Genomic DNA, 133,716 nt, shown 5'->3' on the forward strand with positions numbered 1-133,716 from the left:
TCACGGTGGAACAGGCCCCTCAGGAAGAGGTGAGCCGCTCGTCATGTGAAGGAGGCATGACCTTTAAGAAGCCTCCAGTCTTGAGCACTTAAGGGTGAACCTGCTGACATTTCAGCGTAGATGTATGCTTGGAAAAAGTGCCCCCCAGAAGGGAAGGGGAGAAAAACAGTTTCAAACAGAGAGGGGGACAGACCCTAGGAGACTCTTAAATACAGAGAACAAACTGAGGGTTGATGAGAACAAACTGAGGGGGCAGGGGAGGGGGGCAAATGAGTAGTATGGATTGAGGAGGGCTCTTGTTGGGATGAGCACTGGTTGTTATATGTAAGCGATGCATCATGGGAATCTACTCCCGAAGCCAAGAGCACACTGTATACACCGTATGTTAGCTAACTTGACAATAAATTATACTTAAAAAAAAAAAAAGTACCCCCCAAACACTTCAAAGAAAAGTAGTGAAACTAGCCAAAGAAAAAAGAATAAGAACACAGATTTCAATGGGATGCGTGCTTCTGAGGATCCAAGGGGAAGGGGCAGAACAGTGGGAGTGATTTCAAGAGAGAAAACATTAAAAGTAGCAAGAACAACTTGCCCAGGCATGGGACAGGCGGGGGCAAGCTGATAAGCTCTGCAGAAAATGGCATAAGGAGCTGAATCACCACTGGGACAGACTCCTCCCTTTTTCTCCATCAACAGAGCACCCATCAGCAGCCTGGCATGAGACCAGCAGCTGTGGGGGTAATGCAGAACAGAGCAGGATAAGTAACAGTCTCTTCCCCCTCGGAGATGCACAGTAGAATCCTCAGGGACAAGATAAAAAGCCAAGTGGCTAAAAAGGTTGGACACATTCAAGATTAAGCACTGAAAGCAAGATAAGGCCCTGAGAACCCAGTAGGGCAGACCCTGCCTTCCTCCACTCAGTACACAGGGAGGAGCAGGGCCAGATGCCCAAAGAGAATCACAAAGAAAGCACCAAAGACTGCAGGGAGCAGGAAAGCCAGAGCAAGGATCCAGGAGAAGTCATAAAGGGCGACTGGAAAAAGATGGTAAGAGGAATGTGCTCCTTTATTAGACGGAGAGAAAGCACAAGAGAAGAAAGCAGAGGTTGTGGATGTGTGTTTGTGCTTGGTTATGTATGGTATGCACCTACGTGGGCCTATCAACACACGCACGTGGAGGTGTGCATGTGGCAGACAGGTGTCTGTTCGGTGCCTCTGGATGGACCTGCCTGAGGCCATGTTGAGGGCGTGTACAACTGTGCTTTTGCATGGGTGTGAACCAGCCATCTGACCTCAGTTCTCTTGACCTCTGCCCCATGTGGTCAGTCTGCCTTATACATGGGGACAAAATAACCAGACTGTAGATGAGAGAAAGACATGGTGGTCCCTGGGAGCCTGAGCTCCCCAAGAACAGCAGGCTCTCTGCACGTGCAGCTGCCTTCACCTCTCTGGGCCATAGTCTCCTTACCTGTAAAAACATCTCAGCAGAAGCTTTCAACCCAGGGCACACAGCACAGGCGCCACTGAAGTTTTGAAATAATAAGAGATGCCCAGGACCCACCCTTGCACCAATGAATCCCAATCTCTAGAAGAGCCCTCTAGGGGCGCCTGGGTGGCTCGGTTAAGCATCTGACTCTTGATCTCAGCTCTGGTCATGATCTCATGGGTTCGGGAGTTTGAGCCCCACGTTGGGCTCTAATGCTGACAGTGCAGAGCCAGCTTGGGATTCTGTCTCTCCCTTACTCTTTGTCCCTCCCTCACTTTCTCTCTCTCTCTCTCTCTCTCTCTCTCTCTCTCTCTCTCTCTCTCTCAAAATAAACTCAAAAACTTTTATTAAAAAAAAAAAAAAGAGCCTTCTAATAAAGTCCCTGCACAAGAGATTCAGAAACTGAGACTCAGTAAAAATGACAAAGGGGCCCTGAGCTCCAGATTCCATTTCCTCCCCAGGAACTCGCTGGCAAGTTGGGAATGCAGTCATGATCTGATGGAGTCTCCCTGCATGGGAGGTTGGATTATCACACCCTAGCCAGCACTCCTCCGGAGAAAAGGCTGAAGTAAGGACTAAGGAAGACAGATCCCAAACACAAAAGACTCCTACCTGCAGGGCCCTGGAAGAACACTGACCAGATGAAACCGACAGGATAAACCAGCTCTGCACTAATGCAAACAGCCTAAAGGATGAGCACCAGACACTGGTCACAGTAGGAGATCCTGGGGAGGAGAGCTGAAGGGCCGAGGACAGTGGTCAGAGAGAAAGAAGTACAGTTCTTGTATGTGCCTTTTGAATGTTGCATCATAGGACTATATTAGCTACCTTGAAAAATCACAGGGAGAAAAAATAATTGGCAGAGGCACAGGATCTGGGATAACCTGGCTGGATATAACCAGGATGTACACAATCTAGGTTTAGCTGGCCAGCTGACCCCAAGCAGATACAGTGTGGTGGCTGTCAAAATTAGCCTGACTTGCGACTTCACAGTGGACAGGTGGCACTCTCATTAAGCGGGGGGACCATCCCTCTATGATCTGTGAAGTTCACTCCCTGTCTGGCTCCCTGAGCTCTGGACTGAGCACCACATTCTGAGCAGTGTATGGACTGACACCTAAAACACACCCTGAAAAGAGAAATTAGGATGGAGAAGGGTCAGGAACCTGGGGCAAGGGTGGGGAAAGAGATCGTGTTTGTCAGTCGAGGCAAGGCAAAGATTGGGTGGGGCACCATTGTCATCTCCAAGTATCTCCATCGGCAAAAGAGAAAAGCTGTCCTTCCTGAAGACAGCTTCAGTTTGGTGTCCATGAACACTGCAGGAAGGTACTTTTGGGGCTAAGGAAAAACTTCTTAGCCTTTAGAGCAGTCTCACAGCAGAATGTAGTGAGCTCCTTGTCCTGGGACATACTTGACCTAGAGGTGTAGGACCATCTCTCCATCAGATGGTGCCAAAGGGATTCTTGCATCCACCAGGACACTGAACCTGGTGGACTCTGAGTCTGAGCCCACCCTGACTCAAGGAACACCCAAGTTCCTCGGGTACCAGTGCCAGGCCTTGTTGTGCAGATTTTGTCCCTCAGGTGGTTATCCTGCTGTCTGTCACTCACCAGTGACGCTGACCTAGAAGCAGTTGGGGCAGTGCCAGAGTAGCTTCCAATCCAGGGCTGCAGAGCATCTGATCAAAACCTGGGCCTGGAAGGGGTTTGGCAAGGCCAATAGGTGCACCCTTCCACCCTTTTTAAGAAACCAACATTTACTGAGTGCAGCTATGTGGCTGGTCAGGGGCTACTGTGGGAGTGAACAAGACAGACAGGTCTTGGCCCGTATTCTGGGGAGGAGACAGAAAATCAACAAGAAATAAATTAGAAGGGATGAATGTTATAGAGAGATGGACTGGAGGGGGCTCTATGGAAGGGACTCTATGGGGGGTTGGGAATCAAAGAAGGCTCTCTGAGGAGGTGGCATTTAATCTGAGCCCTGAATGACATCACCTTGTCTTGGGCATCCGGTTGACGAACAGCACTTGCGTTCAACCACAGGGGCATGAGTCTCTGTTTCAGCAGATGCCCAGCTGCTCTTTGCTATCCTTTTCTCCCTTAGTGTCGGAAGCCTTTCCCCCAGAAAGCAGCCCCAAGACACGGCGAATCCCAGAGGGACATAGTTCTGAAAGAGTTGGGTGAGGGGCATCACCAGTCTCTAGAGACAAATGAGCCTGGGGTCATACCCGTGAGATGCAGATAAAAGCAGTGCTCGCTTCATTGGGTCTTTGTGAGCAGTAAATAAGTAAACGCATTTAAAGCATCAAAGCGCCCGACACACAGTAAGCGCTCAGAAAGTGGCAACTGCCCCAGTAACCGTCAATAAATGTCAATACATGTCAAAAGTCTCTGGGTCTCTGGGTCTCTGGACTCAGAGGAGGCTGAGCCTCCCGGCGCCTCGGTTTCTCCCGACGTCCTTTCTGGCTGTGGCACTGCCTGCATTCAGGCTCTACAGGCTCACGATCTCCCGAGCCTCCCCACATCCCTGCGGCCTCGGCCAGGTTTACAGTCGATGAATCCAAGGCCGCGGGGTTGTGGGTGGTGGCAGCTGGAACCAGGTGCCTCGGGGGAGCCCACGCCCCGCCCTCCACATAGGATGGCCCCGCCCCAGTCCCCCTCCTAGCCTGGAGCGGGCCCGGCTTGCACGCTCCTTTAAGGCCGCCTGCGGGAAGAGAAGAGCGTGTTTCGCCCCCTCCGACGCCGCCGAGGTAGAGGCTTCACCTTTAAGGCGGCGCAGGGACTGCTGGGAAGGCCGGCGGGATGGAGGCGGCGGGACCGGCTCACGGCTGCCGGTCCGGGTGAAGCGGGGCGGGAGCCGGAACCTGAGCCGGAGCCCGGCGGGAGCGGGAGGCGCAGGTCTGCGCGGGCCGATCCGGCCGGGAGAGGGGCCTCTGGGTTGGCCTAGGGGTGGGGGCGTCGTGGGTGCGGCCTGTGGGAGAACAGGGCCGGTCTGCTGGGAGGGGGCGCGGTCCTGCGTGGCCGGGGGCGGGAGTTCGACCTTTCCAGGAGGAGGGGTCCTCGGGGCGTTGCGCAGACCTATGGGGAAGGGTCATTGTGGGCGCGGCCCCGGGTGGGGAGACGACGTAGCAGCCGAGATCTCCAGCTCCTTTAGGGGGAGGGTCCCCCACCCCACCCCCCATGATCGGCCTGCCTGTTGGGGAAGGGGCCGCCCGGGCGGTTGGGACTGGATCTCCTGGAGGGACGGGGGTCTCCCATACGGGAGTGAGCCTGCACGATCCCCGTAGGACCGTCCTCCGGTGCTCCCTGTCCTGGCTAAGGGAGTCGCTGGGGCAGTCCCGAGTCTGGGCCGCCTAAACCGGCCTGAGCCCGTGGTCTGGACCGAATCCGGGTCCGGCCTCACCGCATTGCGTCTCCCGGGCCGAGACGACCTGGGCGCGCCCCCTGTAGGCCGAGCGCGGGCACGGTGCGGGCTGTCGGCTGGGGGACCCGGGCACCCTGGGGACCCGGGCGTCGGGGACTGAAGGTGTTTACCTAATCCGGGGTGGACGGCGGTGTGGCCCCAGGCCCGGCACCCGCCTGCCCGCCTCCTCGCCTTCACAGGCGGCACAGCCATGGCTACGATGGTGCTTCCGCGGGAGGAGAAGCTGAGCCAGGATGAGATCGTGCTGGGCACCAAGGCCGTCATCCAAGGCCTGGAGACCCTGCGCGGGGAGCATCGTGCCCTTCTCGCTCCTTTGGTAGCACATGAAGCTGGCGAGGCAGAGCCCGGCTCACAGGAGCGCTGTGTTCTCCTGCGTCGCTCCCTAGAAGCCATCGAGCTGGGTCTGGGGGAGGCCCAGGTAGGCTGGTCTGGGGTGCTGAGGTGGGAGGTCAAGGGAGGGATGGAGCCTGACAGAGGAAACCTGGCAGTGTAGGAACAGAATCTGGGCAGGGAACCACGTGGCCTCTGGAGCCCCATGGTAAGATTCCAGTAATATCTGTTGAACAAACAAATGGGCTTTGGAGACCCCAGCTGTGCCTTGCCTCAGGAGAGTCTGATCATCCTTTAGCCCCGACACAGAACCCTGTTCCTGGCTTCTCTGATGGGTAGCAGAGACTGAATGACGTAAGAAAACAAAAAGGAAATCCTTAAGAAACGCCCCCGCCCCCATTCATTCTCTTATTTGTTCCTTCACAGGTAAGTTACCAAGTGCCTACTATGTGCCAGGCAATCTGTTATGTGCCAGACAGACAGCCCCAACAAGACAGACGGGTCCACTGGGGAGAGAGTCAGAAACACATATACATTTGTTACATATTGTGATAAGTTCTCCAAAGAAAACAACAAGGTCTTGGATAGCTTATAGGAAGAGGTGTAATTTATTGGTCAGGCAAGACTTCTGAGGAAGTGACATTTAAACCACGACCTGGAGGAAGGAATGAACCAGCCTCCAGAAAAGGGAGGAAGGTGAGAGGTTGCATGTGCAAAGGTCCTGAGGTAGGAAAGCTCTTGTAGTGGGAGAATTGAGAGAAGACTTGTCTAACTAGATCTTCATGGGGAAGGAGAGGGACAGAAGAGGCCTGTGGAGAAGGCAGGGACCAGATCATGCTGCACCTTATTAGTTTGGGTTGTATTCTCAGGAAAGCAGGAAGCCTTTGGAGGGTTTTAGGAGTCAAGAGACACAGTCTGACTTAGATTTTGAAAGGTCCCTTCGGGGCACCTGGCTGGCTCGGTCATTAGAGCATGCGACTTGATCTCAGGGTTGTGGGTTCAAGTCCCACGTTGGGTATAGAGGTTACTTTTTAAAAAATCTTTAAAAAATAAAAAAAGGAGTAAAAATTCCCTTTGGCTGAGGTGTGGAGAATGAACCTTGGTGAGTCAAGGGTGGAGGCAGGTAGCAGGTAGTTAGGAAGGCACTGCTGGAATTCAAATGAGAAACAGTAGCTTGGACTAAGGGGTGGCCACGAGGGAAGCGAGAGGACCAGTTCTAGATGTTCTGGAGGTGGGTCCAGCAGGACCTGGGGATGAAGTAAGGGAGAGGAAGGAGGGCAGAATAACTCCCAGATTTGTGGTTTGAGCAAGTGAAGGTGATGAGAGAGCCTAGGTGATCAGGGGTTCAGTTTTGGTCCTCTTAAGTTGGGGCTGCCAGGACGAGGTGCAGATGGAGATATTCACGAGGCACTGGGGTACACAAGGGGTACACGCTTTCTCTGGGGGAAAGAGTCTTGGCCCCTTCAAATCTTGGCTGAGACACCGCCTGGCTCTATGAATCCTGGGCAGGTGGTAACATCTCGGTTTCCTTGTCTTTAAGGATCATGCCACCTGCTGTATATATATACTTCCAGGCTGCGAAGGGAATTTTTCAAAAAGCTAGTGGTTGCGAACACGCCTGTCACTTACGCATTTTGCTAATGAATAGAAAGTGCAGGGTGCCAGACAGCTTGGTCCTCTGGCAGGACAGCCTGCTGGTCATTCCCTCCTTGGCCAGGTGGCTGCCAGGTACAGAGATAAACACACAGGGTTCCCCCTCCTGGTGTGCACAGGCACCCACACAGATGGGTAAGAGGGTGGCACGGAGGGAGAGGAAAGTGCCTTCCTTTCCTGGGGCTGCAGAAACGACCCTGGCTGTGAAGGATGGAGAAAGAGTAGATCGTATGCAAGGCTCCCAGGCAGGAAGAGCCTAAATGCTCAGGAAAAGAGTCCTAGAGGTTGGAGAGAGGGGTAAGGACAGAAGCTGAGGCCTCTGGGTCCCCTTCCCCTGTGGTTCCCAGACCATCTGAAGGCTTGGGACATGGACACCTCTCCTCTCTGGGAACTGCAAAAGGGCAAGGGCTTACCTTGGCAGAAGTCAGGATGGGGCCTTTCAGTGGCCCTTCAGCCATTTATCAGAGTTCTTAGGAAAGTGCTAGCCCTGGAGCAGGGGGCGGTGCTATAGCGGCTGTGGCCACAGGGCTTGAGTCCAAGCCCCAGGAGAGACAAAGGAAGAGAAAGGCTAATTCAGAGAAAACGCAACACCCCAACAAGCCGTCTTCATGATAAACCCAGTGAGATGGGAACTGGTTTTTTGTTTTGTTTTGTTTTTTCAGTTTATTTACTTATTTTGACAGAGAGAGAAAGCACGAGTGGGGGAGGGGCAGAGAGAGAGAGAGGAGAGAGCAAGGATCCCAAGCAGGCTCCACACCATCAGTACAGAGCCCGACGTGGGGTTCGGACCCCCGAGCCTCAAGCTCATGACCTAAACCGAAGTTGGACGCTTAACTGAGCCACCCAGGCACCTCGGGAACTGGATTTTTAATGCAGAGGACTAGCCGGAGGCCCAGGAAAGTGGATGGACTATCTCAGAGTCCAGCAGAGCCGGCCTGGGAGCCCAGGGCTCCACACCCCAGAAGGAAGGAACTGAGGGTCTCCAAATCTCCTGGGTTTAGGTCTTGGACGAGGGTCCGTTTGGGGCCTTGCGGGAACACTCCCTTGATGATCAGCCCTGTAGCTCCTCATAGGCAGGGCCAGGCCCCAGTACCGCGGGAGGCCCAGGCTGGGGGTGCACAAGGCTCTAACCCTCATCCTGGCTGGCCGGCACAGGTGATCCTGGCGCTGTCGAGCCACCTGGGGGCCGTGGAGTCAGAAAAGCAGAAGCTGCGGGCTCAGGTGCGGCGCCTGGTGCAGGAGAACCAGTGGCTGCGTGAGGAGCTGGCGGGAACACAGCAGAAGCTGCAGCGCAGCGAGCAGGCTGTGGCCCAGCTGGAGGAGGAGAAGCAGCATTTGCTGTTCATGAGCCAGATCCGCAAGCTGGATGAGGACACATCCCCCAGTGTGAGCCCCTACAGCCATCGGGCAGGGGGGCCTGGGAGGGGGAGGGGCAGCGTGGCTGGCTCTGACCCAGCCACTGACACTTGGGCTACCGCGCCCCACCTTCCCTGACACTCGTTCTGTCCTCCTCCCCAGGAGGAGAAGGGGGACGTCCCCAAAGACTCTCTGGATGACCTGTTCCCCAACGAGGAGGAGCAGAGCCCAGGTGCAGAGGGACAGCTTGTTCTGGGGGCAGGGGGAGGGAGAGCTGTGTAAACTCCTTGTCCTTGGGACCCAGAGGTCACCAGAAACAGGGACCAAAAGGCAACTGTGTTCTTTCCCACCTCATTTCTGATCATCACATCCCAGCATGTTAGAGTTTTTAATTTTTTTTTTTTTTTTGAGAGAAACAGAGCATGAGCGGGGGAGGGGCAGAGAGAAGGGGAGACGCGGAATCCGAAGCAGACTCCAGGCTCTGAGCTGTCAGCTCAAACTCACGAACCATAAGGTCATAACCTGAGCTGAAATCAAGAGTCGGACACTCAACACACTGAGCCCCCCAGCATGTTAGAGTTTAAAAGTGCTTTTCTCCCCCTAAGCCTTGAGGAGCAGTTATCATAGTTCAGAGCTTTAGAGCTGCCTAGCCTAGGTTTAAGTCCTGCTCTGCCACCAGTTGTTCTGGGACCACTGGTTTCTTTCCCTCTCTAAGCCTCCTCTGAGGGTTAACGGAGGATGTGTGCACAGTACTGAGCCCTGGGCCAGCGCTTACAGCGTCAAGTGTCCCTTCTGTGGATGGGAGGCCGAGGCTTGGAGGTTAGATGGCTTGCTCTAGAACACATAGCTTGAGGCATTGCGGCCCGGATTCTACCCACTCTACAGATGGGGAAACTAAGGCAGAATAGTAAGTGACTTCCCCAGGGCCACATGTCAGGTAGGTCAAAGACATGGCTGGTGTGTGCCAGCTCAACCCAGTTGGTACATCTTATCTGCCCTTGGCCTTGCAGCCCCCAGCCCTGGAGGAGGGGATGTGGCTGCCCAGCACGGGGGCTATGAAATCCCAGCACGGCTCCGCACCCTGCACAACCTGGTGATTCAGTACGCCTCACAGGGCCGCTACGAGGTGGCCGTGCCACTCTGCAAGCAGGCGCTCGAGGACCTGGAGAAGACATCGGGCCACGACCACCCTGATGTTGCCACCATGCTGAACATCCTGGCTTTGGTCTATCGGTGAGGGCTCCTCTGGCCACAGTCATCCATGGGAGTGCCTGCACACTTTCTGAAAGCTCCAGCCCTGGTCACAAACCCTTAGGCCCTGGTGACGGTCAGGACTCAGCTCCACTGGGCAGTTGGGCAGAGAGAAGGAGCATGTGTCCAGAGGGTGCGGAGTCCACAGGATGCCTAGGCCCCTGTGAACCTGGGCTACAGATGTGAATAAGGCTTAGTCCATTGGAGGAAAAAGAGTTGGGCATAAGTAGGGACCAGGGCAGCACATGAAGACCCTAAGGATACCAGGGAGTCAGCACTGCTTCTCCAGGCATTAAGGCTTAAGTAGGATCTTTGGTGAAAGATGAGTTACCCAGAACATGAGTGTGTTGGAAACGTTTCCCCTGGCAGAAAGAGGAGTATGAGCAAAGGCCCTGAGGAATAGACAACAAGGTGCCCTGGGCATGAGGCAGTGGGGTGGGGGTGGGGTGGCAGATCTAGGGGAATCTGGCTCATACCCTGGCACTCTATGCCCTGGTGAATTGTGAGTGAACTGTCCAAAGTCCCCCGCCCCAATCTGCTGGCTGAACGGGTCTCCTGAAGCTCTGGGTCATAATCATGCCCACTCACCAGTAAATACAAGAGGAGTGACCGTGGAGATCTGACACCACTAGGGGGAGGGCCTTGGGCTGGAGGACAACCCTTACTTACCATGCTTCTACCTGCACCCAGGGACCAGAACAAGTACAAAGAGGCTGCCCACCTGCTCAACGATGCCCTGGCCATCCGTGAAAAGACACTGGGCAAGGACCACCCGGCTGTGAGTGAGGGCGGGGGTGGGGGAGCTGCCCCTGCCCCAGGCAGCGCCCTGGGTCATTGACCTCCACTCTCCCACCCACCAGGTGGCCGCAACGTTAAACAACCTAGCAGTTCTGTATGGCAAGCGGGGCAAGTACAAAGAGGCCGAGCCACTGTGCAAACGGGCATTAGAAATCCGGGAGAAGGTGAGAGCAGGCAGGGCTGGGCAGCTCAGGGCTGGCACGTGGGGGCCCGGGCCAGCCTTGAGTCCAGCCACTGGCTCCCACTCCCATCGCAGGTCCTGGGCAAGTTTCATCCAGATGTGGCCAAGCAGCTGAGCAACCTGGCCCTGCTGTGCCAGAACCAGGGCAAAGCTGAAGAGGTGGAATACTACTACCGGCGGGCGCTGGAGATCTATGCCACACGCCTCGGGCCTGATGACCCCAACGTGGCCAAAACCAAGAATAACCTGGTACCCTGGGCCACGAATGGGGTGGGAGGAAGGAAGGAAAAGGCTCGACTCCCTGCATTCTGTTCACCCTCTGGCTGCTTCCCTCCAGGCCTCCTGCTACCTGAAACAGGGCAAGTACCAGGACGCAGAGACCCTGTACAAGGAGATCCTCACCCGGGCTCATGAGAAGGAGTTCGGCTCTGTCAATGGTGAGTCTGTGACCACCCTGTGCCCCACCCCCCACTCACGCAGCACAGGCCCCCCTCAGCCATCAGCATCCAGGGTAAATACCTCAGCTGGACAGGCCCTCGTGGGGTCTGGCTGGTCCCCAGCCATTTGTGTGCACGTGTGAACACACACACCCAACGCACACGGCCTCCTGGGTCGTGCTGGTACTACACGCAGCTTTTGCATACGCTGTGCCCTGGGCCCAAAGTCTTTTTACCTCCCCTGCTGGGCAATTCCTGCCCCTCATGAGGCCCCACTCCAAATGTCTCCCCCCCCCCCCCCCCCCCCGGGGAAGCCACCTTCTGGCCCCCCATGGTTGGTCATTTCCTGCCGTGTGATCCCTCAGCCTGGCCTATCATTTAGGCCTAGCACATGTCTCGGGCTGTGGGCTTGAGGTGTTTAAGGATCCGCTGCCCCCAACCCTCAGTCGCAAGCCCCACAAGCATAGGCCTATGCCCTGTCATCTCTTTGCTCCAGAAGAGGGTCAGTAATGTTCTGAGTCTGTTTCTTTGTTCACCCATTCATTCATTCATTCATTCATTCATTCATTCATACATACATTCATTCATTCAACAAAGCCCAACCCTGATCCTTCCTGGGTACCCCTGACCTCCTCCCCAGACCCCAGTCCTATGTTTCAACCAGGAGAAGCCTATATGGGAGGCTGGTGACAGCCCCCTTTCTCCCCCCAGGGGACAACAAGCCCATCTGGATGCACGCAGAAGAACGGGAAGAGAGCAAGGTAGCTCTATGGGCAGGGCTGGGGTGGCCTGGGGAGGGAGGGTGAGGCTAGGGATGTGTAGAGGGGAGGGACTTCTGCCACCTCTGCTGACCATTCCTTCCCCCTAGGACAAGCGCCGGGACAGCACCCCCTATGGGGAATATGGCAGCTGGTACAAGGCCTGTAAAGTAGACAGGTGAGGACAGTGGGGCAGGGCTGGCAATAGAGCAGCTGGCAGGGAAACAGCATCCTGAGCGGGGGCCAAGTCCAGGCTCTGGACTCCATCCTGCTCACCCCCAGAACACACACCTCTTCTTTGTCACCTTGGCTTTCAAGACCTGGGTCACAGGCCACCTGTCCCAAAAAGGCTTGCTGCGTTGGGATGACCGATTATCTTGCTCTTGGGTCTCCCAGCTTTTAGTCCTGGTGGCAGCATCCCACGTAGGGCTGGGGTTGGGGTGATTCCGAACCAGGAGAGTCTAGCACAAGCACAGGGCTTGACACAGGAGGGGAGAGATCCTGGTTGGCTGGATGGCTCGTCAGGGCCCAATGTGGGCTGGATGGGCCTGGTTCCTGGGGAACATGGAGTTTGAGACTATCCCGCTCTCCCATCCACAGCCCCACAGTCAACACTACCCTGCGCAGCTTGGGGGCCCTCTACCGGCGCCAGGGCAAGCTAGAAGCTGCACACACACTGGAGGACTGCGCCAGCCGAAGCCGCAAGCAGGTGAGGCCACAGGCCCGAGGGGGGTGGGCAGGGACCTGTGTGGCCCTGTGTGTTCCAGTCAGGATTCACGGCTCCATCCGATGTGCCCTGCCTCTCCCTCAGGGCCTGGACCCTGCAAGCCAGACCAGGGTGGTGGAACTGCTGAAAGATAGCAGTGGTGGACGGGGAGACCGCCGTGGCAGCCGGGACGTGACCGGGGGTGCTGGGGCTCGGCCTGAGTCTGAACTCGAGGAGGCAGGGCCTGCAGCCGAATGGAGCGGGGTGAGTCTAGGGTCTTGGGTGGGCCAGGAGGCTGTGTAGTGTAGTCAGTGTGGCATAGAGACAAACGTCTGCCCCACAGGATGGCAGTGGCTCCTTGCGGCGCAGTGGCTCCTTTGGGAAGCTCCGAGATGCCCTGAGGCGGAGCAGTGAGATGCTGGTGAAGAAGCTGCAGGGTGGTGGCCCGCAGGAGCCTCCTAATCCCAGGTGAGCCTCTGCCCCTGATCGCCCCCACTCCCCCCGCTGCCCACCCAGAGTGAGCCTCTCACGAACCCACCCAATAACCCACCAACCCCAGAAGAGCTTCTGATCCACGTGAACTCCCTTGTCTCTCTCAAGCTCCGCCACCCACCAGATCTGCTCCCTTCCCGTGAGCCTCCCTTTCCAGCCCCAACCTGACCCCTTCTCACATCTCCCCCTCCCCCAGCCCACCCCATTCACCCTGGGCAAATCCAGGCATTCCTTTCCCCTCAGGATGAAGCGGGCTAGTTCTCTCAACTTCCTCAACAAGAGTGTGGAAGAGCCTGTCCAGGTATGGCTGGGTGGGTGTTTGGGCACTGGGTAGCTGAAGCCCAGGCCCCAGGGCCCAAAGGCTGCATGTCCTGTGTACTGGCCAAGCTTGCCAATCACGTGTACTTACCTAGCAACATTTCCAGCTCTGTGCCAGGCCCAGCTTTGGGCTGGACACAGGGAAGACAAATGAGGGAAACCCTGCTCCTGCCTGGGATGGATGTGCACGTGGCCAGGGCCAACACAGTAACCGCTGAGGTGGGCAGGAGTTCAGAGCACCACGACATGGTCGGGGGCCCAGCTCAGGGCCTATGGCTGATCAGGCCCCTTCTGCCGGGGAAGTACAGACTGGCAGCAGCAGGAAGCTGAGCCACCTGCCCCTTCTGCCCACAGCCTGGAGGCACAGGTTTCTCTGACAGCCGCACCCTCAGCTCCAGCTCCATGGACCTCTCCCGACGAAGCTCCCTCGTGGGCTAATCCTGAAGGGGCAGCCAGTTGCCAGAGCCTCCACCCGGCACTGTCCCCATCCCCAGCCCTTCGCATGGGCCTGCTGCTTGCCCCACGTGTCTTTCCCAAGGACCCCTGTCTTTTCTGTTCAATCTCAGGGTAACCTCCTCCCTCGTCATCTCAGCCCTAAGCCCTGGAGGCAGGGCCTGCCTGCTCCAGCTCTACCCCTTATTTATTCCATCCAGCGGGGCCCCCTCTTTAGGTTCAGGGCCAGCGTGAGGGGCTGGCCAGGGTCTCCAAGGTAGAGACACGGCGGCCCGCCCTCCCCAGGCCCCGGAGACAAGAACACTGAGCACCTGCCGTCCCTTCAGCACTCCTGCCCTCCCCCCTGCCCCCCGCCCCCGGCCGTTGCTTCTGTATATAGAGAAATAAGTTATTGGCCGCGCCCCTCCCCTCTGTCCACGGTACTCCCCGGTTCTCCCCTCACCCTGTCCTCCTCTAGTGGTACCGCCCAGGCCTTAATCACCCCCATTCCGCGCGGTGGTATCTTCCAAGCTCTACATCTTGGGGGGCAGCGCCTCCCCAAAGGGTTCCCTGGGCCTTCTCGCGCTCCTCCTCGCCTCTGAGGGGCGCGTTGAGCCCCACCATCGCCCCGTGCCCCAGGACGGAGAGCCCTCCCCTTGCCCGTCCTTTCACCGCCGGGCCCTGCCCAGCATCCCGGCCTATGCACTGCCCCTCCCGCCCGGCCCCGCCCAGGCACGGCCTGACCCCGCCCCGGGCACCGCCCGTCGAGCCATCCTGCCACGCCTCATCCCACGCCTGCAGCTTCTCGCGAGGGGCAGTGATGACCCCCTGTGGCAGGAGGGGCTGTCCCTGTTGGGGGTGAGGCGGTCGCTTTCTATTTTCAAATGTTGCTGTAGAAATAAAGACCGTTTGAATCTGAGCCGGGCTTGTTTTGGAGCGGAGGCCGAGGTCTCCTAGCGTCTCTAGATTGGGGGTGAGGGCGGGAGAGGCTGCGAGCGAGCGAGCGTTTGTGTGTGTCTCTCACGTCCGGTCCCGTGCAGCCGAAGCCCAGATATTTTGCTCCTATCCCGGATTTGTTAGGGGGCCTCGCAAGTTCAGGGTTTTTTCTAACAACCTTCATCTCTGAGGTTCTAGGGACAGCGGTCTTTGAACTCTTCCCCTTACAAGGCTGTTTCACCTTGAGCGAATTACCGAGAGTCGACTTTTCCATCTATAAAATGTGGGTGACGACACCCTCCCGGGGCTGCATCTGAATTAACAGTTACCAGCACACCAAGAACCCCAAATAAATGAACTTCTAATGCTAACAGCTCCGGGAGCTGAGAGGGTAGGGATGACCACCTCTGCCAGGCAGACACGAAACGTGTCAACCCCAGCCCTAAATTGAGCTTTCCTGGTGGGGACACAGTCAGGCTCCTGGGCGCTTTCATCAAGCCCAGTTACGGCTACGGGGAACGAACTACAAGCCCCAGAAGGCATCGCGCGGCGATGATGGGGCGTGAGCTAGGAGACACAACCTCGGGTTTACGCCTGCGCAGCGGGGGTGAGTTGGGAAAAGCAAGGAGACTACAAGTTCCGAGAAGCAACGCAGCAAGACCCAAGTCGGGAATGTTTGCGCCTGCGCGTCGCGGGCGGGGCCTGTGGGGCGGAGCGGCCACCATCTTGGAACGGGAGGCGGAGCAGAGCTGACTGGGAGCGACCGAGCGGGCCACCGCCGCCGCCATGAACCCCGAATAGTGAGTGAGCCCCGCCCGCGCCGTCCGGCGCAGCCTCGATCCCGAGTACGGGGCTGTACGCTTACCGGGGTTGTCCGGCCTGGGTCAGGACTGCGCGGCGCCCCCACATCCGGGTCCCTCTTCCGCTGACCCCCCCCCCCCCCCACATCCGGGTCCTGCCCCTCCCCCCGGGGGCCCCCGGACCCCGGCTCGGCACCCCGAGTTCTTGCACTCGGCGCCCAGACACTGCGACCCCGAGGGGCACTACTTGGAGTCCGAAGCACCGGCCCCTACCAGGCCTTATCGGTCAGGTGACCCTGCAGCCTCGGTCTCTCCCGGCCTCAGTTTCCCCACCTGCTGCTTGAGAGAGTGGCGGTCTGGGTGCTGACGACTGTCCCGGCGTTTTGGAGCGGGTCCAGACTCGGGCGCCCTTTAGGTCAGACAGTCAGCCTTTCTGTTCTTCCCGTTCTCCCGGAATCCTGTTTCAGGGGCTGGTCAGGCGCGGGAAGCCTCGAGGCACCGCGCTGGGTCGCTCTCCCGTGGGTCCTCCCCTCCGGGACCGCCGCTTTGCCCCTTGCCTGGGTCTAGCTGTCCTGCCGCTCCTGGAGGCCAGTCCCTTCCCGCCCTCTCCTCACCTTGGCGCAGGCCCCCAGCGCCATCGTCACACCCCTTCCCTTCCCCGTCACGCTGCCGGTGAAGTTTAGATGAATGTGGCATTTGTTTCTCCCTTCCAGTGGGATTCTCTGTACCTCAGACTCTCCTCACTTCTTGGTCACTCCCCCTGCGGGTAGGTGGCCCACATCTCTGTCCCGGACTTCTCATTGACAGATTTCCCCAAGTGTCAGTTACCTTCTTCCTCTTCCGCCACTTCCTTTTTCTCCTCCAGATCCAGGCCTCAGATTTCCTGGGGGAAGGGTGAAGCTCTGAGCTGGCTTATCAGGGACACAGAAGGGAACCAGCAGGCTCTCAGAGACTTTGGAGTCTGAACCTGGTTTCCAGTCTTAGAGTTAACAGCTGTGTAACTTAGGGCAAGTCACACTTCCCTCTTCTGACCTCTGGTTTCCTCATTGGTTGGGAATAACACCGTCCGCTTCACAGGGCTGTTGTGAGGCTTAAACGAGATGATGTGTCTGAAGTGTTTCGCCCAGGGCCAGGCACACTTAGGAACTCAGCGCGTTTTAACTGCTCTCGTTGCTACTTGTTGACCACCTCTTCTTACCAGGCTCCTTACATAGAGGTTCACTTAGGTTCTAGGCTGGGCCCTAGCTTCCACTTCTGGGGCCTCCCCTGCCAAGCCAGGTGGGCCCCAGGGAAGTGTGGGGGATTCCCTAGATGGTCCCTACTGGCCGCGAGACCATGGAGTCTGTCAGGAGTCAGGATAGGATGTCCAGCTTTTTCCCCTAATGACTGTGATCCTTGGCAAGTCATGTTTCTCTCCGTGCCTCAGTTTCCTTCCCTGTAAGGTGGGAATTTGGACAGTCCTTTGGGCCAGCTGTAATATGGGCGGTGGTCCGCCCTCCCCTGCCCAGGACTTGTGGGAGGATCTTGTGAGCACCTTAATACTCTAAACCAAGGCAAGCCTCACGGCACGGGAGAGTGTCGTAGTTGTGATTGCAGGATGGCGGGGCGGGTGGGCTCTTTGCCTTCCTTCACGTCTTCCCATCCTTTCTTGCCAGTGACTACCTGTTTAAGCTGCTTCTGATTGGTGATTCGGGCGTGGGCAAGTCATGCCTGCTTCTGCGGTTTGCTGTGAGTAAGAAGCCTCCCATACCGTCCATCTGGGGTCCTGGCCAGTGGCAGGAGGGAGAGGGGACAGCCCAGAGCCCAGTAGTTGCAAGACCTTAGACCCCAAGGGTGAAAGACACAGGGCTGGCAGGTTGGGGTGCTGAGAGTGGGGGCTTGGCAGTTACAAGCTCAGCTGGGGGCAGAGACCTGGAGGGAGGTTTTCCAGATGGGCCCTGGCCCTGTTCACCCAGGCCATTTCACTGGTCCCCGCTTTTCCAGGATGACACATACACAGAGAGCTACATCAGCACTATCGGGGTGGACTTCAAGATCCGAACCATTGAGCTGGATGGCAAAACCATCAAACTTCAGATCGTGAGTGTTGCTCTTCCCAGTCCCTGGTGCAGGGGCAGCCGCCTTGGGACGGGGTTCTCGGCACGTAGCCCAGAGCTGACCTGTCCTTCCCTTCTCTCCTACTTTCTTACAGTGGGACACAGCTGGTCAGGAGCGGTTCCGGACCATCACTTCCAGCTACTACCGGGGGGCTCACGGCATCATTGTGGTGTACGATGTCACCGACCAGGTAGGTACTCCTGGGGCCACATTCCCGGCTTTGCCTCCTCAGTTTTGGATCTTTGTTCTTTTTTTTTTTTTTTTTTTCTTTTTTTTCCCCCAAGATCTTATTTTTTTAAGTAATCTCCATACCCAATTTGAGGGTCAAATTCACAACCCCGAGATCAACAGTCGCATGTTCTGACTGAACCAGTCAGGTGCCCCAGGTCTTTGGTTCTTGTTTCTTTTTACTCTTCCCATCCTCTCTTCTGGATGCTGCCTGGAAAGGAGACTGTACTCGGACTCATTTCACAAGGAGGGAAGCAGCCGCAGAAGTGCATCCTCCCGAGGCCCTGCTGCAGGGTGTTGCAGAACCAGGCCTCACAACTCTTGGCCAAACTTGCCACCTTATTCTAGAATCGGGGCACCTGTGTTTTGTAGGGGTTTAGTCAGCTGATTAGCTGCCTTGCTGGGCCCATGGCTTCCTGTGTGAAGATCCTGTGGAGAGGCGATTGGAGGGCTTTAGACAAGGAGGTGGGGGAGCCCTGCACTCGGGGCGCGTTGTGAGCCAAGGTAGAAGCCCAGTGTCTGCTGTGGCAGCATTAGTCATGTGTCACTGGCAGCAGTGGTGGCATTAGAACCTGAAACAGTCCCACCATACCTTATAGTTTTTAGAGAACCTGCCACAGCCTCATGACACTCTAAAGAGGTCTGCATTAGGTTCCCACTTTACAGATGAGGAAACGGGTCAGAATGGTGAGGAGACTTGCCTGGGGCCACGCAGTTCATTAAGTGACAGACAGAAGACCTGATTCTGCCGCCTTTGTTCTTTCGACTAAACCTTGTTGCTTAGTGGGGGGCCTGGTCCTGGGCACGTGGAGATGCTTCTATCAGCCCTGGGCCTGGAGGAGTTCCCGCTCTGAAGGGCAGCTGGGCCCTTGGGCTCGCTGGGAACTCACGATGTCTTTTGGACAACAGGCTGTGGGTGAACTGTGCTCTACTCGGACAGAGGTCGCCAAGGACCTCTAGCCGCCAAGTCCCATGACCTCATTTCAGTTCTCGCCCTGATTGACCTTTCATGGCTTTTACCTTCGTTCTCTTCCCTCTCCTTGGAAAGTTTACTATCTCCAGCTCTCCTACCTTTTGCTGCATTGGATTCTCTTTTGAGTGAATTTCTACAGGTTTGCTCCGTCCTACCACCTCCTGCCCCCATCCTCATCTCGTGTTTCTTGACTCTCCCCGCATGGGTCTGGCCGCTTTGTGGTTTGGTTCCTGTCTTATGTTCTGTGAGTCCTGTGCAAACAGCTATCGCTGTGAGTCCTGTCTTCTGTGTTCTACCTTGCTGGCACTTTGTCCAGTGAACTGAGTGCTGGGGTCCCTGTTTTCTGGCTGAGATACGCTTAGGGAGGTGTTAGGTAACTTGCCCACGGTCTCATAGCCAGAAAGGGCAAAGCCAGTGTTTGAACCAGGGTTCTTGGCTTCCAAGCCAGCCCTTCCCTTCCCCTAGCCAACCTCTCAGCTCCAGATCATCTTCAGAACTCAGTGTATCCAGCACTGCCCTCACTGTCTCTCCCCATGCTATCTCCCACAACCCCATCTTTGTAACAGAGTTCCTGTTGGTCTGACCAGAAGACTCTTCCCTCCCCCAGTTCTTTTCTCTGTCTTCTTTCTCAGGTCCATTCCCTTGTAATAAAAGCAGTGATGAGGATAATAGCAGCTCCTGCTAATTAAGCACTTGTCACGAGACAGGCCTGCATTCATTATCTCATGTTCACAACAGCCCCATCGGGAGATACTGTTTTATAGAAGTGAGGAAGTTGAAGCTCAGAGAGGTCAGGTGACAAATCTAGGGTCTCACAGTAAATGTTTGGCAGAGCTGGGGACTTAACCCAGGATGGTCTTGACTCTGAATCCTGCACTCTTCCTTGCCTCACCCCTTGGCTCAGGGCGCACATTTCTTCCCTAGAATATTGCAGCCACCTCCCAGTTGGTCTCCGTCTTCTCACCAGGCTGCACTGGCCTCTCCACTCCTACCTGGACTGTCTTCCCAGAACACAGGTGTGCTTCTGCTGCTCCCTTCCTGAGAAAACTCTCGTGGGCTCCTGGTTGTCTAGATTCAGCCAAGCTAAGACCTTCCATCTTCTGGCCTGCCTCCTTTCCCCTTCCTTCTGTGCCCAGGGCCTGTAGCCAGCAACCTTCAGCTTCCCCCTGCTCTCCAAAGGCACTGCGCCCCCTCACCCCCCTACCCCATTCCTTGACCTGGTGTGTGTCATCTCCTCCCCTCGCACCTTTCCCATTCCTCCACTTGCTTCCACACAAGGCCAGTTTGTACCTTCGGACGTAGGTCAGCTGCAGTCTCTGGGCAGAAGCAGTCCTAGGGCTGCAGCGGCTCCTGCCTTCCATCCCTACAGCGCTCCTCACCCTGTCTTGCCATCGTGTGTGTCCTGCTCTAGTCCTCCACTGTCTCCTGAGTGCCTTAGGGTAGGACCTAGGTATGTGTCCCATCCTTGTCCACAGGGCCCCAGCCTAGGACATGCAGGAGGTGTAAGTTCGAATCCGGTGGGATAGCCCCCCACGTTCTGATTCCTAAGAGGGGAAAGTGGCTCTAGCTCACGCATGTTCCTGAAAGATCTGTCTTTGTCTATGAGCCAGGGGTAGGGGGAAGGGAGTGGCCAGCTGTTGGGAGGGCTGGTCTGAGTGAGGAGGCTATTGGTGCCAGAAGCAGAATGCATGTCTGGCCTTGTTCCCGGTTATGTGTCTCTCTCAATAGGCCAGGGTCTCCTCTGCGAGGACCCTCCACCTACCGTTGGGCTGTAAGACTTCAGACCTTACAGGGATTTTAAGGCCACCATGGGAACTTTGCTAACCTGTTCCCCTCCATTTCCGTCTCCTCTCTGGTCTCTCTTTTGTTATTTGCTCCCTGCGTGTTTTCAACCTTTTCTGTGTCTCAGGGAGAGACCAACAGCATGAAGCAGAGCTGGCTGGCCCTTAGGCCTGGGCTGTTTTATGTACTGGGGCTGTTAGCAGATAGCTGGTGCCAGGCTTGGCTTTGGGGGTCTCAGACAGAGGGCATCAGAGAGGACCCCTAAACCTGGAGGAGAAAGCTTCTTCTGTCTGGTTCCCTGAGCTCTCAGGGCTCCTGCCTCTCTCAGGAGCCCAGGGAAGCCCCCTTTAACAGCCCTGGTTCTCCTGGCTTTGGGTAGGGATGGGAGTTGAGAGCAAAATAACTTCTGATTCTGGCTCCTCTAGGAATCCTACGCCAATGTGAAGCAGTGGCTACAGGAAATTGACCGCTATGCCAGTGAGAACGTCAATAAGCTCCTGGTGGGCAACAAGAGCGACCTCACCACCAAGAAAGTGGTGGATAACACCACAGCCAAGGTGAGCGGGGCCTGGGTCAGGCTGCCCAGGATGGGCTGGTGTCTGCTGCCTCTCACCCCTCCTTCCCCTCCTCTTCTCTCTCCTCCCCTTGTCAGGAGTTTGCAGACTCTCTGGGCATCCCCTTCCTGGAGACGAGTGCCAAGAACGCTACCAATGTCGAGCAGGCATTCATGACCATGGCTGCTGAGATCAAAAAGCGGATGGGGCCTGGGGCAGCCTCAGGGGGTGAGCGGCCCAACCTCAAGATTGACAGCACCCCCGTGAAGCCGGCTGGTGGTGGCTGTTGCTAGGAGGGGCACATGGGGTGGGACAGGAGGGGGCACCTTCTCCAGATGATGCCCCTGGAGGGGACAGGAGGTGCCTCCCTGTCCTGGGGCATTTGAGTCTGTGGCTTTGGGGTGTCCTGGGCTCCCCATCTCCCTCTGGCCCATCTGCCTGCTGCCCTGAGCCCCGGTTTTGTCAAGGTCCCCAAGGGAGGACACCCAGGACCTTTGGCTGGGGTGGGGATGTGGGCTTGCTCTGCTGCTGCCTCTAGGTAACTTTAAAAGGTACCCCACCACACACCTTTCTTTGGGATGAGGGCTCCTCTGTTCCCCTCCCTTGCCCCCCATGTATGCTGCAGTGGGTTTCTCTCCTTACCCTTTTTCCTTCCCACCCCACCCCCCACCCCCCTTCCCCAAGAGCTGAGAGCCTCCCTGGCCGCTGCAGTCCCTGTCAGCAGTCAGCACCCAGGGCCAGGAATGGGACCAGGGGATCCAGGACCCAGGATCCAGGGCCCTGGGCTGGACCTCAGGAAGGGCATGGGGGCCACAGGGGCCCAGCAGCCCACCCTTTCCTCCCTGCCTCCCCTCCCCGCCCCTTCCACACTTCACAGCTCGAGCCGTCCAGCTGCGGTGGGGTCTGAGCACATCTAGAGCAGGTGGGCGGGCAGCCATGCTGGGCCTGTGTCTTGAGCCCAGAGGGAGCCTGCTCCTGCCACCCCCTGCCCTGCCAGAGCCAGGCCCATGTGCTGCCTGCCCACCGTGCCCCTTTGTCCCCAAGGCAGGCAGAGGCGGAAGGCCCACCGTGCCAGAGGCCGGGCGCCAGCCTTAACCCTCACTCTGCCAGCACCTCCCTGTCCCTGAGGCAGCACATCTGGCTTAATTCTCCCCCTTCTGTTCTTGGAAACCTATGAGGGCAGGTCCTCATACCCTGGTGCTGCTTCTCCTCTGGGGAATGTGGGTGCAAACCCAGGGTTGAGGGCCTCCCCCTCCCCCCCCCCCCCCCCCCCCCCCAGGATCCTAGCCCCCTGCCCTCTGGCACAGCTTCTTCCTGCAGAAAAACAAACCTTTGGTCTCTACCTGAGAAGCCATGTCCCTTGTGCTGTCTCTCGCCTGTCCCATCTGTGCCCTGCCCTCCAGCTTGTATTTAAGTCCCTGGGGTGCCCCCCACTCCCAGGTTCCCCTCTGGTGTCATGTCAGGCATTTTGCAAGGAAAAGCCACTTGGGGAAAGACAGAAAGGACAAAAAATAAATAAATTTCCACTGGCCCTCCGGTGAGCCGAGGGTTTTTGCAAGGAAGTTGTGGTGGTTGAGTGTGGTCTGTGGCGGGAGCTGTCTTGGGGTGGGGAAATGGAGCTGGGGCCCTGGGCTTGGCTGGCAGTACAGGGTCCTGGCTTGGGCTGTGTGTCCTAGGGTTGCTATTGAAAGCCCTTGACCCACTTCCTAAAGCCAGGAGGGCTGCCTGCTTTTGCTTCTGTGGTGTGTCCCTACGGGCCCAGCACGGTTCCGGCTGCAAGGGAGGCAGGCGGACATCGGCGAGTACCTGGTGAGCCGCCGCCAACACCCACACAGGCGCACATCCATCCATGCTGTGAGGTTGGGCCGCAGATGTGCCCCATCATGCCTGGCCCGCATCTCCTTCAGCCCGTCTCCCAGCTTTGCCCTGGATTCAAGCCAGGTGTCCCCCCCCCCTCCCCCCCATAGTGCCAAGTTCCTCCCACTTTAAGACCTCTTAGCCTGGCCTCCCGGCCAAAGTACAAAACACGTATGTGAGGGTAGGGGTGTGTGTGTGTGTGTGTGTGTGTGTGTGTGTGTGCTCGTCCGAGTGGACCGAGCTCGTTGTGTGACGCGGGGGGCGGGGGCGGGCACTTGCCAGAGATGTGCGTCCCTGCCTACGTGTCCCTGAGGTTGGGGCGGGGAGGTGGCTCCCGGGCCGGGCTGTGCAAGCGGAGGGGCGCGCGGAGACCCAGCCCCGCCCGAGGCCGCTAGCACGGCGGCCCCGCCCCCGGCTCCGCCCCGCCGGCTTCGCGGGCTGGAGAGCGAGGGAGCCGCGGGCGAGGGATCGCAGGATGAGCGATCGGGGCCCGGGCAGCCGGCAGCGGACGCGCCCCCAGAGCCCACCGGCCCGCGCCCCGCGCGCCCCACGGCCCCGCGGCCCCGGCCCCGGCCGCGCCGCCCGCGTCCCCCAAGGCCTGCGGGCCATGCCCGGCCGGCCCTAAACGCGGACCGGGGGGCGTCCCCTTGCGCCCGGGCCCCGCGCTGGCGCCCCCCGGGCCGTCGCCCGGCGCGGGGGCCATGGCGTTCACCTTCGCCGCGTTCTGCTACATGCTCACCCTGGTGCTGTGCGCCTCCCTCATCTTCTTTGTCATCTGGCACGTAAGGCCGGGCTGGGGCTGGGGGCGGGGTGGGGGGCCGGGGGCGCACAGAGCGGGAGGGTCCGGGAGGATGGGCTCAGGGCCTGGGGAAACTTGGAGCCTCCTCTCCTCTATCCCCCTTTGGTCGGCTTCTGTTCGCCCCCATGAACACCCCCTCCCGTCGTCAGCTTCCTTCCCGGAGCCCCCTTCCTCCGCCGCCCCCGCCTGTCTGTGGGTATGTCAGTTGGTCTCTGACCCCCTTCCCCTGCCCCATGCCGTCTTGGGGAGTGGGGCAGGATTCTGCGATTCTTGCTCCCTTCTCTCCTACCCCCGAATCCAGTCGCCCCCGTTTGTCTGTCGGGCAGTTTGTCTGTCTGCTTGCCCCCCCTTTGTGGGTTTTTCCAGCCAGGAGTGATGGAGCCGGTTGCCATGGCAACTGCATCTGTTTACAGGACCCACAGATCGCAGAGCCTGTTAACCCTTTCCCTCTCACTCACCTCCCTGACCCAGCTGCGGTTGGCTCTAAGCGGCCCCAGAGACCTAGTCCCCACCACCAGCTCCCCTCAGGCTTCCCTACCCCCTCCTTTACCGGCTTCCTCTCAGCAGGTTTCCTCCCCACTTCTCCTTTTCCCCTCCTCTTCCTGCCCACTTTCCCCTTTGTCTAGTGTGTCCCCTTTGGTCTGTCTCTCACTCTGGTGTGGCTTCACACCTGATCTTTCAGAATGTCCATTTCTCATCCTTTATCCTAATCACCTCCCCTTAGAGAGAGTCCCTCTCCCTCATTCTGTCTGGGGCCCTCTCCTCAGCAGCCCTCTCTGCCTGGCTCCCTTCCTGTCACCAAGAACTATCACTCAGTCTCCAGCTCATTGTTTGGGGCCCTTGACCACCCTCCCTCCTCCAGTCCTCGGAGGTTTTGGCCCCCACCCCGATCCCCTCAATGAGGACTGCCCGTCTCGGTCAGCGCTGGCCTGTCCATCTCGGCATCCTCTGCTCCCATGACCAAGACCTATCTTCCCGATCTCCATCCTCTCTAGGGGGATTCCCTCACCCTCTCCAGTCTCTCCCCCCCCCCCCCCCCCCGTATCCCCTTCTTTCCTTCCTATCGATTCCTCCTCATCACCTCACCTGCTTCCTTCCTGGTCTCCCCACTTCCTCTCTCTTTTCCTGGGACATGCTGCCTGGCCCCGGATCCTCCCTGGCCCTTGACCAAGCTCTCCCTTCACAATCCCCCTTGCCCTGCAGCTGCCTGTCTCCTTGGCATCAGGATTCTGTGGACTCTGCACCCTTCCTGTGTGAGGAGTGAGGCCCTACAGGCACTTTACAACATGCACCACCCCCCATCTCCAGCCTTAAGCCTGGCTTTGTGCCTCTCTCTCTCTCTCTCTCTCTCTCTCTCTCATTCTGTGGGTCTCTTAGTTGCTTTTTCTTATCTTCCTCTTTCTCTGCCTCCATACCGCCCCCCCTTTCCATCTCGATCTCTCCTATCTCATCCCAGGGCAGTGGACAATCCTATGTGTGGTCTGGGGACAGGAGGGCTGGGGTCCTGTAGATTGGAAGAAATTGAGGGTCGCAGGCTGGGAACACAGAGCCAAACAGCTCCTGGGAGAAAGTTTCCTGGAATTCAAGAAGCCCCTTTCCACACCCCTGCCCACCCAGAGGCCTCCTGCGGACCCTCTGGTGGTCCCTATCCTTAGGGACCACTCGGAGCAGCCCTCCATTCAACACACCTGTGTCAATAGGAAGCGCTGAGACAACCAGGCTCTAGGTAGCTGTGGGGGAGTCAAGGATGAATAAGACTCAGGCTTTGCCCTTGTGGGGCTCCTAGGCTGGGGGAAAGGGCTCGACAAATATTTATTGAGCACCTATTATGTGTCAAGCACTGTGTTCACTTAACTATTTAGTTGGGTGGTCTTAGCAAGTCACCCATGCCGAGTCTTGTGGGCATTCCTTGTGGGCAAAATGGGTTTGTTGTATATACATCATAGTGCCCAGAACATGTCCTACTAAGGGAGTTGGGGGATGGGCATAGGAGGTGTGGTCCTGAATCCAAGTTGGTAAGAACTAGAAACTTCCAGGGCAGGACCCCAGATCCCACCCCAGACCCTGACCCAGTCCCCACTGGTTGCTAGGCATCCCTGATGGTGACTGACGTGTGTCAGCTGTCATCGTGGGGGATTGTTTGTTCCAGGGGGCTGAGTCAGCGCCAGGCAGCCTGGGGGGTGGGAGGCATGACACCCGCTGCCTGCTGGTGGTGCCAGCTCTGGGGCAGACAGACGGCACCCTTCCGCTCCCTGCTGGACCCTGTTGCTGTGTCTGGCGGGCAGGTGGCTGCCCAGAGTTCATGGGGAGAGGGGTGCTGCTCCAGATGGCCCAGCTCCCTCCAGGAAGCCCATGTTCTCTCCCTCCAAGCCGTCTGGGGTCTGAGATGCTTGGGGGTGTGGGCCCTGTGCGTGCCCCGTCCTAGGGCTGGTGCTGAGAGGAGGGGATCTCAGAAGGCTTTTCTTCCAGACCTCTTCCCATGCTAGCTGCACCCCCCACCCCCCCACCCAGGTCTGTCCCATCATCCCCTCAAACACCTGTTCCTCCCAGGAGTTCCCCATCCCAATGAGGACACTGCCATCTACCAGATGCCCGAACACCCAAAGGCAACTTGGGCCCCTCTGCCTCCACTCTGCTGCCATTCAAGCCCTCTGGAGTCTGGCTTCTAAATAGCTCTGGAATCCGTCCACACCTCTCCACCCTCACTGCCATTCTCCTCACTCAGATCACTATCAACGTGAGTCCTCCCCCCACCCACCCCCAACAGTTCTCTGGCCTGGCCTAAGCAGTTAAGAATTTTAACTCTGGAGTCTGGGTTAGAATCCATTCTTACAGCTGACTAGCTACGTGTAGCCTTGGACAAGTCGCTTAACCAGTCTCAGTTTCTTTATCTGCAAAATGGATATAGCAGTACCTACGTCATCAGCTTGTTGCAAGCATTCAATGAGTTAGTAAACATAAAGCTGCTGGCACAGAGTAGGCATCATGTATGTCTTGGCTGGGGCTGTTAGCCAATGTGTACCTCCTGCTTCATCTATCCTAAAACATTAGCCTGGCCGCCCTACTCTGCTGCTTTACACCCCTCAATGGCTCCCATTACTTTTAGAATTAAAGTCCAAACATCTGGTCTGAGCTTACAGCATCTGCAGCCCATCTCTCACATTCCCATCTTCCTTCCCTCTTTTCACTCTGGCCCCATGAAATCTGCAGCTTCCTGAACGTTCCTTAGTCTCTCAACCTTCTGCCTTTGTACCTGCTGTTCCTGATGTTTGGACTCCCTTCCCCCATTTGTTCACCGAACACCCACTCCGAGTCCAGTCTGACCACCCCCCCCCCCCCCATCGCTTCTAACGCTGGACCAAGCACCCCAGTAGTCCTGATCACCCTGGAATATAGTTCACAGTCCTCCCAAGCATATGAGGTCCTCTCAAGCAAGGGCTGTGTCCCAGGCTTCTGGGGCCCCAGTGGTCAGCACAGGGCAGATTAAGACACCATCTCTTGGAATGTTTTGGGTGGAGGCATCGTGAACATGGCTTGACTTGGGCATTAGCACACTAGGACTTGTTCCAGACTGTTGTGTGACCTTGAGCCAGGCCCTGCCCTTCCCTCAACCTCGGTTTCTCCACCTGTGCAGCAAGCTTCCATCTGGTCCAGTCCCCATGTGTGAATTCCTATCCCACAGAAGGGTGGGTGGGGGACTCATAAACTGTTGCCCCCGCCCTGACGGGCACACGCCCCTCTCCCAGATCATAGCCTTTGACGAGCTGCGGACCGACTTCAAGAACCCCATCGATCAGGGGAATCCAGCGCGGGCAGTAAGTGATACATGTGCTGTGCTGAGGTGTGTCCGTCCGTCTGTCTTTCCATCTGTCGCAGGCGAAGGGGGGTGGGTGGGGAACGGGAAGAAGGGGGTGTTGGGGGGGGGGACCGGCGGCTGTGCCCCTTCCTGTCTGTCCCCGCCCCCAGCAAACACCTGGCGCGGGCTCGGGGCTCGGGTTCCTCCTGGCGGAGCGGCCGTTGCCAGGCTCTGGGCCGTTGCCGTGGAGACGCGGGTGAAGGTCCCTCCATGGCGACGGTTGCCATGGGGACGGCGCGGCTGCTGCCCTGCCGCAAGCTGCTCTGGCGCCCCCTGGCGGCCACGTGCAGGTCGGCCGGGGACGTGGAGACGTAGGGACGGCGGTGGCGGCGGGGGGAGGGGGAGGGGGGGCGCCCCGGGCGTGGGGGGGGGGGGGGGACGCCCCTATTGCCCGCTCCTCCGCCTCCCCCATGGCGGCCTTTTCCTCCCCCTACAGCGCGAGCGTTTAAAAAACATCGAACGCATCTGCTGCCTCCTGAGGAAGGTCAGTGTCAGGGCTGGTAGCAGGAGGCTTCTAGCCCAGCTCAGCCCTACTCTCCTGTGACCCGCACCAGGGCCTTACCCCCCTGGGACCTGCTTGCTCAGCTCCGCCACCGGGAGAGAGTGGGAGGCTAGAGACCCCTTTAATCCCGAGGTCACGGTGGGGGAGGGGGCACCTCCCGAATCCCAGCTCCCCTCTGTGCCCTTGAAGCTGGGGTCTGTCCTGGCACCGGGCAGCTGACCTCTCATCCTCCCTCCCCAGCTGGTGGTCCCAGAATACTCCATCCACGGCCTCTTCTGTCTGATGTTTCTGTGTGCAGCAGAGTGGGTGACCCTGGGCCTCAACATCCCCCTCCTCTTCTACCACCTCTGGAGGTGAGGACCTCAACATCCCCCTCTCTCCCACCTCTGGAAACTGTCCTGGTGGGGCGTGGGGGAGTGAGGTGGAGAAGCAGGGGCAAGATGGGGGTGGACGCTTTGATGGTGGGCGCTCAGGCCCCTCCTTCACCCCAGGTACTTCCATCGTCCTGCGGATGGCTCCGAGGTCATGTATGATGCGGTCTCCATCATGAATGCTGACATCCTCAACTACTGCCAGAAGGAGTCCTGGTGCAAACTTGCCTTCTACCTGCTCTCCTTCTTCTATTACCTGTACAGGTGAGGAGGCCCTGCTCATGGCAGTCAGAAGTCAGGGAAGGGATGCTCTAGGTCGCATGCTTCCAATCCTAGGAGTGGTTGGGCCCCAAGTTTCTGCCTTTTTCCCTTGAGGACTGAGGGCAACCCAGGGTATGGTGGGGGGGGGGGGGTGGCCAGTAGCTGGGCCTACTCAGGACTTGGCTCACTGCCTCATCTCCCCACAGTATGGTTTATACGTTGGTGAGTTTCTAAGGGGGAAGCCGGCCAGGGAGCAAGCCCAGAATGGACCGGACGCCTGTGCACCCCCAGCCCTGCCCCTCGGCCGCAGAGGCCTCAGCCCCGGGGAGGGAGGGGGCACTGGTGCCCTCAGCCTCCTCTCCACGCCCCCCCCCAAACTGCTGCTGCGGGGACCTCCCGCCTTCAGAGCCCCCTCCCCTTGGACTAGGGCTGGGCAGAGCTCTAAATAGGGGCAGGGGCTCCTCTGCCAGCCTGTAGGCATGGCAGTCAGTCTTGGAAGGGGTGGAACCTCCAGCCTTGTCCACTTCGGGGGGGGGGGGTGGCGGGGGGACACAGGCCCTGCCAAGGGGCAGGGCTTGACCCTGGAAGTTCTAGGCCACCCCCCTCCACCCCCACCCTGAGGCTCCCCCTGCAGGTGGGGGGGTACCCACACCGGGAATGAGCAGGCTCAGCAGGGGGGCAGCCCCACCCCTAGTCTGCCCTCTCCCCTCCCCCAGGCTCTCTCTCCAGATCTCCCCCTTCCCCGTTCCCACTTGCCCCAACCCCAGCCTGTCCTGTCTCTTGGACCTATTTTCTATGTTGCCTGGAGGAGTCCGGCACCCCCTCCCCGGCCATTTGTGACAAAATATGAATAAACTACTGCAAACACGTGGGCCCCAGTTCTGCTCCTGAAAGGCTTGAAGAGGACATGGGGGCAAAGGGACTTATAGGGGACAGCCCTGAGCTAAATCCTCAGGACAGAGGCTCAAACCACTGGCCCATCGAACCCTCCAGGGACCCCCTCAGATGGATCAGAGAGGCCTTCGAGGTCTCCTTGGCAGCTGCTCCCTTCTGTCCTCACTTTCCTGGTCACAGCCAAACAGCTATTGCTGCTAAAACCCTTCCATCTGCCTTTCAAAGCAGTATCAAGACCACCAACTCCAGGAAGCCCTCCCCTGGGTCCCTAGAGCCCGATAAACCCTGGGCAATGGAGACCACCCCCCCCTCCCACCACCACCACCACCTCAGGCCCCAGGAACAAGGGTCAAATGCAATCAAGGAAATCAAATCTTCAATATATGGAAAAATCAGTGCCAGTGGGAGCCAAAGGTCACCGGATCAGGTGGAAGGTCAGCCAATATATGATGAGGGGCTGGAAGGCTGCAGCTCCCAGAGTCAGGTAGAGCTGGAGACGCTGCCGGGGAGCTGGGCCCCCCATAGTGTCGGGGCCCAGGGCTGCTGTTCGCAAAGAGCGCACCTAGAAGAAAGGAGAGAGCTGAAGCTGTGCCAGGATGGGGAGGCTCGGCCCCAGCTCCAACCCCGGGGGAAGAGGCGGGAGGGGCAGCCCCAGACTCACGATGAAGTACATGAGTGAAGACGAAGTCCAGGCCAGTGCCACATAGTAGCCATCGCTGCCGAAAAGCAGCCCTGTGAGCACACTGAGGATCATCCTGCAGGGGTGTGGGGTGTTGGGAGGGGTGGGGGGAGAGGAGAAAGAAGATGTTGGAGACCTTCCAACGATCCAGGCCTGAGACCGGCCCCACCACCCAGCCTAGACCCTGACCACCACCTCTGGGGCCCTTTATCTCCAGTCTGTCCCCACAGGGTCCTAGACTCAAAATGAATCTGGCAGGCCTAGGACTCAGCCCTAGCACCTGGATCTGAGACCTCCTTCACGACCCCAGCTCAAGGCCCTTCTCCCCTGTGTTCCCGGAGCGGCTCTCCATACATTCTTGATCTAACAACGGTACACAGTTCCCGAGACGAGTGCGAAAGAGTGCAGGGGTACTCACCCCACATATTTGTAGCCGCTGTAGGCTAGCAGGTGGAAGGTGCTCAGGTCACTGCGCACGGTGGCCAGGTAGACGCCCAGGAGCAGGGCTAGCACCTCCATCACGACCCACACCAGCGCCGTGCTTGCACACAGGCCCAGCACTTCTGGGGAGAACCTGTGGCCACGAGGGGGTGGGGGTGGGGGTGAGTTCAGACACCAGCCATCCTGTTTGGCAGGTTGAGCCTGAGGACATGGGGTGGGCTTAGGACCTGCCACAGGTCCCCTGGGGAGGTGAGGAGAGCAGTCAGGAGGGAAAGCTGGTAGGAACGGAGGAGGGCCTTGGCACTGACCTTTTCTGAATGCCCAGTGCCATCCCAGCCAACAGCACGTAGGTGATGAAGGCCATTGCTGCCAAGAGCCAGAGAGATGCCGTCAGCCTGTTTTCCTCAATCCGAACCCCCTAACTAGGTATTTGAGGCCACTTACACTCCCCACCTTCTCCCTATACTTCCTTCCCTGCATATCCCCTCATGCTCAGCCTCCATAGTCAGCTCCCCAATACCCTGCCTGCTCAGCTCTCTCTCCCTGTGTAAATGCTACCTGACCCTTCTCTCAGGACCACCAAGCTGCCTCCTTCCCTATCCCTGTGCTAGGAAATTTACCAGCTTCCTGCTGTGACTCTAACTACATCACAGGCCAAGGGCATTGCTAATCCTAGATGAGCTGGCAGGGGCCAAACTGATCTCACACAAGACTATAGGACCAAAATACAGGCTTGAAGACAACTCAGGCTGTCCCTGGAGTCCAGGCCATGAGGATGACTTCTTCTTACGTCTGGCCATTGGCACTGGCTATGGCTCTGGCCATCCTGCCAACATAGAGGGCTCCAGGTTTACCTCTGCTGTTTGCACAAAAGCTCAGAGCCAGTGGGAGCTGGGCTTTCACAGCAACTGCAACTCCTCAGCCCTGTTCTCTGCCCCCTGAAGCACCAGAACTGATGTGCCCACCAAAGAGCACAGGGTCTGGAGTCAGGAGCCAGCTCTATCACCTATAAGCTACGTGGCGTCAAAGAGATTCGAGTCTCTCTGATCCTTGGCTTCAACATGGAAAACAGAGATGGCAGTTCCTGCCTTACCAGGTGGCTCTGAGAGAAAATGGAATGAAGGATGGAAGAACCTGTGGCCCTCCCAGAGCAACTGGGCTGACTGGCTGCCCTCACTAGCACTGGCTGCCCTAGCAACCCCTCTGAGGGCTGACCCGGGCACACTCACCCCTACTCTAGGGTACCCACCATGGGCTGCGCCTTGTACAGGCCCCGGGACAGAGAGGAGTCAAATGCAGAGTCTGCCAGCCGCTATACAACGTGGGCGGCCTGACCCCGTGTGCCATGTGCCAGGTGGACGGGCGGTTATGGGAGCCCATAAGGGAGTGATCACTTCCTCAGAGGAGGAAATGTTGGAGCAGGACTTGGGGGGTAAGTAACAACAATGACAGTAATGATTTAAAGTGTGCTTCCTGCTGAGCACACATCACCTCACTGAAGCTCCACCGCAATCCTTTGTGGTAGAGACTGTGGTTATTCCTGGTTTCCGGAAGGATAAAAGTAGCCAGCCTGAGGTCCCAGAGCTGGAAGTTGCAGGGCCAGGTCTAAACCCAGAGCTCCAGGCTGGAGAGGGACATGGTCCCAGTCAAGAGGCAAGAAGGTCTCCAAAGGGAACACCCTGAGGGCACTGAAGGCACAGCCAGGAAATCCCTCACCGGTCCCCCTACTCTCGCCTACCTGGCGTCTAGCAATCGCCACACACAAAAGCACCAAAAGCAGATGCTGAATCGACGCGTGAGCCTCTCTCTTCTCACTGGTGCCTCGAGGCACAGGTCCCCCCACAACTCCCAGCCCAGGTCAAAGAAAGACTCACTGGGGATATAGAGGTCAGGGGCGTTGAGATCTTGCCGTGGTGGCAGAGGCATGTCGCGACTGTACTGCACTTCCCAGTTCTGGCGGCAGCGGCAGCGGCCAGGTCAGGAGTAAAAGATGAGAAGAGAAGAAAGGGCGTTGAGGTCTGGGGGCCAAACTCTGGGAAAGGATGAGGGAGGCACAGGGCCCCGCCAGTTCACCTGGTAGGCAGCTCACCTGGTGTGTGTAGGGGAAGACCAGTAGCCCCAACTTCTTGGCCACATAGGCTGTGTCCACAGCAAAAAAATACTTGAGTTTGTTCACAGACACAAAACGGTGCAGCTGGGAGAGGAGAGAGGAGGCTGTGGGCAAGCTGCACACCAAACCTCAGGGTGCTCCAGGGTGTGCTCCTTCCCTGAGGGCTGCTGTGACAATTAGGTGGGATCCCGTGATGCCCCAGCCCTGGCCAGAAATCTTGCCACCCTTGCCCTGGGGGCAGGCCACACCTCCTTGTGCACCATGTCCTTCCCATGGGATGCGATGGAGCTGCCATAGGCCATAGCCACGTTGGCCATGGGGTCCCCAAGCAAGTGGTTGACATTGAAGGCCACGTCGGCTCCTGGGGCTGGGTATCCCCCTGGCTGGCTGGAGTAACCACCGCTTGTGTCATCGAAGAGGGGAGGGGGATCTGGAGCTGCCCGGGCCCTGTGCTTGGAGCCTGTGGGTTTGTAGGTACTAGAGTAGGTGACGGGAATACCAAGCATGAGCCCAAACCACCACCCCCTCCCCAGACTGCGCAGCCCTGTATGGGTCCTGGGGGCACCAAGCAATCAGTTAGTGAAATACATGCTGGATGGGGATAGGTAATCCAGAAAGAACTTTGAAGAAGGACCCTTTCCCAGAGGTGTTAAATGTAGGCAAAGAAAGAGCTAAGGCAGCACCTGGAAGTGGTTGCCCACCTGGGGGCTTCTGGGGGTCTTCTCAAGGGAAGTGATCTCTGAATTGAGCCTTGGGAGAGTGAGTAGAAGTTTACTAGGTGGAGAAGATAACTGGGAAGGCATCCCGCATAAACAAGAGTGGGAAAGAAGACAGCTGAGTACCCAAAGGCCCTGCGCAGTGGCGAGGGCCCCTACCAGGGTCATGACAGGTAAAGAAAGTTTTGGAGGCAGACTCCGTTTGTGCTGGTCTAGCATGGGCAACCCAGCTGTGCTGTCACCGCCCGATCTCGGGATTGGGCCGAGGGCGAAGTCCGGGACGCGTTGCTGAGTCGCGCAGGGCGGAAACCCGAAAGACACCCGCCGCCCCGGGGAGCGGTCACGGCTGCCCCTCTCCCTCGGGGTGAGAGGGCCGCGCCGCCGACCCTCCTCCGGCCGGTCGGGCCGCGTCCCACCCGCCCCGCGCCCCACGCACCGTGGGCTCCGTATCCCGAGTGATAAGCCATGGCCGCGATGCTGGCTCTCCCCAGGGGCCCGCTGCGCCGCCTCGTGGGTGAGAATACTAATAAGGCAGCAGCTCCGCACCCTGGGCACCGACTGAGGTTATGGAGAAGCCCGACACGTCCGCGAGCTCTTCGACCACAGCCGCCATGTCCGCAGTGTTATCCTCCGTCGCCTGCCATTGGCTCCTCGGCGGCGCCAACTCGCCCCTCCCTTATCCCAATTGGCTGCTGGCGCGGCCTCGCTGAATTGGATTCGGCAGTAGTCAACTTCCGGGAGGAGGATAGGCGGAGCAATTCGAGGCACTCTCGGATTGGATGTTGCGTTTGCTAGTTTGTGCCCAGAACAGCCAATAGTTGGGTTAAAGTAAGAGGGTGTTGAGAATTATTTCCGCGCCTGCGCAGTGGGGTACTTGACGCTCGCCCTGCCACGACTACACCGGTTGGAGACCTGGAGGAGGCGGGAGTCCGGGAACCAAGTTTCGCTCGCCGGATGTGCTCCAGGAGGGGATGGGTCGGTGGGGTTCTATCAAGTCCCACCCCTCGGGGCTCCTGCCTCTCCCTCTCAATGCTCTCTTTCCTCTCCCGTCCTCCATACTCCCCCCAGCCCTGGAGCGGAGCCCAGGCAACCCGCGAGGTGTTAGTAGGAGGCCGCGCCGGGTAGTGACAGCGCGGCCAAGCGAGCCCCGGAAGCTGGCTCCTCCCCCCGCTCCCACCCCTCCTTCCCGCGCGGGTGCTGTCCGTGGTCCGGTGCTGAAATATCCCACAGCCACTGACGGCTACCCTGCAGACCCCGGGACCCTGCTGCTCTTGAGACACACGTACACACTACAAATATTGAAAATTCCAGAAGGTCTGAAATCCCAAAGATTGGGTCTGAGCTCTTGATTGAGGGTCTGGGCTCTTGAGACACACGTACATTACAAATATTGAAAAATCCAGAAGGTCTGAAGTCCCAGAGATTGGATGGTATCGTTCGTTGGGACAGGATCCTGCACCAGTCCTGGCCCGTCAACTCTCCCGTGGTCCAGCCGATTTAGGGGGTGGAGGTGTGCTGATCCACCTCCTGAAGCTGCAGCTGATACTCCTGAGTCATTGCTGCCCTTGCCGCCCATCTTAAAGTGAAGCTGGGGTTTCCTTCCTCTCCGCCCAGTTTCTGACCACTCGCACCCTCCTCGGCAGCAGTCTTCAGGGGCCTCTCTCACACACTTTCAGCCACCACTTTCTAGAGAGCAAAATCAGGTCCTCTGCGATCTGCCTCTAGTTAGCTAGCCAGTGTCTGGTTACACCAGGTTACTCTCCTACTGTCTGAACACAACCCACGTGGTCTAATCGCAGTGTCTTTGCTCAAAAGTCCCCTCCACCTGGGATGCCCTTCCTCCTCATATCCATTTGTCGAAAGTCTAGTTATCCTTTAAGAATCAGTCTGACTTGGGGCGCCTGGGTGGCGCAGTCGGTTAAGCGTCCGACTTCAGTCAGGTCACGATCTCGCCGTCGGTGAGTTCGAGCCCCGCGTCAGGCTCTGGGCTGATGGCTCGGAGCCTGGAGCCTGTTTCCGATTCTGTGTCTCCCTCTCTCTCTGCCCCTCCCCCGTTCATGCTCTGTCTCTCTCTGTCCCAAAAATAAATAAAAAACGTTGAAAAAAAAAAAAAAGAATCAGTCTGACTTGTGTCTCAGAGAGACAAAGGGAACAGAGGAATGACCTGGCTGGGGGTTGAACCTGGAGGCCGAGTTCTAGGCTCCCTCTGGGAACACCACTTTGCCCTGTATGTAAATTCCATTAGGACAGGCCCTGTGTCTTTCTCCACTCCTACCCTTGTCTTCACAGTGCCAAGCGCAGTACTTGGATATAGAAGATATCCAATAAACATCTGTGCCCAATAAATAAATAATCAATAAATAAATGTAGCCCTGGGTCAGTCCTTTACTCTCTCGACCATTACAATACCTCATCTTCAAATGGGTAGGGATATTAAACTGAATGGTCTTTGAGTTCCCTTTGCAAAAAAAAAAAAAAAAAAAAAAAAAAAAAAGCCGTAAAGCAACCCAACCTAGCATTGCAGTTCCCTGTGTCCCACCAACTGATTGTCTACCTTGAGGGCTAGGTCCAGACCCAGAGGCAGATGGGCTGAGGCCCCTGAGGGCCAGGGAACAACACTGGGGCCACCACGTGGAATGAGGGTGTCCTCCCATGAAGGACAGATCCCATTCCCCTGTACGTCATGATGAATGCTTGTGCACCTTTCTACTCCCATTTCTCAGATGGGAAAACGGAGGTTGAGGTGAAAAGTGCAGGCCCAAGGTCACGAAGCTTGGGGCCCTGGGTGTCCTGGCCTGCGCAACCTGCCTGCTCTACGTGAAGCCCGCACCTCGGGCCAGCAAATGAGGCGTATCTCACCTTTCTGGGTTGTAACCGCTTTCTCCCCTACACGCAAGGCTTCCGGGGTGGGGTCCAGGTGGGCTTAGGCTTGGGCCTACACCTCAGAGACGGGACCGCGGGGGGTATTACCCATCTTCGAGATTCCCTGTCCTCATTTTACAGCAGGGGAAACAGGCTCTGAGAGCAAGGACTCGGCCAAGGTCGCAAGCGCCAGCGCGGCGGGAGGGGAACCCAAGCTTGGGTCCGCCAGACTGGGGTTCTCGGGGGCGGAGGCAGCGCCCGCCGGTGCCAGGCGCTGCCGGCGGCGCCGCGGGTGCCGCGGGGGCGGGGTCAGCGGAGGGCGGGGCGCCGGGCACCGCGGCCGCCAACGCTGCCGCCGCCACCGCGCTCGAGCTCGAGCTCCGCGCACTCCCTGTGCGGCCGCCGAGCCGAGCGGACGCCCTCGGGGCCGCGCCGCAGCCCTCTGCGCTCCCCCCCTATCATGCCCGGGGCCCGGGCCCGGGCCGCCCAAGCAGCCAGGACACCATGCCCGAGGGCGGCGGAGGAGACAGCGGGGAGGTGCCCGAGTTCATCCCGGACGGCGAGCCGCTGCGGGAGGAGGTACGGCCGCTGTGTGTTGGGGGGCCGGAGCCGGGGCTGGAACAGGGTGAGGGGGACAAGGGAAGGGGCCAACCCCAGGACGGGAGCTGAGGAGGGAAGTCCCCAAACCCCTGTTGCCAATGACGTCATTAGGGTAGCCGGCGCCCTGCGAGGCTAGGGGCTCGCGTGGGGGTCGGGGTGGGGCGGCTGGAAAGGGAGGAGGGGGCGATTCCAACCCCGCGCGCCCCTTCTTCCCGCCCCCCGCCCTCCTGTGACGTCAGCGCCCGGCTCCTGCGCGCCCTCCTTCCGCAGCGCTGCCCCTCACCCCCAAGGCCCCGGGGTCAGGCCCCCGGCCCAGCCCAGCGGCTCACGAGGTGCCCGGGCGGCGCCTGCAATGCAGCAGCGGTGGCCGGGACTTGGGGGAGGGAGCGGAGGGAGGAGGGGAAAGAGGAAAGGAGGAGGCCTCCGGTTCCCCTTTTCCCTCTCCCCGTGCTGAGGCCACAGGGCCCCTCCTGCTGGCTGGGACCCCCAGGGTGGCCCCTCCTCAGCCCTAGCCAGGGAGAGGGTCCGCAGGGGCCTGGAGCCCCGTGTGGGGTGCTGGGGTGATAGGTGGTGAGTGGCTCTGTGTGTTTGGGCGGCTGTGGTGCGCCTGCGGGCGTGTGAATGTTAGTCCGCGCCCCTCACACCTCGGGTGACGGCGGGGGCCTTGGCTTGAGCGATGTGGTCATGCGTGCATGTGTTCCGTCGCGGGTGGGTTTCTTCTGCGGAGTCTAGGGTGGGTGTCAGGTGGCAGTAGGGGTGGGGTTGGGGGTTGCGCACTGTGGTCAGGTGAGGGTCTGGCGTGTAGCCGGGCCTCCGTCGGTGTGTCATTGGTATTTGCGTGTGCGTCCTGTGGTGGGCGGGTCTGGGTGGGGTGTGTGCCTGTGTGCGTGGGCGAGCGCGTGCGCCTGGGCACCACGTTCCGGTTTGAGGGGTTGTGCCCCCGGCACTGGGGAGGGTCTGGTGCCTGGGATGAACGGGCAGCGCGCACGTCTGTGGCTGGTGGGTCTGTGACAAACACGGTGGGGGTGTGGAGGTGTGGGTGCGTGTATCCGACTGGCCCTGCGGGTCGTGGTGGCGATGTGTACCTGTGGTGGGTGACTGGCGGGGTAGGACAGGCCACCCTGGGCTGGGCGGGGCGGAGGGGGGGGGCGTTTCCTCTCCTCTTGGGTCCCAGAGTTTGGAGACGTGGCCCCTTGACTCCACCTCTGCTGTCTCCACCAGGCCACCTCTCCCTTCTCTTTCTTTTTCCCCTCCTTTCCCCACCCCCTCCCCACTTCGGTGTCCACAGGCCCCCTGGAGGTGAGGTGGGGGCTGGGCGGGCAGGGGAGGGCAGGCCAAACCCTCTGGGCCCGGGAGTGGCCCCTGCTGCCCAGCAGCTGTGTTCCACCCCCTCCGTCACGGCGCGGATGGGGGATGGAGGGATGGAGGACGGGGGACGCGCTCCATCTGCTCCCCCCAGACTCACACCTCCTCCGTTCCCAGCTCTTCGTCTTTCTCACTTAAGAGCTTCTCCCGAGTCTCCAAGTTGGAACCAAAGGACCAGAGGGAGTCTCAGGGAAACAGTAATAATATTTATTCCCGTGGCCAGACCCTGTGCTGAGATCGCCACGCGGACGATCTCGTTGAATCCTCACAAACGCCCCAGTTTACAGATGAGGAGACTGAGGTCCAGAGAGGGACCTGCCCGAGTCATACGGTCAGTGGTGGAGCCGGCACTGCCTCCTGAGCGGTGGGGCTCTAAAGCGCATGCTCTTCACCGTCAGGACCCCTGCCGCCCTGGCCTCCCGTGCCCACAGGCCCAGGAACCGGGGGCCCGGCGAGGGCAGGAATATGGCCAAGGCCACACGGCAAGTGAAGGGTAGAGCTGGGACCAGCGCTCAGTTTTCTCAGTGGCCAGTCGCGTCCCTTCTTCTCTTGGCAGAGATGGGTCTGTCTTGTCCCTAGGTGCCCTTGGCGGAGATGATGGGGCACAGTGGAGGACAGGCTCGGGGCAGATGGGCCCGAGCTGGACTCCTGCGGCTCCACGGAGTTAGAGCTAGAAGGGTGAGGCACGGAGCAGGGGGCTCGCTCCCTCGGAGCCTCGGTTTCCTCCTCCGTGGAGTGCGGAGCGTCGCCCCGCCTCCCTCGCGGGGCTTCGGCAGAGGGCCAGGCGCGGCCGAGGCCCCGTCCTGACCCGCGCCTCTCCTCTCTCCGCCCCGCAGCAGCGGCCCTTGAAACAGTCCCTGGGAAGCTCCCTGTGCCGCGAGTCGCACTGGAAGTGCCTGCTGCTCACCCTGCTCATCCATGCCTGTGGCGCCGTGGTGGCCTGGTGTCGCCTGGCCACGGTGCCGCGGCTGGTCCTGGGGCCCGAGGCGGCTCTGGCCCGCGGGGCCGGGGGCCCGCCGCCCACCTACCCGGCCAGCCCTTGCTCCGACGGCTACCTATACATCCCGCTGGCCTTCGTGTCCCTCCTCTACCTCCTCTACCTGGCCGAGTGCTGGCACTGCCACGTGCGGTCGTGCCAGGCGCCGCGCACCGACGCCAACACCGTGCTCGCCCTGATCCGCCGGCTGCAGCAGGCGCCGCCCTGCGTCTGGTGGAAGGCCACCAGCTACCACTACGTGCGGCGCACCCGCCAGATCACCCGCTACCGGAACGGCGACGCCTACACCACCACGCAGGTCTACCACGAGCGGGCGGACAGCCGCACGGCCCGCGGCGAGTTTGACTACTCGGCCCACGGCGTCCGCGACGTCTCCAAGGAGCTCGTGGGCCTGGCCGACCACGCGGCCACGCGGCTGCGCTTCACCAAGTGCTTCAGCTTCGGCAGCGCCGAGGCCGAGGCCTCGTACCTCACCCAGAGGGCCCGCTTCTTCAGCGCCAACGAGGGCCTGGACGACTACCTGGAGGCCCGCGAGGGCATGCACCTGAAGGACGTGGACTTCCGCGAGTCCCTCATGGTCTTCGCGGACCCCCGCAGCCCGCCCTGGTACGCCCGCGCCTGGGTCTTCTGGCTGGTGTCCGCGGCCACGCTGTCCTGGCCGCTGCGCGTCGTGGCGGCCTACGGCACGGCCCACGTGCACTACCAGGTGGAGAAGCTCTTTGGCGCCGGCTCGCCCCCGCCCGGGGCCGTGCCCAGCGGGCCGCCGCTCTCCCGCGTGGCCACGGTGGACTTCACCGAGCTCGAGTGGCACATCTGCTCCAACCGGCAGCTGGTGCCCAGCTACTCGGAGGCCGTGGTCATGGGCGCCGGCGCCTACCTCCGCGGCTGCCAGCGCTGCCGTCGCTCCCTCAGCAGCACCTCGCTGCCCCCCGCCCGGCCCAGCGGGCCCCGCCTGCCTTTCAGCCGCAGCCGGCTCTCCCTGGGAGCCGGGGGCCGGGCCACCCCGGGGGTCTTCCGGAGCCTGAGCGGGGGGCCGCTGGGGCGCCGGGCAGAGGACACGGAGCCCCTGGAAAGCCCACCGTGTTACGAGGACGCCCTTTACTTCCCGGTGCTCATCGTCCACGGCGACGGCGGCTGCCAGGGGGACGGGCAGGGTGCGCCCTGAGACCCGCACGGCGCCCGGAGCGGCCTCCTCCCCGCCGTCCCACCGTGGGCTCCGACGCCCGAGCGGTCGGTCGGTCGTTGTCCAAGACGGGAGGGAAAACAGACCAGCGCACGAGGGGTGGGGGTGGGGCCAGGCCCTTAAACAGACTGAAGGACCGGAGGGCGCAAGCGGACGGACGCGGCCGCGGCCGAAGTTGAGTCTCTGAACCGTCCCAGCATGGCTCCCGCCCCCCCACCCCCCCCACCCCCACCCCACGGCCACGTTCCACGTTCCACCCCTGCACTGTCGTCTGGTGATCTGGCTTAAGGCCCTCTCGGGCAGGGCAGGGGGGCGAGTTTCCAGAGAGCCTGAGATGGGGGACGAGTCCTGGGGACAGCTGTTGCACGCAGCGCAGGGCCGCCTCTGGGCTCCGCCCTACGTGGCTGAGGCCGCACTGGGAGCCCTCGAGCGACCCAGAAGCACAAATTGGTGGTTTGGGGCCATGCCCTGTTGGGCTGGCCTCCACGAAGCGGAGGAGCTGGCTGTGGGGCGGCACCGTAGCCTTGGCCCCACTACGGGCCCGAAGTCCCCCTCCTCCTGCCCTGACAAGCCCTTCCCTGCCTGCCCTCTGGTCTCTGCTGAGGGCCAGTCCCTGATCACACTCCGCAGCACAGCCCCTCTACTGGGAGCCCGGTTCTTAGAGCACAGCCTCGTCCCCCCCCCCCGAGCCCCCAGTTTTTCCCTGGTACACCCTCCCCCCACCTCCAGCTCCCCTATGACCCGGGGTTCCTTCTCAGGGCCCTACCTTAAGCCCACATCCCCTGGTCTCGGCCCCTGTCCCTCACGAAGTCCACATCTGCCTCTGCCAGCCACGCGCACACACCCCGGGCTTGGCCCTCCCACTGCCCCCACCCCCGACTTCTCTGCTCTTCACCTTCCTGATGACCCACGGGGCCCCGGGCCACGGGGCATCCGAGGGACCTTGGCCTTGGCCACAGCCTCTTGGACGATGCACCTGCTCGTCCATGGAGGCGCCTGCCTCTCCCATCAGTGGGGCCTGGCCCAGGAGACACCGTCCCTCCTCCAGGGAGGAGAGAGAAGTCCCTTCCCTTCCAAATGGGGTTTCCGCCCCCTCTGAGGGGCCGGTGGGGGGAGGGGGGCGAGGAGGCAGAGAAGAATGCAGATAAAATAAAAGGTATGAAATGGAAGGTCTTCTCACGTGCGTTCCTGAGCGGTGGGTCCAAGGCCACTGCCGGCACAACGGGCTACCCCGGGTCAGCGATGCAATGCTCGGTCGTGGAAGGGGACACAGGGTCGGACTCCAGTGTTCCCAGGAGCAAGGTAAGCCGAGAGGGAACCCCCTGCCCAGCCTAGGGCCTGAGACTCAGGTTCGAGTCGCTGCAGCTGACTCAACCGACCGGCACCTGGGGCACTTCTAAGGCGGTGTCCAAGCGGTCCCCCTTCTAGCCCGGGGGGGGGGGGGGTGGGTCTTCATTCTGCCGCTGGGCCTGCTGGGGACTAAGGGACTGGTGACTGCTCCCCAAAGTGGGCGGGGGGGGGGGGAGAGCCACGATCTGTGGTGCGAATTCAGTTCCCCTGATGGCTGTCAGCGTTAGTGGTTCAGGGGAACGGGCACCAAGGATGTTGGAGGACACAAGGTGGGAGACAGCCAGCCCCCAGTCGGCGCGTGGGATCTGAAGGCCAAGAGGAAGGTCAAAACAAGGGCCTCCCTCACGCCCAGAAGTGGCATCTTCGCATGTATGCCTGTGCCGGGTGTGCACCGGGCCGAGGGGCAAATGTGGGTGGGATCCACTGTGGGCCACCCCTCAAGCCCTGACGTGGATCTGCGTCCACCTGGAGAAAGGCACCCTTTTCCGATTTGTGCAAAGGCACCATAAGGACTCATGGTGGCCCTAGAAGGCGGCCGAGCATGGGTGCGATTCCCCTGGGCGGAGACAGGGCAGGGTGTGTTCCGGGCCATGGGAGCTGCATTCCCAAAGTCACGGGGGCGGGGCATGAAGCGTGAAGAGGGGTAGAGGCAGACTGCCCTGGGAGAGTTGGCTGAGGCCTTGGGTACCAAACCCCAGAACGCATCTGAAAGCTGGAGCAAACCGGAGCCTCCAAGTTGGTTGAGCAGGTAAGCGACAAGGTCAGGCCCACATGTTAGCATCTTAGGCAAAGTCTAGCTGCTTGCTGGCTGGGGGTGGGGGGTGGGGGGGTGGGGGGTTGGGGGGAAGGTGGTGGTAGAGACCAAAGCTTTCCCTGGGCATCACTGCCTCACTTCTTTGGGAGTGAGTTCAGGTCTTTGTCCAGAAACCACTTGAAGAAACTCCATGGTGCCCAAACATTTGAGGAAGCTGCATGGGCAGTGTGTGTGTGGGCGGGGGCAGGGGGGTGGTTACTGGCTCCAGCTCCTTCCCGTGGAGATTGCGTCTTCCACCGTCCTCTGTCCGCAGCCACCAGCTACCTGCTGGCCGTGATCTCCTCTCCTCTCCTCCTCAACAGCAGAACCCCAGTTTTACTTCCGATGGCAGTGAGCCCGGCTGAAAGGCCACATTTCCAGCCTCCCTGGCACATACAATGTGACTGCGTGACTGAATTTTAGGATTTGAGATGTAAGGAGAAGGTGTTGGAAAAGATTTTTAAGAATGCTCCTTGAAATAGAAATAATCTTGGTGAAGGCTAGTTCTATCTCCTTGTTTCCTCCTGCATTCCGCCTGGGATGCAGATGTGATGGTTGGAACTCCAGCAGCTATGTTGGGCCAGGAGGTGACCTTGAGAATTAGAGCCATGTGGTGAGGATAGCAGAACAAGATAAAAGCCCCCGGGCTTCCCGTGACACCATAGGAGCTTCCTTGTGTCGCCTGCTTCCAGAGTCTCAATACAAGGAGACATAAGCTTCTAGTTTGTTTAAGCTACTGGTTTTTTCCCTTGTTTCTATTACTGGCATCCTATGTTAATTATCTACTACTACATAACAAGTTACCCCCAAATTTAGTGCCTTAAAACATCAATAATCACTATTATCGCTCCTGGTTTCCGTGGGTGAAGAATTCAGACGGAGAAAACAGGTACGGTTTATCTCTGCTCTGGGACACTTAAGGGGCCTCTGCTGGAAGACTCTGAAGCCAGGGGTGGCTGTTAGAGCCAACACTGAGCTGGCAGAATTCTTAAAAGGAAAATAATGTCTGAGGAAAGGGACAGAGCCTTGTTCCAAAAAGCTCATAGTCCTCTGCCTTTGCTCTCTGATTGAAACCCGACACAGCACGGCCAAAACAGAGCACCCGATTTCCAACCTGCGCCCCAACCCTGCCCCTCTCTGTCTTTTCCATCTCAGTAAATACTGCCGCCCTTCACCCAGTTGCTTACTCCAGACACCTGCGTGGCAATCCTCTCCTTCTCCTTCTTTTTCATTATGTAACATCTCAGACATCGCAAAGGTAGAGACGTTGGTGCACGTGGGCTCTTTGTCCTCAGCACCCAGCTCCACAGCCGTCCCCTACCGTGACCGCTCCTACCCCATCCACGCACACGCACCCCCACTGGGTTATTTTGAAGAAGATCTGCAGGCTGTAGCATTTCATCCACGAACGCCTTCCTCACTTCCCCGCGTGAAAGACATCACCCAGGATTCTCCCTACAACAGCTCTCTAAGCAGCCCCCGGGTCTTCTCCATCTGAAGCCACCACCTTGCTTTGGGCCCCCAGGGGCCCTCCTCCAGTGACTGCCACAGACTCTGTCAGGCGTCCGCTTCACCTCGTCCCTTCCAGCCCATGTAGCGTCATCTTGGAATGTTACTCAGATCACATCTCTACCTCACTCAAAATACACTGGTGCCTCCCACCAAACATCAAATATAGTCCAGGCTTCTGCCCCAGCCCTCGGACCCCTGTGGGCTCTGGCAGATGCCCCAAGCTCACCTGGAGTCTGATCCCCTTTCCTTACAAAGTCTCAGCCACGGTGGCCTTGTACCCGATCCTAGAACAACCTTCTTCCCTCGAGGTCTTGGCACACACTGTTCTCCCTCCTGGAGCACTGTTCCTTCACCTAGTTCTTCCCTCGCTCCTCTCGACACTTAGGGCTCAGCTTGTGTGTGAGTCCTGACTGTCTAAATCCACCTCCCGCCAGCCCCACTGCTATCCTTCGCCTTGGCTCCCTGTGTGCAAGTTCATTATCTGTTTCTTCTGTGCGAACTAAGGCTCTGGGGGGGGGGGGGGCGGCAAGGGGCACGTGAGTGGCTCAGTCAGCTGAGTGTCCAAGTCTTGGTTTAGGGGCAGGTCATGATCTCACAGTTCATAGGTTTGAGCCCCGTGTTGGGCTCTGCACCGACGGTGCGGAGCCTGCTTGGGATCTTCTCTCTCCCTCTCTCTCTATCACTCCCCTGCTCAGGCTCGCTCGCTCTCTCTCAAAATACATAAGTAAGTAAATAAATGGAGTCCCCCACTCCCTGAAGAAAAAAAAAAAAAGCTATGGGAGGCAGATGGTCACAGATGCAGATCTTTGAGTTGGACAAAGTGCCAATTCTGCCGCTACGACCTGGGTGATACCACACTTAAAACAGGGCTCAAATATAGTAAATGCTCAGTAAATTTAGCGATAATCATCACTAGTACTATTCTTGTTATGAATCATCGACAGACACTCCCTATCGCATAGACACGCGCTTCACCAGCTGCCAGCTGATGCAGTAGATGTCCAGTGAGCTTGGGCCAAGTGAATGATTCTTTTTTTTTAATTTTTTTTTTCAACGTTTTTTATTCATTTTTGGGACAGAGAGAGACAGAGCATGAACGGGGAAGGGGCAGAGAGAGAGGGAGACACAGAATCGGAAACAGGCTCCAGGCTCCGAGCCATCAACCCAGAGCCTGACGCGGGGCTCGAACTCACGGACCGCGAGATCGTGACCTGGTTGAAGTCAGACGCTTAACCGACTGCGCCACCCAGGCGCCCCAACCAAGTGAATGATTCTTGAGCTCCTACTGAGACCTCCAACATCCCAGGGTTCCTGTGTCCCGAGGATGGAGCAGCGGAACCCCTTAGCCAGTGGCCCAGGCCAAAGGAGCTTTATGATCCCAGGAAGGTGAACGGGCCCAAGAAGGGCACCCAGGAAAACGTGGGCTGCGCTCCCCCCTCCCCGCCCCCGCCCCGCCGTCCAGAGCAAACCACAAAGCTTTGTGTCTCCTTGATGCGGGCCCAGGACCCCTGGCCCCTCAGAGCTTCCCCCAGGTGGCTGGCCCCCGCATTTTTCACGAGTTTCATCTTCTCTCTTACGTCACCCACGCTGCCGTCTATTCTCCGGGGCTCGTGAGTATGAAGTCATCGCCGAGGTGGCCAGCATGTATCTGGAAAGGGCAAGGAGCATCAGGCGTCCAGCCCCAAACTGGCCACACCCCTCAGTCAGGGCCGGCAGCGAGTGCTGTTGTCCTGCTAGGTGAAGGCAAAAAGCTCCTACAAGTCCGATTTAAGAGACAGAAAGAAAAACGGGCTGGCCAACTTCACAAATGCACATCAAGGGCCGGAGGCGGTAGGACTCCAAAGAGGAGTACTCCTCTGCTCCAAAGAGGAGTTTCTATCCAGGGGCGCCTGGGCAGCTCACTGCTTGAGCATCTGACTTCAGCTCAGGTCATGATCATGATCTCACGGTTCGGGTTCTTGGGTTCGAGCCCCGCTTCGGGCGCGCTCTGCTCTTCGCGCAGAGCCTGCTTCAGATCTTCTGTCCCCCTCTCTCTCTCTGCCCCTCCCCTGCTCACGCTCTCTCAAAAATAAATAAGCATTAAAATAAAAAAGAGGGGAAAAAAAAGAGAGGAGTTTCTGTCCAGAATGTCAGCTGAGACCAAAATCAGCTGGTTTTCAGTAACCCATGGGTATATTCCAAAAGATAGGTGTATTTTTCTTCTCTTTGCTATTTAAAAAACTTGTAAAATGAAAGAGACCAGAATAAAAATACTGAATTCTTTCAGTAGAAGAATTTCACTGGATGTGTTATAAAAGCACAATATGTTATGAAAGACTACAACAGTATAAAGACTAACATTTTAATAAGCCTCCAAAAAACCTAAAAAGTGAATATAGGATCCTTTAAAAATGCAAGCAGTGTGGACATTTATGAAGTTAGGGTCTGAGTTGCCCTCCTGAACTGCTTGCTTAGCTCAGTCTGTTTCCAGAGTCGAACCCGGAAAGCGACGGGCAGTGAGCGCTGGTACTCGCCAGGCAGTTTCTGTAATGCCTCCAGCCGTGGGGTAGATGGAAAGTCAAATCTCTGTCTTCGGCCTGGACCTCTGTCTTGAGTTCTGGCTTCCGGCATCCAGTTGCCTTCTTGAGGCATCCACTCAGGTGACCTTCCAAGCCCTGGAGATGCAAAACTGACCGTGTCATTTATCTCCCCAGACCGGCTTCGTCGTTTTTTGTTCTTTTTTAATGTTTATTTTTTATTTTTAAGAGAGAGAGAGAGAGAGAGAGAGAGAGAGAGGGAGCGTGAGTGGGGGAGAGGGAGGGGCAGAGAGAGAAGGGGACAGAGGATCCAAAGCGGGCTCCACGATGACGGCGGCGAGCCCGATGTGGGCTTTTAACCCAGATCGTGATCTGAGCCCCCGATCACCTGAGCCACCCACGCGCTCCTGGCCTCTTCTCCCATGTCCCTGCCTCCGTGAATCGCACCTTCCGGGAGCCAAAACCCTTCAGCCACCATTCCTCTCCTTCACAGTCAGCCAGTCACTGAGTCCTGTTCATATCTGCTCGCCAACCGCCTCCCAGTTTTGCTCTCTCCTCCTGTGCCAACTCTGTCTCTGCCTAGGTTCGCATCCCACCCCCTCCTGCCTGGGCAGTGCCCCAAGTGGTCCGCCATATGTATTCCTGCTGTTCTCCCTTGTGGTTTCTCCGTGCCCCTGATCCCTTGCGGACTCTCTGATGCACAGTAGGGCTCTCAATAAATATTGGAAAAAAGAGCGAATGGTTTATTATTTGAGTGGGCAGGGGGTTCCTGTGGCATCCACCTGACACTTCCCTCTGTGGTAGCTCTTATTCCCACGGGGATACGGCGCTTTGTATTGCGTCCAAATGTCCCAAATCACACACACAGGAACCAGGAAAATAGCCCTGGGTGAGTACTCTGTGAGACTGTCCCACAGCGGGGCACCTACTAGGGCAGAAAATAAAATCTATATAATTTTTATTATTTATTTATTTATTAGTGAAAGAAACTGCCACTTAAAAGTTGCCTGCTTGGGGCGCCTGGGTGGCTCAGTCGGTTAAGCGTCCGACTTCGGCTCAGGTCATGATCTCACGGTCCATGAGTTCGAGCCCCGCGTCGGGCTCTGGGCTGACAGCGCAGAGCCTCGAGCCTGCTTCGGATTCTGTATCTCCCTCTCTGTCTCTGCACCTGCCTCGCTCACACTCTGTCTGTCTGTCTCTCTCAAAAATAAATCAACATTTAAAAAAAGGTGGCTGGCAACTTTCAAGCGGCAGGGTCTCTCACGAATAAACAAACCAACGATAAAAAATAGATTTTTCTCTTCTGTCGCACTTACCGGATGCTCCATGACAGGACCTGCTCCCTGTGGCTAGTGGAATCTCACCCTGACCTAGAATTCTCTTCCTGGTCCCTAAGCGTGGTGGGCCGAATGGTGGCCCCAAGTAAATATGTCCACTCTCTAGTCTCTGACACCTGTGAACATGTCATCTTGCACAGAGAAAGGGGCTTCGCAGACGGGATTGAAGTTAAGGACCTTGAAGTGGAGAGGGGGTTATTGTGAGATATCCAGGTGGAGACACATTTCAACCAGTCCTTCGGGGACTTCTTTGATCTCCTATTTTCAGCGGCCACAGAGAGTGGAGAATCACCGGAGCCTGGGGAAGCGTCAGTCTGTGGATTGGGCAGCTAATGGGTGGGATGGACTGATCTTCTCATTCCTTCCTCCGAAAGTCTTGTAATTCTTTCCTCTGTAGCATTCCAAAGGAAGTCTGACCCTTCCAGTGAAGGCCAGTGCTAGGTCTAGGCTGGAGTGAGCCCTCTGGAAAAAGCCACCGCCAGATGTCTGTGTTAGAGCAAGACAATCCACCCTCCCCTAAGAACCAGCCCCCCCCCCACCGCCCCCGCCGCCAAATTCCAGGTGTGCGTGTTCCTCATAGGCCTCCATCAGCCATCCTGGATGTGACATGGCCTTCCCAATCTGACTCTGCAAGGCACCCACGGGTCCCTATTCATCTATCATCAGCCACCAGGGGCAAGTCTGGCAGCGGAGTGGAGAAAGCGGGGAGGGGAAGGGTTATAGGCATCCCCAGTCCCAAACCTTCTTCCCAGTTCTCCCAGCGTACCTCCATCAGGATCCCGCTGTCTAACGAGGCCCTTCCTTTGATGTAGGACCTGCCACACTGCAGCAAACTCACAGGAAGCCCCAGAATATTATGAAACTTTGAAAGAAACACAGAGACACCAGACATCTGTCAGACAACTGGCAAACGGCTAGCTTGAGGCTGTTCACAGTTTCAACGTTGGATCGCACTGCGTTCCTTCGATGACATAATATCTTTGTGAATCTGGGCTTTTGGCAGCTGCTGGGTCAAAAGCAAGTACTATTGGGAAAGTCGATGCGTAACAGGAAATGAAGGTGACGATGTCCAATTTGATTCCAAGTTTTGAGAAGCTGTGCAGTGTCCAACAGGCACATATTTCACGAGCAAGCAATTGTGATTACTTAAGAATGAAAAGATTCTTGTATCCTTCGAAACTTTGTTTAATGTTTATTTCTGAGAGACAGAGAGAGAGAGACAGAGCATGAGCAGGGGAGGGGCAGAGAGAGGGAGAGGGAGACAGAAACCGAAGCGGGCTCCAGGCTCCGAGCTGTCAGCACAGAGCCCGGCGAGGGGCTTGAACTCACGAACCACGAGACCATGACCTGAGCTGAAGTTGGTCGCTCAACCAACCGAGCCATCCAGGCGCCCCAGTTCTTGTATCTTTCAATGTATGCATATTATTTTTTCAAATGACTGCTGAGTTATTAAAATACAAGTACCTCTTATATTGTTTGGACTTAACTATTAAATGAAACTGTTAGGCATTTAAAAAAAAAATTTTAAGTACGCTTCACACCCAACGTGGGACTTGAACTCACCACCCTGAGATCCAGAGTCGCACGCTCCACCAACTGAGCCAGCCAGGTGCTCCTGTTAGAGGTTTTCTTTTTTCTTTTTCTTTTTCTTTTCTTTCTTTTTTTTTTTTTTTTTTTTTTTTTTTTTTGTCGTTGTTTTGTTTTAGTTTTTGTTTTGGCTCGGGGTGCCATGAAAATCTCACTGAGGTACTCAGATACTGTGAACCAAGGGAGTTTGAGAGCCTCTGCCATGGGAATTTGATGGGTTTGGGACTTCAGTGTTTGCCAATTCAGCTCTCCTGTGATCAGTTTCTGGACGCTGTGTTCAGGGCTCTCTGGTGCGAGCCTCTTGTAGCAGGCTCGTGCAACCACCCTGAACTTGCTCACTGGCTTCCAGCAGGAAACCTTGACGCTCCCCATAAAGAGTCCTTTTTCTCTCTGCCAGATTATTGTGGCTCCGGTTGACACTTTAGTATGCCCCTTTTTCCAAATGAGGAGCCAAACATCGAGCCACCAGAGACCCGGCCTCAGGTTCCCCAGCCCTCACGTAGTGAAGCTGGAATCAAAGCAAGGCTGTCTGGTGCAGGGTGACCGCCCTCAGCCACTACTAGCTGACTCCCAGGAAGAACTAAATCCCTGAAGTCACCAAAACCATGCTAAAGCATGGCCACCACCAGATGCCCTAAAGCTGCACCACGACCTGACTCCGCCCCTCTTGTCTGCATCCCACAAGGTCACAGACCTCAGAATCCTCTGCCAGAATCACAGCTGACCCCTCCTGGGTTAGGAAGACTTCACGAATCCCACCCCCGCCCCCCACTACTGCCCCCAAATCACAGCACAATCAGCCCAAGAGGTTACACCTTGCAGCTTCTGGCTGAAAGCAAGTTCCCTCTGTCAAGGTCAATCCCGATGGGGCTTTTTCTGCAGACCTGCATCCTTGGGAACACCTCAGAGATATATGTGTGGTTTTCTTTATTCACAGAACTAGATTTCTGAAGTATGTCCATATTCAAGTGGAGAAGCCCACCCGAAAGAATTGTGGACTGACAGTGAACTGTGGGTTGAACAAAAGTTCTCCTTGAAAGGGCTATTTTGAAGATTCCGATTCTGACTTTGGAGGAGCTAAGATGATTGGCAGTGGAAGGAATCACTTAAAATGCCTTAAGTAAAAATGTATTGACTTAAGAAAAAAGCAAGTCCCCTGAGAGGTGGGAATTTTCTAATCAGAGACACGGCTGTCACTGTGGCCTGGCTCTGCTCCAGGGGTGAAGATCACAGAATCTACTGGGGTTCAAACCTCCACTTACTAACTTGGTCAGATGGGGCGGTGGCTTAACACGAGGCACACAGGCTGAAGTGCCTTCGGCCTCCTCGTCCGTCAATCACGGTGAGAATGGCACTCACTGCATGGGGGTTGTTATGGGCCTCAAATGGGTGAAGACATTTAAAGCCCTTAGAATAGGACTAGGCATATAATAGCTGCTGCAGGCTCTCATTATTATTTTCACTATGATTTGCCACCAAACCCTACTCCCATTCATAGTGGCCAGGGCGCCTGCGTCGGAATCTCATCTGGAAAGCATCTTATTCTCCAGGCTTTGGGTTGGTTGGGGGTGGCTCCACCAAATGCCTAACGCAGACTGTCTAGCTGGGTGTTGGTACCTACTGGAATCCGGTAGGTGTTAGTTCTGCCCCGCTTTAGCCTCAGCTCCCCAGTCTGTCCCAATAACCTTTGAAAAACAGTTCATTGAGCCCCTGGCATTGACTCCTGGAGCCCCGGTCTAGTGCGGGAGTGAGCAAGGGAATATTTTCAAATGTAGTGATGAGCGCTGAGATCAATCCTGCTCCAAAAACTGTGACTCTCAGCTTCTACATGAGGGTCTCTGAGCCCGAACCCACTCCCTCCTGCCAAATGCACACCCCTGAGGAAAGTGTCCACAGTTTGGAGGGCTAGTTGGGGGAGGGGAGCACCCAACATTAACAAGTTAAGTGACAGTTTGTGCTTTCACCCCTGGGAAACAGGATTCGTGCATAAAGAACAGCTAAAGTCCCACCAGCCACTGCAAAGACTGGCAGGGGCCGCCTCTGCTCACAGAGGCCTCCTTGGGGGTCTTCCAAATATGATGGAGGACACGTGAGTGGATCTGCTCTTTTGCCGGTCTGGGGGCAAATATTTGCCAAGGCGGCCAGTATTTGCATAACACAAACATGTAATAAATACTTCAAGGAAGTTATTTATTGAACCCTAGTGTGCTTTGGGAGAGGGGCCGGGCTTCCCGGTGCCTGCAAGTCCCGGCGCTGACAGCAGGTGGCGCCAAAGGCCCATTCGTCGACGCCATCCACCCGACTCTCGACCTCGTCTCGGAGCTCCCCCCAGAGAACCTGCAATCTAGACGACCGCAAGCCGTGAGTAGGGAAGGAGAGGGTGCCAGGGCTAGGTTCAGGGGCATCCTGGTCAGGGACAGGAGTTCGGATCCACTAGTCTGAGCATACTCAGAAGGCGAGTCCTGGGCCCCGGAGTCCCGAGAAGGTGGAACGTGTTGGTGGGCGTGGCTATGCATTCACAGTAGGTGGAGCCTGAGAGAAGTCGGGGCTACGCTCTCTGTGTGGGCGGTACTTGTGCTCAGAGCCCCCAACAGGGGGCGCTCTGGATGGGCGGGACTTAAGGGATCTTCAGGGATGGGGTTTGTGAGTATTCTTAGTGGGCGACCCGAAGACTCTGTAGGTGGGCCGTTATCTCAGTGAGAAGTAAGGGTGTTAGCAGCTGTATGTGGGCGGAGCTTTCCCCAGTGAGATGGGCCTGGGGCACCGCCCCTATCATTTAAAACTCTGCGAGGGGCGGGGCTTATAGCTGGGGGCGGAGCCCGACGAGGCTCTTAAGGGCAACGCGTAACCACCGGAAGGCGGAATTTGCAGGTCTCCTGGACTTGGGGGAGGTCTCTGCGGGATGTTCTGCACTGCTGAACTAGGTCTCAAGCTCCGAAGAGGGGCGGGGCTTGTGGTTCAGTCGGGTTGGGCACGCTACGCGGCGTGAGGAGAGAGTGTAAACTCTTGGTGGAGTTTATACTTCCTGAAAGCGGGAACTAATTAAGAACTGCCCGTCTGCCCAGGCCGCCCTGAGAAGGTGGGGCTTATGGTCCTGGTGGGCGGGGCCATCGTTACTGCTTCGGCCGGGGCGGAGCGGATAGAGCAGAGGGGCGGGGCAATAGTTCTTCGAGAATCTCTGAGCTGGCAGGGGGAGAGGCTTGTGGCTTTGGTGGGCGGGGCCTCTGAAGAGCTCCCGCAGAGAGGGTGCTGTGACAGCAGTGGGTGGGCGTGGCTCGTAACTAGGAGGGACCTATCTGATAGTGCGGGGGTTTGTAGGCAGGAGAGTTTCGCGCCTGATTGAGGCGGGGTCTGAGAGTCAATGGGCGGAGCCTACGACACAGCTCCGGGTCTGGGCGGAGCCCGGGCTCGGCGCAGGCGGGGGTTCTGCCCTGGGAGGCAGTCTGTTTAGGCCCGCACGCAGCTCCGCATCTGTTGCTCATTACGGGATGACAAAGAGCCGGCTCTGGGCCCCCTTCCCCACTCCCATCCCCTCCCTCCGACAGCAGTGCATTTAACTCCTTCCTGCCTTTGGGGCGCTCTGGATCCCCTGCCCGGGGTCACGGGAGGGAGCTCCAGTCTGTCCCATCCTGGCAGGCTTTGTCACCCCCTAGAATGCGCCCACATCTCCTTCTCAGACCCGGGCCTCTGGACCACGCCGCGACCTCACTCTCCTGCATCGAATCTCTCCAGCGGAGTCTCGGAGGTTAAAAACTCGGGCAGGATCTGGCGGGGGCGTCTGGTTTGAGTTAGGGGAACTTGAGAACGGGGACCGGGGGCGGTGCGTAGCGTTCCCTCCACCCCCTCCACGGCCCCCGGTGCGTCCCCAGTTATGGCCCCTCCTCTACCGGTCCCCTGGGGCCCGGCCCAGGCCCAGGCCCAGGCCCTGGGGCCAGAGGGTGGCATAGGGCACCCTTCCTCTCCTGTCTGGGTGGTCGTGGTGGTTCTGCTCTGTCCTAATTAGAGGCCCCTTAGAGACTGCAACTGAAAAATTACAGAGGCAGTGGGAACCGGCGCCTCCCTGGCCCAGGTCCCGCCTCTCCGGGTCCCTAAGGCAGTGAGCCCAGGATGATGGAGTTTGCCAGGTTCCCCCAGGCTTTGACTATCCCATTCTGGATTCATGGGACACCTCAGCATGGAGCAACTTGCACAAGCTCTGGTCTCCTGGGTTCTCTCTGTCCCAGCACCACCCACATGGAGAAGGGCAAAATGTGACCCAAGACGGGAAGGTCTTACTCAGAAACCTGCCAAGGGAGCTGGATATGGGATATCTCTCCCAGGTTCTGTGCTCTCCCCATCTCGGCCTGCTAGGCAGACTCCCACCTACTCCCCAGAGCAGGGAGGAAGGGCACCTTCAGAACACCCCTAAACCAAGGGAATGGTAGCACCCTTGAGTGACCCTGGGCCCCAGCCACCAACTTCTGGGCAGCCTGTGGGCACAGAATAGGAGGTACCAGAGGACAGAAACTCACCCACTAGACTCCCTTCACTCCCCAGAATCACCAGACCCAGAGTTTACCTTTGACTCCTAAATCCCAGTTTGGCTCCAGTTCAGCAGAAGCCTTCATTCTAGAATTCTCCCCCATATTCAGCCTCACTTTCTTGGAGTTTTGGTTAAAAAAAAAAAAAAGGAACAAATATGAAACTCTCTCTATGCCAAACCTCCCACTCCTGGGCTTGCTGTGTGACTGTAGGCAAGGCTCTGCCTTCTCTGGGCTCCTGTTTACCTGAGAATCTCTGAAGCATACTCTCCCTTAAGGGGTCTTACCTTATTTCCTTGGGCCCAGACAAGCTGAAGGAAGGTCCCCTCTTTTTGCTGAGTCCTCCCAGACCCTCCCCTCAGACATCAATGGGGGTCAGGAACTTTGGGTGAGGTTGGCACCCCATTTATTGGAGAAGACCCCAGCACCCACCCCCTGAGGTCCTGGTGGCCTCGGCGTCTCCTCAGTCTTGAGTGCTGGGCCAGGGAGCAGAGTCCCCAAGAGTCAAGTCTGGTAGCTGACTGACAGAGGAGCCTGGCTGGGTCCGGGGTGGGGGCAGGAAGCCCTCTGTCCAGCTGGGCAGCTCCCATGAGTCCCTGGTGCAGCCTGGGCCATGTGTCCAACGCACGCCCCTTCCCCCCACCCCGCAGAGGGGGGGCTGCGCCCCATCACACGCTGGTTCTGCAGGTCTGCACCCCCGTGAGGCTGCCCCGGTGGGGCACTGGTTCTGTTGGGCCCTTGCTCCCAGCGTGGGTGACCCAGCGATAGCAGTCGGTAACTCGCTTGTTGGGTGCGTGGGGGCCGCAGCGGGTGCAGTACACGATGCCCAGTGCGAGTAGGACCACCAAGAAGACGCACGTTGGAACGAGGAGAGCCACCAGCAGCCACCGGTCATCCCTCCGGCTGTGGCCTGCCAGACTGGCCTCCCCCGGGGCTGTCGGGGCTGCTGTGGGGGCTGCTGAGGGCAGCCATGGGGCCAGCTTGCGGTCATGGGCACCTTCCCTTGGGACTTGTGGGGGTTTGGAATGGGGGTGTGTAGAGCTGGTGAGTGAAGTCTGGTTAGGGGGATGCTGAGGGGGCTCTGAGGTGAGGGTAGTGCGGAGGGCCGGGGGCTGGGTGGCAGCAGGTACAGGAACTTGATGGGCAGGGGGCACAGGGGATCTGGAGGTAGTGGTCAGAGGGGGCTGGACCGTCGAGGCAATGGGAAGGTGAGTGGCCTGGGCTTTAAGGACTGGGACATCTGGGGAGACAAGGGATTGATGGGCGTTGGAAGTCGTGACCAGAGGGGTGTGGCTGGCAAGGATTTGAGGCAAATGAGTGGTGGTCTGAGTGTCAGTGACATGGGTGTCCGGAAACACAGGGGACTGGTGGGCAGGGGACAGTTCAGGGTATCTGGCTGAGATAATGGGGGGCCGGTGGGCGGGGGGTCGTGCTGGGTGAGTGGCAGAGATGACAGGGGGCTGGTAGGCAGAAGGCAGATCTGGGCGGCTGGCTGAGATCACGGGGAACTGGTGGTCAGGAGGCAAAGCTGGGTGCCTGGCAGGGATCACGGGGGGCTGATGGGCCAGGGGCGGGGCGGGTGGCAGAGATGACAGGGGGTCGGTGGGCAGAAGGCAGTGTGGGGCGTGTGGCAGAGACCAACACAGGCCGGGTGACGGAGAGCACCGAGGAGTGGTAGGGGCCTCTGGGGGCACTCAGTGGGGGTGGCCAGGTGGGGTCCAGGTAGGGCATCCGATGCTCTCCCTCCTCTGGGAAACTAGGTCTGTAGGCCAGGCCGAAGTCAGGTGGCTGCGTGGCCTCCATCCATGGGATCCCAGGCACCTCTGTCCAGCCACCATCAAAGGTCTCCCAGGCCTCGTGTTCGTCCTCTTCGTCCTCCCCGTCGTCCAGCAACTCCTCCCCTAGGTCCTGGGAAGCCCGAGCGCCCGTGGCCCCCGCAGGGCTGCAGCTGATGCCATCGGCCTCAAGCTCGTGGCCCTCGCTGCAGTAGCACTCGAAGCCACCAACGTAGTTGACGCACATCTGCTGGCACACGCCGGCGATCTGGCACTCGTCCGTGTCCACGCAGCGGTGCGGCTCATCCTCGGCCGGCCGGAAACCCAGGCGACAGTGGCAGCTGTAGCCCTGCGGCCCTCCGGGCTCACACTGCTGCTCACACGGGGCATGGGCACAGGGGTCCTCGCAGCTTCGCCCATCGGCTGCCAGCCGGAAGCCCTCGGCGCAGCGGCAGGACACGCGACCATCCACCTCCTCCACACACTCGTGCTCGCAGCCCCCATTGTCCGGGCCGCAGCCGGTCCCTGGGCACAAGGGCCCGGCCCGAGACCAGCCCACGCGGCCCTCGGGCTGCTTCACGCACAGCAGGGAGGCCTCTCTGCCAGCCTGGCAGGGCACAGCAGCTACGGAGCCGAAGGGCAGCCACTCCAAGTCGGTGGAGACCAGGTGGAAGGGCGTGGTGTAGACCGCAGGGCCCGCCTGGCCCGCCTCATCTGGCAACGCGGGGCAGGAGCCCTCGAAGCCGAACTGGCACAGGTAGCCATCGACGGCCAGCGTGCACGAGCCCTCGAGCCAGCGATGCTCTCCACTGGCCTCAAGGGCCGCGCAGCGCTGGGCCGGGCAGGGCCCCCCTGTGGCTGGCTGGGCCCAGTTGGTGAAGGCCGTGTCCTGGTCTCCCGTGGTCCACGTGAAGCCGCGCAGCGGGCGCTGCGGTTGGCACTGCCGGGCCTGCCGCTGCAGGCCGATCCACAGCAGCCGGCTGGCCGGGCCGGCCCCCACCAGGCTGTCCACACGCTGGGCCTCCTCGGGGGTCCGCGGCGTGGCCAGGTCGCCCCCCAGCTCGCGGCAGGCCCGCCAGGCCTCCAGGAAGGTGCGGCGCCGCGGGAAGAGCGCGTAGCAGCTGCCGGGGCCGCAGATGGCCCGGGGCTCGGCCGCCCAGGGGGCCTGGCCCAGCGTGGGCACCGCGGCCGCCCAGGCCAGCAGCAGGCGCAGCAGCATCGCGACGCCCCCCGACTGGCCCGAGCCCCGGCCCGCAGACGCTCTTGACAGGGGGTGGGACCGGGGCCTCTGGCGGGCGGGCCGGGGGCGGTCCTGGGCCGGGCTCAGGCCTTGTAAGGAGTGGGCTGGGGCCGCTGCCAGCTCCCTGCTCCCGCTCCCTCGGGGCCGCCCGAGCAGGAAGCGGGCGGGCGGGGGGGGGGGGGGGGGGGGGGGCAGAGGTGGGGGGTGCTGGAGGGTGGGGGCGGGGGGAGGTGCAGCTCGCGGACTGGGAGTCGAGGAGAGGGGGAGATGCCTGCCCAGCGGGCTGAAAGACCCTCAGAAAAGCCCAGCGCCGTCTGGGGCTCTTGGTGGTGAGCTGAGGTCCCTTCCCAGAGACTCGGAGATCCGCTGTGGACACACCGACCTCATCGCACTTGCGAACTGTCTCTGGGCCCAGCTGCTCATCATACATGTGGAAACTCGCTCTGACTCACGCCCCTCACACCACACACGTGCGTGCGTTCCTCTCCCCACACAGGAGCCCTCTCTCGGCACCGTCCCCTCATCCCAGCTCTGCACACGCGAACCCCCTCAGACGCACATACTTAAGTGGCGTGGCATTCTACATGTCCTCACGCATGACATCCTTCACATTCGTGTGCAGGCCCTGAATGGAAACCACCTTGATCACGCGGGCATGGGCATCACCAAACCCTCATTTATATACTAAACTCCTGCCTCAACCTCCCCCCACTCCTCAGCTGCCTGGCTCCAGCTGGTGTGTGGGGGGAAGGAGGGGGGCGGGGGGGGGGGCTGCCCTCCCTTCACCTCTGCTCAGCCTGGGGCCCTGGGAACCTGGGCTTAGAGGGGGAGGAGGCAGCCCCCAAACAGGAAATGCTTCTCTGGGCTCCTGCTGCAAGAGGGCAGGGTGCATGGGGGAGGGGGCCAGGCGGGGGCTAGGCTGCACTCAGGGTGAGCAGGGCCGGCTGGGAGGGGACTGGTGAGAGGCCATGCATGGGTGTGAGGTTCACAATGACACATACATGTGTATGTGACACAGGCGTCACATGTGTGGAGCCCTCCCTGCCCCCGGAGTCTGGTGCGTGGGCCTGGCCAGGGTCCTCCTCCCGCCCCTCTTGGAGGCCTCTGGAGGCATGTGCACTGAGCCCATCATCCAGGCCAGTCCCCGGGGAGCTGGTTGTCAGATTAACCCGTGAACACCCACTGCACTCTTGGCAGAAGTTTGAGCTGGGGGACGGGGCGTGGAGGAGTGGTTCTGGCCCTCAGTGCTCTGCCACTGATGTGCTGTGTGACTGCTGGGAAGTCACTGACCCTCTCTGGGTCTCCGTTTTTCTTATCTACAAAATGGGGTAGTGTGTCAGGGCCTTTCAGCTCAGCAGGGCTATTGTATCATAGCACTCAGTGTTTGCAAATGTGCTTTGTCAGCTGCAAAGCACGAGGCAAATGTTCCTTAGTCTTCTGAGCACATCATCTGGGTCGGGGGTGGGGAGCAGGGCAGCTTTTCTAACCGCCTCACGGTGCCAGGGCTGGCCCTGCAGACATGGCCCGTCCCCCTGAGAACCCGGGCTTTTGAAGAGCTTGCTCTCTGCCTGGAAGGTCATTCTTTCAGGGTCCACGTCTGTGAAGTGCATAGAATTATCCCCCTTCTCCTGAGAGGAAAGTCAATATGGGGTAGTTCATCCTTCCTTTGGCTCAGGCCCAAAGCCTTGAGATCATCCTTGACTCCTCTTTCTCCCACACCCCACGTCCAATCTCTCAGCAAATCCTGTTGGCTTCACCTTCAAATTAGATCCACAACCTGACTGCTTCACACCACCTTCTTTGCCACCCTCCTCTGGCCTGTGCAACTGTCACCTTCCACCTAGATTCTTGCAATAGCCTCCCCTCTGGTCTCTGTCTTGCCTTCTCCATTCTGCAGGAGGGGTTTCTTTAAAGCCTAAGACGGATCTAGCTACTCCTGCTCAGAACCCCTCGGGCCCCTGTCTCACTCAAAGGACAGCCCAGCGCCTTGGCCATGGCCTCCAGGTTGATGTGGTCTGCCCCCAAACTTCTCACCCCTCTTCCCCTACTCGCTCTTCTGCTCCAACTGTCTGGCCTCATCTCGTGGCTGCGTCTGAAACTTACCAGGTACATGTCTGTCTCTTGAGGGGCTGCGTCGTGCATTGTAAGAGGTTTAGCAGTATCCCCGGCTTCTGCCCAGATGTCAGTAGCATCCTTGCAGTTGGGACAATCGAAAACGTCTCCGGACGTTGCCAAATATTATGTCCCCTGGGGACTACATCACCGCCAGTGGAGAACTCTTGTCCTAGGAGACCGTGAGCTCCGTGAGGGCAGCGTCATGGTCTTGTTCCCTGCTGTATCCCCTGGGTCTGGAGAGTTCCTGGCCCATAGATGCTGCTCAGCGGGGTTTGTCAAATTAATGGATGAATGGGGCTCAGGTAAGGCCCTGGGCCATGCTGGGGGAATGAGGCTGTGTGGAGGGAAAGCCCACCTGCTCCCCACACTCACCCAGCCTTCCCCAGAAGTCAGGCCATTTCAGAACTGGGAGATCCCTGGGAATCAGTAAACTTTTTTGCAGGTAGGGACACTGAGGCCCAGGGAGTCTCAGAGCAAGTCTGTGGCAGGGCTGGGACTAGAACCAAGGCCTCCTGGCTCATCCCAGTACTCTAGTTGCCGCAGTGCCCCGAGGAGCCATCAAGCAGGGTCTGAGAACTGGGCATGGCATCGAGAGGATGGGGGGAGGCATCCTAGACAAAGTGCTGAGGTCAAGATACCTTTGGAGAATACAGAGGACTCCACTGAGCCTGGAGTGAGGGACAGGAGTGAAAGGACAACGTCAGAAAGCGGGCAGAGGCCTGGATTGGATGGCAGTAAGCTACCCCTAAAAGGCTGGCCTCCATCATGGGGACCATGGGGAAGAGGTATGATGGGAGTTCCCTGTGGCTGGTGTGTGGTGGGTGGAGGGGGGACTGGAGGCCAGGGACCAGTTAAGAAGTTGTTGCAATAGTCTGGGAGAGGGGAGGGAGCTGGCTGGAGAGCCGGGCAGCAGGGCGGGCCGGGCTGGGGGAGGCAGCCTGTGGAGGCTCCTCAGGGGCTGGCCGGAGCCTGATCCAAGGGTGTGGCGGGGCCCAGTCATGATTCGGGCAATGGCCCGTGCTGCTGGGGCGTCTGAGGGGAGGCTGCAAGCCGTCTGGCCAGTAGGCCGGTCAGATCAGAGGTCAGGACTCCGGCCTCAGTTGGGGTGAAGGGTTGGAGGGCAGGCAGGAGAAGCAGGAGGCAGAGGGTCAAAGGCCAAATTCCAGATGGTGTGGCTGGGCTGACTTGCGAGTTGAGAGATGGCTGAGCCATGAGGAGGGCGGGGGGGGGGGGGCGGGTAGTAGAGAGGAGCCGGGGTGGGCACCTCTGACCCCCACAAAGCTAAAGGTTCGGTGGGTTGAGAATGAGGCTTGGAGCCACACCTAGGTACCTAGTTCAGGTAGGCGACTAGCATTCCCCTGCTCCCATCCAGGATGGGAGGTGTGGAGTTGAGCCCGGGCGGGGGCGGGCGGGGGGGGGGGGGTTGGGGATTGCAATAGGCACAGCAACAGGGACCTGGGTGGGGGGAGGGGAGAGAGAGGGGCTGGTTGAGGTCTTACCCTTACCCTTTCTGGCAGCTCCATTGAGCCTGACTTCCCCCACAGCACAGAGTAGATGCTAATCCATGCAATACATGCTCGGATGATGGGTGGGCGGATATATCGCGGGTGCCTGCACGGGGGGGGGGGGGGGGGGGGATGCATGATTGCGCGCATGGGTGGACCGGTGTTTGGGTAGGAGAATGGGTGGATGCACGGGTGGGTGGACAGAGTGACAACGGATGGATGTGGGAAGGACTGAGCGAATGGACGGATGGGTGGCTAAGTGTGTGGGTGTGTGGGTGAGATTTTAGATGCACGGCTGGAGACAGGGACCCGGGCAGCTGCGCTCATTCATGGTGAGCCGCGCCATGATGGGTGGCACACTCAGAACGTGACTCTGTGGGTCTGTAGGCGCGCAGTCCGGGAGGGGAGGACAGCTTGGGCTGTACCACTGGCGGGAATCATGTGTGATGCTTCTCTGTCACCACAGTCTGTTTTCTCTGTTGGGGCCTGAGGCCACTGGGTCTTCTCAGCAGGGATGGAGACAGCTCAGGACGCCAAGCTCTGCTCACAGCGTGGGTTGGGAGGCTGGAGTTCTCTGCTCCGATCATGGCCCATATGAGGAGAGCTCACCTTGAGACGGGCATGAAAACAGAAGCCCACTTCCCCAGAAGGAGCCTTGTCTTCCAGCTACTGGGACAAGCCAGACAGTGGTTTTGGATGCAGTGTGTGGGCCCGTGGGGGTGGGGGTGCAGGCGGCCTGCAGAGGGGTTGGCCTGAAGAGAGCCTAGCGGAACAGCCGGGATGGGGGGGTTGAGTATGATTGGGGGGCGCCCCCTGGGCAGGCGTCCTAGAACCTTGGCACGGTCTGCCGCTGAGCCAGCACATTGCTTTGTATACAAATCACCTCCTTTCCTCCTTTTTCTTTTGTCCCCATCCCCCCACCTCCCTCCATTTCTAAATTCTTCCCAAACCACCCCAGCTTTCAGGCTGGCAAGAGGAAGGGCCAACTGGTGGGCAGGAGGCGCCTGGTCTTGGGTGGGAGCCACAGGAGGGGAGGTGGGGGAGATCCCAGGGCAGAAGTGGGGAGGGAGGGGAGCCTGGGGGAGGGCAGCGATTTTGGCCTCCTTCCCCTCCCAACGTGCTGGTGCCGCACCCTGGGTGCTTCTGGATGGGAGAGACTTGCGGAAGGGGGTGGGAGAGAGAGGCTTGGAGAAGGTGGGGCCCAGGAAGAAGAGGTATCTGTTGTCCAGGCCTGGGGGGAAAGGGGTTCTGACAGCTGGTGGGAGGTTGGGGGGTGGAGCCCACCCTGGAGAGAGAGAGACTGGGTGTGCCGGTGTGTGTACCTGGGTGCCTGTACGTGGCCATGTGCGCGTGAGTGCGTGTGCTGGCGTGGGGCTGGCGTTGCTGAGGGTATCCACAGCCGGGTGATGCGCGCGTGTGTCCCCACAGGCCCACACCTGTGAGGGGAGAAACATCGTCCACCCTGGGCACAGCTAGGCTCCCGGTCCCTCTCCTGGCAGATGCCTGACCTGAACCTCTGGCCACATCTGCCCCGAGGAAGGGAGTCCTGGAGCCCACCTCAGAGCTAGAAGGGCCTGGCTGTTCTGCTCGGTGTCTTCACAGCTCAGAGAGGGACAAGGCTTGCCCCAGGTCACAGGGCGGAGGCAGAGCAGGGACTGTACCCGAGTCTGGGGACCCCAGGAGGGGACGGCTGCTCTCCTGGCCCTCGCTGATCCTGTCTTTCCTCTGTTGTGCCCCTTGGCTGTGAGGCTCCGTGGAGATCCTGGCCCTGGCCTGGCTGCGGCTTCCTCGTCCACGGCTGGGCAGGGTAACTGTGGGTGAGGATTCTGTGGCCCCTGAGGCATCTGGCAGAGGGCCTGTTCCCTAGAATGACCAACCAGTCCTGGGACTGAGGACTCTCCCGCACTGCAGGTCCTAGATGCTGGGGACCCCCTTAGCCCCGGGGCCAACAAGGATGGCTGGTCACCCTCTCACCAGAGATGTTTCTTTTTCCACCACGTCCTTCCCACTGCTACCTCAGTGTCAGCCTCCCCGTCTCCACCCTCACCCTGGAACTTTCCCTTGTCTTCCTGCCCCCTCACTGCCCCAGGGATCTTTCGTCTCACTGTCCCTCCCACTCTTTCTGTTCTCTTTCCTCTCTGTGTCAGGAATCTCCAGCAGCTCCTGTCACTCTCTGGGGTCTCTCTGTCTCTTCTGTCCCCAGATGGTCACCTTGTTGGTCTCTGGAGTCTGTCCCTCTGTTCTCTGTCCACTTCCCTATCTTCCCTCTCCGTCTCTGGTGTCTCGCCCCATCTCCCCACTCCTGTTCCGGCGTCTCTGGCTCATCACCTTCCCTGGGTGGTCCAGGCTCCCCCCCCCTCCCCCCAGCAAGCACCCCCAGGGCCAGCTGGGGTGGAAGCCAGGTCTGGGGGCTGTGACCAGGCCGGGAAGGGGAACCCAAGCAGACATGATATTTATGTTAGGACTTCAAAGTGGAGCAGAGCCCGAGGCAGGCTTGGTGGGGGCTGGCGGGGGTAGGAGAGGGGAGGAGGATTGTGAGCAAATGCCAGATTAAGGTCAGCTCAGGCCCCTCCCTGGCGAGGGTCTCCTTGGTGACGCATATCTCCCCCGTGGGACACTGAGACCCAGAGTAGGGACAGAACAGACTATTTTGGTGCAGACTTCCAAGAAAGGCACTTCCTGTATCCCTGTCCTGCCTCCAGCCCCATCCTGTCTTCCTGTCACCCTGCAGGAGCAGCTGGGTCCTCTGAGCACCGGCCCAGCCAGGGAGGCAGGGGGCTCAGAAGGTGGCAGGACAGACAGCTGCATCTCGGCACAAAAACGTCCCTGGCGCTGGGACAGCCCTGTGTTCTCCGCTCTCTGGCAGAGGCCTCGCCTGGCAAGGCAGTGAGGGTCTGTAACCCTGTCGGCCCGGACTATGCCAGTCAGGTCGGTCCCCTCGGGGCCTCTGGGGTCCACTCCGGCTGCCTGCCTGAGGGCCCCAGGGGCCAAGATGACCGCGAAGGTCACCCCACCCCTGCCCCCCACCCTCGGCCTAACCTCTGCTAAAGACACCCAGCTGCTGGGGCTGGGAAGGCCTAGGGTCAGGGGCCCAGGCCCCGGGTGGGGAGGACGGGAGGGGCCGATTGTCTCATCCTGAGGCTCAGCTCTGTGTCCTAAGCCCCTCCCAGGGGCCAGACCCAACAGACACCCCTTCAGGCTGGGCCACCCCTCAGGAAGCCCCCTCCCAGACTAGGGGCTAGCTCTGGACCCAAGACCTTTTAGCTGAAGCCCACCCAGGCCCCCAAAGCCCCAGCCCCTGGGTCATCACCCCCACCCTCTCAGATCCTCCCCAGGCGCTTCCCGTGAATCACTCAGGCTGGAATCTGATGAGCTCAGACCTCCCCGCCCAGCACTGCCGGCCTCTGCCTCCTGCCTGGCCAGTGGGGTTGCCACACCCCCCCCCCGGGGGTCTTCTCAGCATCTCACAGCCCCCACCAGGGTCCACCGTGGGCTGGAATGGCTGAGTGGTGGCAGAGATAGGCCAGGGCTGGAGTGAGATTAGTCAGGTAAGGGCTTGGACTTCTGCATGATCAGAAGTATAAACGCATGTGTGCGTGCGTGTGTGCTCTTCCTTCGCCATGTTCAGTGTCAGAGCAGGGGACTGGGCTGTGGCCGCTGCAGTGCTACATGGGTAGGTGTCTGTCGTGGAGTCCCTGCGTACCAGTCATCACATGTCTCTGGGTCAGCCTGTCCCCGTGTATGTTTGTCACGGGGGTCACATTCTGACCCTGAGGGCGTTGAGGGGAGGTCCCTGAGTTTGCACATCTAGAGATGTCTGTGTCAGGGTGTGGCTCGGAGGAGGGGTCTGTGTGTGTCACTGTGTTCCATCCCGCTGGGAACGAATGCCTAACAGTCTCCAGGTGTTCTTAACACTCCAAGTGTTCCTGTTAAGGCTGGGGGGGGGGGCCCTCTAGTGTTACGTGACCGTGGCACACAGGATGTCACACGTTCTGTGCACAGATGTGAGTCACGATGTTTCTGTGTGTCAAACTGGGGGAGGGGTGAACATGGGTCACAAGATCATGGCAGGGTGTCAAATGCTCTGCGTTGAAGGTGAGGGAGGGTGGCAGCAGGGGTCTCAATGACTGACTGCCTTTCTCCGCCCGCCCCCTGGGCCCCCACTCCACAGGGCCTGGCTCCTGGCTCCCCTCCCACCAACCTCTGTTGGCAGGACTCCCATTCCCAGGACGGTGCCAGAGCCTCCCCCCCCCCCCCCCCCCCCCCCACCGTGGGGATGCTTCCCCCCTGGCACCTGGCAGAGTGCAGGCCCTCGGAGTGCAGCGGTTCCCCGGGTGGCCTCCCGCCAGAAGGGGGCCAGGCGTGTGCCTGGGAACGGGCCTGCTCGCCCCCTGGCGGCAGTGGTGGAGAACGCGCCGCCCCGGCCCCGGGAGCTCCCGCCAACTGTTAGGCTGAGTCTTCCCGAATCATTCTACATGTATCCACTAAGTGCCACTTCCGGGCCAGGCATTTGTACTAGCGCCCCGAGATTTAGAGGGGAACAAGGCCGACCTGGCTCTGGCCTAGTGAGGAAGACAGACAATAAACGCACAAAGAGCGCTGCAGTGACTCTAGGGGTGACCAGAGCAACACTTCCAAGTGAGGAAATGACTTAGCTGCTCCTTGGGAGCCGAATGTCTGGCCTTGCTCTGCAGCAGTGGGTGCCGGGCAAGGTGTGGCGCCTCTTGGGTGACTTCCTCTTCCAGAAGGCCAAAGGTGGGAGGCAGGGATGAGGGAGGGGCGAGGCTGAATCCCAGCGCACAGCCTGCTGTTGTTGCCAGATCACATTGTTTCCCTCTGGCCGGGCCTGGCGGTGCTCCGATGAGCCACTGCTAGGGGTGTTGCTGAATTTCCAGAGCCAGGAATTGAGATTGAGCACAGAAGGGATTAGGACGGGCTTGCAGGGGCTCAGAAGCCTCTGCCGGTGCTAGTTCCCGTGAGCCGAGCTCCACATCCGGCCCTGGGGTTCTCTGAGCACCCCTGGCAACCGTTCTAGGTCTTCCTCTGGAACTGAATTTGAGACATCCTGTGTTTGGTTCCCAGAACCCGGCCCTCCCTTAACCTCCCGGCTTCCCATTTATTGAGTGCCTCTGTGGTGCCCAGCCCTGTTCAAGGCACTGGGGGTGGGCTTGGGACAGGGAGAGAGGGCGTACAAAAGAGGGAGACTCCCAACCAGCAAGAAGCTTGGAGCGGGGGTGGGGGGTGGAGAGGGTAGAGTGGCTGATGGCCTAGTGAGAAATTTGGGAGCCCTGCACCCAGATCTGGTGGTGTCTGTATCTGGATTGTCCGAAATCCCAGTGTCCAGGATTTCTACCTCCAGCTGTCATGACTGACACACGTGGCGGTCTGATGTCCCTTTGTGTTCAGCGCCTGAGGCAGTGCCCCCAGAGACTGGCTGGGGTCCTCCTTCCAGCAGGGGACAGTTCCTTCCCAGGGAGTGATCCCTATGAAGTTTGTCTCACCCAGATCCCGGACTCCAAGGGAGCCTGCACTGACTGCCCCTGCATTGTCCCCAGGTTGCCCGGAGGCTGCAAGGGTATGCAGCCCTTGAGACGTCCTCACCCCTCTTAATTACCCCCTCTGCCACTTCCTGGGCCACACGCACCCCCTGGTGGTCGCTACTGGCATTGTCTTTGCTCAGATTTGCCCCCTGCTCTGGAACCCCCTTGGGGCTGTGGGGCCTTTAGGGTTAATTTATCGGTGTTTTACAATCGAGGGCGTAGTTGGAGCCGGACACCCTGGTTTGGCTGCTGTGCCATATCTTAGGAGTCATTTTCCCAAGCCTCCCTGTGGGATAAGTCATGCCCAGCCTCCTGGGAAATCTCTTGTGAGGTCCAAAAGAGTTAAGTGCAGAGAAAATGGTTTCCGAGCACCCCCCCCCCCCCCCCGACCACCGCCTCCATTTCAGAAGCCCGCTTCCCCTGTCCAATACCCCTGGGATGCAAGGGCACTGGCAGGATCTCCCATCTTGACGAAAGACTGGGGCCTGGGTGCTCTCTGGGCAGAGCCTGATCTCCAGGATCTCCCCCGCGCGGGCGAGAACCTTCAGTGAATGCAGACAACAGACCCTTGGAGGGGGTCCTGCTAACATCCCACCTCCCTCCCTCCCCTTGCCTCCAGTCTGAGCTCTGCTTTGGAGCAAAACCGTCCACTTGACCCCCGCAGGACTTCGGCGAGAAGGCAGGGCAGCAATGGCACCTCCACTCTGCAGGTGAGGACACTGAAGCTGGGAGCTGCCGGCCCTCTAGGCAGGCTAGGGCTGGACTGGGCTCCCCGGAGGAGGTGAAGCCTTTCAGGGCCTTGAAGCCCCCAGCCTGGAAGGGCTGCCTGCGTAGTGCCCCATTCCTTTGCCAGAGGTCGGGCACACTGACCACTACAGGCTGGCTGACCTCCGGCGGGGAGACCCCCCTCAGCTTTATTCTGGTGCTCTGGGGCTACAGCTGCAGCCAGTCTGGGGACCACCCCAGCAGGTGTGATCACAGAGACAAATATCAGACAGAGCTGGTGGCGGACACGGGAGCGGCCCGGGGTGGGGAAGGCTAAGAGGGGTGGGGCTGATGGCCGGCTCTGAAAGGCCTTCCCAGCAAGCTCAGGGTTTTCTGTCCCAAATGGCCCTTCTGGCCGCTCCCGGCTACTCCTCTGCCGCTCTGCTTCCCTCAGCCTCTGGTCCCCCCGGTGGGGCAGGGCCCCCCCTGGCCTGGCCCACGCTTCCCTGCACCCTCTCACCAGTTGTCTCAGACTCTCCCCTGCTGTCCCCAGGACCGGCCTTGACCTCGATGATCCCATCTCCCCGGCCCCCTTCCTCCTCCTCCCTGCCCCCTGCCTCCAGCTCCCCACTGTCCCTCTCTGTTGCAGCCCCAGGTGCGGCCCCATGGGTGTCGGGCCACTCGGCCTTGCGATAGACGAGGTAGCCGGTTGTGGGAAGCCTGTGGACCAGGGCTCCAGGAGACAAGCGGTGGTAGCCCTGTTCCCTGTACAGGAAGAGGCCAAATGTGTCAGGCTGGGTCACTCGGAACTTCGTGGCACAGAGCTGGTTCAGGGTGGCAACTGAGGCCCCTGGGGGCACGGCCAGGGTCTTGGAGGTACAGCCGCTGCTGGGGTCCTGATAGGCCACTCGGAGGAGGTGCTGTGCAGGAGGAGAAGCGAAAACGAGAGCTCAATCCTGCCTGGTATGTATCTGCCCACAGAGCTTGAGGCCCCCAGTGCAGACTCCGCACTGGGTGGTATAGATCCAGAGGTAGAACCAAGTGACAGAAGCTTTTTGGACAAGGTGAGCTTCAAGCAGCGCTCTGAGGAAGGGAGAGAGCTGTGTTGGCTAGTGGGTCATAGCTGCGGGCAGGCCAGGAGGATGGCTCCCGCACGCCCCTGCAGGGAGCCTAACAACCATACTACTCTGTGTTCTCAGCACTCGTCCTGCATGAACTCATTTAAGTCTGACATCCACCCCACGAGGTAAGTACCATGACCTCATTTTATAGATAAAGAAATCGAGGCACAAAGGGGTGACATAACTTGCCCACGCTCCTGCAAACAGAAAGTAGCAGAGCCCGCCCGGACTTGAACCCAGGATCTGGCTACAACGTCTAAACTCTTAACCAAGGCTAGGAAGGATCCCTTGACTGGATGGAGGGGAAGGTGAGGGGAGCATGGGCTGGGAGCCTGACTCCAGGGAAGGCCAGAGCCCCATGTGGGGGCTGGAAGCCAGGATTTGGGGCTTGAGCTTGCCACCCGTGTCCCTTTCCCTCCCCGTGTCTTGTCTGTTTCCTTATCTGTAGAATGGAGAGAGTAATGGTCCTAATAATAGAAACTTCGGAGTTTCTATGAAGCTGCGGGGCTGAGCCCCTAGAGCACGGAGCACGGTGCCGGCACATGGAATGCACCCTGTCTAGAAAGGCTAGGCTTTGACATCGGGTCCACACAGGGTGCTGTTTCTCTGGCACGGTGATGTAAGACCAGAATTCCCCCTGCTGGGTCTCACTGGGAAAAGGAGGGGACTGCGCCGGGAAGGTGCCAGAACCAACAGGCACCCCTGCCCCACCCCTACCCCCCACCCCCCACCCCCTGGGGGCTTGGCGGTGGGGGGGGGGGGTGGGCAACGTGGAGGCCCTGTTACCTGGAAGCTGTGGGTGGCAGGCAGGCGGCGCTGCTCCCAGAGGTTGAGGGAACGTTGTAGCTCCTGGGAGGGGCTCAGGGGGAGCATGTGGGCCTGGTCCAGGCCACTCAGCAGGGCCAGGCTGGCCGAGAGGCTGGTCAGGTAGTAACCACCTGGGACACGAGGGGAAGAATGTAGCTCAGGCTGAGGGCGGGTGGCCCTTCCCCGGCCCCCACCACCTACTCGGGGGCCCCTAAGGCCCCCCGGCCCCCCACAGACAGACAGGCAGACGGCCCGAGGAGGGGCTCCCTCACCCTCTCCGGTGAGCAGGGTGGGCTCCAGAAGCTCTGACATGTACTCAGCCTCCAGCAGCAGCTCGGGAAGGTCGCACTGGGCCAGGACGAGGCTCAGCAGCGGGAGGAACGCATCTGCCCCTGCACCCTCCCCTGTGGGGTGGTAGAGGAGGAAGCTTCAGACTCCTCTGGGGTCCCAGGGTCGGTATCCACGCCTTGCCTCATACGGTGACCCTCCCCTCCACCCGCCAGGCCTCGGGTGATGTGGTCTCTATGGCGACCACAGATAGGGGCTGTGGAGAGGAGGTTCTACTCTCTGGGCCTCAGTGGCACCATCTGTGAGATGGGAGTGTTGGACCCATCCCCCCACCTGTGCTGTTCTGGAATTTCTGCACCACCACCCCCCCCCCCCCGACTCGGCAGGGGGCTGGCAGGGAGTGGTAGGAGGGGGCCTACCGGCCTGGGTCCTCAGGGCTGTGTAGAGCAGCTTGCAAGCCTGCAGGAGCCGCTTGACCTGGGCACTGGGTGAGTAGGCACGGAGCAGCTGCAGCAGCTTCTGACGCACCTGCTCCATCTCTCCCGGGGAGGGCAGGCTCAGGGGGAACCCAAAGGCTCCGGGGCCCTGGGACCGAGCCAGGCGGAGGCCCTCAGCCAGGCGGCCCAGGGAGCCGTCCGCAGAAAGCCGGCGCCGCAGGCGGGCCGCCAGGATGGGCCTGAGAGGCTTGAGCACGGAGCGATGCAGAGACTTCTCCAAGAGGTGTTCTGCGGGGGAGAGGCGGCCAGGGTCAGGGGAACGAGGGCGCGAGTGGGAGCCAGAGTCCCAGGGCGGGGGTGGCGGGGGGGGGGGAGTCGGGGAGGAAGAGAGGTGAAAGGGAGGGGGAGACCTGGGGAGGTGGGAGAATAGCAGGGGAGAGGCGGAGAATGGGTAGCGCTGGAATGAATGGAGAGGTGGGCCGAGCCCGTGAAGCCTGGGCCGGAGTCTCACCCAGTCTCTCAGGCGGCAGCAGCTTCTCAGGGCTCAGCTCCGCGCTCAGCATGGCCCGAGCCCGGCTCAGTGCCTCTCGGACACCCTGCAGCTCCCGGGGCTCGGGGCCGGCCCGCACCTGGGTCAGCAGGTCCTGCACCAGCTGGCCGACGGCCGTGTGTCGGTCCTCCACCAGCGCCGTGGCTGCCCGGCCCACCTGCCGCTCCGGGGCCAGCAGGGAGCAGAAGGCAGAGCTCATGGACCGGAGCAGCGGCCGCCGGCGGCGGCGGCCCAGGCGGGGTGAGGTGGCTGGGCTTCCCCGGGACCCTGGCGCCCCCTCTTCTTCTGAGCTGCTGGGGGAGCCACAGTCTACCTCCTGGAGGGAGGGCAGGGGTGGGAGGCTGGGGCTGGCACTCCCTGGCACACGGTACCCCACAGAGCTCTCCCTCCGCAGAAGCTGGTGAGGGGGTAACCTTTCTGTCTGGTTGGGGGCTGCCCCCGGCAGCACGGGGACCGGGGGAGGTGGCATGGCAGGTGGAGACAGAGGGCTGGAGGTCTCCGTGGACACGCGTACTTTGAAGCTCCTCTTGAATTTCTCCCGCTTGGTGGGGCCCAGGTCCCCTGGGAACAGGGGATTGAAGAAGCACAGGGCGGCTCCTGTGCCCTGGTCCAGCTCTTGCGGGGACCGGGGCTTCAGCCGGGGCAGCAGCGGGCCTTCAGACAGGCCCGGCTGAGCCTTGGTATTGAGGGAGGAGCTCCAGAACTCTAGGGAAGAGAAAGCATTTGGGGGTCTCAGGGAGGCTCGGGGAGGGTGCCCGACCGAGGGAAAGGCACAGGCTCAGGCTGTGTGCCCATGTGCTGTGCCTTCTCTTTCCCCCTTGGCCTCAGCTTGTCCATCTGTGCAATGGGCAGCAGAGGACCCCTTACCGATGCCCAGATGGGAGATGGCTTCCAGTTCCTTGTGGGTGGCTGCCTGGCAGATGGCTCTGGGGAGCTGGAGTGGGAGGAGAAGGATGTCCCTGAGGCCAGAGAGGGAAACAGAAAGCCAGGGGTGAGGGATGTTCAGGGCTCTGGGGGCTAGCAGGACCTGGAGGGGCTGGGAGGACAGGATGTCCCAGGGAGCAGGGACCAACGCAGACCAGGCGCCCTGCGGCCAGGCTCACCGGGTATGGCAGTAGGCACAGATGAGCTGGACCAGGTCTGGGAACGTGAGCTCTGAGCCCTCCAAGGAGACGCCTGAGAGACGGACGGGAAGTGTGGTTGTTTTCTGGGGAACACCCCTGTGCCCTGCCCTGACTGCTTCCAGCCCCTACCCCCCAGGCCAGTCCTGCTCACCCCCAGGGCTCTCCTGGATGTAGTGGCTAGAGACAAACGAAGGGCCGCTGGCCTCAGGCAGCCTCACGCACAGGGCCTGGCAGCCACGAGTGTTAGATTTCCGCACCAGGAACGTCTGCAAGGGACAGGGGTCGAGGGCTCGGGACCTCCGTGTCCAGCCTCTCTCCCCGCCACCCTCCGCTGGCCGGTCCTGGGGTCAGGGGGCCAGACTCACCCCCGGGGGCTCAGTCCTCAGCACGTGCAGTGCAGCCGCCGCGTTGGCCCGGAGCTGCAGCCACACGGGCCGTGTGCGCAACAAGCGCTCCCGCAGGCTCACGGTGCGCCCGGGCCGCTGGGGCCCGCCCGCCGGCCCCCCGCTGGCCCCAGGCACGTCGTAGAGCGGGTCCTGGGCTGGCCTAGGAGTGGTCACCAGATTGGAGCAGGGGTCCGGGGGGGGGGGGGTGGGACCCTTGCCCGACCCTTTCCTCCTTCTCTGCCCTGGGACAGACTGCCGTCCCTCCCTGCCCCACCGGGCTGCCCTTCCAACTTCACTAACTTTTCTCTCTCCAGGTGCCCAGGTGCGAAGTTGGACAGGCTGGGGGCTCCGAGAGGGCCTGCTTCTGGCTCCCCAGGGGTTTCCATGGCTGGGAGCTCCTTCGGTTTCTCCCGGTTTCTCCCAGGATTCAGGAAGAGAATCCAGCCCCCAAGGCAACAGCGCGCTCACATTCCCGGTGGTGAGTAACACTTCCTGAGGGCGGTTCGCCCTGTCACGCCCCGCCAGTTAACTCTTGTGTGTCCACTCAGCCTGGGCAGTGCCCACTTCCTCTTTGTTCTGGGCCCAGCCTAAGGGGGCAGGCATCCCCCTCCGTAGAAGTGCCACCCCAGGGGCCCCAGCTGCGGGGCCACCACCCCCGCACAGTGCATCCTGAAGCCTTAGCAGCCTCCCCAAACCACACAGGCAGGCGGGAAGGGGTTAAGCTGGGCCCTTCTGGCTCCCCACAGGCCCAAGTCTTGCCCTTGGGGCACCTTTAAGTCTGGTCAATTGCTCATCTGTGCGTGGTCTTGGGGTCAGCCCTGTGGGAGAGCACCCCCTGCTGGTCACAGATGACTCCTCCCCCAGCCTAACTTGGGTTTTGGAATATCAGGTTGCTATGGAGAAAGGATGCCGTGTCTCCATGGAAACTAACCCCTTTGCTTAACTGAGGTTCTGGGGGTGGTTCTAACACCCGGCGCTAAATGGGGGGGGGGGGGGGGGTTGGTTGTGAGGTCGTCAGCACTCGGTGCTGTCAGCTGCCTCCTACGCACACAGGCCCGGCCAGCCTGCCTCACCAATCTGCCAAGTGACTGGGGCAGGTGCAGGCATGACCCAGTCTCCAAGCACAGAGCACACGGTCCCCTTCTCCACCCCAGAACACGTGGTCTGCCTGTGCCACGTGTTGCTTTGGGCTTTGCTCACGAGCCCCTGGTCATCCAGGGCCCGGTCCCCCACTCCTGGAGGGTATGGTGGAAGAGCCGCCCCCTTACCCTCTCGTTACCCCGACTCGGAGCAGGTAGGCTCCTGCTGTAGGAAGGTACCAGGGATCTCAGAAGACACTGCCCGACTCAGGCTCCCCCCATGAGAGCCCTGATTCCCTCGCAAGGCATAAATCAGACACACATAGGTCATAGCAGAGTCCCAGGAGAGGTTTTAATTCCAGTCCCTGAAATCTGGGAGACAGATACCAAGAACCTCCTTGAGAAGACTCGGGGAGACTTCTCATCTCTAGCGACAGCCAGGAGAGACAGGCCCCCCAAATATAATTCCTGGGTCAGAGATCCCACGAAGTGGGGCCCAGATCACTGGCTCAGTGACTGGTCCGAGGTCAGCAGAGAGGATGTTGCTTTGGCTTAAGATGAGCCACATCTTCTTTGTCTGGGAGGGCACAGAGGAGGCTGACCTTTGGGAGGGGAAGGTGGCGGGCTCACTGGGGACGGAGGAGACAGTCTTGCCTGGCTAGGGCGGCTCTGGGCCACAGCTGTGCAGGCCTCCGAGGAGGGCAGAGGAGTCCAGACCAGTGGTGGCTGGAGAGGAAGGCCCAGCAGCAGCACCAGGGAGCTGCCTGGCTAGACCCTGAGGGGTTTGTCAGTCCGCCTTCCCACAGCAGGAAAATGCAAATCCTGGGGTTGCTGCCAGCTGCTCTGAGGGGCCCCTAGGCTCTGAACGGCAGGGTCAAGGTCCTGAGGGAAGGCGGGAGGGGGAAAATCGCCACAGGTGAAAAGGTGAACCAAAAAGGGAGGAGCACCATTGCCTGTGGGGGGCTGGGAGGAGCTGCCTAGGTCTGGCCCAGGGCAGCTCTGCAGCCATGGGCCCACCAGGGCCACCCCACTGCTGGGGCTCAGCATTCCAGCCCTCCCTGACCAGTCCTGGTTGTGGGGGGGGCTCCATCCCCTAGCCCCATCGACCTAGAGCTTCCCCACCCCCACCCTGGGTCCTGCTCCCCAAACTCCCAAAGTGCCCTCAGACCCAGACCGTTCTAACTGGGGCCACTGATGTGACACAAGCACTGCCTCTTTCTGGGCTCCTTTCTAGGAGGCTGGGCTGGGGGAGGGGGGCGGCAGGAGGCAGAGCAGCTCCTGTGGTTCTTACCATCTGCTTTTCTCTTCTGAGGGGACACAGCCGCCCTAGCCTGGGTGGGTGAGAAGAAGAGCCCCCCTTGAGAGTCTGCCTCCAGCTTGGCAAGTGCCCTCCTCCACATCAGCCTCTGGGGGGGGCAGGGGGAGGCTGCCGGGTCAGTGCTGCATCCACACGGGTGGGGAGCGGAGGACCCTTTCTAGGCAAGGCTGTGATGTGGTCTCCCAGTCAGAGGCCAGGCCAGCCCAGCTGCCTTCCCGCCTTCCCTCCCTCCCTTCCTCCTATCCCATCAAAACCTGCCCTGGAAGGAGGAAGGGGCTGACACAGACTAAAAGGTCCCTCTTGCAGGGAAGCCTCAGGCAAAGGGGGGCCTGTGAGCTGACAGCAATGCCAGGGGACCTGGGCTGAAGGCAGGGGGTGCCGAGGGACGAGCAGAGCTCTCAGGCCCTCAGGAAGCCCACGTGTGGTGAGCCTGCAAGACCAAAGCAGGGGGTGCCGGCCCCACCTTTTTGATAGCCGTCCAGTCCTCCAGGATGTCAATCTCCTGCAGCATGTACACGATGTAAGGACCTGCAGCGGGGGTCAAGGAAAGCAGGAAGCCCAGTGGAGGGGGTAGGCAACAGGCCTCTGCCCCGGAGCTCCAACACTTGGGGGAGGCGGCACCACAGTGGGGAGGGGCTCAGGACCAGAGTTAGAAAGCAGGCTCTGCCTCCTACCTCTTGGTTCCCATGTTCTTGGAGGGGGGGGGTACGGAGCCACACCCCTACCTACCCTTGGCTCCCCCTCACCTCCTCTCTCCAGTTTAAAGGTCAGCAGTCCAACACCCATCCCACCCACTCAGGGACCTTGCTCCTTCTGTTCTGACCCCTCATCCGGCCCCTTCTACACATACACTCCAGTCTCTTCCATCGTGGAGGTGACCCTCCCTTGGTCTCACGCTCCCCTCTGGGGACCATCCGCTCTGTCCTCTGTACCTGATACCTGCATGCCCTCACCTCCATTCACCCGTCAAGGCCTTGCAGCCCTGTCTCCTCCCTCCCTGCCTGGACTGCCTGCCATCACCAGGCAGCCAGCGCCCCGAGAACCTGAGGCCGCGGGAACACCCGGTGTGCAGACAAGGGCATGAGAATTCCATTCAAGTCTGTGCTGGACGACGTCAGGAGGGACAGAGGCTCAGCAGACCCTGAGCTGAAAGGGCTCATGCCTAAGGTGACAGGCAATTATTCCTATATGGGATGCGGGTGCCCCCAGTTTAGGCCACGGGGATGCAGAGGAGAGAGAAGCCATAGTCACTGGGGAAGTGTGGGGGGGAAACCAGGAGAGGCTTCACAGAGGAGGTAACATGTGAGACAAGCACCGGAGGGGCAGAGATGGGCAGCAAGGCATCCCGAGGGTGGAAAGTGGGGGTGGGTGGGGTGGTGGGACAGTCTGGGACCTGTCCGGGATGGGACGTTGTGGGAAAGCCAAAAGGGCCTCAAAAGAAGTTATGGGGAGTCACTGAATGGACGCTCCTGGGTCTCTAGGGTCCACACAGCCCAGGAGAGACCCAGGGCCCCACAGAAACTCCCTGACGGTTGGATTTGCCTGGACAGGGCTACATGAGGCCAAATGACCATAAATGCGTCTAGTCTGACTCTGTCTTCCGTGTCCTCCACCCCCTCCCCCAGTCTGGACGTCCTGCCCGGTTTGGGTGCTCGTGGGTGGAAGGATACCAGAAACGAGAGGCGCCTTCTTCCTCTTGCTGGGCGGCAGAGAATCCCAAGTCTTTGCGCTGCTTCCGGCATGGAGTCTGTCATCCCACCACTCTGTGCCCCCAGACCCGGAGTTAGGAGCGAGGCGCCGGAGCCCCCGGGGCACCCTACCCTTGTAGCCTGGGCCTTTCACGCGAGCCAGGCCGGCCCTGACCCCTCCTCTGCCTCCCGCGGCGGTGGAGGGCACCCTCGCCCGGGGCTTGGAAGCCGAGCTCAGGCCCAGATGGCACAGCTGTGCAGGCCGAGGAGAGAGGTCGCTGCACTTTGGTGAGCCCGGTTTCTTCAACTGTTTAGGGGACAGTGGGACAATGACAATTCTGGCCTCTTTAGGACCCCATACGAACACAGGCGCTGTGGACGCAGAAGGGACTGTGGCTATTGTACGGGTGGCTGCGTCAGAATGACACCTCCTGTTCTGGAAAGAGAGCAGGGGCCGAGGAGGGTACGGAGACCCATTCTTTGTGAGCCTCCACTCTACACCAGGCACTGGGCCGGGTCCTTTCTGTGCCTGGTTCCACTTAGTCCCCACAGTGACCCCAAGAAGCAGGTCCTCCTCCACGCCCCTCGGGCGGGCAGGGCAGCGGAGGCCCCGCCAAGGGGTGGGCACGGACAGAGCAGGGCCCAGGGCAGCCTCACCAGAGCTGATGTCCAGGCTCTGGCGGTCCTCTTCCAGCCTCTGGATCCGCTCCTGCAGCTCCCCCTGCAGGGTGTCGTAGAGCAGCAGCTTCTCACTCTGGAAGGGGCGGGGCCGCTCAGCAGGGCTGCAGGGCCCAGCCACTTCCGTCTGGCCCCCCCCCCCCCCCCCCCCCCCCCCCGCACGCCCAGCCCCATTCACCTCCAGGTGCTGCTTGGCTCCCTGCAGCTCACACTCGTACTTATTCCGGATCACATCCAGGCAGAAGCCCTTGTAGATCCCTGCAGGGGGAGGGAGATGGGAGGCCCCGCTTGGCCAGGGACCCGGGGCTCCAAAGAGGGGAGCCAGGAGCAAGGCTGGGCGGGGCAGGGATGAGAAAAGAAGGGAACCATGGGCTCTGGCAGAGGAGGAGGGAGGGGGTCCAGAGCACAGGACAGCCCGCAGACCTGCCACCTGAATGCGGATCTTGAGGCTCCGCTGCAGCCCCCCCAGAGGCTCTGTGTATTCAGGCGCTCTCTCAGCCCCCACTTCCTCCAGCCGCACCCTCAGCTGACTCAGCCGTTCCCTGAACAACCTGGGGGGTAAAAGGCAGCACGTTTGTCCCTCAAACACGAGGCCAAGCGCCTGCTCCGTGGCAGGCCCCGCGCATGAGGCCCTCGGCCACCCCTGCCCCGCACCAGGCCTGCTGCCTCCTCACCCCGGGTTCCCGAAGACCCAGCCCTGGGCGCCCCCCACTCACTTCTCCTTTAGCTCTGAGAACTGCTTCTCCAGGTCCAGCATCTCGTTGACGCACTCGCCGCGACGCCGCTCGTAGTCCTCGTCGTCCATCTCTGGGACAAGAGGCCGGTCAGGGCTGGCTGAGGAGGAGCGGGTGGGCACCGGGGTGTATGCCGCGGGGGCTCACCTGAGCTCTCCTCCTCTGACTCAGTCTGGCTGCCACTCCGTTCCTCCTCGCTCTCTTCCTCCTCCCCATTCATCTCAGCGGCTGAATCACCCTCTGCTTCCATCTCTTCCGTGTCTTTGCCTGGAGGCTGCACGGGCATCTGGGCTCTGGGAGAAGGAGGGGAGCCATCACTTGCCACTGCCCTTAGTTCCAAGCAGGAGACTGGCCCTGCCGGGAGCCAAACCAAGCCCTGTCTGTACATCTCCCAGAAGCCTGGGAGCCGTGGAAACGCTCACATCCTTGGACACTGTTGGCGATCCCAGTCTGCGGAATGCCGGCCAAGGGGATGGTCCAGAAGATGGGAAACACCGAGGATGGGTTCCCCACTGCCTCTGGGACTGGGCCCAAACTTGTGACTGCACTGGTCCATTTTCCTCACCCCACTGTCTAAGGGTCAGTCGTTAAGTACACCATTCCATCCTCCTCTTTACGCCTTCCTGCTGATCTCTCTGCCTGGAATGACCTCACTTTTCTTCTGGAGAACATTCTGCAATCCTCTTGTCCTCTCACTGTGCTCTGGGTCAAAGCCCATGTCCTTCTGCTTCCTCTGGAGCCTCATGCTAACAGCGTCCCCATCTCCACTGCTCCTGCAGCTCTCCCTCTTGATGGCTCCTTCCCATGAAACTTCAGGCGTGATCAGTGCTACCCCCCCCCCCCCGCCATTTAGAAACAGCAGAAGCACAAGACCTTGCCCCATTCCACTTAACCGCTCCCCATCTCCCACTTCACAGCTACACTCTTCAAGGCTCTGGCTGTTCCTACTCTTGAATCCCCCAGGGTGTTCCATTCCATTTCTCTATGCATCACCCTCGGCTGAGGCGAATCACGTGGCCTTAAGCGACAATCTCCTTGTGCCCGGTGCCGGTATTTTTTAGTGCTTATCTTAGTTGACTTCTCAGCAACAATGAACACTATTAATCATTCCTTCTTCTAGATACTCATCTGATATTTACTAAAGGTCTAATATACGCCAGGTACCGTCAGACAGTACGGCAGACGCTGTGCTCAACGAGGCAAATAAACAACTTGAGACAGACCTCAAGTTTACAGGTTCCTGGGAGAGAGGCAGAGAAGTAGAACTGTACTGTGGTGTGAGAAGAGTTAAGACTGGGGAGGGGGGCATATGGCAGAGCCGTCTAACTGGAACCTGGAGCTTGCTCCAACAGTGAGGGCTTACAGAGGAAGATCCTTGCTGCATCAGCAGGGAGGGCTTGCAGACAGATGAGCTGGGATGGCTGGGGAGGGAACTTTCCAAGCAGACCGAATAGCATGTACAGAGACCCCAAAACGAGAGAAAGGGCAGGGTTGGGGGCAGAGGAGTGTAAGCCTCAGAGAGAAGTCTGGGCTGCAGGGATGTGATGGTCATCAGCATATAGTGAGTTCTTCAGGCCTTGGGAGAGGGTGCAACCAGCAGGGCAGAATGTGTGGAGAAGAAGTCCATGATGGAACTCCCAGGGTCACCAAAGGGACAGATGATGAAACCCCTGCAAAGGAGAAGGAAATTAGCAAGAGGCGGAAGAGGAAAAATTCAGTCATGGGAGAAAGAATTTTAGGAGGAAGGAGCGGTAACAATGCTGCCAAGGCGTCACCTACGAGGAAGACTAAAGAGTCCTCTCAACAGATAATCTCTCTGCCTACTGGAGGCTTCTATTTGGTGATGTTCTTCCCACTTCCCCGGGCATGGCTTTGTAGTCCTTTACACGCATGTAGACACCACTCCCTCCGGGAAGCCCTATTTATTTACATGTCCTCCCTGCCCATTTTCACGTTTGCCCAACCAGGCCGTAAGCCTCACCAGGGCAGGGATGCACATGTACCTTATTCATCTGGCATAGTACTTACTCACTTCACGGCTAGAGCATGTGCGAATGCAAAACTAAACAAAGCACACTCTTGGGGCGCCTGGGTGGCTCAGTCAGTTGAGCAACTGACTTCGGCTCAGGTCGTGATCTGGCGGTTTGTGAGTTCAAGCCCCTTTTCCAGCTCTATGCTGAGAGCTCAGAGCCTGGAACCGGCTTCAGATTCTGTCTCCCTCTCTCTCTCTCTCTGCCCCTCCCCCGCTCAAGCTCGCCCGCGTTCTCTCTCTCAGAAATAAACATAAAAAAAATTAAACAAAGCACACTCTTTCAGGGCAGGCATTTATTTCTTGGTCGCCCCAGGGCCCTGTAGTGGTAGCAAACCCACCAGGTACTGTTCACTTTCCTCGACACCAATTCCAGTTCTGTAAAATAACTGGCTCACGGGACAGTTTAGTCACATTCCTCAATGATTTCACAAATGATCTGAACCTGACCTGAAAACCCTCAGTTCTCCAAACCAGCCTCATCTTTCCCGTTGTCAAGCCCCAGTTCCTGCAGTTCCCAAATTTTGCCATCCCTCTTCATTGTTAAATATATACGTTTACTTTGTCTCCAGCGGTCTCTGATTCTAACGAGTGAGCCAATTTAATCACAACCTCCCCTCCTTACCCTGATGCAAAAAGAGGGTAACCCTCGCCATTCTGAGTGTTGTAAAGATTGCAAGGGATAAGGGACGGAAAGGAAACTTGTAAGGCGCTGGGCACACTCAATTTATATTTTTAGAAAGTGAGCAAGCATTTCGAGGGCAGGCCTCTACAGAAGACCGACTCTTCTCCCTCGAGGAAGCCAACCCAGACCCTGCGCGGCGCGGCGCGCCAGGACCCTCCCGCCCGCTTCCATTCCCGTCTGCGCCGGCGCCGCGGGCGGGGCAATCACTGGCTCTTCGGCGGCCAGCTGCGGCCCCGCGGCGCCGCACGCGTCCGGCCGGTTAGGTCCCCGCTTCCGCCCTGACTGGGCTAGCTCCGACCCACTGGCCAGAGGGGCCGAACCAGGTGCCATGAGCAGCGTTACGCACCGCGGCGAGTGGAGCCTCCGGGTTGACGTCTGAAACTCCCCAAAGAGGTGCCCGCGGCCGCCGGGCTCCCGGAAGCGTCGCGCCCTTGCCTCTTCCCCGGGAGGCGGGGCCCGCCGCACTTCCGTGTACGCGATCAGGAGGCGCCCGTCGCCGAGCTCACATTTGGGCAGCTGGGGGCGAGGCATGCTGGGATACCGCGGGGCCGGTCTCCATGGCAACCGGCCGACATTCGCGCAGGCCTACGGCTGGTGGAGAAGGCCCTTGTGGTTTTCTTGCCCCGCTGTCCGCGCCCCTCGGTCCGCAGCTACCTCCTTCCCCGGTCCCCCCGCCCCTCGCGTGAAAGGGAGGAACCCGCGACCCCACCCCCTGCACGCCAGGTTCGGGAGAGTAATGGAGCCAGCTGTAGGTGTGAACACTCATTTATTTACATATGGTCATCGGTAGGCAAATAGCCCAGCCCAGCCTGCTCGAGGGTACAGATCTGGCACGGAACCTGCAGACTCTTCCCTTCTCCAGAGCTCCTGAAGGCGGAGGCCTGGAAGAACCAGGAGGTGTAGGCTTCTGCCCGAAAGCTAAGAAGTAAATCCAACGCCTCCATCTGATTTCTTTCCAAAAAGTTCATTTTGTTAAGTCCTCCGACTTCCCAGTTCTGCCCTGTTCATACTCTTTGCTCTCCTACTGCCCACCCACCCAAGATTGTTAATAACAATAACAACAATAATACTGTAATAATATTAATAATACTTCACATTTGTACGAAGCTTACAGAATGTTTTCACATGTAGCATCTCATCTGAGCCTCCCAACAGTTCTGTGAGGTAGGTATTTTTCACCTCCCTTTTTACAGATGGGATAACTGAGGCTCAGAGAGGAAATGGGATTTGCTCAAGGCCACACAGCTAGTTAGTGGTAAAGCTAGGACTTGATCCCAGCACCCCATATTCAAGTCCAGTGTTCCAACACCACAGCTACCACTGTAAAGTGGAGTGACATTTCTTACCCCTGTCAGGCCTGAGGGACGGCCTAAGGAGGGAAGAGGCTGAGACTTCTCGGACTAGGGGAGGGAAGGGCTCAGCAGTGACGAGGGGAGTCGGGGTACTTGGCCTTCAACTCCTGTTTGAACTGGCGGTAAAGGATCTTATTGTGCTGATTTTCGGCCTCCTTTTGGGGATGGAACTTCAGAGCTTCCTTGAAGCCCTTATGAACCAGGAAACCTTCGTTCAGCACCTCGAAATCAAATCCTGCCACGTGCAGCTCACAGGCCTGTTGGGGGAGAGACAGGTCAGCGAAGTTGGATGACATTTCTAGGGCCAAGACTGACATCCCTAAAGCCTCTCTCCAGCATCCCCACTCCTCTGGAGGCATCCTGGATCTTCCACACCATCCAGCCACCTCCTGAACTATGACTGTCCTTCCTCATTGGCTCTTTTCCATCCAGGACTACTCATAGCTCCCAGAGCCCGCCATTCCTCCTACCCCCTTTCCCCTGCCCTCTCCCTTTTGGGCACCTGGCTGATGCGATTGAAGCCGTACTGCCGAAAGCGCTCGTCGAAAGTGGGCACCTTGCCTCCGGCCACGTAGAATGGTTCCCAGGGGTCCTGCCAGGGAACCACATAGGCAGGCCTCAGCAAGGTCTCTTCTGGCAGGTTGACCCAGCGGGAGTAGTTGGTGGGCGCCTGGCAGGGCGTGCACAGCCCATAATAGAAGGGCCGCACCTCGCCTACTTGATAGAGCTGCAACAGCTCGTTCTTGTTCGTGGGCATGCGGCGTGCTCGGCGGATCTCAAAGGCGGGCACCACCAGCGCTGTGCCCGCCCACTGCTTGCTCTGATCCAACATTTCCCTCAGTCCTCTCCATAGCCCCTCGCTGGGCACCATGTCCACGTCGATTACCAGGGCATAGTTGGCCCCCTCACGGGCCAGATTCCTCAGCAGATTATTGGGGTAGGAGACATTGGTGCCCAGCGCATAGTTGATCCCGGGCTGGGCCACCCTGGCTAGCTTGTCAAAGACCTCCTGGCAGGACCGCAGCAGGGCAAACTCCCCCGGTTCCCGGGGATCGGGCACAGCGGCCTCATAGCGCGAGGGGCACACAAGGTGCATGGCCACCCTGGCGCGCATATCAGGGCAGTGGCTGCTCAGCGCGTAGGTCAGCACCGTGGCTAGCTGCGCCTCCTCCTTGGTGGCCGCGAACACCGACACGGACAGCGGGCCCTCCCAGCGCTCCAACAGGCCCGACAGGTGCAGCAGGTTGTCTACGCTGGCATGCGTGGCCAGGATCACATCATTGGGGTCCATGGTGGTCTTCAGGAGGCCCCTGTAGACTCGGTAGTCGCCACTGGCGTCCAGGACGCCTCCAGAGGCCAGAGCGGTACGGAGCTGCGCCTTGACCTGGTCCACGGACCGCGGGGACGGGGGAAAGAACTCGAAATACTGGTCTTGCTCCTCCTGCCCGTGCAGCCCGGACAGCAGCGACAGGTAGAGCAGCTGCAGCATCGCCACCAGCATTAGCGCGGCCAGAAGCAGCTGGTAGAAGGCGCACCGGATGGCGTAGGACATCTGCATGGCTCTCGGGGCTCCGAGCGCGCAGCAGGGACCACCGGGCCGCAGCCTTTGCCAGCCGCCGCAAGCCCGGATTTACCGCAGCCTGCCGAGCGCAGCCGAAGCGAGCCGAGGCGAGCCGAGCCCGGCGTAGCATCCCCTCCCGAGAGGGGCTCGGGGTGCGCCAGCTCGCCCCCTGCGCGCGAGGAGGAGCTACTGCATCCGCCGCCGCGCCGCGCTTTGCAAACCCTGAAAGTGCCCGCGGCCGCGCCTGCCGGGCTCCCGGGGGTATGCACCCCTCCCTCCGGGTCAGTGCGAGACCCCCTGGACCAGGCGCGTCCTGAAACCCCGGCGCGCTCGCCCCCGCCTTAGGGAGGGGAAACCGTGTCAGAGCTCGGTTGCAGCTTGGTGAAGGATGGCGCGGGTTCGCGGCTGCGGCGGGCGGGAAGGAACACAAAAAGCCCCTTTCTTTCCGCCTTCTCTCCCTCCGCCAGCTCCTGCGAAATCCACACTGTAGAGTGGATGCTGGGGGGGCTCGGAAGGTGCGGAAGAGATGAGAGATAAGGGTGTGTGGAACAAGGCACCTTATGTGGGACGAGGTGGCCGAGTGGTTAAGGCGATGGACTGCTAATCCATTGTGCTTTGCACGCGTGGGTTCGAATCCCATCCTCGTCGGTCGCGTTTTACACGGCGTGAGGGGTGTACTTTTCTGCTTTCCTGTAGGAAAGGGGCCAGAGGTTCAGCGGCACCCAGAAGACCCGAATTGGAATTCTGGCTGATGCCAGAGTTGTGACCACTATGTCATCTGCAGTAATTAGAGAGGCCCCTCGGGAGGTGCCACCCTAGTGTCCAAAGTAGTGGAATTTGGAAATGGTGAGTGTGATCACTTAAATTATTACCCTTTTCAGTCCACTGATTCCCCTCCCGCTAGCAATTCTCCCAGAGCGGACACCATGTGTCCACACACCTCTCCCCTCCTCCCCAACACAGTTTAAGCAGGAGACCTACAATATTCTAACCGTAGCTAACGTATACAGAAGGCGCTTAATACGTGTTTGTGAAATAATTGATCCATGGACTGTTCAGAAGAGGAAAGGCTGTGGGGAAGGGCAGGTACTTCGACTGCTAAATCAATGATATGTAATAACTATTCGTGCTTTGTGAATCTTGGGGAAGCAGCTTTGGGGCAGACTAGGGAGGGCCTCCAGTTGCCAGGACAAGGTTTGCCCTCCTCTCTACAGGCAGTAGGAAGCCAAGGCTGTTGAAGTGAAGAGGACCAGGGGACCTATATTCTGCAACCCCAGCAGTAACACCTACTGAGCACCTGCTCCACACCAGGGGCTGTGTTAGGTACCCCTGATAGGGCCTTGCAGGACGCTCGACAGGTACTATCTTTGAAGGTTTTCACTGGTGAGAGGAGAAATGAATGTGCAGATCCTTTTAGCACAAGCCTTGCAAACCGAAGTCTCGGACGTCAGATTTGGTGCTGTTAGGGTCTTTTTTGACCTGCTCGGTGTTGAAAACAACCATTTGAATCACGTTAGTTGTTAACCTTGGTGAATCAGAAGATTTCACGGAAAATCCCCACTGCCAACTTCTGTTTTAAATTCCAAAAGATCTGGCAATTCCAGGCCTGCATTTCCACAGGGTGACAATCAACCAGAAGGTAAGAGTAGCTCACCTTTTGCAAATAGTTTTCTCTTTGCTAGAGTCTCAACCCTGCCCCTTCACTACTCACCCTGGCCCTTTGGGCATTTGACTTTCATCTGCAGCGCTCACATAATACCACCTCCACTGAAGATCTGCCCAGGCATCTGCTCCCAGTACCTTCCACCTCCCCCGCGCTGCAATGCTAGCCACATAGCAGGCAGCAATCTGTGTTTGTTGAATGAGTGAATAGGAAGCTTCTGAAGTGTCCCCAGTGGCCTTGGCATAAGGGGAGACTGACAAGTAGTGACTGGGCCTCACTGAGGTGTCAAGATCAAGGAAAACCACATAGAAAATCCAGAGGAAGGCCTACAGACTGCTATTGTGGGCGGAAAGGCCTGGCTGGGGAGACACGCTGTCTGTGATGGAGCAGAGCATGAGAGTCAAAGACCAGAGTTGAAAACCATTAATAAGGGGTCTGCTTTCCACATACCTTACTCTCTGCGTCTCTTCCCTCTGGCCATTCCTGATTATATATCCCTTTATAATGAACCTGTAAACCAGTGAGTGAAATATTTCTCCGACTGCTGTGATTTGCTCTGGCAAATTAATCAGATCCACTGAAGGGGCTGCTGGAACCTCTGATTGACAGCCAGTTGGTCAGAAGCACAGGTGACAACCTGGACTTCCAACTGGCATCTGAAGGGTAGGTGGTCTGGTGGGGCTGAGCCAGTCGGCTGTGGGATCTGATGCTGTTTCCAGGTAGATGGTGTCAGAATTGAGTTGCATTGTAGGACACTCAGCTGGTGTCAGAGAATTGCTTGGTGTGGGGGGAAAACCCACGCATCAGAATTGGTGTCAGAATCGTATGTATAGAAATACAACTGAATTTTGTGTGTTCCTCTTGAATCTTCTAATTTTGCTGAATTATTTTTTTAATGTTGATTTTTGAAAGAGAGAGAGAGAGAGAGAGAGAGAGAGAGAGAGAGAGAGAGCACAAGCAGGGGAGGGGCAGAGAGAGAGGGAGACACAGAATCTGAAGCAGACTCCAGGCTCTGAGCTGTCAGCACGGCTGAGCCACCCAGACGCCCCTCAATTTATTCATTAGCTGTAAGTGTGTGTGTGTTGGTGTGTGTGTGTGTGTTGCGTGTATATTCTTCAGAATTTTGTTTTCTGTATATGTGTGTATTATATCATCTGTGAATATGGATAGTTTTGCTTCTTCCTTTCTAATTTGGATGCCTTTTATTTCTCTTTCTTGCCAAATTGCCGGAGCTAGAGCTTCCAGTACAACATTGAAAAGATGGAATGATAAAAGCAGGCTTTTCCCTGATCTTCAGGAGAGGCTTTCAGTCTTTAAACATTGAATATGACATGAGGTGTGGATTTTTCATAAATTTTCTTCATCAGGTTGAGGAAGTTCCCATCTATTCCTTGTTTGTTGAGTGCTTTTATCTTGAAAGGGTGTGGGGTTTTGTCACATGTTTTTTTCTGTATCAGTTGAGATGATCTTGTGTTTTTCCCCCTTCCCTCTATTAACGTGGTGTATTACGTTAAGTGGTCTTTTTATGTTGAACCACCTTGCATTCTGGAGGGGATCATGCTGGGTCATGGTATATAATCCCGTTGATGAGCTACGGGTTCTTTTTGCTAGCATTTTGTTGAGATTTTTACATCGATATTCATAAGGGATATTGGTTATTAGTTATTAAGTTTTCTTATGATGTCTTTATCTGGCTTTGGCATCAGGGTGGTACTGGTCTCATAGAACGAATGAGTTAAGAAGTGTTTCTCCACTCTTGTATTTTTTGGAAGGGTTTGAGAGGATTGGTGTTTGTTCATTCTTTAAATGATTGGTAGAATTAGCCTGTGAAGTCATCCGGTCCTGGAATTTTCTTTGTTGGTACATTTCTTTTTTTTTTTTTTTTTTTTGGGACAGAGAGAGACAGAGCATGAACAGGGGAGGTGCAGAGAGAGGGAGACACAGAATCGGAAACAGGCTCCAGGCTCCGAGCCATCAGCCCAGAGCCTGACGCGGGGCTCAAACTCACGGACCGCGAGATCGTGACCTGGCTGAAGTCGGACGCTTAACCGACTGCGCCACCCAGGCGCCCCTGTTGGTACATTTCTGATTACTGATTCAATCTTGTTACTTGTTACAAGTATGTTCAGACTTGCTATTTCTTCTTTAATCCGTTTTGGTAATTTGTGTGTTTCTAGAATTTGTTAATTTCACCTAGGTCTCGTTTGTTGGTGTACAACACAGTATTCTCTTAAAATCCTTTTTATTTCTGTATAATCAATAGTAATGGACCCACTTTCCTTTCTGATTTCAACAGTTTGGAGGTCCACTTTCTCTTTTTCTTGGTAGTCTAGTCAAAACTTTGTCAATTTTGTTGATTGTTTCAAAGAACCAACTTTGTTTCATTGATTTCCTCTGTTGTTTTTCTGCCGTCCACCCTAATTATTTATCATCTCCTTCTTTCTGTTAGCTCTGGGCTTAATTTGCTCTTGTTTTTCTAGTTCATTGAGGTGTAAAGTTAGGTCAGTGATTTGAGACCTTTCTTTTTTTTTCAGGACCCGGATATCAAGAACCTCACACTCCACCCACTGAGCTGGTCAGACACCCCCTTCTTCCATTTTAATGTAGGCATTTACAGCTATACATTTCCTCTCAGCATTGCTCCAGCCGCATCCCATACATTTCAGTGTGTCGTGTTTTCATTTTCTTTTGTCTCGAAGCATTTTCTAGTTGGTCTTTTGATTTCTCCCTCCTTCCTTCCTTCCTTCCTTCCTTCCTTCCTTCCTTCCTTCCTTCCTTCCTTTTCTTTCCTTTCCTTTCCTTTGAGGGGGGATTTTCAAGGTAGTTCTTTTATTTTTTACAGCAAAGCAATTGCAAGCTAATCGTAGAACATAGTATACATTGTATAGATTCTTTTTTTTTTCAAAGTATTGCAGTATAGTTGACATACAATGTAATGTTAGTTCCAGGAATACAACCTAGTGATTCTACAGTTCCACATCCTCCTCAGTGCTCACCACATCCCACCTGTCACCACACAACGTTATAACAACATTACTGACTGTATTCCCTATGTGCTACTTTTCATCTCTGTGACTTCTTTGTTTTATAACTGGAAGTTTGTACCTGTTCATACCCTTTGCCTATTCCACCCGTCCTCCCAGCCCCTTCTCCTCTGGCACCCCAACAGTTTGTTTTCTGTATTTATGGGTCTGTTTCTGCTTTTTGTTTGTTTTGTTTTTCAGATTCCACATGAGTGGGTGAGATCATATGGTATTTGTTTTTCTCTGTCAGACTTACTTCACTTAGTATAATGCCTTCTAGGTCCTTCAATTGTAAATGGCAAGATCTTATTCTTTTTTATGGCTGAGTAATATTCCACTGTGTGTGTATGTGTCTCACATCTTTTTTTTTTCATTTTTAAAAATGTTTATTTTTGAGAGAGACAGAGCACAAGTGGGGGGAGGGGCAGAGAGAGAGGGAGACACAGAATCGGAAGCGGGGGGGGGGGAGTGGGGAGGGGCTGAGAGAGAGAGACACAGAATCCGAATCAGGCTTCAGACTCTGAGCTGTCAGCACAGAGCCTGATGCGGGGCTTGAACTCACGAACCACAAGATCATGACCTGAGCTGAAGTCGGACGCTTAGCTGACTGAGCTACCCAGGCGCCCCTGGTTAAATCATTTTTAATCCATCTAACAGCCTCTGCCTTTTAATTGGAAAGTTGAATCAACTCACAAACCAGGAGGCCTCTTGCGCATAAAAGGGTAAGAAACTAGTGAGGACTCGTTTCTTAAATGTTTGTGTCTCTCCGCCAGACCTATCTCAGCACTTGCCACCTAGAGCTCCCTACAAGCGTTTGCTGATGGCAGCTGGCTGCTTCTGAGGGAATCTGGGCCTGCTGGCAGAGCTGTGTCAGGCTGGGGAGGTGGCAGTGCCCGGAGGACTGGAATCAGGAGAGGAAGGAGCAGGTGCAGCCCATCAGTCCCAGTATTTGTTTCCAGCATTGGAAGCCAGCTACATACTGATCTAATGGGCAAGTTGGGCTGGGTCTGCCGGGAAGGAGGATGGGAAGGTTGTGACATCATAAGGACCTCTGAGGGGTGAGTGTCCTCTTTCTGGGCCCAGAAAGCATCCTCCACTGCTCAGCCTACCATGGGCTTGCTCCAGATGACCGTGGACTGGCACCAGTGGGTTTCCTGGGACTGTTGCCCGGCCTGGGAGAGGGGGGGTGTCTGGCAGGTCTAGGAACCCTTGGGTTCAACAGACAATGGTCTGTGAAGGTGGAGAAGAAGGGGGTCAGGAAGTGTGTGGTCCTGTCCTCACATTTCCCAGTCCAAGGGTACAGCTAGACCTTGTGGTCCGTGCTGGCACCTCCAGGACCACAACCACTGTCTGGTACATTCAGTCTGTACTCCAGCCCCAGCCTCTCCCTAGGGGTTTCTGAAAGTCCCGATGCTCACTGCTTGCAAATGAAAGGGCCAGGCTTTGACCCCAGAATGCTAGAACAGCTTACGTGCATTTAACCGCTGAGTTAAATGGCCTCTGAAGAGGCCACCACCCTCTTCTCTCCCGGATCTCTCCTCTGTCTAGCCCCCTATTTGGGTCTCATCACTAAGGCCTTCCACCATTTGTTCCCAACCCACCGCTTCATCCTTATCCTCTCCCCGCTCGCCCTCTCTCACATCCTAGGTGCCACCCCCCTCCCCACCAGAAGTTCCCACTGCCCCCTGAATGTTCAGTGTCGGTGCCTTCCACCCTCCCTGGTACCTCTGCCTGGGATGCCCCTCCCCCACCTCAGCCCAGGAAACTCATTTTCCTTCTCTTGAGGCCTCAGGGCTGCCACCCTGACTTCCAAGAGGAATCCAGGCATCCTTTTTTGGACTCTTACACTACACACTTCTGTAGGGCCCTCACAGACCCCATCACCTGCTACATTCTGCTTCCTTGGCCTTGGGAGCAGGGACCGTGTCTCCTTTGTTTCAGGGTCACCAGACCAGCCAGGGCCTGGCAGAGTGAACAGTGGTCATTTGGGGTCTCCCCTGTGGCTTTATTTCAGCTACCAAGGTCATATCGGTCATCTCACCTCTGAGCAGGGGCCCTGTGCTGGCTCAGCGCCTGGTATATAATAGCCGCTTCAGGGAATGTTCATGGAAGGCAGGAGGGCAAGTGGGCAGAAAGGCCGGTGCCTCTAAAAGCAAAAACCTGTGCTCTTCTCTGGGCTGGGCAGGGTAGTACGGATGTGTGGTGGAACAAGCCTTTCTTCCATCCCTCTAGAAAATTGGCTGACTACCTCTCTGAGGCTCCATTTTTGAGGAGGAGGGCCTGGGGAGGCAGGGGACACCAGTGGAGGGGGAAAGCAATAGTTGTCCATGCAGCCAGGTGCTTTGCCCAGGAGCACAGGACATCATGTGGTCAAGAGGGCCCAGCAGAGGGATGCCCACGAATCCCTGCCCCTCTGAGGGCCTCAGTCATCCCATCTGTCAAATGGGTACAATTATCCCTACCCTACCCAGCTTATCAAAGCTGATAGAGCTGAAAGCGCTTTGGAAATAAAGACTCCGTGAATTGATGATACAAATGAAGAAGGTTGTTATTAGACCCAGGAGTGGGTTTGGAAGGAAAACAGCAAAAAGTGGGGAGCAAGTGCTTAGGACTCCTGCCTCGAGCCTCGTGAGGGAAGGAGAAGCAAGTAGTGGGCAGGAAGAACAGCACCTATAGGGAGGAGAGAAGTGGGGGCTGGGTCCCGGCTCGGCCATGGACCAGGTCATTTCCCCCCGAGATCCGGTTTCCTCACCTGTACAGAGGGACAGCACCGTCCCTGCCTGGCTCCCCCAAGTGTCTCAATGTGGTTTCCGTAAGAGAATGGGTGCGGGAGAGCTTTGCAAATTGTAAAGTGGGGTGCACACATGTAAGCCGCCCGCAGCTCCGGGACCCAGGCCCAGCCTGGCTCTGGGGAGCGGGGACAGTAAGTGTTGGCTACGCAAACACTGTTTGAGGCCCAGATGGTCCTTTGAGTACCTTCAGATCCCTAATGCCCGTTCCTTCTCCCTGCTGCCCTCGGCCTCCCAGGCATCCTCTGCCCTGGGGTCTGAGACATCCGATCGTGGAGTTGCTGAGGCCTGGGGAGGGGCAGGCCTGCCCTGGGCTGGCCCCCACTCCCACTCTGAACCCCAGGCTGGGCCCCAGCAGCCACACCTGTGGCAAGACCCCGCTGGTGGCCTCCAGTGGCCACAGATCAGCAAGTGCGTGTCTTGAGATTAACAAATGTACTCTTGATGGTGAGGAAGGGCCATGGTCCTTGGCCCTCTTTCCCTGATCGGCACCTGTGCAGAGAGGTCTTGTGTGCCTCTGAATAGTCTGTCTCTGTGATTCAGCTCCACTGCTGGGGGTGGGGGGGTTAGAATGACCGCTGGTGAATTCTTCCTCGCAGCCCCCAAATGGACACCAGCCCGGGAAGGAGAGCAGCACCCACTTCCAAGTGGCACTTCCAGACCGAGGGGCACCAGCCCAGCAGAGCCTTGGGCCCGGCTCGCCATTCCCCCTGCACGGGGGTCTCAGCTCCGAAGGGGTAGCGAAGAGAGAGCCGTGGGCGAGCCCGGAACGGAGCATTCAGAGCAACGCCTTGAAGAGGAAGGAGAGGGCAGCTCCACAGGAGAGCCCCAGGGCCAGGAAGAAGGTCATGAGGGTGCCGGCCACCTCCCTCTCATGTGGCAGCACCTGCCTAGAACACACGGGAGTAGGCTCTTAGAAAACATCGGGCCAATCCTGGACCCAGCCCCAGTGCCCTGTGCCCCCCTTACGACAGGACACCTCACTTCAGTTTCCCGATCTGTAAAACGAGGCCACTGACGGGGACATCTCTCATGCCCTGCAAGTGCAATATTACAGGACTCTAGACTCCACTGCCTTCCCTCTTGACAAAACGTCCCCAGCCTGGTTGTCCCCGTCACCTTTCCTCTCTCTGGATTCTCAGCTCCGTTGTCCCTAGCGTAAATAGTCCGTGAACCCTCCACTTTTGATCAACACCTTCGCTCCCCTTCAACTGAGAATTTGGGGGGAGTAGCTGGGCCCTAAGGAATGATAGTTCAACCCATTTGTTTCACAAGTGAGGAAACAGGCCCAGAGAGGAGGTCCTAGAACCAGTGTCTGGGCTACTTTATTGGCAGGAACCTCGGGCTGGGGCTTCCTCTCCCTTCCTGCCCCGGGGCCGGCTCGGCAGGGAAGGTCTGACCTGACAGGGTGGCTGGCACCTAGAGACAGCCAGGGCTGGGCTGGCGGGAAGCAGAGTGGACCCTCTCCTGCAGGCCGTCCCCCTCAAGAAGAGCTAGGCCACCTCCCCACGCCCAGGCCCACCCTCCCGACCCCCAGACCTGGGCGCCAGGCACATGGTAAGGGACATCAGGTAACCGTTGGACACCGCGAAGAGCAGCATGAAAGTGATGAAGTAGGCATCCTGCGGGAAGAGGACGGGCAGGCGGGACCTCTCGGGCACGTGGCACAGCATGAAGAGAGGCACGAATAGGACGCGCAGGCAGACGAGCAGGGGCAGCAGCCGGCTGTCCTCATCCGGCTGTGGCAGAAGCCGGGGTGAGGGAGGTGCCCGGAGCCCACCCCGGACAGACTGTCACTTCCCCTGACCTGTGACTCTACATGAGCCGGTGAGGACCCGGCCCTCAGGCCTCCGGAGAGTGAGGGGCTGGGCCAAGGCCACCCAGCCATCAGGGACCGGCCTGGGGCTCGCCTCTGCCCTTCCGAGCTCCAGCTTGGGCTCTCTCCGTGGCAGAACTGGAAGAGACCTTAGACACCATCTTTGGTTTTCAAGCTGGGTTCCTCCAAGTACCCTTGGGGGTTCCGCAGACCCCTTCGGGGCACATGGGGTTGCTGAATGGGATTGGAAGCCGGGGATCCAGGCCCCATCCTAGCTTGGATCAGAGCAACTCCTCTTCAATCTCCTTTATTTATTGTATCTCCTTGGAAGATTTCATTTAAAGAAGGAGCACCTTGGCTAAAAGCAGTCCAAACACTAGACTCTTGTCCAGCGTCTCATTTGGTACGGGAACCTCCGTGTAACATTCCCTGAGGACCGAGGGCTGGGTTCTGGGCTGGATGCTGGGGAACATAGGCCATTTGGACGTGGCTTCTGCTTTCAAGGAGCTCACAGTCCAAGCCCTGGCTTGCATACCTCCAGGGCCCAGGTGCTCACTACCTCTTGGCCAGCTGTTCTGTTGCCAGACCTAGAGTGGTCAGACTTTTAGGAAACCACCTTTCTGTGCTCTTTCACACCCTCTGATCTCCAACTGCTTCCTGAAACCATCGGGCCCCCCCAGCCCAGGTGTGCTCACCCATAGGAAGTAAGAGGTCAGACTCCGCCCCACCCAGTCCATGATGTTAAAGAGCAGGAAGCAGCAGATAGGGTTGAAGAACTGGCCTGGGAGAGAAAGAGGGCTCATCCTGGTCCCTCCTTCCTCTTCCCTCCTCCTCCCCTTCATTCCTCCTCCCTCCCTCTCCCCTGCCCTGCCCTGTTCTGCTTCCCAACACTCACTCCACTTCCCAGGACTGGTGGAGCTGGTCACCATGGCTGTGATAGCGGGGAAGACAGACAGGGTGACTGCGAAGACCAACACAAGGCACAGCGCCGTCAGCCAGATCTGGGAGCCAGAGGCAGGGGTGTAAGCAGCGGGGCAGATTAGAGCCCAACGCGCAGCCCCAACCCCCAAGCGCCAAGCGCCGGCCAGGGCACAGGACACCTGGGGCCTGGCCTAACTGTGTTCCTGGCCCACTATGACCCTGATACCTTGAAGCGGACGCAAGTCTTAAGGCCCCATTCCATTCTAAGGGTCTTTAAAGAGGGCTGGAGAGAGCAGCTCTCTCTTCCCCAGGGATGGTGGTTGGGGACCATGGCCAAGCCAAACCTTTTGGAAGACAATGAAAACTGAAGGTTTTCCTGGCTTCTGGATCTCCTCTGGCTCCTTCTCAGCGTCAAGGTCCAGAGTCAGGGCTACCTTCTGGGGGCTGTTGGGAATACTGTTCTTCTCACCTGGGGCAAGAGGGGAGGGCAGGGTCATGACTGCGACAGCCAGGCTCGATGGAGGGCAATTCCCAGCAGTTAAAACGAGTGACCCTCCTCCAGCTCAGCATGTAGGCAAGGAGAATTAACTATGGAAAGATGCCAAGCTACTATTATTAAGCACAGGCATGTGCCAGGCAGAGTTAAGCACCTTAGATGGATTACCTCACTGCTACTCCTTTGCAAATAAAGAGACTGAGGCTCAGAGAGGTTAAGTGACTGGCCTAGGGTCACACAGCTTAGATGTTGTGAGACCAGGGCTCAAACAAATGCATTTCGAGCCAGAACGAGCATGCTGGAGCTCTACTGTCCCCCCATTTTATAGAGGAGAAAACCGATGCCCAAAAGGCAGCAGGGATGACTTGACTCCCACTGAGTTCCCTTCATGATCTTCTGTGTCTGCTCACGCAAGGCCACCAGGGGGAGGACTCTAGATGGGGACGGAGGGAGGACGCTTCCCTGTGGAGGTAGCTTCAGCCTCCCCTGGGTCTTCCACTTCCCCAGCAGGGGCCCCAGCTCACCAGACTGGAGGAGCTCAGCTTTGGTCTCCAGCTCCTGACCTTGCGCCTGCAATGGTTTCTTGGCTAGGTAGTAGCGTGCGAACTCCTGCAGAAGGAAAGCGTTGGGCCTGCCTGGCTCGGCTGAGGTGTCCGGATCCCTCTCCACCCTGTCGACCTAGAGGCTGGAGTCCCCCAGGGGCTGACTCCTTTGGGGATCAGGTCCCCTCCCCCTCCCCCGGCCCCTCTCAGGGCCTCAGACTCAGAGCTGTATCTGAGATGCTCTGAAGTGGGGCCTTGAGCCCAATACCAACCAGGCTCACCAGGTGGGGCAGGCTCAGGTAACACACAATAGACGTGAAGATGCCCACGCAGGGTGTGACGAAGTACCCCAGGGCGGAGGTCTGGGCATCCACGCCACCTGTGCAGAAACTCCAGCTGCAGACTGGAGGGGGCTGGTCCCACTGGCTCCCACGGCGGCTGAAGCCTCCTGTCCCACTTCCCATCATGCACTTCTCAGATTCACCTCCAGGCCTCCGCTCACTGACAAACTCAGGAACCTGTGCAGGGCCCCAGCCCAGCCCCGCCCTTTGCTTCTCTCACTTCTCCCTACTTGTCATTTTTGTTGATCACCTGTTATGTGCTCATTATTACTGCATACACCTTACAATCTGGGGACAGAGCTGTAAGAATCGTTTAGATGGGAAAACTGCCACAGGTGAAGTGCCCTGTCCAATGTCCCCGGCTGGGGAGCAGTGGAACTAGGATTTGGACCAAGTTGATCTGAATCTCAAACTTGTCCCCCCCTTCCCTCAAACCCAGGTTGCTGCCACAAACCCCTATCAGCCTCAGGAATCCTGCCCCTGGCCCTACGGTAACCCATTCCTTACCTGGTCCTTCTCTCACTGTAGAGCCCAAGAACCCTACTCCCTGTCCCCAAACCCAACCCCCGGCTTCCCATCGCCTCCATCTTTACCAGAACCGAAGGCATCTCACTCCTAGCACACGGTCTCTGCTCCCAGAATCCCAGAGGCCACCCCTGCCCTCCAGCCACCCAGTTCCACTCACTGGCCATGGCCATGAGCATGGCAAGAGCAGCGAAGATCCCAGCCAGGCCCTGGCCGCTGAGGAAGAGGGTGCTGTAGGTGGAAGGCATGGTGCCCAGCTGCCCGAAGAGGCTGCCCTGCAGAACTGCACAGAAGGCTGTGGAGGGATAGGAGTGGGGGCCGCCGCTCAACTAGACAGGCCTTGGAGGCTTCTCGGAGGAGGTGTTGGCAGACTCTGGACTAAGTTGGGCAGGCGTGAGACTCTGGGCCCTCTGGTGTATCAGCCCCCATTCTTTCCTCTGCTCAGGTGTAGCCATAGGTCTGAGGCGCCTGGGGCCAGGAGGCCTCATCTTAGGTCACTGTGGGTTTGGGACAAGTGGCTCTTCTTCTCCCTCTGGGCCTTGGTTTCCCATCAGGGATAGGAGGGCTGCTGTCCTCCCTTCTTGGATATGTGGGGCCCTTTTCACTTACAAAGAAGAGGCTGGGCTGAAGCCCTGGGTGGACTGGGTGGGGAGATGAGGTGGGGAGGGGCAGCGGTGCTCACAGTTGATGAACCAGACAGAGGCCATGGTGATGGAGAAGAAGGGCCCAGGGCTCATGTCCACCTTGACCAACACTGCCGTCAGGGCAAAAAGCAGCAGGATGGCCAGCAGGCTGCCCAGAATCCGCACCGTCTCAGGGATGCTGCTCACAAGGAGGGGCAGAGTGGACATCAGCTGGGCCCAGGCCAGGCAGGGGGAGGTGGGCAAGAGATTGAGGCCAGGGCTGGACAGAGGGACCTAGAGGGGACATGCAGGGGGAGTGGAGGAAGGATGGGAGTTCTGACCTGGGCCCAGATGGAGCTTCCTTAGCTGGGCGGGGGAGGGGCCACAGAAGGTGGGGAGCCTGAGGGGCAAGGTCTCTCACCACTGGTACAGGAAGGAGTTGAGGAGCGTGAAGAGCAGCAGGGGCAGCTGGGACAGCAGCGTCACCCAGTTGTTGAAGTTGAAAGTGTCTGCAGGGCCTGTGTGGTTGGTGCCCAGGGTCCCAGCGGTGTCGTTGGCCCCTGCCAGCCGCCCCTGGAAGTACTGACAGGATGCCAGAGGAGGGGGTACAGGGTCACCCTCCAACCTACCCTGAGGAACCCCCCAGCCTTCCCCCTCTGCCTCCCCCCATGCTTGGGATTGCTCAGTTAACGTCCTCGGGAGCTGTCTGTTTGTCCTTGTACTGATCCCAGCACCTGGCACACAGTGGGAGCTCGATGAATGTGCACTGAATTGAACAGCAGAGGGCTGGGACAGGGCCCAAGCCCTAAGAACCCCCAACCTGGGCCTTGCTCCATCTCTGAATCTTCGGTGCCTGGGTTCCAGCCTTCATCCCCCACTCCTGCAGCAGCTTCCAGATTGCTGAGTATTCATTGAGTGCCGACTGTAAGCCAGGCCCTGGCCTAGGTGCTGACCAACTGCATTCTCTCTAGAACACATACTCGTCCAGTGTCTGCTTAACCTCCCCATCCGTCCTCCCTCCCCGCACCCCCCTGCCCCCGCCACTGCCCATGGCTCCCTGCGGGGCAAAACCCTGAGGTTTTAGAATGGCATTTGGGGCCCTTCAGGACCAGAGCCCAGCCTCTCTTTTGTGCCGCATATGGGCTCTGCTGCTAAGCTTTAGGTACCCCAGGCTCTGGTCCTTTCTCTGAACAGGCTGCATCGCTGTCACCTCCACGTGGAATGCCTTCTCCCTTTCCTCCCACGCCCCACCCCCCATCACCCCGGCCAAACACCAATGCTTTGCCTACCCTTCTCCCAAGTTACAAATCACCTCTTCTGTGAAGCAGAAGGAATCACTCCCTCCCCCCCCCCCCCTTCCGGGGGCCTACTGGATTTTACTCCAAGCTTGGGATGCTGAGTGTCATGTTACATTATTAATAGCTCTTTGCACCCAGCTCCCTCTCAAGACCAGGGGCTGATTAATCTTTGAGTCTCCGGGGCCCAGCACAGAGCCAGGCACTGAAGAGACATCTTGAAAGTTGTTGAACTGAATGTATGTGAATAACCCAGTCCTAAAAAGAACACAAACCCCACATTTCTTCCTTCCCTTGAGAGAATGTAAGCTCCATGAGGATCCAGGCTCCCTCTGTTATGTTTCCTCCTGCAGCCCCAGTGCCAAGAACAGGGCCTGGTTCACAGTAGGTACACATTACTAACTGGTGGATGAATGAATGTAAGCCGTGCTTGGATAATCCGCTTTTGGATGGAGTGGGTTAGCCCAGGGATGACTTAACCAGGGAATAACACAAACAGGGGTGGTGGATGGGTAGCTCTTTGCTAGTTCCAGAGCCCCCCCCCCCCCCCCCCCCCCCCCGCCCCGAGCTGGTAGCCTTGCCCCTGTAGGATCTGGGCATCTCTGAAAGCTTGGCCTTTCCTATCCGTGAAAGGGGCACTCGCCCTCTCTGAGGCTCGGTGCTTCAGCGGACAAACGTGCAAACGGGCATAATGAGGAGTCAAAGGTGGCATGGTGTGGAAAGCGCCTGGCACGCCTCTGGTCCAAGGCGATGGTGGTTGTGGCCATGGGGCTGGCACTCCAGCCGCGAGTCTCACCGGGATGGCCGTAATGAAGAAGTTCCAGGGAAGGAGAGTGCCCAGCCCCAGGATAAAGAAGCTGATCCCGACCAGGTGGTAGCTGTGGGGATCAGTCAGAAGGTCACCCCTAGGACGCGACGCCTCGGCTGCCGCCCCCCCTCCACGCCTCCCAGGTCGCCCCCTCCGGAGAGCGGACTACAACCCCCATCACCCCGGCTCAGGCAGCCCAGGGAGGCGGCTGATGGGAATTGTAGTTCCATCCAGTCCGCTTTGAGGCTTGGAGCGCCCGAAGGGAGCGGGTCTGTGCTGCCCACCGCCACCCGGATCCTCGTCCGCGCCCCACCCAGCGCCCAACTCGCCTGTCCTGTGGGGCGTCTCCTCGCGCCATGGCCGCCCAGCGGGATGCGCCGGGGTGGGAAGGAGGTTGGGTGCTGCACCTGCACCTACGCCGGGGCCCGGGGGCCAGAAAACCCGGGAGGCTGTGTCCTGCGGGCGGTAGACAGAGCGCGGAGGGGGTCGAGTCTCCCCGAAAGGGGCGGGGACGAAGCGGGAGCTGGGGAGGAAGGCCTGGAACGATTTCTGCGGGTGTCAAGCTCCGCAGGATCGAACCTCGCTCCGCCCCCGGGGCGGGGACAGAGGGTCGCACCACTCCTCCCTACCTCCCCCCGGCGGGGACTCCGGACTCCAGCCTGGGACCCTGCCCGACCTCGCGGTCCCGGCACGCACGGCTACCCTCGCCATCCCGTGCGGCTTAGAGGCGGCTGCCCCGGGAAGGTCCCCTGCTGTCTCCCCTGTCCGCGGGCGCCCGTCTCGGACCTCTGCGGTTTGAATATGCAGATATGCACCCCTCTGCGGTGGGGGAGGTACCCCGCCCCTCCTCCGTCCGAAGCTGGGGAGCCGACCTGGTGCGGCTTCTTCCCCCTCCGCCAGCTCGGAGGTGGTGCCAGAGCCGTGCCGCGCGGGGTGACGCCGAGCCCTCCGGGGAGCCGGCTCGCCCAGGGGTAACCTGAGCGTCTGCCGCCAGCGGTCCTGGAGGGCTGCGCGGAGCTGGGTGCTTCGGGAGACCAAGGAGAGGGCCAGGCGTCCCCAGGCGGGTCTGGAAGACAGACAGACAAACAGACAGACTGCCTCTTCTCCTCCAAGCGGGTGCCCGGAGAAGCTCCGTGTCTTTGGGGGCGCATTGCGGAGGCGTGGGCCCAGCGGAGCATCCGGGCGGGCTTCCCGGTGACCGAGGAGCTGCGTTCGGGGCAGCAAGGGGTTAAGCAAAGGCTCAGGAGGAAAGGGTGACCCGGAGGTGCCCTCCCACCACCGCCGCTAAACGAACGAACAAACAAACAAACAACTTTCGGCGATCCCGGGTCTCATCACATCAGACCTATGAAGATGCACCTACCTCCCACCTCTTTTTTTTTTTTTTTTCCTGTGCAAAACTTTGAAAAGATTATAGACCATGGCCATTTTGAAATTAATTTGCTCTAACTCATGGAATTTACAAGTGGGTTTGTTTGCTCCGCAGTCACGGTGCATATAAATGCTGACCTAAATTACAAATTACTGCCATAAGTAATGAAATTTTATGATCCCTTCCAGATTACGTGTGTGTGTGTGTGTGTGTGTGTGTGTTAGCCGACTGGGAGTCTACGGGGCAAAGACTGTGTTTGTCTGGTTCAGTGTTTTATTATTGCAAACATCTAGTACTACTGACTGGTTCGTAGTAGGTGTTTGATAAATACTTGGTGAATAAATGGATTGTAATAACATGCAAGTGATTTGAGGGAGAACAGAGACAGCATTAAATTACACTGAAGGAGAAAGTTACTCTCTTTTCAATTTGCTTTCAAGCCTCCAGAATATGTCAAGGGGAAAGTCTCAACTTGGTGCTAACGTGTTTCTAAGGCCTCTTGGCCTCGCTCCTTCTTTCTCTAACAAAAAGCTGGCATCAGGGTTTCTGCTGACAATTTCATATAAATAGAGGTTCATAACTTTTATGTTCCTTCTCTCTGTTTTTATTGTTGCTTTATTTTTCGGACTATGGATGCTAGCTTCCTATAATAATGATGTACCCTTTTCCTTGAAAAATAAAATTATGTATAATTTAATAAAGAAATGTTTATAAGTTTATTAGAATTAAATAAAGATTAAATAGAAATAAATTAAAATATAAGCTTGTTAAATAATGAAATATTAAATTTTTATAATTTATTTAAAAATAAATGTGTTTATAGTACACCTGAAATTAATGTAACATTGTGTGTCAACTATGCCTAAATAAAAAGGTATAGAAGAGAAAAGATAAATTTTCTTATAATTTAATGTAAATTCAAAATTAATTTATGAAAAATGAGTCATTTAAAGGAAATTAAGTAGGGGCGCCTGGCTGTCTCAGTCAATGGGTCTAACGACTCTTAATCTCGGGCTTGTGAATTTGAGCCCCACACTGGGTGTAGAGATTACCTAAAAATAAAATCTTGGGGGGGGACACATGAGTGGCTCAGTTGGTTAAGCTTCCCACTTAGGCTCAGGTCATGATCTTGCAGTCCATGGGTTCGAGCCCTACGGTGGGCTCTGTGCCGACAGCTCAGAGCCTGAAGCCTGCTTCAGATTCTGTCTGTCTGTCTGTCTGTCTCTCTCTCTGCCCCTCCCCCCTTGAAATAAATAAAACTTAAAAATAAATAAGATCTTTAAAAAAGAAAGAAAATTCAGTAAAAGGGACTGCAGGGTGGGCACATCTGTGGCGCAGGTTGAACGGAAGGACATGAACAACTGAGGTTCGGGGACACTGCATTTGTTGAGGCGTGAGTGAAGGAGGTGAGGGAATCTCGGGCACAGAACAGCTTGTACCAAGAGCAGGGACGTGAGAGTGCTGGTACATTCTGAGACATACAAATAGATCCCTTTGACAGGCCTGGTGGGAGCAGGGCGCTCAGCCTCTGGGACAGAGAGGGGTGGTTAGGACAAGCCTGAGGGCGGAGGAAGGGGTTTAGATTTCAGTTGAAAGGAGAGGTTCTCAACTCTATAGGACTCAGTCATCCTTTTAATAACAAATATTTTGTTGCTAGCCTGCAGTGAATTAATATGTAACAAAACCTACCTCTGCACAAAAAATGTCACGTAGGGGCACCTGGGTGGCTCAGTCAGTTAAGCGTCTGACTCTCGATTTCGGCTCCGGTCAAGATCTCACAGTTTGGGAGATGGAGCCCAGGTCAGGCCCTGCTCTGACAGCTCGGAGCCTGCTTGGAATTCTCTCCCTCCCTCTCTCTTTCTCTCCCCCTTCCCCGCTTATGTGTGTGTGCACATTCTCCCTCCCAAAATAAATACACTTAAAAAAAAAAAAAAAACCTAAACATGAAAACAAATTTAATGTCAGTATAATGTCCTAGTTGTACCATACGGGATAAGTAAGAGTATTTAGTAATAAAATCATGTGTGTTTGAGCATGTAAATGCCCAGGCCCTGTGGAGCAGGTGGATACTGGCCCCCTTTATAAAACCACAGCGAATCCATCGTCTGCCAGGGCACACACAATACCAGCGAGCGGTGAGCCAGCCACTCAGAGACCACCAGTTCGCTATTGGTGATGTGATTTTCTGAAATAGTGACCCAGTCTTGGCAAAGTTCCAAACAAAACCAAGTGCAGCTGTCCCTCTACCTAGACGGTGGCTGTGTTACCGAAGAATGCTGTGTATTTTCAAACCTCACAAATAATACATTGTGCCCATACATAAAATGCGGTTAGGGTCCAGGCTCAGAAAATTATCAACTTGCTTTTCAAAATAAAGAGCAGATTTTATTTTTAGTACTGTTTTAGATTTATAGAATAAATAGACTACATAGTAAGCAGAATTCCATATACTCACTCTCCCACCCCATTCCCCAGTTGCCCTCATTATTAACATCTTACTTTAGTGTGGTACATTTGTTACAATTGATGAATAAATATTGATACATTATTACTAACTATAGCCCATAGTTTACATTAAGATCTACTCTGGGGCGCCTGGGTGGCTCAGTTGGTTAAGCATGCAACTTTGGCTCAGGTCATGATCTCACGGTTTGTGAGTTCAAGCCCCACATCGGGCCCTCTGCTGACAGCTCAGAGCCTGGAGCCTGCTTCCGATTCTGTGTCTCCCTCTCTCTCTGCCCCTCCCCTGCACGTGCTCTCTCTCTTTCTCTCAAAAATAAATAGACGTTAGGGGCGCCTGGGTGGCTGTCGGTTAAGCCTCCGACTTCAGCTCAGGTCATGATCTCGCGTTCATGAGTTCAAGCCCCGCGTCGGGCTCTGTGCTGACAGCTCAGAGCCTGGAGCCTGTTTCAGATTCTGTGCCTCCCTCTCTGTCTGACCCTCCCCCGTTCATGCTCTGTCTCTCTCTGTCTCAAAAACAAATAAACGTTAAAAAAAATAGATGTTAAAAAATGTTCTTAAATAAAATAAAAATAAAAATTCAACACATTTTTGAGATTCACTCATGATGTATACTACAGTATTGTTCATTCACTATTCATGGATGTGTAATATTCCACTGCCATATGATGTTTATCTCATTGGATAAGTGTTGCAGGCATTTGGACTGCTTCCAGCTGTGTTCTAGTGTAAGCAATGCTGCTCTGGGTGTATTGGACCCATTGTGTACATCTTCTGGGCATCTGTGCAGGAGTTCTGATAGATCAGGGTTTCTCAGCCTCAGCCCTATAGACATTTGGGGGGATAATTCTTTGTCGTGGTGGCTTCCTGTGCACCGTAGGGTTTTCAGCAGCATCCTAGCCCACACCCGTTACACGCCAGGAGCACTTTCCCGCAGTTGAAATGATGTTTCCATACATCACCAAACATCCCCTGGGGGCAAAATTGCCCCTCCTTGAGACTCCCTGTTTTGGGGCACTTGTTTTCAGCTCTGTCAGGCCCAACACCCTCTTTTTATAACATATTTTGCCACACCACTTTGATGATCCTAAAAGAGATTCACAAGTAACATAACCCACCTACGCAATTTATTTTTTTTATACATTTTTAATGTTTATTTATTTTTGAAGGAGAGAGAGACAGAACGTGAGCAGAGGAGGGGCAGAAAGAGACGGGGACACAGAATCTGAAGCAGGCTCCAGGCTCTGAGTTGTCAGCACAGAGCCCAGCTTGGGACTGGAACTCAAGAAACCATGAGATCATGACTTGACCCGAAGTCAGACACTTAGCTGACTGAGCCACCCAGGCACCCTAAGTTATTAAATACGACTTTATTAATATGCAATACTTTAAAAAGCAACCTTGGGGCACCTGGGTCGCTCAGTGGGTTGGGTGTCCGACTTCGGCTCAGGTCATGATCTCACGGTCTGTGAGTTCGAGCCCCGCATCAGGCTCTGTGCTGACAGCTCAGAGCCTGGAGCCTGTTTCAGATTCTGTGTCTCCCTCTCTCTGACCCTCCCCCATTCATGCTCTGTCTCTCTCTGTCTCAAAAATAAATAAACATTAAAAAAAATTTTAAAGGAGGTACCTGCAGATGTCTTCTGACACATTTGTACTTTGGTTTTGTTGCTTTTGCAGTAATCACGCAGAGCAGTGAGGATCTTGGAAGTAAATATGTTTTGGAAATGCTGTTACACATTACCTACTGCTCTCCAAAGGACTGAAGATGGGTCAGAACTGGCTCCAAAACCTTTCCGAAGGAGAACGATTAAGTCATGTTTGGGGCTCAAAGGTAGTTGCAAGTTTAACTCAACTGTCTCTGTCAATGTTGGTTAACATTCCACTTCTGCTTCGGATGCAGTTAATATCCAAACCGGTCTTGTAAGTTCAAACTAGTCCTTAAGTCTGGTCATCATGCCTGCGTCCTTCAACTCAGTCTCCAAGATAGAGCGTCGTAGGGCCTATTCCTATCGAATTGCTCCGAAAATAAAAAACTGGAAATTCCTTACAAGAAGGTTTATCCTGAAATCCGCTGACAATTTTCTTCATTTTAGCACGATCGCTCTCCTTTTCCAGTAGGTAAACTTTCAACCATGTCTCAAGTTATGGTACTTCATTTTGCAATATCTCAGTTATGATGTTTCATATTGATTGAATTAAGTAATTCCCCAATGATTCCAGAGAGCGAAGAAAATACTTTTAAAGAATTTTCCTTTGGAGAGCCATTCTACTTCTAAGGCTAAGACAAAAATGTTTGGAAGCTTCTTCATTGTGACTGAAACGTTTAGGGAATTACCTATAATTTGAGGAGTCATCCTTTATTTTACTCTTAAGTTGAACTATGCGAAAAGGCCAGGAATTGATAATTATCCACAAAGATGTCGGTTTTACACAGTTCGGCCAAATAACATGGAAAAACATTAATTGATTTGTAGAATTTCTCGTGAAGATTCTTGGTGGCCAAGTGTTGATGAACAGATTGCAGTTACCTTTTTCTTAGGTTGGTCACAAAATCTCATCGGCTCCCAACTCATGTGAGGACAGACTTGCTGGGAATTCTTACAAGCACCTCCCTTTTTTTTCAAAGTAAGCTCCACACTTGGGGTGAGACCTGCACTTATAACCCTGAGATCAGGAGTAGCTGATCTACCAACTGAGCCAGCCACGGGCCCAATTATGGGACCTCTTTTTTAAAAAAATGATTGTAGGGACGCCTTGGTGGCTCAGTCAGTTGAGGGGCCAACTCTTGGTTTCGACTCAGGTCATGATCTCGTGTTTTCAGCCCTACATCGGGCTGGCAGAGCCTGCTTGGATCTTTTGTCTTCCTCTCTCCACCCCCCCCCCACTCGCTCTCTCTCTCGAAACTAAATAAATGTTAAGCAAAATCTAGGGGCGCCCGGGTGGCTCAGTCAGTTGAACGTCCAACTTCGGCTCAGTTCATGATCTCACGGCTCATGATTTCAGGCCCCACGTCCTGCTCTGCACTGAGGCGCGGAGCCTGCTTTGGATTCTCTGTCTTCCTTTCTCCATGCCCCTCCCCTGCTCACACTCATTCCCTCCCTCTCAAAAATAAATAAACATTAAAAAATTATTTAATTAAAAAAATAAAAAATGATTGCAATTGAGTGAAATACATTGAATCTATAAAAACTTATGAGTCCATGATGAAACCAAAAAGAAATAAAAACAAAACAAAACCCCACGCTGTTTGCCACTACTGGGAGTGGCTGATACGAGTTAGCTCTTAACTCTGAATATTGGTGATTAAAAGGGAAAAAAGGAAAAAATTCAGCATGTATGGGAAATAACAAGGGTTGAAATGTCATGACACCTAGTTATATAAAAATTATTTGTTATATATTTATATTATCTTTTTATATAGATGGAAAATGTGGCAAAATATTAACAATTGTTTCACCTAGATTGTGGATGCATGGATGTTCCTTGTCTATCTTTTTTGTAGGTTTGAAGCTTTTCACCACAAAAAGTTCTAAAAGTAAGAATTTCTCTTAACATTTCCTATTAGTTTAACCAATTATCAAAAAGATGTTTTCAGATTTTCTCTACATTTTAATTTTTTTTAATGATTTATTTTTGAGACAGAGAGAGACAGATCATGACCGGGGGAGGGTCAGAGAGAGGGAGACACAGAATCCAAAGCAGGCTCCAGGCTCTGAGCTGTCAGCACAGAGCCCAACGCGGGGCTCGAACTCACGGACTGCAAGATTGTGACCTAAGCTGAAGTCGGATGCTTAACTGACTGAGCCACCCAGGTACCCCAGATTTTCCCTACATTTTATTTGTGCTGTATTGGGGGGAGTTTTTCTGAATCATCACTGGACTCCTTAAACTTTTCTTCTTTTCTTTCTTTCTTTCTTTCTTTTTATAACTGCATAGTGGTTCATTGTATAGCTAACCTATAACATTTAAACACTTTTTTAATGTTTATTTTTGAAGGAGAGAGAGACAGTGTGAGTGGGGGAGGAGCAGAGAGAGAGAGAGAGAGAGAGAGACAGAATCAGAAGCAGGCTCCAGGCTCTGAGCTGTCAGCACAGAGGCCAACACGGGGCTCGAACTCACAGACCGCGAGATCATGACCTGAGCCAAAGTCGGACGCTCAACCGACTGAGCCACCCAGGTGTCCCAGCATATGTTTTAATGTGTGGCAGGAAGAGTATCTCCGGACTACTCTTCTTTGTTAGAAATATCTATTATAGTCTCTCTTATTTTCCCAACTGTATTCTGGAATTCACTTGTTTGGTTAAGCAAATCCTGTTTGTATTTTTATTGGAATTACATTAAAAGTACAGCTTATCTGGGGAGAATTGACATCTTTCTGATGTTGATTTTTCCTGTTCAAGAACATGATAGAACTTACTTACTCAAGTCTGTCCTTAATGTTCCTTAGCAGAGTGTTAAAGTCTTGTTTGTAAATAGTATACCCATTTCTTGTTAAGTTTATACCTGAGTATTTTATCTTTCATTGCTCATGCATCCAAAATGACTTTAAAAATTTTTTAATGTTTTATTTATTTTTGAGAGAGAGAGAGAGAGACAGAGTACGAGTGCGGCAGGAGCAGAGAGAGAAAGGGATACACAGAATCCAGAGCAGGCTCCAGGCTCTGAGCTGTCAGCACAGAGCCAGACACAGGGCTCGAACCCACAAACCGTGAGAACATGACCTGAATTGAAGTAGGACACTTAACCCACTGAGCCACCCAGGTGTCCCTCTTTTCTTCCCCCTAAGTTTTCTTTAAGTTTATGTATTTATTTTGAGAGAGAGAGAGAGAGCACAAGAAAGGAAGGGGCAGAGAGAGAGGGAGAGAGGAAGAATCCGAAGCAGGCTCTGCACTGTCAGCACAGAGCCCCATGCGGGGCTTGAACTCACAAACCGTGAAACCATGACCTGAGCCAAAATCAAGAGCCAGATGCTTAACTGACTGAGCCACCGAGGCACCCCTACACTTTCTGTTGCAGGACCCAGTGTTTTCCTTCCACGGCAGAGACTGCTTGCTATCCACAAAAATCCTTTCTCTTCTTTGGTGGTAATAGACTGCTCATGGGGCATGTGACATCATCTATGCTTCCTTCCAAGGTTCCTTTGGGGTTGGGTTTAGGCATGTGCTAGATTTTCTTTAGTAGAATTTGGTTGGGGTGACACGTGTCACTTTCTGGACTGACCCACAGAAACTTTCCATGTGTGCCTTCCATGTCTTCTCCCCATGTTGAGGGCTCGAATGGTCACAACCTTTGGGTTCATGGAAGGTTTGTGCAGAAGATCACAGCTCTGATGTCAGCCCAGGGCTCGAATCGTGACGTCGTGCCCAGTGCTTGGGCAGAACTCCCCACCAAGCTGGCCCTGCCACTCTAAACTGTTACATGAGGGAGAATCAGACACCTCTGGGGCCTGTTTGTTTCGACATCTTAGGCTATCCCCACTGCAAACACCTTCCGATTCAGTTCCAAGGCTTTCAGGGCTATGTGGCAGAAAGGCTGGAGAAATCAAGGCAGAGCTTCTAGTCTGAGTGGACGATCAGGTTAGTGCTGAATATTTTCGACTACAATCCTTAGAGATGTGGAATGAAATATCTGATTCCACAAATGGAGTGCAAGGCTGAGCTTGTAGGGAGGAAAGGGAAGTTGGAAATCTTCAAGTACTAGAAACAAAGATGAACCTGAGTGCCAGGGAGGCAGCCTGTGAGCTGAGGGGCTGGCAGTCTCGGGGGCGCTGGGAGGGGTCAGAGGCTTGGCATTGCCTTTGTTGCTTGCTTGCTTTTCTTTTAGAGACTTAAAAACAATGGATGTTGACGACTTAGTATATGCCAGTCGTCGTTCTGAGCTCTTTATGTGGGTCCACTCATTCCATCATCACAACCTTCTGGGGCAGGTGTAGGTAATGCACCCATTTTACTGATGAGGACACTGAAGCACAGAGACGTTAAGCCACTTGTCTGTGGTTTCACAAGTAGAAAGGAACAGAGTCAGGACTTGCACCCAGGTTGTCTTGCTTCTGAGTCTGTGCTCTTAAGAAGCGCATGTCGCTACCCTAGGCCAGTGCAAAAGGAAGAAGATGAATACAAACTTGGTTTCGGACCCCGTTTTACTTTGGGAGTGATGGTCCAGGCCTGGCATCTATCAGCGCCCGTGCATCGCACATCACCCAGAATCTGGGGAGGAGGTGTTGAGCTGGAAACAGACCGCTAAACCTGCTTTCCAGACAAGCCTCTTTAAAATCTTGGGGTGGGGAGTGAAATTCATTGTCTATGCTCTTTCCTTCTGAAGAACCAGATGCCGTGAGATGGACTAACATCACACCCAGCGCAGCAGTCCCCTGTGTCCCATGAATCCCAGGAAGCCCTCCCACTAACCAGCAAGGTGGTGGCTGTCATTTGGGGAGCAGCTATCTGAGCTGCTCTTAGGAATACATCCAGGTCTCCCCTTCTGTAGCTGTAGTTATGAGCTACACAGAGAGGGATGGGGACCCAGAATGTTACATTTTTCACATCCCAGGGGTCCTCCAGACCTGAGTCTCTCTCATGTTACTGAGTACAAAAGCATCCTCACTTAAGCACAGGAAGAAGCTCTCTCAGATAATTATAGATAGAATGATGGTGGGGAGGAAGTGTCTCAACCGGGCCTGGGGTTTCCACAAGGGGGCAATCTAACACTTGCTTACAGGTTCTCCAAGGGAGAAAACTTGGTTTTTAACCTCACTTAAGAAGGAAAGATGAAACCTCAGGCTTTAAGGTGGGATGAGTTTGAATCGCGACATTTGCACAAAGCTAGGACACTTGAAGGCTGCAATCATTTTACAAGGAAGACCAACAAACTTCCCACTGGCCCAGGGAGGCAACTAGAAAGGTTGTCTCTTCTGTGGATCTGGCTGGGGAAAAAAAATGTGTTTTCATCTTCAGACAGGCGTGGAGCCTGAATTAGCCCACCGGGTGGTAAACTAAAGCTGATAAATCATTACTATTAACATTTTTTTTGACGTTTATTCACTTTTGAGAGACAGAGAGAGAGCAGGGGAGGGTCAGAGAGAAAGGGAGACACAGAATCTGAAGCAGGCTCCAGGCTCTGAGCTGTCAGCGCAAAGCACGACGTGGAGCTTGAAACCATGAACCGTGAGATCATGACCTGAGCCGAAGTCAGATGCCTAACTGACTGAGCCACCCAGATGCTCCTCAAGCTGAGAAATTATTTAAGAAATTAACCCTAGGCTGTTTGTATGTCTTGGGTGCCCAGCAGTGGCAGACGTGGGACCACTTTGGTGGCACACAAGCCCTTCTCAAGGTACTCACAGCAGAATGAAGAAACAATTTCCCGCAAACAAGGGTAAGGAGAGCATTACCTACCTGAGGAGCTAATTCATGTCTCTGGATAGGAAGACTTATTCTTGTCACAAAGATGCCCATTCTCAACATTTTCACATGTTATTTCAATATTATCTTAATTAAAATCTTAAGGGTTGTTTTATAGCATTGGAAAATCGATTTTGAAAAAAGAAACCAGGGGCGCTTGGGTGGCTCAGTCGGTTAAGCGTCTGACTTCAGCTTGGGTCATGATCTCATGGTTTATGAGTTCGAGCCCTGCATCAGGCTCTGTGCTGACAGTTCAGAGCCTGGAGCCTGCTTCAGATTCTGTGTCCCCCTCTCTCTCTGCCCTTCCCCCACTTGTGTTCTGTCTCTGTCTGTCTGTCTCTCTCTCTCTCTAAAAAATAAATGAACTTAAAAAAAAAAAAGAAAAGAAACCTGATTTTGAAATTCATCTTGGAGAAACAATGACGGGGAATAGCTAATGACAGTTTGGAAAAGAACCAGGAAGCCAGACTTGCCCTGAATAATATCAAAGGATGTTGTAACATTATTATATCAGTTAGAGTCCAATCAGGAGACATGATCCACACAGTAATTTGAATCAGGGAAATTTAATATAAAGAGTTATTTCCAGAGGATTGGAAGAATGGGGAATTTTCTAGTAAGGGTTACAAAGAACTCTAGAGAACAAAGGAATAGTAGATATAGAGAGCAGTCCCCTCCCCTATAGTAGATATAGAGAGTAGTGCCTGAGGAAGGGCACACACACACCTAGGCTGGGGGCCACCCCTCACTGGAAAGGGAAATGAGGAGTCACTGAAGTATCTTCCCAGAAACACTGCAAAGCTGCCAGTGGATATACCAGAGGCAGCTACTGACCACTGGCTGGTCACCAACTGGGAGTTGGGGAAGCTGACCTCAGTAGGAGCTGGTCCCTGGAAAAACCATTCTGCATGAGGCAGATACTCAAGGAAGCTGTGCCCATGAAGAATCTCATGAGGGAAAACTGCCAGCCCAAAAGCTGAGCCTTAGATGGGCAGAAGACATGAACAGACATTTCTCCAAAGAAGATATCCAGATGGCCAACAGACGCATGAAAAGATGCTCAACATCACTCATCATCAGGGAAATGCAGATCAAAACCACAACGAGATACTTTCTCACATCTGCCAGAATGGCTAAAATAGATGCTGACGCAGGGGATCACCATCCTGGTGCTGCTGGAGTGAGTAGTTCCCTATGGAGCTGACCAGACTCTTCCAGAAGTGCTGGTTGTTGGCAGTGTGTTCATCACCCTGAAGAAGTACGATGGTTGAACTAAACCCATCCCAAGGAAAGGTTCTGTGGGGGGCTTTGAGCTCTCAGGCAGCATGTGTCTGTTAAGAGCTACTGATGGGAAAAAGATCAGCACCGTGGTGAGCTCCAAGGACGTGAGCAGGTTTCAGACGACTTACTCAAACCTATTGAGAGCTAACATGGATGGGCTGAAGAACAGGGACAAAAAAAGCTAGAATAAGACGAGCTAAGAAGCACAGGGAAGGAAACCAGATTTCCTGTTCTCACCAGCTCACCACCAAATTACTTTTCTTCCTTTGGTTCTTACTTTCGGCCACAAAGCTAGGTTGCTGGTTCCCCTATAATAATGTTTCATGTGAGATTAGGGTCATTTTGGATGGAAGAAAGGCTGCAGTGTTTTCAGGGTAGTTGTAAGAAGCCAAGTCTATTTTAGAATTGGCTACTTGGTCTATGTTGCATGGTTGTATATCCTGGGATTACAAAGTCTCTGTGTGAAAGACAATGGATCATTAAACCTATATTTATCTTCAAAAAAAAAAAAAAGGGAAAAAAAAGAATGGCTAAAACAAAAACTCAGGAAACAAAAAGTGTCGCTGAAAACGTGGAGAAAAAGGAACTCTCATGCACTATTGGGAATGCAAACTGGTGCAGCCACTGTGGAAGACAGAATGGAGTTTCCTCAAAAAATTAAAAAGAAAACTACCCTATGATCCAGGAATGACACTACTGGGTATTTACCCAAAGAATATGAAAACACTAATTTGAAGGGTTATATGCACCCCTATGTTTATTGCAGCATTGTATACAGTAACCAAGGTATGGAAGCAGCCCAAGTGTCCATCGATAGATAAATGGATAAAAAAGATGTGGTATATATCCACAGTGGAATATTATTCGGCCATAAAAAGAATGAAATCTTGGCATTTGCAACAACCTGGATGGGTCTAGAGAGTCTAATGCTAAGTGAAATAAGCCAGTCAGCCATACTATACAATGTCACTCATATGTGTCATTTAAGAAATGAAATAAACGAACAAAGAAAAAAAAGAGACAAACCCAAAAAACAGACTCTTATCTATGGAGAACAAACTGGTGGTTACCAGAGGGGAAGTGGGGTGGGGAGGGGAATGGGTGAAATAGGTGAAGGGGATTAAGAGTACACTTCTCTTGATGAGCATTAACATATGGAACTGTTGAATTACTATAGTGTACATCTGAAACTAATTTAATTCTGTGTGTTATCTACGCTGGTAAAAAAAAAAAAACCCAAAAAACAAAACCCCAAAAAACCAAAAACCAAACCAAAACAAAAGCTCAGCACTAGAGAAAGGGCAGGGGAGATGCACCAGAACCTGGAGAACCTTTTCTTCCTTTAGTGACTTTTCAGCGCCCTCTACTGGTAAGGACAGGACTTCCAGCAAGATGGGCTAATAAAACCATGGAGTTAGTAGATGGCAGGGCTGGGTAGTACCAGTCAGATCCTGCAGCCAAAGAGGGAAGACCCACCAGTGGAATAGAACCCTCAAGTAGGCTGCTCCTCGGTTTTACAACTCTAGACCTCAAAGACGGTAGAAGAAATAAAGTTACATTTTAAAGTTACCTTTTGAAGCACTGCTCTTTCAATGCAAAATGTTTCAGTATTTGATGACTTAAAATCTGTTGAAAGGACAGTGATCTATTTTGCCTACGGAGATATAACCGCGGGAATTTGCAAAGGGCACCACAGTTACAGTAAGAACACAATGGGTGGTTGGCGGGACCTGCTTACAGGTAGAGATCATGCCAAGATGATTTTTCAGCTAAAGCAGATGAAAAACACCCCAACGCCCTTCAGATGAAATCAAGGTTGATGATTCACTGGGAGACGTTAGCGTCTCTGTTCTAGATTTTATGCCAAAGACATCATATATGTCTTTCTTGTATGTCCGCATTCACTTAGCTGGGAAGAGTGAAGAAGGAGCTAGACCACGATGACTAATGTGGAGGACAAAGGCAAAACACATACGGAAAAAATTAAACTTCCTTTTAACTTACAGCACATTGACAAGTCATTGAGACAGGCAGAGTGAACTTCCTCTAGGAACTCAGCTGCCTCCATGTTAATACTTTGCCAAGGGCAAAAGGCAATCTTGGCTTAACATTAGCCAGCCCTCCATGATCCTATAAGTCTCCTTTAATATGTAAAAGTTCCTTCAGAAACTACCTTTATGTCTAACCCCCAAGATATATGTTAGCAATCATCCTCCAAGCATATGGCCCACTAATCCACATCTGAAGGGTCTCACGACCCAGGTTTTATTAGACAGTAATAAATGACCTTTCCCTAACAACAGCTAGCCCCTCTAGGTCCTGGAAACCTTGCTTCCAAATTCCTTAGAGACTTCTGCTAACCCTAACCCCCTCCCAACTTGAAAGTATATAATCAGTCGCTCCTCACAACCCCAGTGCAGCTCTTTGTGCCCACAGGTCCCGTCCCCATGCTTTAATAAAACCACCTTTTTGCACCGAAGACATCTCAAGAATTCTTTCTTGACCGTTCAGTCCCAAATCCCAACATTTCACATCAAGGACCATCTGAAATCAGATTTAAAAACACACAACTAAACCCTTACAACATCTTTAGGAAGCGCAGACATTAAGAAGGAAGCCCCTGACTTGTCTTACAACTTTGGTTTTCTTTTTAACGCATCTGAAAGACATCAGCACCACTAGAAAGCCTTCTCATTTTAGTCTTGGAGAGCAACAAGATGTGGTTCTTCTGTCTCCAGAATCTGCATTCTCTGAGTCACCTTCTACACGTACAACGTCCATGTCTTGATACAAAGATTTTCATTTTATTGCCTTCGGAAAAAGAGAATGCAGCTATGGGAAGATGGTAAAGTTATTGCCATAATATGTCCACAGCATACTGAATACAGCGTTTTTGTATGTAGACTAATGAATCTTGAATTATGGAAGTAATACGTGAATGGGGACCTAGCCCAGATTTCTTGAATGAATGAATAACAATGGATGCAAGGGTGACTTTTCACTTTCTACTGTCTGTACTTTTGCTGTTTTTGTACAGTTTATTCTCCTGTGTCATTTGTGTAATTAAAAATAAATAAAGTTCTCACTTCGGCAGCACATATACTAAAATTGGAACAATACAGAGAAGATTAGCATGGCTCCTGGATGACATGCAAATTCGTGAAGCGTTCCGTATTTAAATAAATAAATAAATAATATCGGGGGCGCCTGGATGGCTCAATCAAAAGAGCATGCCACTCTTGATCTCAGGGTTGTGAGTCTGAGCCCCATGTTGCATATAGAGATCACTAAAAAAATGAATAGATGAATTCAAAAAACTAAACAAAAATCAAATCAAGAACATTTTCTTTCAAAAAAAAATGTTTAATGTTTATTTATTTTTGAGAGAAAGAGAGAGAGAGAGAGTACAAGCAGGGGAGGGGCAGAGAGAGTGAGAGTGAGAGAGAGAGAGAGGGAGACACAGAATCTGAAACAGACTCCAGGCTCTGAGCTGTCAGCACAGAGCCCGACATGGGGCTCGAACTCACGAACCATGAGATCATGACCTGAGCCGAAGTCAGACACCTAACCGACTAAGGCATCCAGAAGCCCCGATAACATTTCATTTTTTAAAATCATAAAAATAATATTTTTATACTGTGATTAAAAACCTGTGTATGTTTCTGATACAAAATGTTATCTAGACTGCGACATGTGGAGCATAGAACAGCTAGCTTAAGTGCTTAAACTATGAAAATTCTTTTTTTTTAAATATTTTTATTTATTTTTGAAGGAGAGAGAGACCGAGCGTGAGCAGGGGACGAGCAGAGAGAGAGAGGGAGACATAGCATTTGAAGCAGGCTCCAGGCTCCGAGCCATCTGCCCAGAGCCGGACGCGGGGCTCGAACTCACGAACTGGAAGATCATCACCTGAGCCGAAGTCGGACGCTTAGCCGACTAAGCCACCCAGGCGCCCCAAACTATGAAAATCCTAAAAAGAACACAGGACATAATTTTGATCTTAGAGATGATTATCTTTTTTTTTTTTTTTTTTCAACGTTTTTTATTTATTTTTGGGACAGAGAGAGACAGAGCATGAACGGGGGAGGGGCAGAGAGAGAGGGAGACACAGAATCGGAAACAGGCTCCAGGCTCCGAGCCATCAGCCCAGAGCCCGACGCGGGGCTCGAACTCACGGACCGCGAGATCGTGACCTGAGCCGAAGTCGGACGCTTAACCGACTGCGCCACCCAGGCGCCCCTAGAGATGATTATCTTTTTGCAAATTACTACCGGAGTATAACTGACATATATGACATTAGTTTTAGATTGGGACACTTTTCTTAGGTACGACACCAAAAACACAATCTATAAAAGAAAACAATGATGAATTGGACGTCATCAAAATTCAAATGTAAAAGGTACATAATCTTTGATCCAGAAATGCCTGGAGCCAGGGACATCTTGTCACACCAGATAGCAAAAAGCTATTATCAAAGACTGCTAGGGTCATGCTCAAAAGGTCTCAGATGCCACTCTGACTGTGAAGAGGCCAAAGATGGAGTAGTTGAGTTTTTTTGGTTTTGTTTTTGTTTTTTAGTAGGGTCCACACCCAGCATGGTGCCCAAAGAAGGCATGAACTCATGACCCTGAGATGAAGATCTGAGCTGAGATCAAGAGTCAGATGTCGGGGCGCCTGGGTGGCGCTGTCGGTTAAGCGTCCGACTTCGGCCAGGTCACGATCTCGCGGTCCGTGAGTTCGAGCCCCGCGTCAGGCTCTGGGCTGATGGCTCGGAGCCTGGAGCCTGTTTCCGATTCTGTGTCTCCCTCTCTCTCTCCCTCTCTCTCTGCCCCTCTCCTGCCCGTTCATGCTCTGTCTCTCTCTGTCCCAAAAATAAATAAAAAACATTAAAAAAAAAAAAAAAAAGAGTCAGATGTCAACCAACTGAGCCACCCAGGTGCCCCTGGGGCAATTGAGTTTTAATAAGAATAACAACCGTGGGGCCCTGGCTGGCTCAGTTGGTAGAGCATGCTGTGGAGTTCAAGTCCCACATTGGGGGTAGAGTTCACTAAAAAAGAAAGAAAGAGGGGCGCCTGGGTGGCGCAGTCGGTTAAGCGTCCGACTTCAGCCAGGTCACGATCTCGCGGTCCGTGAGTTCGAGCCCCGCGTCAGGCTCTGGGCTGATGGCTCGGAGCCTGGAGCCTGTTTCCGATTCTGTGTCTCCCTCTCTCTCTGCCCCTCCCCCGTTCATGCTCTGTCTCTCTCTGTCCCAAAAAAAAAAAAAAAAAAAAAAATGTTGAAAAAAAAAAAAAGAAAGAAAGAGAGAAAGAAAGAAAGAAAGAAAGAAAGAAAAAGAAAGAGAAAAAGAAAATAAAGAATAACATTTGCAATGGATTAAAGCCCATCGAATGTGTTTAGAACCATGAGATCATAATAACATTTAAAAAGTAAGTGGCCGGGGGTGCCTGGGTGGCTCAGTCGGTTAAATGACTGACTCTTGATTTTGGCTCAGGTCATGTCTCACAGCTGGAGTCCCAAGTAGGGCTCTGGGCTGACAGTGGAGCCTTCTTGGGATTCTCTCTCTCCCTCTCTCTCTGTCCCTCCCCGTGCTCATGCACATGTGTGAGCTTTCTCTCTCTCTCTCTCTCAAAAAAAAAAAAAAAATAGCTGGCCACATTTGCAAGATGATAAGATGCCAATTCTTTATCCTAAAAACTGGTAAATAAAAGATTTAAGCATTGGGGCACCTGGGTGGCTTGATCAGTTAAACGTCCGACTCTCATTTCAGCTCAGGTCACGATCTCATGGTTCATGAGTTCAAGCCCTGCGTTGGGCTCTGTACTGACAGTGTAGAGCCTGCTTAGGATTCTCTCTCCCTCTTTTTCTGCCCCTCCCTCGCTTGTGCTTTCTCTCTCCCAAAATAAATAAATAAACTTAAAAAAAGACTTAAGCATTTATTTTGCCTTGCTTATATAATATGTACCACTGGGTAACCAAAAAGCATGGCCTTGAGGTTTTCTTCTGCATCAGACTTTGCCCTTGTTCCTCTGAGGCATCTTGGAACAGGGTTTTAGATTAGGTCTGGAGTCAGTGAGCAAAGGTCGGGATCAGACATGAAGAGAGCAAGCATTCCCTTGTAAGGGTAACACACACTTCAGTGGGCATGGGATATGGAGGTTCAGGATACTTGGCATTCTCTGATTTCTTTAAAATACTGTCATTTGAATTCTTGGGGTTCCCAAACTTTCCCAATCAATGCCTTAAATTTCACACAAAAGATCCGGATATAGTATGAATTCAATTTATTTGTTATGACCCTATCTTCAGCTGCACTAACCCTGTAGCTACTGGGGTAAAAAATTCTTTTAAGCTACGCATGAGAACTACTTGGTGCTTTGTGGTTTCAGCCAAGAATTTAATGCCCTGAAATTTTCACTTTCTTTTTCTTTTTTCAGTTGTTTTTAAGTTTATTTATTTTTGAGAGAGAGAGGAGAGAGAGACACAGAATCTGAAGCAGGCTCCAGGCTCCAAGCTGTCAGCACAGAGCCCGATGGGGGGCTCAAACTCATAAACCATGAGATCATGACCTGATCCAAAGTCAGACACTTAACTGACTGAGCCACCCAGGCGCCCCAATGAACTTTTCATTTTCTTTAAGCTCCCCAGTCCAGTCAAAAGCATTTGGCTCCTTCCCACAAGATATTTATTTGTTTTTTATTTTTTCAAAAAGATATTTATTTATTAATTACAGAGAAAAAAAAAAAGGAACATACAGTGGAGAAACCCAATGGACACTGTTTTACCTAAGCAGTCAAGGTTTGAATCACCAATAATAAAACATATCGACATCAGTTACTCAAATTGCTGGAACTCAAAATCCCCCACCAGAAAGAAAGAGGTATAAGCCTTGATGGACCTTTTTAAATTTTAAACACAACATACGCAATATGAGTGTGATGCTCTGAATTATTTACCAGGTGTGGTAGGCAAAACCATGCCTCCCCACAAGTTATCTACATCCTAATCCCCAGAGTCTGTGAATATGTTACCTTAGATGGCAAAAGGGATTTTGCAGCTGTGATTAAACATAGGATCTTTAGATGGGGAGACTATACTGGATTTTCTGGGCAGACCTAATGTAATCACAAAGGTCCTTACAAATGATACACGAAGGCAGTAGTGTGGGTCAGAGAGACTGATGGAGATGCTCTCCTGCTAGCTTTCTTTTCTTTTTTTTTTTTTTAATTTTTTTTTTCACCGTTTTTTATTTATTTTTGGGACAGAGAGAGACAGAGCATGAACGGGGGAGGGGCAGAGAGAGAGGGAGACACAGAATCGGAAACAGCCTCCAGGCTCCGAGCCATCAGCCCAGAGCCCGACGCGGGGCTCGAACTCACGGACCGCGAGATCGTGACCTGGCTGAAGTCGGACGCTTAACCGACTGCGCCACCCAGGCGCCCCTCTCCTGCTAGCTTTGAAGATGGAGGAAGAGGCCACATGCCAAACCTCTATCACCTCCTCCCCCCATCCTCATCTCAGCTAATGAGTCTGTTTCCCACTTCCTTGGCAAAATGGAGGCAGTCGGAATTTCCACCCATCATTGCCACATATACCCCCCAGCGCCTGCTCTGCTTGTTCTCTGAACCAGCCAAGCTCCTGTCCAAAGCCAATCCCCTACTTGTCCTCCACTTTCTATCTGCTCTCGTCTCCTCAAGGACTCTGCTCTAGCAAGTCCCTCCTCTCTCCTATAGCAATGTTTGCTCCCTACCGGATCTTTTCTATCAGTATACAGACTACAGACATGTAGTTAATTCCTCCCCTCTTAAAAGCATATAAACATTATCTTGATCTTACTTCCCTTGGCAACTACCACTCATACTTTTGTTCCTTTTTGCAGAAAAAAAAAAAAAACCTGTTGATACTCCTTATCTCCAATTTCTCCACTTCAATTCCCTCCTAAACCCATCCCAACCTGTCTCTCAGCTTGGCCATCCATGGAAAAAGTCATCCGTGACATCCAAGTCTTAAATTCTTAGTTCTCATCTATTGACCTCAACTATTCTTATTTCAAAATTGACCTGACAGACTACTCTCTCCTTGTGGAAATCTTTTTTGCACTTGACCTTCTAGGACATATTCCTTTGCTCTTCCTCCTGTGTCAGTGGTCTCTCTCAGTCTCCCTCTCCTCCCTGATCTCTTCAGGCTTCTGGATTTGGACTCCTCTCTTTTCTAACGTGCTCACTCCAGATTTGTGGTGTTAAGCACCATTTATATACCAAGGTCTCCCCCCAAATTTATATCCAATTCAGACCTCAATCTTTAACCCCATATCTCCTTTCCAACTTCCCCCTCAACATGTCTCTTTCTTGTTATAAGCAGTGAAGAATTGAGGATATTTGTTGCCACAGTTTAACATGGACTACCGTTAGGGCTCCTAACTTGTCAACAAGTCCTCTCTACCACTTTATTTAAAATTGCAACCCTGATTTTCCCAGTCCGACAAACTTGCTCTACATTTTTTTCCCATAAACATAACATCTAATTTTGTTATTCATGATGTCGGTTGTTAGGTCTCTGCCCCCACTAGACTGTAAGCTCCACAAAAGGAGAGACCAGTAGTTTGTAAACTAATGTATCCCAAATGTCTTGAACAGGATCTAGCATAAAAGGTTTGTTGAATGAATGAATTACATTATCCTATTTGTATATATGACAAGTTTTCCCCCCATGAATAAATGGGAATCTCTCTGTATCCATAACATCTAGTACTTACAGACTGACACTTTGCTCTATCTTTTTATGCGATTCCTCCCCTCTTCCAGGACATGCATGCTTTTTCAACCTATGAGTTTTTACATATAAATAAAGGCTGATCCTTATTTCGGAAATTGTGATACTGTATCTTTTAATATTTTTCCCATTGCATTTTTTCTAATTTCATCATTGGGAATGCCAATTACCTTATGTTAGATTTCATTTATGAATCTTCTACCTCGATTACCTTTTCTATAATCATTTTACAGTGTTGTTCCCTCCTATAATGTTTTGCTCAGAAACAGGCAACTTAATTCAAGCTAATGAACCACTGGGAAAGATGTGTAGGGGAGACTATCTTCAGTCTTTCAGGGGCTTCAGTCTTTGATGAAGAAATGCCATCAGTCCATGGTCACCCAGTGTAGATGGCAAGGAAGTTTAAATACCTCGACCTAACTCCTTCACCCTTTCATTCTTTTGTGAATTATTCCTGTTGGCCACATCACCTGGCAAAAAATGGGCAAAGGAGCCCATCCATACCATCATAGAGCCCACCATCCCAGGGCATGGAGCAAGCTGGAGAGGATGGCAAGTGGATCTGGAGATGCAAAGGGAAAATATCTAGTATCAGATATTCTTTGTGTGTGTGGGGTGGGGGGGAGTTCCTTCTCCTCTAAAAAAGAGATCCAGGAATGGAAGGACATGTTCTCTCTTTCTTCTCTGGGTGTTATATCCGGATACATTGCTTGGAACCTCTAAAGTCAACTTCTTCCTTTGAAAAGATGCATCGACTGGCCCTCCTCTGGATTTCTCGGTTTGTGAGATATTACATTTAATTATTCTAAGCCACTTTTTGAGTTCTCTTTTACTCACAGCTTATTGCATGATAAATGGATGATGGTGAGCTGCCTGGAGTGGCATTCTAACTACTAATGAATAAAGTTCTTTGGATTCAATTTTTCTATTTATGAGTGGTGCCTGTGAAGCCTAATAATAAAAATTCAGATGGGGTGCCTGGGTGGCTCAGTCGGTTGGGCGTCCGACTTCAGCTCAGGTCATGGTTTTGTGGTGTGTGGGTTTGAGCCCCGTGTCAGGCTCTGTCCAGCTCAGAGCCTGGAGCCTGCTTCAGATTCTCTCTCTCTCTCTCTCTCTCTCTCTCTCTCTGTCCTTCTCCTGATTGTGCTCTGTCTCTCTGTCTCTCTGTCTCTCTCTCTCTCAAATAATGAACATTAAAAAGAAAAATTAGTGGGGCACCTAGGTGGCTCAATCAGTTAAGCATCTGAATTTGGCTCAGGTCATGATCTCACGGTTTGTGAGTTCAAGCCCCGCGTTGGACTCTGTGCTGACAGCTCAGAGCCTGAAGCCTGCTTCAGATTCTATGTTTCCTTCTCCCTGCCCCCCCCCCCCGCTCATGCTCTGTCTCTCTCTGTCTCTCAAAAATAAATAAACATTAAAAAATGTTCATGCTTATTTTATAAATAAATGCTTATTTACTTCTGAGACAGAGAGAGACAGAGCATGAGCGGGGTGGGGGGGCAGAAAGAGAGGGAGACACAGAATCTGAGGCAGGCTCCAGGCTTGAGCTGTCAGCACAGAGTCTGACGTGGGGCTCGAACTCATAAACCGTGAAATCATGACCTGAGCTGAAGTCAGTCACTCAACCGACTGAGCCACCCAGGCGCCCCAAAAAAATTTTTTAAAAATGAAAAATTAAAAAAAAATTCAGACCCTATTTAAAATATATTGGTAAAAGTCAATGCTAGGAACGTAATATAGAATAATGATCCTACTATAAATCAAAATTTAAGCAGGCATAATTCACTGTCACCATAATTGGCTGTCATAGAGAAACTCATGGAGCCTGTGGAAAGTCACTGCATTCATGTCCCCAGTTATTGGCTTCTCTGTATTCACCATTTTCCCTGTAGCTTTGTAGTCTCCTCCCACTCTGACTCTGGGTTGAACTTGTGACCGACTTGGTCAAAAAGAATGTGGAGTGCCATGCTCCATGCCTTGGCCTCAAAAGGCTTTGTATTCCACCTCCCTCTAGGAACACTGCCACTTCCATGTGGGCAAGCCCAGGTTGGTTGCTGGAAGATGAGAGACTGTGTAAAGGAGAGCCCAATGGTCCCACTTGAGATTATGCTAGACCAACCTACAGCCAGCTGATCCCAAAGTATGTGAGAGATACAATACAAGACCGACAGAGTTGCCTACCTGACCACAAAGTATTAACTGAATACATCCAAAGCCAGACTGCCCAGTTGATCAATAGACTTGTGTACAATAAATGTGCAGTGTTTTAAGCTACTGTTTTGGGGTTGTTTGTTATAAAGCAATAGCTAACTGATACAGAACCTCAAGGATTAACAAATCTGAATGGGTACCATGCCACAAAGATTGGCCCTACTGACTGTAGGAATAATGTGAAAAGATTTTTCTTCTATCTGTAGTCTATTTTTACCACATGGAGGATGCTTTGTTTATAAGAATTTACTAGATATGGCTCCAATTGAAAATCCTCATGAGAGGGATGCCTGGATGGCTCAGTTGGTTGAGTGTCTGACTCTTGATTTCAGCTCAGGTGATGAGCTCATGGTTGGTGGGCTCGAGCCCCATGTTGGGTTCTTGCACTGAGAGCACAGAGCCTACTTGGGATTCTCTCTCTCTCATTTTCTCTCTGTTCCTCCCCTGCTCTCCCTCTCTCTCTTTCACAAAATAAATAAATAAACTAAAAAAAAAATGCTCATGAGACAGTTCTTGGCTCTGCCCAGAAGTCAGGACTGAACAGTTATGGAAAACCAACTGAGAGGCCACATTCCTGTGCCCGTCCCCACCCTCACTGCTATGATACTAAAATCTTGGGGATGGAGCATACCCATGGGAGCCACTTGGGGGCAGATATGTGATGGGTAAGAAATTAAACATGGATGGTTATAACCCAATGGTGGAATAGTGAGTGCAGAGGGAATTTACCAACTGTCCCAAATTGTCCCAACTCTGTGGACTTCCTGGAGTGACTGGCTATTCCAGAGGAGATTCATATCAAGAGGCAGAGTGGGTCTATGCAGACAACTGTAAACACACCTTGGGAGAAAAACTTTGGGATCAAAAAGAGGGAATACCCCAATATCCTTCAGCATTTCCTACTGGAGGAAACAGTAGGAAAGCATTTAGGAGAAGCTATTTAGATACACATCTGAGTGAATCTAGATAAAGATTTACTTTGTCTAGAGTAAATAAATGGATGGATTTCTCCAGACCTTTTAGGATTGCCATAATGGCAGCAAATCCTGTTAACAAGCTCATGGGAAAACAACAGAACCATCCAGGATGAAGGAAAGATGTTGACTGAATTGGTGTCCTTTGAATGGGGACAGGAAAGCCATTAATGGGCCTTGGAAGTCCAGGATCCGGTAAGTGGAGTGAGTGTCAACCAAATGGGGAAATGTGCCCATTGCTGATGGTTCAGATTCCTGAAAAATCTAAACCACACTGGAAGCAGTGTCTTTAAACTGGAGCTTTAGAAAGTGTGACTACCAGCCTCTTGGATTCCCTTTAATGGTTTACACTCAAACCCTTGGCATCCCCAAGTGGGTTAGCTAAGAATAACAGGGGAGGCAGCAGCAGTGGAGGCCAGATTTTGAATCTCCACTTAAAACAGAGCAACTATATAATAAAATCAAATCACATGGTCAGAGTTTTGCAACAAAACTAGGTAACATGATATACCCATGAGCTCCAAAACACAAGCCAGTAAAAACAAACTAACAACATCCCCCCGCCCCCGGTGCCACCCCGAGACTGGCATGGAGTCAGCATCTCCGCAGGAAAAACAAGAAAGCAAAAGACCTGAGAATAGTTATTCACTGGCAAATAGGGCAGGTCAATTTAAAGGCAGCAAGCTGAAACCAGGAAGCGTCTTCTCAGCCCAATACTAGATAAATGCAAGGGGTCCTGCATTAGTAGGAAGAGTCTCTTAGAAGATGACACTAATGGGGTGCCTGAGTGGCTCAGCTGGGTAAGCGTGGGACTCTGGATTTCGCCTCAGGTCGTGATCTCATGACTGGTGAGATCGTTGGTGAGATGGAGCCCGGCGTGTGGCTCTGTGCTGAGAGCTTGGAGCCTGCTTGGGATTCTCTCTCTCTCTCTCTCTCTCTGCCCCTCCCCTGTTCTCTCTCTGTCTCAAAAATAAATAAGCTTAAAAAAAGATGGCATTAAAATGATGCACGGTGCACATTTTTATATATGCAGAGATAAACAAGCATCTAACTCCTATGAACTCTCAAAATCCTGGGAGGTGGGGGCGAGTCCCTGCTCCTCTGCTGACCTTGGGCATTTGCTAATGGAGGGGGGGGGGGTAGCCCGGGATGAGCTATCTCCTCAGTCTCTCTTACTAAGGGTCTCACAGGGGTGTGCTGAATTCCCTGTTATTCCACTGCCTAAAAATCCCTAGATCAGGGGCTTAGAGACCTGGGCTGTATCCATGGCTGCTGAAACTTCGGGCAAAACATTTCACTTTTCTGAGTCTCAGTCTCTTTACCTGTAAAATGGGAATCATTTTAATAAGTGTTGTGCTGCTTATATCAAGAGACTATGGGGTGGACCAACAGAGACCACTGATCTGGAAGTGAGGGGGTCACAATTGCTTTTCACAGCACGAGTTCAGGTGGCGGTTCTGCCCTACAGTTGGGAGATCTTAGGCAAGCTGCAACTTCCCTCAGCCTGTTCTCACCCGTAAAATCGAAATAGTAATCATCATCGTCGTCATCGTCTGAATTAAGAGCTGCTGTGAGAATGAAATGAAGCACTTATCAACTTAGACATATCGAAAGCACTCACTAAACTTTACTAATGTCTCAGTGATGCCTTTGTTAATTAGTCCTTATGCGAAGACTAAGATCTTTTGTGCTTTTCCCACTAGCAAGCGCCAGAGGGCGACATAGACGGCGAGACCCCAGCTGCAAGCACTCCTGACGCAGCGCCACCATTGGCCACGTGGTGGCGCTAAGACACACGATGTCTGATATTTCCGCAAAGTTTGGGGAACAGAAAGAGCTGACGGAATAAGAGAGGATAGGGGGGTAAAGGGGAGCTCTGAGGCTGGAGGAGCCCTGAACCGAAGGGTCAGGGGTCCCTGGACCATGTAGCTTCCAGATTTCCGGGACACAAAAGGATCATTTGGGAATGAATGGGTTTTGGAGTCTTTTTGAATAAGAGGGCGCCCCCTTCCTTCTAGCGCCGGGTGTGCATCCCCTTCCCTAGGGCAGCCTGGATGCTGGAAGAGGGATCGTTCGTCTCGGTGCGCTCCTCCTCTCCTAGTTCTAGCTCATTCATCTGCGGCCGCGGTACGCCGTTGCCATGGAGACGTGATGCAGGCGGGGGTGGGAGGGAGGCCCCTGGTGACGTCCGCGCTGCTCGCAGCTCGTCTCCCGCGGCCTCCCAGTTCTTGCCTATTTTGGAAGAGAGCCGCAGCCCTTCTGCTGATGCGCGCGCGCTGGCGCCTTTTAAAGGCAACCGGCGGAGTGGCGGCTCCGCTAGAGGCCGGGAGCTGCCCCCGCCCCCGAGCCGCGAGCCCGGCGCGGAGCCTGGGCCCGGGAAGCCCCCCGTGCCATATACCCCACCCCCATTTTAGCGCCCTCCACTCACTTTAGGGAAATTTCATCCATGAGAAAGGAGGTCCTGCCCTTGCCCCTCGTCCCCCTCCTCCCTCCAACAGGGGAGATTCTTCTTCCATAGGAGCCTTGGAAGGAAACAAGATGCCAGGCCTAGCGCGTTTGGGGATCCTCTCTGGACAAGGCCACAGAGTGAAAACATCAGGTGAGAACTTCACTGCCCGCGGGGCTACCCCGGGTCTCTGGAGACCCATGCCCCCCTCCAGCTTCCTGCCTTAGCCTTTTTGTCCCGGGCTTAGCCTGGGGTTGGTTTAAGATCTTAGCTGGAAGGCCCCTGATCAGTTTCTCCAGAACACCCATTAAACTGAAAGGGAAACTGAGGCCCAGAGAAGACTTAACCAGGGTCACATGGCATGTTCCTGGAGAGCGATGAGCCAGAGCCCAATGATGTAGGCTTCGGAGCCAGAGGTCAATCCTGTGTTCCTTAACCTTGAGAATACCTGGCACAGTGTGTCAGCCTCTGGCCCTTGCCCTGTACCCAACAGCGGAGCCAGACATCTCCTCTTCCAGCATGGCATCTGCTTCTTCTTCCCCAGGACAGTCCAGACCTAGATGGGCTTTCCGGACAGTTAATCACTCCAGACAAGCTTCTGGATCCCATGGACTCTATGGCCAACCAACTAGGTTGCTACTTGCAAATGTCTGCTTCCATCGAAAGCTTCCTACAGGTCACCAGCTCTCTGGAATTTTCTGGGACCAAACCTTTTCCAGACTGCTTACAAGCACCAGCTAGTTTCTGGATGGACGTATGGCTTAACGGTTCTGGCAGAGCTCCCCAGAGCCATGTGGACCCAGCTTTTTGGATTCCCCTGCCCAATACTAATGATGCCTGCACTCTCCCTGTAACAATCACAAGGGTGTTTGACCAGAACTCATTGAAGACTTCTGTGAAGTACTTGACCATGCCCAAGGTGATGTATAGATTCCTGACGTCTCTGGGCCCCTACTCTGGACCAGGGCTGGGGACCCAAAGGTGGATCCAACCCAGCCTGGCTGTGAGCACCAAGCCTGGCAAAGGAGAGAGGTTCCTGCTCTGGAGAAGTTAGCCCTGGAATCTTGAATGGCTTTTCCTAGGGGTATCCATTGCCAGAGCCAAGCCTTTAAATGAACACAAGTGGAAACTGAGGCATCCCTCCAGGAGACATTATTTGCCAAGCTCACACAGCAAGTCAGTACATTGTTGAGACTGGTTCCCAGAACACCGCCTCCTGGCCTGGTCTCTTTCTCTGCCTCTTGGTCCCAGAGGCCAGCCTTTACAAGGCACACAAAGGTCACTGCACTGTGAGCCAGGAACCTGGTTCAGGGTCCACTTCTACTAAACGATGGCTGTGTCACTTGGATCACTCAATTCTCTGTACTAGGTCTCAGTCACCCAAGGCGGATGACTAAGGGGCCCCCCACTCCAACTGTGAGTCTGGGATTCTCTGAAATGTGGTATTTTTCCAGGCTGTGGAGTCCCTCTATGGCAGTCTGTGGGACACTGCTGGGGTGTTTTCCTCCAGGCTGAAGCTAAGGAGGAGTATAAAGAGACAGTACTTGCTTCAGCCGCGGGCTGTGCAGACCTCTCCGAGGATGACCTGGGGTCTGTCTTACACACCTTGGAGCCCTGCGGATCTCTCCAGTGGTAAGTCCCCTCATGCACTTGGCACAGAACTGTGAGAATGGCCTCTGATGGTGCTTGCTTCCATCAATGTTCACACAGGCCAGGTCTCCAAGGCCCAAGGCGGCCCTGCTTGTCCAGGGCTAAGGACTTCATCCTCTGGGAGACTTCAAGCCCACCCAGAACCTAGTACTAGGCACGTGGGCTCTTCCTACCTCACACTGGGCCTCAGAGAGGCAACATTCAACCTCCAAAGCCTGAGAGGCACTGGCCAGCTGGGTCTTGGACCCAGAGATGCTCAAAATGCCAGAGAGGGGAGGTCCCTTCCAGGCCAAGTGGTCCAACCCACTACCACTGACATTTTGCAATCAGGGAAACTGAGCCCAGAGAGGGGAAGGAGCTTGCATAACACCCAAGTAGGCTGGTAGTGGCAGGGTTACAACCAGAATCTTTGTCTTCTGCCCAGGGCTCTCCCCTGCATCAAACACAATCCACTGAGATCTAGGCTGAGCCCACCTCCAATCCTCCAGAACCTTGACAATCCTTGACAGAAGGCTCCTTCAGCTCATCCCCTGTCTATTCTAGGTGATTCGAGAGATTTCCCTTCAGCTGGATGGTCCTTTATCCTAAAGCTTCCTGGTGTTCCCTCCCCATCTGCTCAGGGTTAATCTTTTCCTGCTTCCAGGATCTGCTCCATCAATAGGCCATAACTGCCGCTCCTGTTTTCTTGCTGTGGTCCAACCAACTCCTTGCAGCTCTAGCATTTCCAAGGATGGGGAGTCTCTGGTTGCTCCTAGGGTTTCCCTTCTGTCACTGGCCAGTCCCAGGTCTACTACTTTCCCACGACCACCTCAGCCTTGAACCCCATCAGTCTCTCCTGGGATGCTGCGGACCATTCCTTGCAGACTCCCTCTCTGCTGGACCCAGGGCCAGTGGGAATGATAAGAGCTCACGTGTGGGGTTGCCATGAGGTTTTAGTGAGTTAATGCCCGCATTAGGTATATAAGGTGCATCTGTGAACTCTCATGTCGCAAGGTATGTTCAGGTGATAAGAAGGAGATCCTTGAAGCTAGCGCCTATGGTGGCCTAGGCACCTGGGGGCAGAAGAGGGAAGGTGGCCGGGAGGAATCTGGGGTAGCTGGGAGTGATAGAAACCAGGAGTGTTTTAAGTTGGGGAAGAAGTTGGTTAGGTTGGCTTCTAGAAAAACAGCAAGGAGAGCTGAGTTGCTGAGCACTGAAAGGGCTCACTGGGCCTCCCTGCCTGGACTTGCTGAGTACCATGGGAGCCGGTGGTACCCGGGAAGGACCACACTGGGCCCAGGGCCAGAGCCCTCAGGATGATTTTGTGTGTGTCCCTCAACCTTCCCAGCCCCCCGTGTCCTTTTCTTTGGAACCGCTGCAGCCCCTAGCCCAGCCCAGCCCATCTGGTGCTCTCGGACCAAGCTGGGCCAAGGCTACAGAAAGCCAGTGGGTGCCTGGGTCCTGTCATTCCACAACGACAGAGCATGTGCTGTCTCCCAAAGCAGCTCATGCCATCTCTTCAGAGGCTTGTTCAAAATTATATTTTTCATAAAGGTGAAGTAATGGTGGCCGACAGTCCGTCATTCAACGTTGATCGTGCTCCCTTCATGCGGCGGGCATTGTTCCAGGTGCTTTAATGATTTAACTCATTTAACTTTCCATCAAGCCTTTGATGCAGGAGCTATTATTCTCCTCACATCCCTGTTTAACAGATGGGTAAACTGAAGCATGAGAGGTTAAGCCATTTGCCCAATGTGAAGGAGCCAGGACTCCACATGGAAGTCTCACCCCAGAGCCCCTCGCTGGATGCCCACCCTCTCCTGCCTCTCTGAGCCCCAGGATCCCTCCCACTCACCTGCATTCCCACAAAGAAGTTACTGGCTTTCCCCACACACCCGTCTGCTCTCCCCGATGGGCCCCCTCTTGGTCCTGCCCGTACACAGGAGCCAAGCCTCCTGGTCAAGGTGGGGGCTCAGCTGCCGTTAGCAGAGGCTGCCCCCTCTTCACCCGCACTCCGCACACCTGTTAACACAGCCTCAGGCTGTGAGGGCTTCTCACATTATGCAGCTCCCCATCCCTGTAAAGGGTCTCATTTCCGCACTCCTCTGTCTACCCCACCCCACACAGCACAGCTCGACGGGCCAGTCACTAGACATCCAGCAACTCGGCTCAATTACACGTCCTTAGGGAGACCACCCTGGACTCCCCGGGCTCAGTCAGTCCTCGTTTGGCTCTTCCTACACGCCTTGCCTCGCTTCTTTGCAGCAATCATTTCACATCCGTGGCTTAAATGGCTTGATGGTGTTTCTTGCTTTCTCACCAGCCTGGATGCTCCATGAAGTTAACGCCAGGCCTGTGTTTCCACACATTGCATCACCAGTGCCTAGCACAGAGCCTGGCACAAACTCAGTGCTCGGATGTGTGTGCATGAATGAAATACATATCTGAGGCCCTGCTCTGAGCCGGGTCCTAGGCTAGATGCCGAGAATGTGGAGACCAGATTGCACCAGAGATGCTGGTGAGGAGACAGCCAAGTAAACCAGCAATGACAACGTAGGATGAGGAAATGCAGGAAGCTGTGGGGGCACTGAGAAAGGGTCCCAGACCCAACTAGGAGGACAGTAGGGCCAAGAGGAATTCACCGGTGGGAGGGAGTGGGGGTGGGAGGGGTGGAGGACTCTGAAACTGGGCCGAACTAGTAAATGAAGGGTGGAGGGTCTGTCTCTTCCTCCAGACCTCCTTGCCCCAAGGGCAAGGCCAGAGTCCTGAACTCCTGTCTACCACTTGAGGCTTACAGGAGTGTTGGGTCTCTGCTGTGCATTCATAGAGCATTTTAGGTGATTGATTTTCCTCCCCTCCTTAGAACACGGGTGGTCTGATGCGCTCTTCATTGTATTAGTTGTGCCCTCCTCTCCCAGCCCTGCCTCCAGGTCCTTGCCCAAAGCAGCCTCATCTTTTCCCACCTGGCTACACTCTCCCCTCCCCACCCACTCCACGGCTCCGTGTCCCTCACCTTCACGGTTCAGCCCACTCACCCAGCTCTGACCGTCTCAACGTGTGGGTGCCGGCATGTACCCTCTTCACATGAGATTTGTTGATTTCATAACCATAAATAGATAAAATGTTCTGAATATCTCCCTGTGCAAGTAGATTGGGGGAGTGATCACATAATGAAAAGGCCTTGGGAGAAAGAAAACAGGCTGCTAAAGACGCAGCTGAAGACTAGACAGCCACTGCACAGACCAGCTCTATACAGCGATTATACTTTGACTCCACAGACTGGTGAACCCTAGGCCTGGGACTGGGGTGATACTTGGGAATCTGTTAGAGAACTTTTATGTGGTTTCAAGCTCATGGATTCAAAAGAACACTCTGGTAAAAAAATAATAATAATAATAAAATGGAAAGAAATAGAAATCGGGGAACCTGGTTTCTGATTCTGGAATTATTTCATTCTAGCTGTGACCCTGGATAACTTAATAAACCTCTCTGAGAAGGTGCATAGAGATTCTTCCCCGTGGTTAGACTGGAGGCTCCAGGAGGCCCGAGTCCCCATAATACCATGACTCTCTTCCCATCAGGGCTTTCTGTCTTCCGGAAAATACCTTAATCACCAAATATGGGACACCTCCCCTTCCCAAAATGCAGTCTTGAGACTAGGGTTGAGGTAAGGATGGAATGGAGTACCCCGATTTTTTGTTGCCAACTCCAACTTTGTTGCCATGGCAGCAGGATGTGGAGCATCACTCCTGCATGGGGAGGCTCCATCTACCTAGCTACAAAGCCTAGCTTCTAGCCTAGTAAGGAGCCCAGCCCATGAGGCTTCCCAATATCTCCTCCCCTAGTAGTGCAGAGACACCACTACTGCTTCTTGGCATTTGGAAGAATAAAGGGAGATAAACTGACAGCTTGGTATGCCCTGGGCCCGGAGAGCTTCTGGCTGAGAAAGAGAGAGACAAGTGGAGATATTCCTTGTATGAAGTCATCCTACCCTAAAAGTTGGAAAACTTGCTCTGCAGAGGGTCAGTCTGTAAATATATTAGGCTTTTCAAGCCATTTTGTCTCTTTTGTGACTGCTCGACTCTGCCATTGTAGGGTGAAAACAGCCATAGACAATACATAAACAAATAGATGTGGTTGTGTGTCAATAAAACTTTATTTACAAAAACGCTCAGTAGGCCAGATTTGGAATGCTGGCCAGAGTTTGCAGACCCTTGCTGTACCCCATAGTGCAAGAGAAAGAGCCTGGGCTGGGGGCAGGGAACTAGGCTTAAGACCCAGAACCACCAATGACTTGCTGTGTGAATTTGGGTAAGTCAGTATCTATCTCTGATCCTCAGTTTCACCATCTATCAAATTGCTATAACAGTATCAGCCAGATTTGCCAAGAGAATAGGTCTAACAGGTCAGAGCAAATCTCAGGTCTTTCCATCACTTCAAGTAGAGCTAACTCCCCTCCCAAGGCCATACCCTTGCCTGCTAAGGGTGGCAGCAGCCTGCTGGAAGGAAGAGGTGTTTCTCTCTAGAGTCAGATCCTTAGTCTGGCTTTCCAACCTCCATCCTCAAGTGACCCCATTTCTGTAGCAAGCCAAGCACAGGAGGAAACGAGGAATCCCTTCTTTTCCACCATCCAGTCATTTGGCAGGAGGCTACAGTTCACTTGAGAAAGTGATGTGGCTGCAGTGGCTGGTGGCCAGGCTTTAGAGGAGGCTTTTGAGAATCAAGAGTTAGGAAAGGTGAGATTCAGTGCTCCCCAGATCATTTATCTATGTATTAGGGAAGCTGGGGTGCATGGCAAGAAGACACAGTCGCGATCTGGCGGTGACTCACAGCACCATCAATTGCATTAATGGATGTTTCTTGAGCCATCTTGTCTGCCTGTCTGGTCTGACCACCACTGAGATCTCGTGTCCTTTGGCATCTTGTCATATGCTCTGAAGACCCATAAAGTGATTCTCTACACCCCCCCCACACACACACTCTCTCTCCTTCTCTCTCTCCCTCCCCTCCTCCCTTTCCCCTCTCTTTCTCCTTCTTGTGTCATAAACACATTTATCCAGGGCAGGACAGAATACACTGCAACAGTCCTGTCAAGAAAGATCCTTGCCCCAAATATCCAGAAAAGCAGCCCTAACCAGGAGTCTCCATACTGTTCTAGAGAAGCAGACACCCCCCCCCTTCCCATCACTTTCCATCTCCCTCTCAGGAGGCCATCCTCCCCAAAATCTCTGGAAAAGATACACCTTCTCTTTGAGAGTGGGTAAGGGGTGATGTCTCTCCAGGTCCCCAATAAAGCTATGCAAGACAGGAGCAAGGGATCTCACGGCCTGTTCTTGCTATAAAAAGACCTTTTTCAGAAAAAAATAATAAAGAAATCAGCCAATCCGTCCTCAATGCCATCACCTCTTCTTGGTGATTTTTCGGGGAAGGAGTGGGCGGGTTGCCATGGCAACAGATGCAAAGAGCTTGTCTCAGTAAAGAAGGGACCTTGATATTTTTTTCTCTTCTCATTCTCTCTCTCAGTTGTGTGTGTATGTGTGTGTGTGCGCGCTGCGCATGCCTGTGCCCACACCAGGAATTTTTTTTTAGAACTAAAGAAAGCCCTTCTCTTCCCTCAGCGCCCCAAATATGGAGCGATGGAAAACCACTTACTCCTGCAGGCCAGGGAGGATTCAGGATAATTCAAGAGAAAAGGGAGAGGTCATATGGGGCTCACTTCCTCCATCTTTTTACTAGAGATTGCATGCAACACACACTTTCACAAATGGTTGGGGGCCAAGTGTCAGAAAGAAAGGAAGATGCTGGGTGGAGAGAGGTGAGTAAGGGATAGGTGGTGTAAGAGCCCAACAAGTGATATCAGAGAGGGCAACAGAAGATGCATTGAGGCTGGGGATGCATGCAAATTCACATTCTCCATTGGATGCTGAGAATAAAAGGCACAGAGCAGACTCACATATGGACACGAACACACACACAGACAAGGAGGCACGGAAAGCTGCAAACACATGAACACATACAGACACAAACATGGAACTACCCATAACACAGGAAGTGGTAGACATTTTTTTTTTACAAAGGCAGACATAGATGCAGGCAAATGCATAAATACACAGGGACACAAACACAAAGTTACATGCAGACAGACAAAGACATACAAATATAGTCACAGTCAAATGGACAGACAGACACATGCACACCCTCAGTCTGGCTCCCTCCCATCAATTGCCCATGCATCCCTAAACAGCAGTGCATTGCTGGGAATACTGCAGGCTCACCCAGTGGGTTTAGCTGCACCCCCCCTTCCTTCTACACATTCACCCCAAAGCCCCTCTTGAATCAAATCGCTTCTTGCCCACTTTCCCATAGATGATGGGCTCTGATACCTCCCCCATCTCAAGCTTCCAATTCTTAGCCTGTTCTGTTCTGCTGCTGCTGCCTGCCGATTCGGGGGGGGGAGAATGGGGTGACTCAGCCAGGCCGGGATGACTCACACTGCCAGTATTTTTAGCAGCGGCCAGGAGCTCTCTAGCTTGCCAGCCGCCCCCCTCCTCCTGCTTGCTATTTTGGAACCGTCACTGGTGATATAAATAGCTCCTCTCCCACGGCCTGAAGCTGCTGCCAAGCTATTTTTGGTTCTGCACAGTTAAAAATAGCCTCACGGAGGTGGGAGGCAAGGGGAGTGGGAGCTGGCCTAGGGAGAGGAGACATTGGGGCATATAGAGCTTCTCAACTTGAATTAGAGTGGGTGAACTAGGATAAGCCCTTATCTTCCCCCCTCCCTTGTCCCTTTCTAGACCCTTCTTTCTTTCCAGAAGGCCTTCCCCCCCAGCCCATTCTGGAAAAATGCAAGGATTCTTCCCTTGGTTAGTTCTTCTCGCATGCTTATTTTACTCCTCGAGCTCAGACCCCTTGGGCCCCTAAAGCCCCCTCCCACATTCATCCTCAGAGGAGAAGGGAACAGCTAACGGGGGCCTCACTCTGAAGCCTGTGTGGACTCACGCTCTCTTTTGATGTCCAGGTAGACTATGGCCAAATGACTTCAGGGATTTTTTCCCCCCCAGAACCATGGACAGCGGCCAATGCCCCATTCTTTCACAGCAGCTCTGTTCACCTTGCTGGAGACTGGCTGCACCCAACCAACAAATAGTTCTTATCATAGAGAGGGACACTAAGTCTGTCTCCCACCCAAGGCTAAAGCATCAGTGGGTGAAGAAAATAGGAATACTTCCCTGGATTTTCATACAAGGATGGGGTCCAAAGATCAAGTGCTTGAGATCAAGGGGTCCAAAGGTCAGAAGCTAGAGGGATGGATACATCAGGGGTCAGATGGAGATGAAAGGGGAACAGAGATATGCTTCCTGCAGGAACCATTTCTCTAAAATCCAGATAAATAGGGTTAGAGAGAGTGGCAGACAGCCAGCCCCCCCCCCACCTCTTCCCTTCATCTCAGTTGTACCACTGAACACAGGATAGTTGATGGAGATGGCCCAACCTTTGCCAAAATGGCACAAGAGGTC

General features: G+C 55.3%; 10 protein-coding genes, 2 long non-coding RNA genes, 1 other non-coding gene and 1 pseudogene across 16 annotated transcripts; 8 read left to right on the plus strand and 6 right to left on the minus strand.

Moving 5' to 3' along the window:
- The first annotated feature begins 4,251 nt into the window (after nt 1-4,251).
- Nucleotides 4,252-14,539, plus strand: KLC2 (kinesin light chain 2). Of its 2 annotated transcripts, none has more exons than XM_058689724.1 (16): nt 4,252-4,382; nt 5,051-5,326; nt 8,047-8,277; nt 8,410-8,479; nt 9,258-9,480; nt 10,189-10,276; nt 10,359-10,460; nt 10,553-10,726; nt 10,815-10,914; nt 11,626-11,675; nt 11,783-11,850; nt 12,273-12,381; nt 12,484-12,642; nt 12,722-12,846; nt 13,114-13,171; nt 13,543-14,539. In XM_058689724.1, the coding sequence occupies exons 2-16, from the start codon at nt 5,099-5,101 to the stop codon at nt 13,624-13,626; spliced, it is 1,869 nt and encodes a 622-aa protein (XP_058545707.1). In that variant the 5' UTR covers nt 4,252-4,382; nt 5,051-5,098; the 3' UTR covers nt 13,627-14,539. The 2 variants fall into 2 exon arrangements, with proteins under 2 accessions (XP_058545707.1, XP_058545708.1); XM_058689725.1 differs by having other exon boundaries at nt 4,256-4,382; nt 5,088-5,326.
- Nucleotides 14,540-15,199: 660 nt separating this feature from the next.
- On the plus strand, nt 15,200-22,552 carry RAB1B (RAB1B, member RAS oncogene family). Its single transcript, XM_058689727.1, has 6 exons — nt 15,200-15,356; nt 17,012-17,084; nt 17,340-17,435; nt 17,548-17,643; nt 20,862-20,993; nt 21,089-22,552. The coding sequence occupies exons 1-6, from the start codon at nt 15,343-15,345 to the stop codon at nt 21,281-21,283; spliced, it is 606 nt and encodes a 201-aa protein (XP_058545710.1). The 5' UTR covers nt 15,200-15,342; the 3' UTR covers nt 21,284-22,552.
- Nucleotides 22,553-23,183: 631 nt separating this feature from the next.
- On the plus strand, nt 23,184-29,503 carry CNIH2 (cornichon family AMPA receptor auxiliary protein 2). The gene is made up of 6 exons (XM_058689729.1): nt 23,184-23,629; nt 27,393-27,461; nt 27,939-27,986; nt 28,245-28,357; nt 28,496-28,639; nt 28,843-29,503. Exons 1-6 carry the CDS (start codon nt 23,549-23,551, stop codon nt 28,868-28,870), a joined length of 483 nt encoding a protein of 160 aa, XP_058545712.1. The 5' UTR covers nt 23,184-23,548; the 3' UTR covers nt 28,871-29,503.
- A 386-nt stretch (nt 29,504-29,889) lies between these two features.
- Nucleotides 29,890-34,102, minus strand: YIF1A (Yip1 interacting factor homolog A, membrane trafficking protein). The gene is made up of 8 exons (XM_058689728.1): nt 33,913-34,102; nt 33,009-33,220; nt 32,740-32,844; nt 32,525-32,603; nt 30,959-31,016; nt 30,628-30,783; nt 30,192-30,285; nt 29,890-30,092 (listed from the first exon to the last, which is right to left on the minus strand). Exons 1-8 carry the CDS (start codon nt 33,941-33,943, stop codon nt 29,946-29,948), a joined length of 882 nt encoding a protein of 293 aa, XP_058545711.1. The 5' UTR covers nt 33,944-34,102; the 3' UTR covers nt 29,890-29,945.
- Nucleotides 34,103-36,650: 2,548 nt separating this feature from the next.
- On the plus strand, nt 36,651-40,701 carry TMEM151A (transmembrane protein 151A). The gene is made up of 2 exons (XM_058689730.1): nt 36,651-36,917; nt 39,140-40,701. The coding sequence occupies exons 1-2, from the start codon at nt 36,843-36,845 to the stop codon at nt 40,463-40,465; spliced, it is 1,401 nt and encodes a 466-aa protein (XP_058545713.1). The 5' UTR covers nt 36,651-36,842; the 3' UTR covers nt 40,466-40,701.
- Nucleotides 40,702-54,481: 13,780 nt separating this feature from the next.
- On the minus strand, nt 54,482-57,148 carry CD248 (CD248 molecule). The gene is given in 2 exon segments (XM_058689731.1): nt 54,482-55,672; nt 55,674-57,148. Coding segments are annotated over 2 exon segments (2,325 nt in total). The 5' UTR covers nt 57,093-57,148; the 3' UTR covers nt 54,482-54,766.
- Nucleotides 57,149-67,157: 10,009 nt separating this feature from the next.
- Nucleotides 67,158-72,568, minus strand: RIN1 (Ras and Rab interactor 1). The gene is made up of 10 exons (XM_058689732.1): nt 71,992-72,568; nt 71,671-71,851; nt 71,457-71,571; nt 71,285-71,357; nt 71,049-71,140; nt 70,143-70,886; nt 69,614-69,919; nt 69,179-69,310; nt 68,886-69,037; nt 67,158-67,898 (listed from the first exon to the last, which is right to left on the minus strand). The coding sequence occupies exons 1-10, from the start codon at nt 72,075-72,077 to the stop codon at nt 67,404-67,406; spliced, it is 2,376 nt and encodes a 791-aa protein (XP_058545715.1). The 5' UTR covers nt 72,078-72,568; the 3' UTR covers nt 67,158-67,403.
- Nucleotides 72,569-73,097: 529 nt separating this feature from the next.
- BRMS1 (BRMS1 transcriptional repressor and anoikis regulator) lies at nt 73,098-80,390 on the minus strand. Of its 3 annotated transcripts, XM_058689737.1 has the most exons (11): nt 80,249-80,380; nt 78,552-78,858; nt 77,336-77,481; nt 77,171-77,261; nt 76,878-77,005; nt 76,633-76,712; nt 76,434-76,530; nt 75,759-75,851; nt 74,552-74,616; nt 74,062-74,101; nt 73,098-73,652 (listed from the first exon to the last, which is right to left on the minus strand). In XM_058689737.1, the coding sequence occupies exons 3-11, from the start codon at nt 77,472-77,474 to the stop codon at nt 73,645-73,647; spliced, it is 741 nt and encodes a 246-aa protein (XP_058545720.1). In that variant the 5' UTR covers nt 77,475-77,481; nt 78,552-78,858; nt 80,249-80,380; the 3' UTR covers nt 73,098-73,644. The 3 variants fall into 3 exon arrangements, with proteins under 3 accessions (XP_058545720.1, XP_058545719.1, XP_058545718.1); XM_058689736.1 differs by lacking the exon at nt 78,552-78,858 and having other exon boundaries at nt 76,434-76,497; nt 80,249-80,390; XM_058689735.1 differs by lacking the exon at nt 78,552-78,858 and having other exon boundaries at nt 80,249-80,389.
- A 261-nt stretch (nt 80,391-80,651) lies between these two features.
- On the minus strand, nt 80,652-82,934 carry B4GAT1 (beta-1,4-glucuronyltransferase 1). The gene is made up of 2 exons (XM_058689734.1): nt 81,757-82,934; nt 80,652-81,511 (listed from the first exon to the last, which is right to left on the minus strand). Exons 1-2 carry the CDS (start codon nt 82,810-82,812, stop codon nt 81,320-81,322), a joined length of 1,248 nt encoding a protein of 415 aa, XP_058545717.1. The 5' UTR covers nt 82,813-82,934; the 3' UTR covers nt 80,652-81,319.
- An 84-nt stretch (nt 82,935-83,018) lies between these two features.
- On the plus strand, nt 83,019-92,485 carry LOC131488199 (uncharacterized). The gene is made up of 3 exons (XR_009250114.1): nt 83,019-83,661; nt 88,275-88,559; nt 90,890-92,485. It is a non-coding gene; the product is annotated as an uncharacterized LOC131488199 (long non-coding RNA).
- On the plus strand, nt 83,382-83,463 carry TRNAS-GCU (transfer RNA serine (anticodon GCU)). The gene has a single exon. It is a non-coding gene; the product is annotated as a tRNA-Ser (tRNA).
- Nucleotides 90,032-98,899, minus strand: SLC29A2 (solute carrier family 29 member 2). The gene is made up of 12 exons (XM_058689733.1): nt 97,987-98,899; nt 97,646-97,727; nt 95,976-96,136; nt 95,614-95,753; nt 95,092-95,226; nt 94,347-94,444; nt 94,048-94,132; nt 93,372-93,496; nt 93,002-93,107; nt 92,802-92,887; nt 91,830-92,029; nt 90,032-91,180 (listed from the first exon to the last, which is right to left on the minus strand). Exons 1-12 carry the CDS (start codon nt 98,013-98,015, stop codon nt 91,069-91,071), a joined length of 1,359 nt encoding a protein of 452 aa, XP_058545716.1. The 5' UTR covers nt 98,016-98,899; the 3' UTR covers nt 90,032-91,068.
- A 14,349-nt stretch (nt 98,900-113,248) lies between these two features.
- On the plus strand, nt 113,249-113,349 carry LOC131488910 (U6 spliceosomal RNA; annotated as a pseudogene).
- Nucleotides 113,350-124,375: 11,026 nt separating this feature from the next.
- Nucleotides 124,376-129,701, plus strand: LOC131488200 (uncharacterized). The gene is made up of 2 exons (XR_009250115.1): nt 124,376-124,723; nt 125,115-129,701. It is a non-coding gene; the product is annotated as an uncharacterized LOC131488200 (long non-coding RNA).
- The last annotated feature ends 4,015 nt before the right edge of the window (nt 129,702-133,716 follow it).

This window comes from Neofelis nebulosa, chromosome 10 (genome assembly GCF_028018385.1).
Source record: "Neofelis nebulosa isolate mNeoNeb1 chromosome 10, mNeoNeb1.pri, whole genome shotgun sequence".
In the NCBI taxonomy this organism is placed as follows: Eukaryota; Metazoa; Chordata; class Mammalia; order Carnivora; family Felidae; genus Neofelis; species Neofelis nebulosa.

Excerpts from the sequence above, each read along its gene's own strand:
- KLC2 (XM_058689724.1), top strand. The coding sequence starts at position 5,099 with ATGGCTACGATGGTGCTTCCGCGGGAGGAGAAGCTGAGCCAGGATGAG. Across the intron at positions 8,480-9,257 it reads CGAGGAGGAGCAGAGCCCAG|CCCCCAGCCCTGGAGGAGGG; the intron begins GTGCAGAGGGAC and ends TTGGCCTTGCAG. Across the intron at positions 9,481-10,188 it reads ATCCTGGCTTTGGTCTATCG|GGACCAGAACAAGTACAAAG; the intron begins GTGAGGGCTCCT and ends ACCTGCACCCAG.
- RAB1B (XM_058689727.1), top strand. Across the intron at positions 17,436-17,547 it reads AAACCATCAAACTTCAGATC|TGGGACACAGCTGGTCAGGA; the intron begins GTGAGTGTTGCT and ends ACTTTCTTACAG. Across the intron at positions 17,644-20,861 it reads TGTACGATGTCACCGACCAG|GAATCCTACGCCAATGTGAA; the intron begins GTAGGTACTCCT and ends TGGCTCCTCTAG.
- CNIH2 (XM_058689729.1), top strand. The coding sequence starts at position 23,549 with ATGGCGTTCACCTTCGCCGCGTTCTGCTACATGCTCACCCTGGTGCTG. Across the intron at positions 28,358-28,495 it reads CTCTTCTACCACCTCTGGAG|GTACTTCCATCGTCCTGCGG; the intron begins GTGAGGACCTCA and ends CCTTCACCCCAG. Across the intron at positions 28,640-28,842 it reads TTCTTCTATTACCTGTACAG|TATGGTTTATACGTTGGTGA; the intron begins GTGAGGAGGCCC and ends ATCTCCCCACAG.
- YIF1A (XM_058689728.1), bottom strand. The coding sequence starts at position 33,943 with ATGGCTTATCACTCGGGATACGGAGCCCACG. Across the intron at positions 32,604-32,739 it reads TCTTCCCCTACACACACCAG|AACTGGGAAGTGCAGTACAG; the intron begins GTGAGCTGCCTA and ends CGCTGCCGCCAG. Across the intron at positions 30,286-30,627 it reads AGCGGCTACAAATATGTGGG|GATGATCCTCAGTGTGCTCA; the intron begins GTGAGTACCCCT and ends ACACCCCTGCAG.
- TMEM151A (XM_058689730.1), top strand. The coding sequence starts at position 36,843 with ATGCCCGAGGGCGGCGGAGGAGACAGCGGGGAGGTGCCCGAGTTCATC. Across the intron at positions 36,918-39,139 it reads GCGAGCCGCTGCGGGAGGAG|CAGCGGCCCTTGAAACAGTC; the intron begins GTACGGCCGCTG and ends TCCGCCCCGCAG.
- RIN1 (XM_058689732.1), bottom strand. The coding sequence starts at position 72,077 with ATGGAAACCCCTGGGGAGCCAGAAGCAGGCCCTCTCGGAGCCCCCAGC. Across the intron at positions 69,920-70,142 it reads GCTGCCGCCTGAGAGACTGG|AACACCTCTTGGAGAAGTCT; the intron begins GTGAGACTCCGG and ends TCTCCCCCGCAG. Across the intron at positions 69,311-69,613 it reads AGCCCTGAGGACCCAGGCCG|GGGAGGGTGCAGGGGCAGAT; the intron begins GTAGGCCCCCTC and ends ACCACCCCACAG.
- BRMS1 (XM_058689735.1), bottom strand. The coding sequence starts at position 77,474 with ATGCCCGTGCAGCCTCCAGGCAAAGACACGGAAGAGATGGAAGCAGAG. Across the intron at positions 76,531-76,632 it reads GAGCCAAGCAGCACCTGGAG|AGTGAGAAGCTGCTGCTCTA; the intron begins GTGAATGGGGCT and ends CGCCCCTTCCAG. Across the intron at positions 75,852-76,433 it reads GAGCCTGGACATCAGCTCTG|AGTGGTGGGATGACAGACTC; the intron begins GTGAGGCTGCCC and ends CTGGGGGCACAG.
- B4GAT1 (XM_058689734.1), bottom strand. The coding sequence starts at position 82,812 with ATGCAGATGTCCTACGCCATCCGGTGCGCCTTCTACCAGCTGCTTCTG. Across the intron at positions 81,512-81,756 it reads GCTTCAATCGCATCAGCCAG|GCCTGTGAGCTGCACGTGGC; the intron begins GTGCCCAAAAGG and ends CTCCCCCAACAG.
- SLC29A2 (XM_058689733.1), bottom strand. The coding sequence starts at position 98,015 with ATGGCGCGAGGAGACGCCCCACAGGACAG. Across the intron at positions 95,227-95,613 it reads CTCTGTCTGGTTCATCAACT|CCTTCTGTGCAGTTCTGCAG; the intron begins GTGAGCACCGCT and ends ATCCCTCCACAG. Across the intron at positions 93,497-94,047 it reads AGCTGAGCTCCTCCAGTCTG|GTGAGAAGAACAGTATTCCC; the intron begins GTGAGCTGGGGC and ends CTCTTGCCCCAG.